At 39.8% G+C, this 144,179-nt stretch overlaps 2 protein-coding genes across 11 annotated transcripts in view; one reads left to right on the top strand and one right to left on the bottom strand.

Moving 5' to 3' along the window:
* Positions 1-61,241, top strand: part of MAP3K4 (mitogen-activated protein kinase kinase kinase 4) — a 69,765-nt gene extending 8,524 nt beyond the window's left edge. For 2 of the 6 annotated variants that reach the window (XM_058834477.1, XM_058834475.1), the window contains exons 2-27: positions 8,501-8,691; positions 12,655-14,036; positions 17,828-18,070; positions 22,208-22,354; positions 23,522-23,679; positions 23,995-24,111; positions 24,475-24,574; positions 24,661-24,744; positions 26,787-27,053; positions 28,325-28,474; positions 29,475-29,636; positions 32,057-32,190; positions 33,742-33,820; positions 35,844-35,922; positions 38,117-38,213; positions 39,100-39,216; positions 42,939-43,039; positions 44,126-44,206; positions 45,687-45,878; positions 46,520-46,590; positions 48,850-48,966; positions 50,390-50,549; positions 58,615-58,737; positions 59,274-59,380; positions 59,592-59,771; positions 60,695-61,241. In XM_058834477.1, coding sequence (XP_058690460.1) covers positions 8,501-8,691; positions 12,655-14,036; positions 17,828-18,070; positions 22,208-22,354; positions 23,522-23,679; positions 23,995-24,111; positions 24,475-24,574; positions 24,661-24,744; positions 26,787-27,053; positions 28,325-28,474; positions 29,475-29,636; positions 32,057-32,190; positions 33,742-33,820; positions 35,844-35,922; positions 38,117-38,213; positions 39,100-39,216; positions 42,939-43,039; positions 44,126-44,206; positions 45,687-45,878; positions 46,520-46,590; positions 48,850-48,966; positions 50,390-50,549; positions 58,615-58,737; positions 59,274-59,380; positions 59,592-59,771; positions 60,695-60,715 — 4,660 coding nt within the window. In that variant the 3' untranslated portion in view covers positions 60,716-61,241. Of the gene's footprint in view, positions 1-8,500; positions 8,692-12,654; positions 14,037-17,827; positions 18,071-22,207; positions 22,355-23,521; positions 23,680-23,994; positions 24,112-24,474; positions 24,575-24,660; positions 24,745-26,786; positions 27,054-28,324; positions 28,475-29,474; positions 29,637-32,056; positions 32,191-33,741; positions 33,821-35,843; positions 35,923-38,116; positions 38,214-39,099; positions 39,217-42,938; positions 43,040-44,125; positions 44,207-45,686; positions 45,879-46,519; positions 46,591-48,849; positions 48,967-50,389; positions 50,550-51,442; positions 51,555-58,614; positions 58,738-59,273; positions 59,381-59,591; positions 59,772-60,694 lie in introns of those variants that run through there. The other 4 variants (XM_058834476.1, XM_058834478.1, XM_058834479.1 and 1 more) reach the window with 4 other exon arrangements.
* A 1,141-nt stretch (positions 61,242-62,382) lies between these two features.
* On the bottom strand, positions 62,383-135,049 carry AGPAT4 (1-acylglycerol-3-phosphate O-acyltransferase 4). 5 transcript variants are annotated; one of them, XM_058836712.1, is made up of 9 exons: positions 134,949-135,049; positions 120,796-121,024; positions 96,226-96,395; positions 88,070-88,231; positions 85,802-85,955; positions 79,484-79,586; positions 78,079-78,154; positions 72,510-72,708; positions 62,383-65,043 (listed from the first exon to the last, which is right to left on the bottom strand). In XM_058836712.1, exons 2-9 carry the CDS (start codon positions 120,971-120,973, stop codon positions 64,952-64,954), a joined length of 1,134 nt encoding a protein of 377 aa, XP_058692695.1. In that variant the 5' UTR covers positions 120,974-121,024; positions 134,949-135,049; the 3' UTR covers positions 62,383-64,951. The 5 variants fall into 5 exon arrangements, with proteins under 5 accessions (XP_058692695.1, XP_058692694.1, XP_058692698.1 ...); XM_058836711.1 differs by lacking the exon at positions 134,949-135,049 and adding an exon at positions 132,883-132,922; XM_058836715.1 differs by lacking the exon at positions 134,949-135,049 and adding an exon at positions 113,920-113,974 and having other exon boundaries at positions 120,796-120,917.
* Between the last annotated feature and the right edge of the window lie 9,130 nt (positions 135,050-144,179).

Here is a 144,179-nt window from a genome sequence, read left to right as displayed (position 1 = left end):
TTGGGATCATAACCAGTTAGATTTTTCTTGTCTAGGAATGGAACTTTCTTCCAGAAGAATAGAGTGTGTGTGGGAGAGTGGGGAAGAATGATTGTTACGGTTCTTGTCTTTAATCACAGGTTGGTGAATTTCCCAGTTTATCACTTGTATATATTTATAGTTGAACCTAGCAGCCTAACACTCTTTTCCCAGTAGTATGTAACTTTTCTTGGTGTAGCTTAAATTTTCCAGAAAATTCATGCAGATGTGTTAGTACAGATTTTTCATAAATAGTTCTTAATTTACTTTACTATATTGGTGTCTGGCTTGAGACCTTGGGATTAGATCTGTGCAGGTGCCAAGAGCTTAATTGCAGCACTTACCCTTTGGATTGATACTGTAGTACGTAGTGCTTAAACATTAGTGAGGAAAACATATCTCAGAGATTCTTAAAAAAAACCAAAATCAGTTCAAATTCCCAAATATGAGCTAGGATATAGTTAGGGTTGAAAAGGAGAAGCATGGGTCTGGAATCAATGAATGTTTTAACATCAGTTATTAAGTGAAGAGAGCTGGGTACTTACTGGACTGGGTGAAGCTCTCTTAGCTTCTGTTTCTACAGTGCTAACCTTTGATCCATTTGCAGCCTCACTTGGCAGGCTTAAACATGGATTTGGAAACCTAACAAACCCATCAACACTTTCACACTTTGTTGCACATTATAGAACAAGGGTAGAATTAAATAGGCCTTTTTTTTTTCTTTCAAAATAAAATATGGCATAGTTTTAATTAAATAATATATTGGGGGCAAGCTCAGAGATGAATCTACTGTAAATGCTGTTACATCATGGTTCAAGATTGTATTAAAAGTTATAATAATCCAAGATGGAAAAATCAGTTAAACTTTCTCTGTTTTTGGATTTGCTAGTAAAAAAGAACAGAAAGTTCTGAGTATTTTTTTTCTGAGATGAGAACATGAAGAACTGCCAAAACTTTTATAAGAGCTCTATTTTATTTATTTTTTATACTTATTTCTAGTTGGTATAACTTGCAGAAGACAAATTGCTTCCTTAGATAATTTAAATATGTCTCAGTAGTGCTTTTCACTACTTGCTATAAAAAGATATGAATACAACTTTGCATTCTGCTTAATTTATTCTTGAATCAATGTTTGATCAATTTCTTCTTTTTGACGTTTGCCATGTTATTTTAGTCAGCAAAAAGGTGCTTCAGTACCTCACCACTCTTTCAATAGCTTTTGTTAGGTTTTTCTGTAACTTTGTCTTTCTGTTGTAGAGTAAGCACATATGGAAGCTTATGGAACATAAGGAATATAGGAGAATTTTGGGAAAGGTGCCAAAGTAGTTGTAATTTGCAGAACTGACTCTGGTAGCTTCCAGATCTTGAAAAGGAGAAAATTCTGTTAAAATGTTTCTGTTAAACTAAAATTTGCTATTAAGTACATTAACGCTGTAATGACATTTGTAATGCCTAGTCAGATTTGCTTGAGGTCTACTGCAGAAATGAAGTGTGTTCACACTTTGTGTCCTTCTGTTCTAATTAAACTGTTTAATTGAGAGTTACCAAGGAAGAAAAGTTGTCATTTGGAATCAATTGCAGTTCAACTGTTTAGCTCAAAGATGCACGTTAGTCTTTTCCCCAGTAGTGACTTTTATCTTTTCCTTGGCAGTTTCTGGAGAAATGGTGGTAGTTTTGTCAGAGTGCAGTCTTGCTCCAAACCGCTGTTTGTATTGCAGCAGGAATACTTGCTTTATATTGCTCCCAAAGCTGATGTGGAATTTATTGTACTCGGTTCTTAACTTAGCAAGGTTGTAGTTTGCCTTGGGTGGCACGGATTTCATAGCAGCCTTGAGCGTCTGCATTTGTGCAGCCCTGCTACAGGTTAATTTTGAAAGATAAACAAGGTGTAAATAATGAAAAGTGGGGCTTTTCAAGGATTACTGTTACATCCTGACAATTCACTAAAGAAGTCTTAGTGTTTCAGTCATTATTTCTATGTTCCCAATCTCTTTTTCATATATTAATTTATAAAAGAAGCAGTTGGAGTTATGTAATGAATCAGTTCTTGGTGCTAATACCAGTTATTACCTTCAACATTTTCCTGCCCAAATATTTTGCTTTTGTTGTTGCTGCAAGTACAAATCTGCATTAGTTTTGCAGCTGACTCAGCTAAAAATTACTGTTCTCATCTCCTAGCATCCCTCTCTTGCCCTCCCTCAACTAGGAATGTCTGCCACATAAAATTTGCTAGCATGACATTAAGTGCATTTGGCTGCCTAATCAAAATTAAAGTGGCTGAAATTGGAAAAATCCTGCTAACAAAGGCATTCCAGCTAAGCTGGATTGTTTTGGCAGCATCAGTGAAAAACCAGGGTTGGTACTTTAAGTTATACCTGTGCATCTTGGGTGCTGGTGACTTTTGGCAAAGTATTTGGAAAGCAGAAGGGACAGACAGTCATATAAAATTGCTTCATGTGCAGCCAGAGGAGAGTGACTGAGGGCACGATTTTCACGTAATACTCAGCAGGTTGCCTTCTTCACCCTGGTCTCTCTGCAAGAGAGTGCCAGGATCTTCATCTTGATCAAGAGGAGCTTGGGTGTCACATGGCTGTGGGGTTTTTGCTTGTGGATATTGATCTGACAGGTTGCTTCCTGTGCAGAAAGGATGGCAAAAAGGGCAGGGATGTGCAACCTGGGAAGCAAAGGGTGCACTGGAACAGGTTCCCCTTCTTACCATGCCATCTTACTGTGACTGTAGTGTTGGTGATTTCTGAGGGTCTTCACTGTAAAAAGTTGTGTGAATAGCATTACATTTCATACTTGATTAAATTTTTTTTGAATATTGCTTCCTTTTTTGTGCTCTTATGGGTGTCTCTTCTGTAAGCTGTTTTAATACAAACTTAGATTCTGTAAGATTTGCATATGTAGACATACTAGATGAAAGATGCAAATGCTTTTTTGCATGTTGTGTCAGGAGTAAATGGTAAAATTACTAACTGTTGTACATAAATTCTTTGCTCTCCTTTCCTCCTCTCCAGGTATCAGCTTTTTCCACCAGTATACTGATTGTTCATTCCTAGGCTGCAGAGATAAATGATCACATATCCTGCCTTCCCCTGATTCCTTTGGGAGAAAAAAAATGTAGCTATGTACAGCTGAATTTGAATTTAGAATATTTCTTAAAACTGAAATTATTATGCTGGTACTATATCTTCTTTAAAACCTAATTTGAAATTTCCTACCTGTAAATGCTGTGCCAGATTTAAACAGGGTGCATATAGCAAAAAAATACACCTTTATTTGTATATACTGTGTGCAAATTCCTACTGTGCTGTAATAAAAAAATGTAATTAAAAAACCCTGACAAGATCTTTTCATTGCCTTCTACTGAAGGCTTCCTTTTGCTGCACTTAGGGCAGTTTATTAATGCAGTAGCATCAAACACTTCATTTTTGTATTCACACGTGTAGCAGATCTTTGAAAATACCTTATCTAAAGCTGGATGTTTAGTTGCTTCTGCTTTTGTTTCAGCAACCTTTCAGAACCATGCCCATCTTTTTAAGTTTACAGCTTCCCTCAGAATATAATTTTTAAAAAGTGGTTAAAATATAGGAGTGCATGATGCTCTCCTAACACTGGAACATAACATTATGTGTTTATACCAGGTAGCTCTCCTGTACTGCAGCAGAACTTGAAGTTTTTCCATCTTATTTTGCTGATTAGGTTGTCTAATCCTCAGTCTTTGTTACCAAGGTGCTACTGATTGTTTAGTGAAGTCCTTCCTTGTGCTATTGGTCCAGGATTACCATTACATTCTCTCCTGCAACAAAAATGAAACCTAGTAGTGCCCCAAAGAAACTGGAGCTTCTGGTTCCAGAGTTTTGTTGAGTGTGGTGTTTAGCAGTACCAACTGAATACTTTATTGCTTTTCTGTTTTAACAGGTGCAAATGTGGGTACCTAAAAATTCTGTTTGCTTTTTGCATTACTAGCAGCTGATGGGTGATGACAGTTCTTGTCAGAATATTGTTTGAAATAGACTGATTGTGACTACCTTTAAGGAGAACTGCCTTAACTTTAACAGGATATGTTTGGCAGTGCACAGTGCTTGTATTTTCTGCTGCTTTTGCTGGCTGGGAATGTGCATTACTAAGAACACACTAATGTAGCTTTGTCTTCCTACATTAATTATTGAGCTGAATCTGAGTTAAGGAGTATCTATTTGAAAAACAGACACTTTACTTTCAAAACAAAGCCACTGTATGTCAAGAGTTGGTACTTGGTAATTTGTTGCTGGACCCTGTACAGATATTGCAGTTCTTTGTATGAAAATGGCAGGGTGCCGTAAGAAGTGTTGAGAAAGAGCCTTGCTGATTCCTGCATGGTGTGATGTCTTTGAAACTGCAGGAAGCTGTTGACAGCAGCGGTGTCCAGCTTCCAGACTATTGTGGTGGGTGATGATCCTGGCTCCTGTATGGTAGCTGCCTAACCCAAATTTATTGTTGTGTGCTTGTAGTCCAGTCCATTGACCTCTACTACTCTGATTCCCAAAAAGCTTTTAAGCTGCATGTGGGATGATGAGCAATGGCTGAACCTGAGTTAATTATGCAAGTGCCTAATGTATTTCAACTCCTGCTTAAGAGGAGGGTAGCTGATAGAAAGGGAAAAGAGTAAAAAGATGTTTCCCCTGTATAGCTGTCACAGGTTTTAGGATGATCTCCCATTAATGGCTGTTACAAACTTTGTAAATTTGCATATTGCTTGAGGAAAGTGCAAAAGTTTGTGCTGGTTAAAAATCTTATTCCTTAGTGTGACTTTAGCCTAGTTAATTGTAATGTTCCCATGTGAGCCTCAGTGGTCTTTTAATTTGTTAATTTATTTTTTAGTGATAAATGAATGTGTTTTTTCAAAGGTTGTGGCCTTTATCAATAGTGGTGGTTATCAGACTTGTTGCTCTCTGTCCTGCTGCTTCAAATTTCCTACCTTGATTTCTGTACCCCCCTTCCTATTTTTGTTTGCAGGCCTCTGAAAATCTAGAATTATCTTGATTTTCATGACTGAGCTGAAGTTCTAGATACATTGCCATGACTTTTACTTAGTTAAAAAAAAACCAAAAACCAAACAAAAATCCCATTGTCATCTAGAAGTGCACATTAAAGAAATTGTGTTTTGTCTGTTCAGACTGGTGGAAATGCACCCTGGTGTAACATACAGTAGTTACTTTTTGGAAACATTCTTGGTTTCTGTTTTTTTTTGGTGCATTTCAGAGCTGTCATGGTGTTTTGGTGCTTTGGTGTTGTTTTAACCATACTGCTCTTAAAACTTTCCCAGTATTTGTGATTTATGCATCCTGGCTACAGTCATTCTTATATTCCAAGGGTAAATTTCTAAGAAGCATTTTTCTCTTTAAAATTAAGGCTGGGAGCCTGTGAATAGAATATGAGAATTAAGCACTTCTAGTTGTCCTTTGATTTAGTTTAGGCTGCTATTGGCAAATAGTAACTGCATTTGTCACATTTCTAGCTTTCACTTTTTGTGTGTAGGCCTAATTAAGATTTGGATGGTTCTCACTGGCTGTGGGGGAGAAAACCTGCATAGCTTGGTAGCTAAGAAGAAATTAGCGTTGGTTAATGTTTCTCAACCCAGGTTGCAACAGTATTTAGGAACCAACAATTCTGTCTAATAACCAACACTATAATCTGATTCAGGCTTGTCAGCACTGCGTTTTATAGATTGGCAGATTTAATTAGTCTATGGTTAGTTCATGACAGTAAATAACACACAAACATTGCAAATGCTGTGTCAGTAATCTGTAGAAATTGTAACTGATTTTAATACTAGAGTGTTGCTGCTGAAGATCATGTCTGGTGTTGTCTGGATTAGAAAAATTGATCCTATCACGTCAAAGCTGATGTAGCTGCTTTAGTTCAGACCCTGTATATTTAGTGCATTGTTGTACCATAAGGCGTGCACTGGTGAAACTGAATAATTGTGTTAATTGGCACTGGTTTGAGCTCTGAATTGAGGTATAGTCTTTGCACACAAGCCCTAAACTGAGTATGCTGGATTTTTAGATTTTAGGTTGCTTTGCAACCTGTGCCTTTGTCTCTCTAAGCAGACCAGGCAACTTTGGTTAGGTCATCTCACCAGTTGCTAACAGGGCTGGTTCTGTTGTTACGAATGAGGGCATGACTGTTTGTTTTGTGTTATGATTTAGACTGCTGCATGTTTTGTGTCTGCTGTGCGTCTTATCAAAGAACATATTACTAAATTATCCAGCAAAAATGGTTGAATGTTAAATAAGTCATATGGGATTCCACTGTATAGGTATGTATATAATTCAGGTATGAGGTTGGAGAGTAATTTGGATCCTTCTGGCACTCATGCCTTCTCATCAGACATAGCAAGAAACAAACAAGATGGAATTATAGAATCATTTAGGTTGAAAAAGACCTCTAAGATTGACTGTAAAGTAACACGTTCAAGTCCACCAATAAACCATGTCCTGTAAGGGCCACATCTACAGATCTTCTAAATGCCTCCAGCAATCGTGGCCAAATTAACTTGAAGTTCCTTAAAGATCACGTTATTTGGCTTGGTGGAGAGGTTTGATTGTTAAGTTCTTCAGAGAGGTTGCTTACTTATAAACAGAAGGAAAATGGTGTTTTCACTGGTCTTTCCTAATGAGGTAACTTGTCCTAGTTTAAAACTGCCTTGGAGACTTAACGTGAGTGCTTGCAGGATCTGTTCTGCCAGCCTCTGCAAGAGCATCGGCACCCCGCCCTGTGCCTTGCCTGGCCAGTGAGATCACTATAAAAATAAATGGCTCCATAAGCACTGGAACTAATGACTTCTGTTTTATGTGGTTTAGTCTCTTGTGGTTGATTTGTCTTTGGCAAGATCAGAGGGGTGTTCTCTGCCTGAAAGTGTTTTTTGCAGCAGGGCTGTTTGCAAGTGTTCTCAGAAATAGAGCTCTTTGTTTTTTGCAGTAGGGCTGTTCACAAGTGTTCTCAGAAATAGAGCTCTTCTGGTGTCCAAAAAGATGTAAACTTGAGTTCCACTTTCCAAGCTCGGTGCTTACAAGATGCATTTCTCTTACTCATCCACCTATTTTCACAAGATCTATAGGAGCAGTTGTAAGACTTTTTTTTATATTTGGATAGTGAGGGTTGACTAAATCACATTGCTAAGACACAGTAACAACATTATGTCCCAAGGCAAGGAAACCAGGCTAAAAGTATTGGTGGTTTTGTGTTGTCACTATGACCAGATTGTAGGGTGCTCCTAAGACTCCAGGTGGTGCTGCGGTACCACCTGGGTCATTTTTGTTGGGTAACCGATAAAGTTTAGCTGCAGAAGTTGGTGAACTTGCCTGCTGCCTTCTCAAAGCTGAAAGAGTAGAGTGAGAAGAGTAAAGTGCAAAGAACATTTCATGCACTAAATGTTTCTGTGGCTTTTTAGAAGACATAACTGTTCTGCATGCTAAGGTATTTATTTCTGTTTATAGCTAAAGGCCAAGAAAAAGTTTAGGATCTGTGTTTTGTTTTTTTTTTTGCTTTGTTAGCCTTACTGCTGTTCTACTAGCTGGCAATATTCTGACATATTTCTTGCTGCAGTAATCAGACTCATTTCACTAGAGTATGAGTTACATTCCTTGTCTGCCCCTAAAATAGTAGCAAGTAAAATAAAATTTGTGATTCGAGTGAAGTTGCAGTTACTGGATACTGATGCTCTCGTGCACTGATTTAGATTGACTGTTTCTTTGCCTTAGTGTCTTTTACTAGAGTGAAGAGTTACTGAGAGTTCTGCAGAGTAGTTTTTTGCATGCCTGTTTCAGAAATAGGTAAAGAAATAATAAGCAAACCATTTCTTTCTTTGAGAATGGTGTGTGTTCTTCTCTCAGATATGTGTTAAAGTAAAAGAATTCCATGTATGGCAGCACTGGGGAGTGATAGTATTCATTTATTTTAATGGTATTAATAATCTCAATGTTAAAATGTGTGAAAAATACTTTCAGTTCTTCTATGCTAGATAAAAGTCTTGTGAAGGGTGGGAGAGTGATTTTAGAAGTTGTCTTTGTGGTATGAGGGGTTTAGGGGGTGGAGTGTTGAAGGGAAGAGTTCTGCTCTTGTCCCTGCTACTGATTAGATTGAATGTCTTGCATTATGTTTGTGCATTTGAACCTTTATTTCATGCACCTCTTAGTTTAGGCTTGCCACAAGTTTTTTCAGAAAGAGATACATATATGTGTATGTTTAGATCATGTTCTTCTAGTGACACTGCCTATACCATCCTCTTTCTATGTCGGCTATTATTTATTTGGTTGGAAACACATCCTTAGGGTTATGAAAAAACTGGGGTAAATGTACGTAGATGTGACAGTAAAATATAGAAGGTTGATTTGGTTGTGGTTAGGATTTATGGATGAATTAGCTTTCTAAACAGATATTGCACGTAAAATTTCTTCATCTTGAATGTAATGGTTTATCTTATTCTCTGCAGGAGAGAATGCAAATCAGGAGATGCTACTTGCAAGATCTCTGAATCTGACCCTGAGGAATTATCAGATGAAGCAAGTGCTGACACTTTCTATGGTGCTTCTCCCCCTAGTACACCCCGCCAGATGAAGCGTATGTCAACAAAGCATCAGAAAAATAATGTCAGCAGACCTGCTGGCCGCTCCACTTTGAAAGGTAGGTGTGGTGTGTTGGCTTTTTTCCTAAAGTGATCAGTAATAGCAGTAGCCTTTTGTTACCTGGTGGAGGGGTTGTACAGAAGGTGGGGCTGGATACTGAGGTACAGTGAAAGAACAGGAGACAGCTGTCATGAATTGCAACAAGGGAAGACTCTTGGGTATTAGAAAAAAAAATTGCGATGAGAGTGCTTAAACAGTGAACAGTTTACCAAATGGGTTGTTGGATTGTGGAATCTCTATCTTTGAAGATTTCTAAAACAGAACTGGTTAAAATAATGAGCAGACTAAACTAAATAAACCCATTTTTGAGCAGAAAGTTGCAAAAATTACTCTCAGAAGTACTTTTTAATCCCTTTTTTCTGCAATTCTGTGATTTGTGGTAATGGTGTAGTTGCTTTTCTGCTCAGTTTTCATGTTCTGAAGCACTTCACAGGCTGTTTATTGCAAAATACAGTTTTCAGTGATTATTCTTTAATGTTAGTGAAGCACTTTAAAGTGTAGTTACTCCTGCTTGCTTCTGATGCTTCAGCGTAGAGATAACGGGGGGAAAACCCATTCTTGATACATGTTTTTTTCCTAATGTTGCTAAGTAATCATACCAAATAATAAAACTTTTTAGCTTAAAGTGATTGTTTTGTTGTTGTTGAAATTGCACGGGTGCAAAAAAGCCGTTTAAGATTGTATGTTCAGTATGTTCATACAGACTACGACTAGGTTTTTGTGGGATTTTTTTTGTTGTTTGTTTTATATATTTTTAAACAAAAAACAAACTATGTCAGGCAATTATTTGACAGAGTTATGGCAGCTTGACTACTGCCAATTACTGTTTTGGAAGCAATTTTTCAAATTGCTGTGCATGAAACAAGGAAAAATTAGTGTGCATAACAGGGATAACATTTTTGAGGTAAAATGTAGAGAAGAAAAGGGTAAATTGTTTGAGGTAAATGAGGGAATATAGTCAACTCTTTGGTTGTGTAGAACTGTCGAATGCAAGTTCATAATAAATGAAGGGCCAATACAAACATTTTCCAAAACTTCTGTTTCCCTTTCACTTCATGCAACCTCCAAATAATGTCACTGAAGAGAACATTCACCAAAATACCTCTTTCTCATATGAAATTACAGAGAAATCTTGTTACTCTTGCCAGTTAACTGTAGGCATTGGAATTATTAAGCCTCTTTAACTTTGCTAAAAGGCACATTTAAAAGCCAGTAAAATTCTTCTGTTGCAACATTAACTCTATTTTAACCCTGTATATAGTGATTATGTAAACTTTTCTTGCTTTTAGTGATTTTTTTTTTTTTTGTTGTTATTGTTTCATTATGGGCTTTATGGAAGTGTTAGTTTCTAAACAGACATTGTGATACTAAAGAAATATAATGTATTATATTTCATTGTTAGCCTTTGCTTCTAAACACATGTGGAAGATTGATACCTTTATAAGAAACAAGGAGCTGTTGTTTATCCCTGCATATAGATTTTGAGTTTTGAATTTTTTATTGTGAGGAGAATGGTTCTTACTCCTGGCATGATAATATCCTGTTTGTTGTTTTCATGAGTATCTTAAAATATCTTTGCAATTTTTTATGATTAATTGGATATTGTTGTGTAAAGTATTTTTTTCTGGAAAGTTCATAATTTTTTTTTAAACTTTGCCTATGTGTACCATCTCAGAACAGATATTTTGTATTATGAAGAGGAAAAAAACTCCACCCCAAAATCTTGTGGGGTAGTTTGTTGACCTTGAATGCGTATGCATATACTCTTACTGAGCTTGGATGGTTATACTTCAGTAAGAGAGTTCATTTAGGGGTTGGTTGGATATAATTAATCACTTAAAACAGTAAATTTTAAATAACTTCAGATGTTTACAAATAAGATTTAAGTTATCTTTTTTAGACAACTGAAAGAATTTTGGGAATTAGGGGCTTGGTTTACTTGAGCTTCTGATACTTGGTTGTTTAATTTCTGTCACACCAAGTTCCTTACAACTTGTATTTAGTATCCAAAAATAAATCGATGCAATAATGTTTGGTTTCTGAATTGTTTCTCCTGAAGCCCAAAACCTACGTGGCTCACATTTTTCTAAGCTAAATGCACTTCAGACGTGCTTGTAAGATCTGTGTAAGATCTGTGTCTCCCGAACTCCATGAATGCTTGCTTACTTACTGAAGTGTTAGCTTGTCCATGTGCTATGTAAAAGCAGTGCCTCTGTCTGCTCTTTAGTATAAAATTTTTGCAGCTTCATACTGGAAAGGGAGCCACTGTTCACCCTGCTTTCCACCCCCATCATGTTCTTCACATGCACTTTGTCATATTTTCTTTTAATGACCTGTTTAACATCTCAGACTCCACCACATGCTCCCTCTCACTAACTGATAGTAGCTTAGTTGTGAAACCCCTTGCCCTTTGTAGCATTAAAAGTAATCATAACTCAAAATTTGTCAGTACAGCTGAACTTTTTTTACAGATTAATTGAATTCTACATTACAATTGTGCAATACAGTTATAGCATTGATATTAATTTATTGCAGGACTGTCAGGTGTATTTGAATCATTGGTGTCTATTTGATGAGAGGATTTTGAAACAATTTTTAGATTGTTGTGCCTGGGAATGATGAACATTCAAGTATTATGGCTTTTTGGATGTCTAATAATGAATAATTTTTAACTTACCTTTCCTTCAATGTGTTTTGGTGGTGTGGGAAATCTGAAGATTGATGATAAGGGAGAATAGCATGCCAAAAATACAAACTGAAGGGATCTAGAAGTTCTTCTATCTAGAATGTAAGTTAAGAAAGTGATCTTTACATGTAATAGGATTTTAATTTATTTTGCAGGGCCACCAAAACCTTCAACATCAAAGGGCTGTTAGAAGTTGATTAATTTCTAATCTGCTTAAAATCTGTGTGGAGGGGGTGTATGTTTCATCTCTGTCAAGCTCCATTTTCAGTCTGCTTGCCTGCCAATGCAAAATGCCCCTTCCTGCATTTTGCCTGGTCTAGCTCTCTGGCCAGGGAAAGTAGACAAAGTATTCAGTCATCATTCTGAAGTCCTTTCTGCTCTTGAGTGAGCAGAGGCCCTGTGACCATGGAGCATGTTGTGTTTCAGCTGTGGATAAGTTGGAACTACTGGACTTCAGTAGTCTACGTACAGGTGATTCCCGTCTGCCTACCACCACTTCTGAGAGAGAGAACTGCTCTTTTCATGCCAAGTAGTTCCTCCTGTTCTGGTCCTCAAAGCCTAGACTGAACTGCTTTTCATAGTTTTGAGGAAAAGTGTCAAGGTTTGCTGCTCCTGAGGAAAGAATGGGAAGCAAGGAGGAGGAGATGAACCTTTAGGTGGGGAAGGGCTGTTGTCCGTAGTAAGGAAGAAAACAAGTGTTTGTGTGTTGCAGCAGTGGGAAAAGTAGGCTCAAGGTGCTAAGGCAGTGTATTCAGATTACAGAAAGGTTCACAGAAGCAAGATCAGCCTTCCCAAGAGGCAGGATTGGTGCATTCAAACTAAATTTCAAAATCTATATATGCTCCAGCTTTTATGAAATTGCATGTACAATGGAGTCTCTTTAACTGTTTGACTTGGATGCTGTAATAATGCTTTGTTGCATTTTGAGTTTTTGCTTAGGAAGTTGTGTGACAAACGTGTGTAAAATGAGCTTGGAAACCATTCTTTTACTTTTGGTCACACTCAGTTCTCAGTAGGTGTGGCATACTCAAGATGAGAATTCTGTGAGGTCCTTTCTACAAAAGAGGTAAAGCAAGAGAAAAAGAAAAAAATCCTTCAGTTTTGGGTATAGTAGTGGTCACCTCTAATAATAAGACTAAATTTTATTTCTATCCATGCCTATTTGGTTTATTGATATTTAACATTTTTATGCTCAACCTAACAAAGGTGATTTGTAACTGAATTAAAAAATGCTTTTCCTTGTTGCTGCAGTCACATTCTTTTCTTTGCTTACAGAAAAGATGAGTGTGCCATCTCAGTCTTTGCATAAAGACAATGGGAAAACCATTGAGAATGTGGAGGAACACAGCTACAAGCAAGGGAAAAAGATCAGGGATGCCCTAAGGACAACAGAGCGAGATCACAAAAAAAATGTGCAGTGCTCATTTATGTTAGACTCAGTTGGTGGATCTCTGCCAAAAAAAACAATTCCAGATGTTGATCTCAATAAGCCTTACCTCAGCCTTGGCTGTAGCCACGCTAAGCTTCCAGTCTCTGTGCCCATGCCAATACCCAGAACCACACGCCAGACTTCTAGGACTGATTGCCCGGCAGACCGGTTAAAATTCTTTGAAACCCTGCGGCTTTTGTTAAAACTTACCTCAGTCTCGAAGAAAAAGGACAGGGAACAAAGGGGACAGGAAAACACTTCCTCTGTCTGGTTGAACCGATCCAATGAACTGATCTGGCTGGAGCTGCAAGCTTGGCATGCTGGCCGGAGCATTAATGACCAAGACCTTTATCTCTATGCAGCCCGTCAAGCTATCCCCGATATCATCAATGAAATCCTCACCTTCAAAGTGGACTATGGAAACTTCTCCTCTGGAAAAAATGGAGCCAGTCTCAATGGTACTTCAGGAGAAGGAGTTTGCAAATCAACACATGGAACTAGTGCTTTGGGTTACTCGAGTTACCATGAGCACCTCCATCGTCAGCGGGTCTCATTTGAGCAGGTAAAGCGAATAATGGAGCTGCTGGAGTACATAGAAGCACTTTATCCATCTCTGCAGGCTCTTCAAAAGGACTATGAAAAGTATGCTGCAAAGGACTTCCAAGACAGGGTGCAGGCACTCTGTCTATGGTTAAATATTACAAAAGACTTAAACCAGAAACTAAGGATTATGGGAACTGTATTGGGCATCAAAAATCTTTCTGACATTGGCTGGCCAGTGTTTGAAATTCCTTCTCCTCGACTGTCCAAGGACAGTGATCCAGATGATGAAGACATTGATAGGGAAACAGAAGTAAAGGAGTCCTCAGGAACATGCACAGAGGAGAGTGATGGCGAAGAACAAATCTCTGAGGAGAATGTTGAGGAACTTAGACAAGCCATCAAGAACAATTTTAGTAATAAGCCAAATTTTGACTTTCAGGACCATTTTTCAAGGAGGCTTGATAGGCTTGAATCTGGGGATGACTCTGCTTCCTGGGTTATTCCAGAATGCAGTGCTGAGGGAAGCTGCAACCAACACTGTTTGACCTCTATTTACAGGCCGTTTGTTGATAAAGCACTGAAGCAAATGGGGTTGAGGAAACTAATTTTAAGACTGCACAAGCTAATGCATGGTTCATTGCAAAGGGCCCGTATGGCGTTGGTAAGGAGTGATCACCAGCTGGAGGTAGGTTACAAGTGTAAATGGATAACAGCAGTACCTCCTTGCTGTATTGTTCCTAACTGAAAATGTAGGAATTGGGATCTTATGAACATTTTGGTTGCTTAGTTGGTTTTTGAAAAACAGTGTATATTATGATTAGGAGCCCAGTTCTCCTTCCACAGAAATGAATCTGTTATTTGACTGAATTTGTGTGAAGCCCAAGATAGTTCTCTGTTCTTGTTTGTAATTGAAATGATATTTTTGTGATAACATCTTTGTTCATTATATTTTCTAATGTCTAAATCAACAAGTCAGAAAAAATACTGTGGAAAGTCAGGCCCAACAGTTGAATTGTGAGAAAAATCTACTGTGGATATGGTAATTTTTCTTGTCTTCAAGACTGGATGTTTTTCTGCAAGACATTATTTATAAAAATGTCACTATAGTTTTTTTGGTGGTTTAGCTCATCTACATAAATGAAGTACTGTGGTGGTACATTATGCTTGAGGAGAGTTGGGATAAAGGAATGGACTCAACCTTGAAATATATGAAAACAAGTCACATTAGTGTGCTGCATTCTTTAGCTGGCTTTTAGCTTAATTATTGGTTTTCTTTGGGTCATTTTATATTCTTAATTAAGAATGACTGTGCATTAATGAAACCAATGTAGGAATTAAGCAGTAAGTGAAAGATGGTAGTTTCATATTGTACAATGCGGTCACTAATTCTTTCAAGGCAGAGTATTGTTTCTTAATATAAACTGTTATCTGACTTGTAGGCATTTTTATGCTAGGTAAAATTGGTGGTAAGGATTACTTGGTCTCCTTAGTAAAGCGGCACTGTGAATTCTGGCCAAAGGCATCTCTTAGCCAACATGCCCATTCTGAGACAGATACCATATGTGGTCTTTAAAACATTGCAGGTCTCTTAATGCTGATTGTCACATTTGCAAAAAGAATAAGAATTGTTGATCTCACTTAGATGTTATCCTTTTAGGATGAGTAAATTTATAAAGCTATTTGATTTGAAAGTTTTTATTTGTTGCTGCAAAAAAACAGTAAAAACAGTATTTGTACTGTTACTAGTGTAGATATTACTGTAAAAATGAGACTATTAGTTGAATTTTTATTTATTCTCTAATTGGTTTCAGCTTATATTTTAGAAAATTTGCATTAAAAATGTGTGAACATTTCCTTAAGAGTCAAGTGCTTAAGCAAAACTTCCAGGTATCTTGTTAGAGTAACTAAAAGCACTCCCAAACCACCCGCACTTAGAAAGTTCAGCTTAATATATAGGTTGAAATAAATTTAAAAAAAATAAAATCAAAATAAACAGGACATAATATGAGGATATTGGAAATGGACTTTGAATGTATTTTTGAAACTGCTGAATACCTCAAAAGTTTTGACTGCATAAGGGTTTTTAAAGGAAGTTAATGGAGCCTTAAATAACTAGAGTTGTTTTTGCAGCCTCACAGAATTAAACTTTTTGGTAATGTAGTTTTGGATGCTTTGTCTAAGATATAAGGTTCATATTTTCTAACTTTTCTAGCCTTGTGACTACTTTAAATGTTCATTTTTGGTAATTATTACCTTTTATTTGACTATTATTGTCTTTTAAGAGATGGTCTTTAGTAAAGGTGAATGTTATAAACTATAAACTTCTTTCCTGCACCAAAATTTAAAGGATGTTATCAGAAAAAAACCACAACTCTGTCAGAATTGTGGTACTTATTGCAGCAAAAGATCACTTTATACTGAAATGGAAGAGATGGGTTTCAGTTGTTTGGTCTTTGCAGCTGACAATACATTGAATGTAGTGTCTTTTTTTTTTTTTTTTTTAGTGCAGTTCAGTTTGATATTTGTATGCAGACAGAATTGTTAGTATTCTGTTAGTCTTTATTGTTTCTGTTACTTTTGTAACTTGACTGTGTTTATGTGTATACTTACACTTCTAAGTCTCTGGACATACTTTTGTTTCTGTTGTTGCTTCAATGGCGTCTAAAACACATCTAAAATGTGCTTTCTGAATTCTTCCACTGTATGCATTTTAATGCTCATTTCATCCTAAATATGTGTAAATCTTTATACATATTCCTGGTCTTAGTGTTTTCTAAAACATGTTTGATTCCTCTATAGGCTCTAATATTTTAACAGGGCTCTATGCATTATAGAGTTGATTGTGTGTAGAAGTTGTACAATTTCATTCTTGGTTAAGATGGATAATATTTCTAACTTTAGTGTATGAAATCAGATGTTATTTTAATAGAGCGTATTTAAGTTTGTGTACCCTGTTTGTTGTTTATTCAAGTGGCTGCACTTTTGAGTATGGTTTTTTGTATGATCTCAATAAATGGCTTAGAGTTTTTCTTGAGGTTTTTGTAAGAAGTATTTGAAACATTTCAGATTGAGCCCGCAGAAGATTAAGATTAGTCAGACTGGACAATTAAAGTTTAGGTGTCTAGTACTAAGCCCTAAGTACTAAGCCACTTTCTGTTATCCTTGATGCTAGAAGAGGATATTACAGATTTATTCAATTTGGCTGTGTTATTTTTGCTCATAGACTAGTTCTTTAATATTTTTATAAGAACTGTATTTCCCCAAACTGTCTTTGCATCACCGTGGGGATTGTATTTCTTACTTATTATTTTTTTGTTGTACTGTGGAAGTGTAGTATTTTCATGATCTGTTTGTTAATGAAAACTTACTGTATAAAAATCTTTAGCCCTGATGCTATTCTGGTGCTATATCTTCCTTTTAAAGAGAGTAAAAAGAAGACATTATTTCATCTAAGAAGATACGTTTTTAAATATGCGTTTTAATTTTCTGATAGATTATGAATTTAAAAGGTGTTTTAAACTTTCTAGGCAGTAGTTTTATAATTTATCATTATCATACTCTAATTACTGGTAATATTTTTTTCCCTTTTGTTGTGATGTTACTTAAATTGAGCTGAAAAAACCCTAAAAAATGATAGTTATGTCTACTATATGACTGAAGGATATTCAGAGCCATGGTTAGCAGCTGAGAAATGAAAATAAGAATGAAACAAACTTGATCCGAAACAAATCATCCTTAAATGATGAACAGTGTATTGCTATCTTTAGGAGCTACCCATGTTCTGAGGTCCAACTTTTCTGTCTAAATTAAACCCGAGTATCTCCATGTACAGCCTTGCTTAGAATGTTATCACAAGGTATATAGTTTTAGATTTCTAGGGTGTTTATTTCATAGCATCTCAATTATTTTCTCTAATTAGAAAAGTAATTTTGTTTAAATGGAATTTTAATTTGAATGAAAAGTTTATTATTAAAAAAACCCCAAAACAACAAACCAGCTTGATGTTTATATTTCATCTTTCTTTTTAAACAGTTTAAATTTAAAATCTACCAAAATTCAGAAGTTAATTTTACAGTACTTAGGCTGTGTTTAGCTAGTGACATTTTTTTGAATATTTCATTCATTTACAGTATGGAGTTTTATGTTAATATATGTATTATGTATTCCAAAAGGAATGAGGTTATGTACCTGATGTAACTCACTTAGTGTACACTTGTTTCTCTAGATAATGTCAGAAGCATAATGCAAGTGGTTTTGTTTATTCCCAGTGGTCCATAGTTGTTTTTCCTGAGACTGATGATCCTTTAAAAAAAAGTTAGCTTTAAAAATCTGCCAATGATATAAACTTGTGTGGTTGACTTGCCAGCTAATAGACTATTACCTTTTAAAAACATACTTCTGTGCATGCTACTTTAAACAAATCCAAAATCCTAAAGACTTTTAAGGATCCTTTTCATGATACCTATTTTTTGTTAGTTTTCAGAATTTCCAGATCCCATGTTGTGTTCAGATTATGTGCAGTTACTAAATTTCCCACCTTGTTGCGAGCAAAAATGCAGTGCTGTATCATGGGAGGAGTTGAAATCCATGGATTTGCCATCTTTTGAACCTGCATTCTTGGTTCTCTGCCGAGTCCTGCTCAATGTTATCCATGAATGTCTCAAGCTGAGGTTGGAACAAAGACCTGCTGGGGAACCATCTCTTTTGAGTATTAAACAGGTTTGCTTCAATTGCTTTTTAAATACATATTTCCTGTTTGAAATATTTTGTCATTTCATTATGATACCATGTCACATTAAAGAGGATTAGTGTAAGAAATTACAATGTATAATTGTGTAACAATTTTTGTAAATAGTCTAGTATTTCATATGGAGATCTGCTTTTTGCATAATAAATAAATGATTGTGTATAGCTCTCTGATTTAGGTTTCCATATCAAAACTGGTGATTAAAAATATTATTAGGCAACAAAATTCAACAGTATTAGTTCCATTTGCATTATAAGCTATATAATCTTCTCTAGCAAATCTTCCTCTTTTTGGGTTTCTTGGGTAATACAAGTTGTTTTAAGGGTCTGTATTTCGCTCTTTGATTTGATTTTTCTCTCAAGTGAGTGTAGGACATCTGATTACATGCAATATCACATAGTAAAAGTAAATTAAGAAGAAAAATGAAATAATAAAAAAAAAATCTTCTCCAGCCTATTGTATTACTTTCTGTGGGCAGTGACCAAAAATTGTCAGTCCTGTCACTGGTTGAGAATATTGTATAAAGACTATTTTTCTGGAGGCTATCAGGTACAATGAAGGCTGTTTAGATCAATGCCAGTATTCACGGTATAGTCCAAAATTCATCCCATCTCCCTGCATCCTGGCAAGTATAACCAAATCAGAGTTTTATCAGAAGATCTCCAAGAGTAAACATCTAAATAAGCTCTTGGACCGATTATGATCTCACATTCCAGTTATTTGCTGATCCAAAATCCTATGTTTTATTTATGATGCTATAAATCTGTGTTACTTTGTGGTCCCAAATAAATTTGTACTCTCTTCCTTCCCCCACTACGCTCTCCCCATTGATTGAAACCTACAATTTCAGCCTTAACAGTCATAGAGTAATACATTGCATAGCATATTCTCTTGTTAAGCACATTATGTCCTTCAGAGATGGGGGTGATCTTGTTTTTTTTTCCCCCCCCTTAACATTTTGTGTGCTCCTTGTGGACTCCCAAGTTAAGTAAAAATTACACTTTCTTCCTGGAAAACAATGTGTTTGTACCAGACTGTTTTGGTGGTGGATACTGTCTTACTAATGACATTGAAAAAATGAATTCAGTTCAGCAAATGCTTCTTGTCCCATACAATATTTTTAAACAGGCAAAGGAGCTGTGGAGGATGTTTCACAAATACATCTATTTGTTTCCTGAAAAATTATAATTCCTAAAATCTTGAGCAAGCACAAAAGAAGAGTCCAGGAGTCTGTGTTATTCTGCAAGTTCACAGAGTATTACAGAATTACGGAGAAGACTGGATTAGAGATACTCTAGTCCAACCTTCAGGAAGCTGGGTTCTACAATTAGATTGATTCCCAAATTAGGTTGTTTTATTATCATATCAGAGCATTGTCAGCAAGTTGAGGGAGGTGATCCTGTCCCTGGGACTGCTGTTTCCAGTTCTGAGCTCCTCAGTACAAGAGAGACATGGAGCTCCTGGACTGGGTCCAGTGGAGGACAAAGATGATTTGGGGCTTGGAACATCTCTCCTGTGAGGAAAGGCTGAGGGAACAGGGCCTGTTAAGCCTTGGGAAGTGACAGCTGAGAGGGGACCTCATCAATGTCCTGCATCACACACTCTAACCCTCAGAAGGTGACCATCTGAAATATGATCAACCCAGTTATCCTCAGTCATGATGCTCTCCTGGCTGCTGGACAGGGATGCAGAACTTGTACACAACTAAGGACAGCTGCGCCATCTTAACTGCAGACATAAGATTTTTCAGTTCTTTCAAGGTATTATTCAGGAAGCAGAGCTGGTGCTGCAGCACAGTGTTCTGGAAGTGGCACTGCTCCATTTCCTTCTGTAAGATGGTCTTTTGGGTAGGCTGTTATGCTTTGGCTTTCTCTGCATTGAGGGCCAGAGCCAGTGCTTTACTCCTATGCTTTTCTCTGCAACTGCCCTCTAGGCATTGCAAATCTGTGATTAAATTCACTGTGAATATTCTCTTTTCAAGGCTGAACAAACCCAATCCCTGATTTGTTCTTTGTATGCAAGTAACACAGTGCAGTCTGTTTTTTGTAGTGATTGACTTTAGTAAATCTTATTTGAGGTACTGAGACCTTTTAAGTATCTCTTGCTTTTTGGTACCATTTGAAATATGTAGTACTGTGTGAATGGATCAGGTATGCTAGTCTTGTTACTCAACTTTTTCAAGGTGATTCTTGTAAATTCTAAATTTGCAAGGTGATTCTTAAATTCTTGTATTACTAGTAAGTCAATTGTATTAAAAAAATTAATCTGATTTTCAATAAAAACTATATGCACAAGAAGAAAACTAACACTGATTATATGCCTCTTAAAATGTGCCTTTTTTCCTATCCTTTCTTGCTGCCTTCCTCCTTTCTGTCCATGTTTCAGTTTCAGTGCTAGCTTTTGTAATCCTGATAATCCTACGTTATTGGAGAGAGCTGTTCTCTTTTGAGGGCATTTTAGTACCTGAACAGTTCAAGGTCGTTCTAAAATTAAGCATTCATGTTCAGAGGTGGATGTTTGTATGTGCATGTGGCTGTTTGGTTGTTAAATTTGGTATTGTTTGTCTTGCCCCACCTGCTTTGAGGAAACAATTTATTGTATAAACTACCTAAATAAAAGCAATCCATCAAACCAATAATAGTGATAATATTTTCAGTTTAGGCTGTATTTTCTTTCATGTGCTCATTATAAACCAAAATTTTGTTTGGCTACTGCCTTGTGAATTTCAGGTTCAAAAGCTGACACTAGGATTCGCTCCACTGGCTTTTGTAAATCCTGTATTCTGTTACTCAGTAGCATACCCATATGAAAGAGTATTATTTAAATACTTAAAATTACCCAATTTTAATAAAGTTTTTCAAGTTTATTATGAATGGACAGGTGTTGAAGGGGAAAAAGCTGCACAGGTTAACACCAAGTACACTGGATGTGATTGAGTGGAGTGAAGAAAGACATTAATTTTAAGGTGTATGACATGTTAGGGGTATAAAAGTGTCCTTTTGGATTTTCACCTTATAAAAAATTACTTTTTTTTACCCTTTTTCACCTAACTTGGTAAATTTTAAACTGTAGAGTTCAGAGTATTATCCTTGTTTCCTCTGCATGTCGAGGAACACCACATGATGTTTTCTGTCCTGTAAAGGATTCCAGAGACTCTTGTCATACTAATATCATTCTTGTATGTTTTCTGCTTTTGTGCCATTATAATTTCTTATGTATTGAGTCTACTATATTGATATATTACTTTGCAAGGAGAGCCATTATAGAGGATTCTAAAAAGCATATTAATCAGCCAGCAATTCCATTCCCTCTGACCCTCAGAAAAGATCAAGGATTGTCAAACCTGAAGACTGATGATGATTTCAGAATACAGCCTTAGCACTTGAAGGGCTTCTGAAAGAAAGGCATTTGTTAGTGTAGGTTTGAAATGATGCTTGCTTGTTGTGTGCTCCTGTACCTGTGGTTGAGCGTGTCTCTTGAAATAGATAAAGGCTAATATTTCAGGGAAAGGTGACAGCTCTTCCAAAGGCAACCCCTTCTGCAGTGAAGAGACCTTTCCTCATGTTAGCTTTGCCCAGGGAAGCAACAAAAAAACACTAATTGCTTTCAGGTCTGGTATGGATTTTGGAATTTAGGGCATGTAGTGGTTTACCACCACCAGCGAAACCAGCACAGGGCACCCGCCCTGGAGATTGGCAGTGAATTCACTGTAGCAAAACATTTCTCTAAGCATATGTTAAACACACTGCATATTTTTCCTGACTTGCTTCCATTGAAAATGGTGATTTCATGACTGTGAGCCCTTTTGCCCCTTTCTAAACTAATTATCTAGTAAGCTGCTTGCTGTGGCATTGTGCAGGGAGTAGGTATGAAACATCTGCCTCCATCTCTATTTATATTGATGTGGCAAATAATGGCATTGCCATTAAATAATCCTGGAAAACTAGTGGCGTTTTTCCTGCAGATGTGTAGAGCAGCTGTATTTGTTTCAAGAAGCTGTATAAATTATTTAGTGCCAAACTAGCATATTTGGACAAACTGGGCTGACAAGGGGTGAATTTCAGAGTAATGTATTGACTGATAGCAGTTTTGGGGTTTGTCTCTTGCAGCTAGTGAGAGAATGTAAAGAAGTTCTGAAGGGTGGACTCTTAATGAAGCAATATTACCAGTTCATGTTACGGGAAGTGTTAGATGACTTGCAAAAGATTGATTACAACATTGATTCTTTTGAAGAGGATCTGCATAAAATGTTAATGGTAAGCTTCAGAAAGGAGAGTTAAAGTAAGTGCATTAATCTGAATACTGCTAATAAAAATCTGTTGTCCCTTTTAGGGATGGTTGCCTTTTTTTTTTTTTCTTTCTCTACTTTGATACAATTTTATTGTTTTAAGGGACTTGTAAAGGTCCCTTAAAAACACAGAGGCCAGTGCTGTTTTGGCAGTACTGGCTTTTTTCCTGTGAGACAGTATACTTGTAAATTGGCTGTATTGACCAAAAATGGTTCCTATATAGAACTGTAAATTTTGTAAGTTTGAACTAAACTTTTAATAACCTTTTAATATTGAATAAATTATGATTTTTTTTGATTAACGTTATATCTTACTGTATTGGCATTGCATTAATGCATAATTGATACCTTATTTTTAATGTATATTCATTGTTGCAATTAGTTAAACAAGTCTTTTTAAGAAAAACGCTTGGCCTCTGGGAAGGTTGGGGGTTGGAAATGGATGACCCCTAAGGTCCCTTTCAACCCAAAGTGTTCTATGATTTTGGCAATTTTACAGTGTAGTTTGAAAATACCTGAAACCTATAGAAATTATTTTAACCATTTTTGAGGAGGGATGTTATGGATTATTGGACTGAAATAAATTGCAGGTGATTTTTTGTATGCAATATAGTCCTGAAGGGCAGATAGATGGTTGAAGAAAAATTGCATTTACCTGGATTTTTTATATTGGTTTAAAACAGTAGTAATTAAATAAAGGTGAGCGATAAGACTTGATATAAAGGATCACAAAGCGAATCTCAGAAAGCTTTTCACAGCACTTACCCATATCCAGGAGGATATGTTCAGATGAAACCTTTTGTCATAATCCAGTTAATAAAAGGTTTAGAGACTGTATTTCAGCAGTTCAGCTTTAAAAACTATGGCTACTCTGGGTATTCACTAATACAATGGTAAATAGCAGCACAGCAAGTAAGGTGGACAATGTTTTCAGGAAAGTATTGTGGAGACATAGAATTTAATACTTGCTGAGCCATTAATAGCACCTTTTTAGTGAAAACATGGAGCTCATTTTCAGTTGGAGCAAATGAAAGTTATTGTAGAAATACCTTCTAAAAATTGTATAATACTGAGTTTGTCTGTTGATTTAAGAGGTTCTAGTCCTTAACACCTTTTGTAACAATTTCTGTTTAAGGTTTACTTTGATTATATGCGAAGCTGGATCCAAATGCTGCAGCAGTTACCTCAAGCATCTCATAGTTTAAAAAATCTGTTAGAGGAGGAATGGAATTTCACCAAAGAAATAACTCCTTATATAAGAGGAGGCGAAGCTCAAGCTGGAAAACTATTTTGGTAGGTTTTATTTAATTCCTCTGCTTATGGTGTTGTTTTATACCAGAGAGGTATTCAAGTCAGCACTTGTTTGGGATTCCCAGATGGGACTTCCTGGGATGTCATTAAGCAGCTGGTAGTCATTGCGAATGGATGGATTATTGCAGTGGCTGTAGGTGTAGGATGCAGTAGGTGCAGGTGGCTTCTGTGGGCCCCAAGATGCTGCTTGTTTCTGTACTTGGACTTGGCAACAGCTCTCTTGCATTAAGAAGGAAGACATTTAAGATGCCATGCTACCTCAATAAGACTGAAGTTCCACCATTTCTGTTGCTACAGTGATATTGCAGGAATGCTGTTGAAATCTACAGGAATATTTTTAGATTCTGGACTACAAGACAGTTGTGATGAATTTTGGGCCAGTGCCGATGACAGCACTGCATCAGATGAAATCAGGTATTAAAACTTTTGTCTTAATAATAACAAAATGCTTACATATGTTTCTCTACCTCTGACAGATGCACAATGTATTTTATTCCTTAGAATGCAAACTTGGTAAATGCAAGGCTCCATAGGCTGTATCACTGTATTTCTGTGTGCAGTAGTAATGAAGCATCATTTTGTTTTTTTGAAGCCTAGTAGCCATCTCTTTAGTTTAGGCTATGAGAGGTTTTTTGTCAGTTCAATTTATTTGTCAGCTGCATGCAAATATTTGTGTTCTTTTTACTAACATGTATGTAAATAATTATTTTCTAATGGCTGTGTAAGTGTAATATGATTTATTGAAATGTTGTCATTTCATTTCTGCCAATGTTTCAGGAGGTCTGTTATAGAGACCAGTCGAGCACTGAAAGAACTGTTCCATGAAGCTAGAGAAAGGGCCTCCAAAGCTCTTGGTTTTGCTAAAATGCTGAGGAAGGTAAGTTAACAGAGTCTTCTCTTATTTATATACTTTAAAGAAATTTGGTCTGAAAGCATATTCTTTTGTTTTATCATTATTTGTAGGACCTTGAAATAGCAGCAGAATTTGCATTGTCAGCCCCAGTGCGAGATCTTCTGAATGCTCTGAAAACAAAAGATTATGTGAAGGTAAATTCACATAGGTGATAAGCTTTAGAGGCATGAAAGTGAACTGAGTATACTAAGCAAAATGTCAAATATTGTCATGCTTTAGTTTTTTTTTTTTAATGGGACATCTGTATTTCAACATGTAAAGTGCTCTGTACTTAATACTGAGTTGTGGTAGTCAAATTCTGTACTTGGCGTTTGTATGAGTGAGAATGCTACTCTACATTTTGGGAACTCAGTGACTTATTTCCTTATTTTTCCTAAGATTCTCTTTGTGACCGAGAAAGAACTTTTCTGTTTAATAACACTTAGTAGTGAGTGCTATGAAACAAATGCTTTCAAATCTATAAGGAAAATAGATACATGTTTGAGTAGATAACCTCAGACTGTAGACCTGTGTTTTGCTTATATAAAGGGGCAGTATTATAGTGGAGGTCTGTTTTAGCAAGATTCCTGGAGAGTACTAAGGACATGAGAAATTCAAGGCCTCTGTTCTGTTCCAGAGTAACTGTAGCTAGGAAACGGTTATACAGCAAAACTAAGTTAAGTTCTTGGTGTTCCATATTTACTGCAATGTAAAGTCCCACATTTGTGGTTTTGCAAAATTCCTTAAAAAATTCCTATGTCAACAAGTCTTTTTTGTAGTTTAAGCAAGTTGTTTGCTTCAACAGATCAAATGTATTTGGATCTGCTGTTCTTTTTTGTCCTTCCATACTTTTCATATATATATGTATAATTTACAGTTGGGAAATAATGCACTAACTTTTTCATTGCATAATTCTTGTTAGATTTATGTAAATGTTTGATAAATACTGAAATTCATTTAGGGGGGCACAAACAAGTTCGTCGGAGAGAAGTTCATAAAGTGTTGTAAATACATGGATAAAACAACTGGCTCAGCAGGGCCCTGATCTGTGGAGTGTTTGAGTTGGAAAACACCCAGGGAAATAAGTATATGTTTACTTAAAAAAAATATTGTCCCCCAAGTATGTAGTCTTAGATGCTTCAAGACACCGTATTAGTTTTAGTACACCTTTTAAAGATTGTATCTTTGGTACATTTTTTGTAGAAAAAATTGTATCTTGAGTTTCACACATCTGTTATACATGGGTTAAATGACACACATTTTGATAATGAACACTTTATATACTGGCCCTCTAATATCATGTAGGGAGCTTAAATGTTTAACAGCCTTTCAGGCAGATGCTCATTGGGGAATCTAATTTAGCTTTTAGTAACAGCCATCTAGTATTTTGCATTGACCTACAGATTATAATAGCTTTAGTTATAAAATGTGTCTGCCTAATGGTAGAAGCGCTGAGTGCAGTATTTTGTCTTAGCTCGATGACATCACACTCTGAAAAGAGAATTTGACTCCACCATGAGTCAATTACCTCATGTCAAGTCAAGATACTGGCTATTTTACTGTTTTCACAGTCTGCTGTTGATGCTGCTGATGGTTGAAGTACTGCTACCAATGTGACAGATATAATTGGAAGTAGTTTTTAAGTAGTAGCAGTAATATTTTATTAAAAGAGAATGCTCTAACTGGACTTAATCTAGCTTTTATGAAAGTAGAAGAATAACTGATACTTTTTTAGACAGACTTTTGTTTACTCTTTGTCTTTTGTAGTCATTTAGAAATGTATAAATTCTGAAGGAATTTTACTTTTGATACTCCACTCTTTGTTGACTAATTGACTTTTTAAAATACGTGTATATGTATTTTATTCTCATGTATGCATACATATATAGTATATATGTGAAACTGGTCTTCATTTGTAACAAGATTCCTTTAGAAGAATATAAAGAAGGGTTAACTTGAAATACACAGAAAGAAAATGGTGATCCAGTGGATTTCAAAAGAAATAATTTATAATGCATTTTGACTTTCAGTGCAAAAATAGATGAAGGTACTGTTTTAGTATGTATATTGTACAACTTTTTAGGATGGGGATTCTTCCTGTTGCTTAAATGATACTGCGTATTTTATTTGCCACCTACTATTTATTTATCATAAAAGACAGTGGGATTCACTCATTCAGTGTGTTTCTTCTCTGCAGGTACAAGTTCCTGGACTCGAGAGTTTACAAGTATTTGTACCAGGTAGTATTGCAGGGGAAAAGTCTGTGATTTTGCAACTCCTCAATGCAGCTGCGGGGAAGGATTGCTCCAAGGATTCAGATGAGCTTACATATGAGGCCTACTTGCTAATGACCAAACACAGCGACAAAGACCATGAATTAGATGACAGCTGGAGTGCATGGGAGGGTCAGCCGGTCAAAGTAGTGCCACAAGTAGAAACTGCTGATACGCTGCGCACCATGCAGGTGGGTTTGGTCTTTCTTATTCCCCCACTGTTTGTCATCTCCACACTTCTGTGAATGCTTATTCTATCAGATTAACTGGAGTCATTCAAGTGAAGCATGTGTCTTTTTATCGGTAATAAAAAGTTAAATTCCGGAATAAGTTTGATTCTTAGTTGTGCTAAATGCTAATATTAAATGGACTGTAGCATTTCCTGACAGGATCAGTCTCTACAAATGTGCCTTTTTCAGAGTTGTATAATAGAGATACCTTTAATATCTAGTTGAGTGTTCAGAAGTGCAGGTAAGACTTGAAAATTGAACATTTTATTAAGAAGTCATCAGTCTCCGAGAACATATAATGGTTGTGTGCTTTCCACACACTGAAGCATGAAGCCAGTTACTCTTGATCTTGGATGAATTGTGACATTTTGTGTTAAATTTCTCAGGAAGTTACTGGATGTTAACAGTTCTGCAAGAAAAAACGTTTCCAGTCATACTTTCCTTCTTCCCAAGCCAATAGAGTTTCCCTGCCAGCAGTTCTGCTGCACTCTGACAGCTGAGCCAGCTCCCTGCCCCTCATGTTTTCATGTCTTTAGTGTTAAGCTATATGAATTTTCCTTTTGGTATGTCATGCAGTTCCTTGGATCCCTACCATAAATGGGCTGTACTGTCCGCAAAGAGAGTGACTTTCCGCATCACTGTGCCTGACCTTTGGCATTCAGAGGGTTCTAGCAGTTACATTGAGTTGAAAAAGTCACTCCTCTACATACTGCTGTTTTTAATGTGTAAACATATTGTTTCTTGTTTGCCTGTTGTTCCAACTGAACAGTAAAAAAACAACCTTTGATTAAGTGCTTTGAACTTCTTCAGACGTCTATCAAAGTTAGTATTTCATTCAGAAAATGAAAATAGCAATAGATGAGAATCAGTTTGCAAATGGTTGCAAATTTCTGTCTGCTTTGAGATAATGTAATTATTTTTGCTTAGCTGTTGCTTTTTTTGTGTGTAGCTAATCTGAATTTAATACAGTGTTTCCAATATTTTCCAGAAGTAAACAGAACCATATTCCTCATGAAAACTTTCTTCATGGAACTCTGCTCACTAGATGAGAGTTTGAGTTTAGTTGCCAGGATCAAGTTTTTTTTTGTGTGAATGTAGATTTTCATGAATAGTGACAAGAGGTCTTTCATGTATTAGAATTTAAAAAATAACTGATTGGAATCTGGTGATATTTGATGTATTTTTACAGAGAGGATTTTCTTTACAAGAAGTAGTGGTGTCTTGTATTCTAGGTTGATAACCTCCTCCTTGTAGTCATTCAGTCTGCCCACCTTGTGAGTCAGAGAAAGGCTTTCCAACAGTCTATTGAAGGGCTCATATCTCTGCACCAGGAGCAGACATCCAGCCAACCAATCATTGCCAAAGCTCTACAGCAGCTGAAGGTAAGCAGGTTTGGAGATTATTTATCAAAACTGATGATGCTTTGCTCACTGATAAGTAAAAAAGTGGAAGAAAGCTTGATTGCAAAGCTAATGGCATATTCTGCAATTGTAAGTTATGTGGTAGTCCTCTGTGGACTTTACTTTCAGTACAATTTCCACTCTGTTTTCTCAAATGAGTTGTGAGCGCATTTTTGAGCTGTATTGGTGTAATCATTTCTGCATTGGGTAATTGGAAAACAAGTCCATAATGCAGTTGAAATACCATAGCAACAGAGTGAATACCTCTTTGGTGGCAGCAATATTGTATTGTATGATTTTCTAAAACCAAGTTCTGTCAAAATCAGTGATCTGCAACAAACAACTTTTATTCCTATATTTGAAAATGCAAAAATGGGTAGTCTCTCTTTTTTCTCTTGGATTTGGTGTGGGTTTTTAAACCTTTTTTTGTTTGTTTTATGTGTGTGGTGTGGTTGTTTTGTTTTTGTTTTGCTTTTGTTTTATGAGCGTTTTCTTTGATGGGTTTGGTTTGTTTGTTTGTTTATTGGGCTTTAAGTGGCAGTATCAAGTCCCTGCATTCAGTAGAGACTGTGTCCATATACCAAGATGAAAATAGAACCAAAGGCTTGGTCACTCTATGGATAGTAGAGTTAATTTTCTCCTTTCTTGTCTGTCTGGTTTTGGTTGGATGTTTTTGTTTGTGTTGTGTTGTTTTGGTTTTTTTGTTGTTGTTGTTGTTGGTTCTCTACTCACCCTTTTGCTGTCTTTGTTTTTAAAGTTAATCACATGCAAGAAAACTTCATTATAATACTTGAGTTAATTACTAGACTTCATGCAACTGCTGGAAAATGTTTGTTTTTCCAAGACTGAATGAATTTTTGTGGCATTATAGTGCCTTTTCATTTAAAATAACGTAATTGCTAGATTCATGTTTGCCTAATATTCTACAGTTGACAAGATGAAGTAATCTGATGTCCCCCTATCTCTTTTTGTTGTTACTCAGAACGATGCATTACAGCTATGCAATAAGATAAGCAGTGCCATTGATAGAGTTGATCACATGTTCACAGCTGAGTTTGATGCTGAAGTTGATGAATCTGAATCTGCCACTTTGCAGCAATACTACCGGGAAGCCATGATTCAGGGTTATAATTTTGGGTTTGAGGTAAGGAAACAAAAAACAATTGAAATTTCTGGTTTTACTTAGGTCCAAATAAGGTAACTAATGATTGTGGAAATACAAAGAATTTATGAAACTTTTGAGGTATTTAGGTTGGAAAATACCTTTAGGATAATCAATTCCAACTCTTAACTTGCTGCTACCAGTTCCAACACTGAACCATGTCTACGTCTACACATCTTTTAAATAACCTCCTCCAGGGATGGGGACTCTGCCAGCCACTTCCTGTGGCCTGGACCACTCTTCCAATGAAGAAATTGTTCCTAATATCCAATTTACACCTCCCCTGGTTCAATTTAAGGCTGTTTTCTCTTGTCCTAACACTTTTTACTTGGGAGAAAAGGCTGGCGCCCACCTCTCTAAAACCTTTCAGATAGTTTTGTAGAAAACAATAAGGTTGCACCTGAGCCTCCTTTCCTTTAGGCTAAACAACCCCAGCTCCCTAAACTGCTCTCACAAGGCTTGTGCTCATTTGTTGCCCTTCCCTGGACTGGCTGGAACACCTCGAAGTCTTTTTTGTAGTGAGGGGCCCAACACAGTATTTGAGGTGCAACCTCAGCAGTGCCCATTACCATTGCTGCCCCAGTCCTGCTGGTCACACCATTGCTGATAGAAGCCAGGATGCCATGGCCTTCTTGGCCCCCTGGGCACACACTGGATCATATCCAGCCACTTGTCAGCCAGCACCCTCAAATCTTTTTACCCTAGGCAACTTTCCAGCCACTCCTCCCCCAGCTTGTAGTGCTACATGGGGTTGTTGTGATCCAAGTGTAGGACCTGGACTTCGACCATGTTGAACCTCACACCATTGGTCTTTGTCCAACAATCCAGCCTGTCCAGATCCTTTCCTGACCTCCAGCAGATCAACACTCCCACTCAACTTGATGTCATTTATGAACTTACTGAGTATGCCCTTGATCCCCTGGTCCAGATCATTGATAAAGGCATAAAACAGGACTGGCCCCAGAACTGGGGAACCCAAATAGTGACTGGTTGCTAACAGGGTGTAGCACTGCTGACCACCACTCCCTAAGCCTGGCCATCCTACCACTGTTTTACACAGCAAACAGTGAACCTCTGTCCCAGACCATGAGCAGCCAACTTCTGCAAAAGAATGCTATGGAAAGCAATGTCAAAAGCTTTACTAAAATATAGGTAGATGACATCCACAGCCTTTCCCTGATCTGCTAAGTGGATCACCTTCACACAGAAAGAGATCAGGTCAGTCAAGTAGGATCTGCTTTTCACAAACCCATGCTGGCTGGGCCTAGTCTCCTGGTTGTCCTGTACTAGATGATCCATAACCTTCAGACTGACTGGTCTGTTGTTTTCTGGATCCTCTTTGCAGTCCTTCATGTAGACAGGCCTCACATTTGGTAATTTCTGCTAAACTGTGGCTTCCCAGTTTTAGCAGGACATCATGAAAAATGTGTTGCCTCAGAAATTTTACTTGAGAATAAGTGAAGAGTAACAGATGAATCTGATAAATCTGTTAAATTAGAAATGTCTGTAAGTCTAAAAAGCTTTTAAGAACTTGATGATTTCAGGTATAGTCTTGTAAGCTCTACTGCCTGGCAGCATTTTAGATGATATCAGAATCGTTAAGGTTGGAAAGGACCTCCAAGACAAATCCAACCTTCAGCTGAGTGCCACCATGCTCACCAAACCATATCACGAAGGGCCATATTTACTCATTTTTTAATACTTCCCAGGATGGTGAGTCCACCAGCCTGTGGTTTAACTTACCTTCTCACAGTTTTTCAGCCTAGAATAGCATAATACTGTATGTAATATGAGACATTCCTTCAGGGTTTATGGTGGTTCTTTGATGCAGTGCAAGCTTTTGAGTGCTTGCCTGAGAGTGTGGGCATTCAAAACGTTATGTTCAGGTCCTTTAATTGTTTTGCTATTTGATTCCTCTGGGCTTTGTAAAAATCTTTTAAGGATTATGTCATACACTAATGTACTTCTAGGATAGTCTTATAAGAAATAGCTGGTATTTGTTTGATTTTTAAATGCACATAGATAACTTTTTTTATCGCATAATGTTACTGCAATATAGCTAAAAATAAACACTACTTTGCAGTTCAGTCTCTGGCTACAGAACCAAGTGTTTATGTGGGATGTTTCTTCAATGATGTGCACATTGTTAAACACCAGCACGTGCCTGATACACACAGAAAAATGCAGTGTGGCTCAGTACTGCCTCTCACTGTAGCATATTTTGTATTTATATATTTGATTAATTTTTTGTCTATAAATAGGTAACTGCTTGCATAAAATAATTTTGTCCAAGAATAGGATGTGACTGTTACCATACTTTTGAGTTTTGTTAGCTTGCAAATACTCTAGGGGATGTTGTTCTTCTTATTAATATGTGGAAAGTAATCTTAAGTTTCTTACAGTACCATAAAGAAGTTGTTCGTCTGATGTCTGGAGAATTCAGGCAGAAAATTGGAGACAAATATATCAACTTTGCCAGAAAATGGATGAATTATGTGTTAACAAAATGCGAGAGTGGCCGAGGCACTCGACCCAGGTAACAGCCAACTTGTTATTGCCATGGTAGATTTTGGTAGAGCTGTGAAGGGTTGGGCTCAAAAAATTGGAGTAAATGAAGTGAAATCTGGCTGGTGGCCAGTCATTAGGGTGTTCCTCGGGGCTTAATTTTGAGGCCAGTTTTTTTCAATGTTTTTATGCGTGAAAATACTCCTGAATACAGGAGTTCTGTACATACTAAGTTTGCCATACTAAATTAGAAGACATTGATTCCCTGAAGGGCACAGAGACTGTACAGAGAAAACTTGATAGATTATGAGGGCTGGATGGTAACCAACCTTAGGAAATTTAACAAAGGCAAGCACCAGATTTTGCATCTGGAGTGCTGTAACTCTGGGTATCCATATAATCAGAGGCCAAGAGATAGGAGCGCAGCCCTTCAGAAAGGGACCTTGAGGTTCTTGCTAATTGTAAGCTTTGAGTCAGTGATGTGCCCAGGTGGTGAAAAGGGCCAACTATATCCTGGGGTGCCTTAGGCACAATAGATCTGCCCAGCTGGAGGGAGTGATTGTACCACCATGTTTAACATTGGTGCAGCCTCACCTCAAGTACTCTGTGTACTTTTGGGCTCCGCAATCTAAGAAGAACATAAAAATACTGCAGTAAGTCTAAAGAAGGGCGGTGAAGATGGTGATAGGACTAAAGGACAAGACATAATGAGTAATTAAGGATACTAGGTTTGCTGGGCTTAGGGAAGCAGAAAATGAATTGCTATCTGCAACTTCTTCATGTCTTCTCTTTTGCGACTGGACAAGAGGAAATGGCATAAAGCTGCTGATTGGGTATTAGGAAAAAGTTCCTCACTTAGAGGTGGTCAAGCACTGGAAAAAACTCCCCAGGAAAATGGTCATGGCCCCAGGCCTACTAGTGTTCAAGGACTGTTTGAACTGTGCTCTTAACTTCTGTGCTGTCCTTTGTGGAGTCAGAATTTCAATGGTGATGATCTGTCTGTGCCTCTTCCAACTCAGGATATCCTGTTATTCTATTTATATTTTGTAGGTTGCAGCTGCTAGTTCAAGTAGGTCAAAGAGGAGGCAGTGGGGGACAGCAGGTGGCTGAAGACAGCTCACACCAGCCAAGTTACTTACTTGACCAGTCTAGGCCATGAAACCACTGATGCCCAGTCATTACTAATCAGATAGTCATGAAATCTTTAGTATCCTCTCAGTCTTGTTTCAGAAAGGAGACTTCAGGCAAGAATTTCAGTGGTTTGGCTTGTTGTTCTGAAACAAATTGTGGTTGAGTTGATAATACTGTGTGGAAGATAGCATGTGTATGGGTGTAGATACATAGCATGGCCTGCTCATCTTACTTAGTGGGCAGTGTCCTTGCTAAAATCAGTCTTTGTCCATATATAATTGGGTAAAAGGTAAAATTTTTATGTTTTATATATTAGTCTGTTTTTTTAATGAGGATTTTATCATATTTTACAAAGGAAAAAAAGGTTAACTATTATTTACTGTTCTTGGATATGGTGAAGACTTCAGCCAAAGACTGTTTCATATTTGTCTTTTCTTTTTGTTTTACATAGATGGGCAACTCAAGGTTTTGATTTTCTTCAAGCCATTGAGCCAGCATTTATTTCAGCTCTCCCAGAAGATGACTTCTTGGTATGGATAAATTTTTCTGCTGGTACTTATTTGTAAATGCTTGTGAAGCTATCAGTATATGTTTTGCAGGGATACTTTTTATAAAACGACATCTGAACACAGATGCAGTTCTGAAACAATTGCTGTTGTATATCACTGTTGATGCTGCTATCTCTTCTGCTTATTAGATTCAGAAGAGAGTAGATTTGTGACCATTGTCAGTAGTGGTTTCAGTTTGCTGACAAATTGCTGGTGCTGTCCTGGGAGGCCACCTCCCTTTGTGTCACAGAAGGTTGACAGCAGCTTTCTACAAATATTTATAGTTGATATAATGAATTTCTAAACGTAAGCTTCTGAAGCTTAACCAACACCCATATCTGTGGATATGAATACAAAATCATTTAAAGATTTTTATTTTCAGATTGTTCCAGCATGAAACATACTTTAAGGCATCTTTCTTTTGCTTTTATTACCAAAAAACAACGAGACTAAAGCTGGCTTTTTTTGTCTGCTCTGCTTTCCTCCTTTTCCTGTTCTGAGAATTTTTTTTCCTGTGATCTTGGTACAACATTACAGAGAAGTGAAAGCACAGTTGTCACAAAATAGCAGAATATGAGTGTCAGCACCTCTTGATTTTTGCTAATTTCAAGATGTGTTATGAAATGCCAACCACATTAATCTTGCATAATACAGAAAATACATGGTTTAGTCTTTTTTTCGCATGTATTTTTATCAGGAGCTCTCTAGTAAATTATGTGTTAGTCCTGCATTTGTGCTGCTGGGAAAGGGTTGTCTGCCTTTATGACAGAGTTAAGCTGGTATTTGGAATACACACTGATGCTTTAGCTTTAGGAAGTAGCCCCTAAAATTCTTCTGCTTTGACAGTTTCTGAAACAGGCTTTGAAGAAATAAGGGGGAAAGAAAGGGGGGACTCCAAAACCTTAACTGCATTTTTGACCTTTTTTCTTTCTTAAACTGGATTTCAGTTTTGGAGATCATCACTTGAAGCCTTTTTGATTAATCTGTATAGGACAGGTCACAGTATTTTATCTAGAAATGGCAATGCCAATCATGATCTCTTAGATACTGCATCATGTCATGGAAGAATGATGGTTTAGATTTAGAGCTCTACATTCCAAGATAAAATTCTAGCTCAGTCTGCATTGGTAAAATGTGCCGGTCTCAAGCTCAACTCTTCTTTTGTTTGATAATTCAGTTTTTTCTTAGTCCTTTTAGTTCCTGGTCTTCACTAAGTTTTTGAATTTCTGGAAGAACTTTTGGCTACACTGAGTGACTGGCATATAGAAGTCACCTTCATAGCATCTCTACCAAAGAGCATAATTGTACTACTTTGTGAAGATACATTATATCCCTGGCTTTATGACATGTAAATTGAACCAGAGGAAGATTTAATAACTTGTCCAGGATTACATACCTGTTGAATAGTACACCTAATAATTTGGCTCAGATTGCCTGGGGCCCAGTTCAGTGATTTTAACTTTCAAAATCCCTTGAAAAATGAAAGTTTTGATAGCTTCATGGGTAGATAAGGAAAGCGTATTTCTTTTAACATGCGGGGCTTCATGTTTTTTGTTTTGCGGATTTTCATCTTGAGATTCAGGCCATCATATTCTCACTCAATTTTTTTTGGTTTCTTCTTGGGAAGTGGAGGGGGAGAGCAGAGAAGGTTTAACAGCTTTTTCCAGGAAATGTGATTTTAATTATATTAACAATGAACATTAAGTTCCAATACTTTTATATTTTGGAATGTCCTTTATGATATGTCACTATTCAATTCTTACAGTTATGTAATTTTGACAAGGACAAAAGGCACGACAAAACTAAGACTTCCTAGCTTTAAAAAAAAATCAAATCAAAATGCTAATGTGGATCCAGAAGTTTAATATAATAGGTAGAACATAGGGGTGCTTATCTGATAGATTATGTACTTTAACAATATAATTTTGTTACTGTGAGCTTTGTCATGTGACCATCAACCTTCCTGTAACAAAACACCACAACTTTTTATGTTTGTCTTTCCTAGAGTTTACAAGCTCTGATGAATGAGTGCATTGGCCATGTTATTGGAAAACCTCACAGTCCTGTTACAGGTTTGTACCTTGGTAAGGCAGTGGTTACTGGCGTTTTTCTGGAGCTTTCCTGCTGCTGTTACAGAATTCTGATTGTAAAGTGCTTTTAAAATGCGAGAAATACCAATAAAAGTATTTTCAATGTACTTTGTTTGTATTGTTGATGTGGAACCATTATTGCCTGATAAAGTATAAATATGTGGTAGTTTTACCCAAGAAATTTCAAAGCTTTACAGATTTTTTCCTCTGATTTTGTCCTTCCTGTGAAGGCCTGCAAATCTTATAGGAAAGGGTTGTGTTATTTAAAGGTTGGGTAAAGAAGTGATTCCAACTTTAAGAAAGCAGTTACAGCTCCCTCTCACAAACTTTTATTGTGGCACTGCAATTATTGACACTTTGGCATCGCAGATGTTTTTGCTTCTAATGGTCTTTATATTATCAAGTACATATGAGTTATACATGAGGGCTGTGGAAAACAGTTCTCTATGTAAAATACGGCATAATGTAAAATACATCTTTTTAGATATAGATGTTGATAACATTAGAGTGAAATGAACATATTTGATGATTCATCTTGAGAAAACAATGTTTTGTCTGCTGTGTATGCCTTTTACTGATTTCTTTCTTAGCACTGTTTCTGTCTTCCTCCTCTCAACTCCATTGACTTGTTTACTTGTCAAAATACTTTGTCATCTTTTTTATCTTTCTCCTGGTGCTTGCGCCCTGGGCAGGCTTGATGATAGAAGACATGAAAGGAGGGTAATCTGCTTCCAGCAGAGGAGGTTTTCTGGAGTTTTTCAGGAAATCTTGTTTTGGTATTATTTTGATAAGAAAGTCTTCAGCTGACAAACGTTTTGCAATGAAAATCAGTCAAAGAAGCATAGTCTAAAATCAAATTTAGCCACATTCTGTACAGTGGTGTAAAACCTGTAAATTCACTTTAAGTACTGTTGTTGAGAGGGAGGCCTGTTTTAGGTGAATCACCAGCATGATGATGCCAAATTACTGAAACTCTTATAAATGTTATAGCAGACACTACAGATCACACAAACTAAATTGCTCAACATCTTTTGTCTCAGAGGCATGGGGAGGGGGTGACACAGATGAATGGTGCAGACTTGAACAGCAGTCTGAAACTTTAATGCATATGAAATTTAACATAAACTGTATCCTGGCTGCAGATATTGCAGATACCCATTCCTATCTCCTGAGCAGAAGAAAAATAAGACTTCCTCGTTACATTTGCATACCACTTTGAAGGACATAAACCCTCTGCGGTCTTTACCCCTTTTGCCAGAGCTGAGGATCCAGTTGCATTCGCACTGCTGCCTCTAGACACATAGCTGTGTCTCTTGGTGTTTTATCCTGTACCTTGTGAAGCAGCTGGTGTCTGCCAGGGAGGGTTAGAATCTGCCTTCTGGATCTCCCACTAGCATATTTGCTAATTACAGCAGGACAACCAGCACCTGGCCCTGCCATCTTTTGCTTGCCCTGGTAGTGCAAACAAGGCAGAAATGAAGCTACCTGAGAGGAGCCTAGCCTGGCAGAAAGTACTGTCTGATGGTTTGGTGAGCAACCAGCTGTCTTGAGATGTGACTGCCACAGTATTTTTCTTACTATTTAACAAGGAGTTCAGGGCAGATGGTGCAGACTGCTCTTGGAGGCACTGAATTAGGCATAAAGACAGTGACTACTCATTTAGGTTTTGTCCTGTCCATTTGTACCACTTTTTTGGGGCAGACTGTCATGGGGAGTGTTAGTTTGGGTAAAACAGTCATATGTGGTTTTTTTTCACAGCTTAATTTGCTTTCCATTATTCTCTGAGAAAACTTAGTTCTTATGGAAAGGAACATAATATTACTCCTTTGTTTGCTAATTATTAGTTAGTTAATCTTTATTTTGCAATAAGATTAATTTGTGAAGTAGAAATAATGAAGTTTTTATGAAGTATGTACGTATTTTCTAATTGCTAGTTTTTAAATATCTGGAGAATTTTCATTATTTTATGGATGACTTAAGTAATACAAAAATATGAAAAGTATTAATGCATACAATTGTTTTATTTAAAGTTGGAATAATACATATTTTTCTTAAAGGATAAGAAAATATGTGCCAGTTCACACATAACTCTGTAAATAGGAATTTGGTTTAATTTTATGTCTTGAAATGGCCCTTAAGAGAGTTTTTCTGACATCTCAGTAAATATGATCTGTTTTTTTGTTTGCAGCTGTTCATCGAAACAGTCCCCGTCCTGTAAAAGTGCCTCGGTGCCATAGTGATCCACCAAATCCTCATCTCATCATCCCCACGCCTGAAGGCTTCAGGTATTGAGCATTACTACAGCATTTTAAACTGTTTTTTCCTCTCTTGGCTATGCTGAATGTCAGTAAGTGGAACACCTTTTCTTTCCCTTTGAGGGCAAAGCAGATAGAAAAAATTAGCATGTAAGTGCTCCAGATTTTATTGATGTGCTTTTAAGGACAATACAAATTTCCTTTCCTTGCTGCTTGCCCACCCCCTTTCTCTTCGTGCATGCGTTCTCACTTTGAAGTTATTCTTTTCCCCTTTATCTTTCCTGAAACCAGTGTTTCAATGTAAAAAGCTTTAATTCAGTGAAAACTGCTCCATTAACAAGACTTTTATTTCCTTCCACACTTTGAATACGTGCTTAAGTTCCTGTGGCAGTGCTTTCTGAAATTTACATACATAGAACTTAAAAATGTAGCATTCTGAAATATGGTGGCATTTCTGCGTCATTACCAACCTGCTGTGAATAAGCTTTAAACAGTGGATCTTTTTTCCCGCCTTTAAAAGAGTTGACATGAGAATTATAGCAAAAGTAGTTCAAAAAAATTTCAAAATAAACCTCACCATACATAATTTTACACAGGGGGCCCTATTTTTCAATAATATGACAACAATGAGAAACTCTACAGTTGACATTTTTTTCAGAAGTCACTTGGCTTTGTCAGAAACTAGTAGTATTCTAAAGATGTGAAGATTTTTATTTTGAGGATTATTATTATAATATACATTGGCAGCCACAAAGCTTCTGAGACTCAGTTATTCCACATAAAAATCTTTCTGTAATTGAAAAACTTCTGAAATCAGGCATCATTATACACACTTCAATATTTCATTTCTAAAACAAGCTTTCAACTCCATACTTTTTTTTTTAACTGTTTCCTGAAGTTTTTCTTCTTGCCACAGCACGCGGAGTGTCCCTTGCGATGCGCGGAGCCATGGCAGTGTTGCTGGGAGTCGCCCCGCTCCCGTCGGGAGCGACTCAGCCCAGCCCAAATCTCTCAGCAGTGCAAATGAGACCAGGTAGCTGCGCTCCGTGATGTAGCAGACTCATCCTCCCTACATCACCCACATAACTGTTCCCACGTACATCCTAATAGATGCTCGCACCGCGCTCTTCCCTCCCATCGTGTCCTCCACTGGCTCCTTCATTCATGTTCGACTTGAGCAAAATCGCATGTCTTAGAAACTGATGATGAGATCACTTTCAGATTCAAAATGCCTGAACACTGTGGTAGTTAAATCTTGCGCTTCTGGCATAGATTACAGATTTGCTCAGTAGAATGTCCATGCAATGAACATACGCCAGTCAGGTCACTTGTATAACTTTAGTAAATAATTAGTACTGATAACTAACACTTAGAATCATAGAATCACTTCCACTAAGATAACTGCACGATACAACTAAGCTCAAGGATTTTCGTATTTTTTTCATGTTAGCTAACAGGTTTGGTATTGTTGTCATCTGTCATAAATATTTTGAAATACTATATAGTGGCAAAGGCAAAATTAAACATGTGAGGATTTTTTAAAATAATTTCTTGCTACACCTTTGGCTTCTTAGGGTGGTGAAGAATAATTTTAATATGAAAGACACAATTCTTGTATCAGGATATGTAACAGAAACTTCTTCTGTATCAGCACAAGTGACTATTTTTTTAACAGACTTGTTAGTATCTTTCCTGTTTTTTGACCTTTGATTTGGCTGTTGTAATTTCAGACTGTTGGTATTTCTTCTCCCCATATTATAGTCAGACCACTGACATGTCTCCCAACTTTATTTTACCTTTTTTTTTTGCCCTGCACCCCTGACTGCGAAAAGTCTGTTCGTAACACAGTGGTGTTGCCTTAGGGTTTAAAAATAGCTTTTTGGATTCTTATTTCTATTGCAGAGTACTGAAAGTTCTTGGGGATAGAAATTCACATGAATGGCTACACGTATCTGACTACATCACACAGCTGGTAGAGAAAAAAAGAGGTGGTGAAGGAACAATAGATTGATGGTGACCAAAGTAAACTTGGATATAACTTGTTTATGAATTGTTTTTGTAATAAATAATTTTTGGTTGTTAGCCAGCACACCATCATTGTTGGATTTGTTATCAGATGCATGGCACAAGCATGCATGAAGCTGTTAAGAGGGAAGTAAATTGCCACTTTTTATATGCAACCCTTTCTGCAAGTCTTTTCAGTTTATTTTTACTGCAGGGTGTGACTTGCATCTTTTACAGTAGCCTCCAGATGTATAGCTTATGAATCTAGGCCTTTTTTTTGGTTGAAAATACATCTTGAAATTTTTGTCATTCAGACAGAGACGTTAGTTATCCTTTGTGCCTGTTTTAAGCCTCCTCATGAAAAAGACACTAGGCAGTAGTCTGCACCATTTGAATAGCCCTTTGAAGTAAGGAACATTCTAGAGAATTTTCACTGAGAGGTTCTGGCAGCTTTATAAGCTGACAGGGGGATGGATAATTAGTGTTTTTCAAAGACTTGTATTTTTCGTAGAGTTCTCAGCTTTTTTTTTTTAAACCATTTTTCTGATGGTTGTTCATAAAATATCCCATGATCTTGCTTATTTTAATGCACTTTCTGGATTTTTAAGTAGCATTTAATACCCTGTATGAGGTAGGAATAATTTGAAGAAAAAATTATGAAAGCAGAGACAGAGCTCTGAAGGCTGCTGGGGTTTTTTTAGGGGTTTTGTTTATTGAGGAAGGCAAAATACTACAATGTAATATATTTCTACAATTTTTTTGGTTTAGTATAATTGAAAGAAAGTTGCAAACTTTGTTGCATTGTCTTAATTATGAATTTTGTTTATTTGTGTTCCAAAAGAGAAATGGAATCTTTTGGATCAATGTTTTGTGGTTTGGCAAAGTGTGGAGTCCAGCGCCAGAGTAGCACAAAGACAAAAACTTTATATGCATTCCAGAAACTCTTTAGACATTTAAGACATGATTATAAGCATTAAATATGTATGAAAAGTTGAATGTAGGAACTTGGTGAATCAGCTGTACTAGGCAGTGCATAGTGCACAAATGCCACCATAGTTCTAGTCAAATTTTTCTTGACAACAACAATCAAAAGAAAAAAAGAACCCAGTATAGTATGACTAGAAACTAAAATCCAAAGCACAAATACCTGGTTGTTTACATTGAGCTTTCTGAAATTGATACATTTATGCTAGGTTTATGTTTATAACCTTTATAGATGGCCAGTTTTTGAGCTATCTGTGGTTATTATTCATCATTTTGGTATTTTATCTAGGGCTGAATTATCAAGCACTCTTCTCCTTCACTATAATTTTTTGCCTAATAATATACATACAGACTTTCTGGATCAATAAAAGGTGTGGGTGCCTAAGATGGGCCTGAAATGGGGTTTAGGCACCTGCATTCAGAGCTATGGTGTTTAGGCCTGTTCAGCTGCTGCCTCCTTTTAGAGGTGGTGTAGTTTTGCTTGTTTTTAAGCATTTCATGCATCAGGAATTGTTGCTCTGTATATGCTGAGAACCACCTTAGCCTTCTTGCTTGTTAAAACCTCAACTTCCCAAAGAATGAGGATTGTCACTAGTTTCAGTTCCTGCTCAAACTTGAAAAATCTGGTTGGGCAGTAGTAGGCAATGCAAAGCAAACGTTGTATGGAGAACATCAGCATGGGAATAGGTTGTTTTGGCTTCTGTTCTCAAGGTTGTTGTGGTGTCTTTTTTTTTTTTTTTTTCCTATTTTTAAGTAATATTCAGGTACAGTTTGGAAACAACCATAGCACTGGTAGTCCTCTTATAGGTGTGTGTACACATTGTGATGCAAGATGTCTTTCATCTTTTTGTAGTTGTTAGCTTTCAGTGAAGGGTTTAACAATGCTGCCCACTTTTCAGTAACATTTAACTCATACTCCTAAAGCATTATGTTTAAGGAGACATCAGTCACAATTCTTCCCCGTCAAACTTTAAAAATTGAAGGGGAACCTATTTCAAAGAGGTAGAAGGACTTCTGCAAGGAATTTACGGCTCTAAAACGAGTGGACTAATTGTTGTCTGGGGCTGGAGGAAGGTGCCTGAAGACCTAAGAATTTAAGTCTTGTTTCTCTTAATACTGTTTTCCTTTCTGTTCAGCATTCTTGTTCATCTGGCTCTTACTCTGAGGCATCTGGTTCCACTCTGTGCTGTCCAGAAGAACTGGGGCCTCTAAGCAGTCAGGCTGCTATCATTTAACAGCGTCCTTCCTGTCAACCAGCTTATGTTTCTTTCCACTAATTCTGACTAAATGACTATGGACTATGACTGTATTTGCAGTGCACTAGGCACACATGAATTCAGTTACTACCTTTCATCTGATGATGTGGCTCACATTATCACCCAGCTGAATCACTTCTGATTGTATTTTCAGCCCTGGCACAAGCTGCATCCTGCAGCAGCTGTTTAAGTAGTAGGTTACAAGTCATGCAGTAGTAGGTACAAGTCGGTACGGGCAAGAAACAGTTTGAAGTAGTTTATGCTTTGGAAGCTTAGGGCTTTTTCATAGAGCAGCATAACTAAAATCATCTAAAAAGTCTTCATTTGAGGGAAAAAGAGCATAGAGAGAGTTTTCTGTTTACCTTTTGGCATCAGTTTTTCTTTCATGTTGCTTTCATGGTTCATATCCTGGGCTTCAGAGGTTCTGTCTCTTAAAAACTGCAGTTAAATTAGCATTGCACTAAATAAATACTAATGGAAAGTTTATTAGTATGGTGGCTCTTTTTAACAGGGGTTCCAGTGTCCCTGAAAATGATCGACTTGCTTCAATAGCAGCTGAGTTGCAGTTCAGATCCCTTAGTCGTCACTCCAGTCCCACTGAAGAGCGAGAAGGTGATTGTCACAGTAACAAATTGTGACCTGGATTTGCAGATGCTTTATGTCATTAACATATGTCTTTCTGTTCCCAGTTCTTACCCTTTCCAAAAATTTTTTCCACCTCATCGCATTCAAAAATTAGATTTTTAACTTGTGGGCTTATATGGTCAGAGGAAGTCCTTTTGTTCTCAGATATATCCACTATTCTCTTGCCTTTCATATTGTTTCTCAATTGTATCTGAAGCGATTTCCTGGTGCTTTACTAAGTTCCAGTGTTCAAAATGAAATTAGTAATGTGATTTCTGAATTATATACCCCATTTGATAGTAAATTTTGAAACACCATTAATGAGGTATGAACTGGATCCATCAGGACAGTGAAGTGTTTTCTGTCCAGTTCTTTATCCCTGCAGTATTCCTGTTGCAGATACTTGCTGTTGTTTGAATCCTGGAAGAAGGGACAGGATGTGTGACTTGATGTCCTGATCAGGGCTTCTTCTTCAGGTTTCCCCAGCCCCTCTATATGTGGTATTTATTGCAACAAATACCTTGAAAGATTGATTGTACCAATTAAAAGGAAGTGCAAAATCCGAAGCAAAATAGAGTTGATATTGTGGCCATCCACACTGGATTTCTTAGAGAGAAATGCCTTAAAAATTTATATTAAAAGGTGTGAGAGATGTTTCTAATTGTTGTTGGTTTGTAAGCAAATGTTGAAAATATCATATGCCTTATGCTTATTCAATTTTTTTTGTATCTATATGAGAAGGAAGCTGGCTTAGGTTGGAATGAGTACAGGTCTTATTCTAAGGAACCTTAGAAAATTGTTTTCCTACAGATATCTTGCATATTTGACTCTGAGTGTCCTGGCTCGATGTGCTTCCTGAAGTTGTGGAAGAAGATCTCTCTTTCTGTAAAAATGAAATTCTATTTTATAATTTGTTTTCTGAAGAGAAGTCAATTTTGATTTCAAGAGCATATGTTGCTATAGATGTGGAGTGTATTAACCCTATATGTAAGATCTCAGCTTCTGCTGAAAATAGTGGCATAATGCTTAATACGAGATAAACCTACTTTTGTGCTCACACTGTTATTTCTCTAGAGCCGTTGTATCCAAAAGGAGATTCCATTGGTTCATCGCGACGGAGTTGGGAGCTCAGAACGTTAATCAACCAGACCAAAGGTAGGTGTTTAGGAGTCACTGTGGTGTAATGTCTGTTGTACCAGTGCTGTACTGGATTTTACTGTGGGCTGTGAAGAGATTTTCACAGCTTTATACATAGGAAGGAGAAAACAATAAAACCCTGTCTGCAGGTATGGGATACTGCTAACAGAATCACAAGGTGTACTTTTTGAAGTGGGAGTAATTAAACTTTATAAGAGTTAATTCTTTTCAGTTTCTGAAAGGTACTACCAGTATTCTACACAAATTAGTTCATTTGTTACTATATAGAAATTGCAGAAGTTAGCTGTTAAGGACAGCCAACAGTGCTCAATTATGGCAGTAGGAAGCACTTGCTCACTTCCCAAGATCTCGCTTTGGGTGCCCAATAGTCTGTGATCCCACACTGTTTCCTAAATTTAAGGCTATTGTGGGGCCCCTTCCTCTGAGTCTTACTACTGATCTACTGATTTTCACGCAACTGAAAGTAAGTTGATTACTTCAGACACTCCGTACTATATGGGTTGTTACATGAAGCTTGTTTGCATGTATTGTGGCAAACACGACTCTGAGGGTAGAACCTCATGAAACATGAGGAAAACATTTCTGTTAGATTGGAAACTTGTCTCCTTATGTGTCTTAGACAGAACACAGGAAGAATTGCAAATTCTTGTTTTGAAATCTAGAAGTCAGAACATAAATACTGAAGGAATTGCAGTTTGTTTAAACTAAAAAAAAAAAAGATGAGGGAAAACTTGAAAATTTCTAGAAGATTGTTGTAATGGGAACTGGTTTTACTGTCCATACTGTGAATAAGACAAAGATTTTGGTTTAAAACTACAGCAAGGCATATTTAGTATAGAGGAAGTAGTATTAATTATGGGTAGGGGAGTAGAGTATATGGTTTGGGAGTATCATCTCCATGCTTTGGAGTCTGCCAGGAACAGGTTAGGCAACTGGTGTCAACAGTGACGTGCATAATTTTTTGTGCTTTATTATGACGGGATGAGCTAAGACTGCCCTGAGGATCTCTTTGGTCTCACTCACTAGGATGCTGTTTCATGATAAGACTTGAGAGCTGGAGTTTCTAATATGTCTGAATCTTTGAAATATCAGATGCCAAAAGATTTCAGGAAACCTGACATATTTCTGAAGAACCAAAACTTACCTGTCCTTCTTTCCTTTAGTGCTTTTATGACCCTAACATATTTCTGCTATCAGAGGTTAGTTACAGGTCAAATGCAAACAAGCGTCTTGTGTTTCATAAATGTGATTTCCTTGAATCAAGTAAGAGATGATTAGGGAAGTACCACTGTTCTCATTTTACCTCAGTTTTGTATGTATTTGTATTCATAAGTGATTGTTAAAATGTCTTATTCTTTTCCTGCATCTTAATTAGACTCACAAAATTGTTTTCTTTTAACTCTGGTTACTTCATGTGATGATAAAATACAATGGTGAATATTTCTCAGTCAAGGAAATTGTTCATCACTCTTTTTAGACACTGCTTCCAAGCAAGCCCCGATGGAAGCTGTTCAAAAGTCTGTTCAGTTGTTTGAAGAAAGGAGATACAGAGAGATGAGAAGGAAGAACATAATTGGCCAAGTTTGTGACACACCGAAATCTTACGATAATGTCATGCATGTAGGTTTGAGAAAAGTGACTTTCAAGTGGCAGAGAGGAAACAAAATTGGTATGTTCTTTATACTTTCATTTATCTAGCTAAACTACCAAACAGTATTTGTGAAGGAAATAGAAAACTGTCTTTAAAAATCTTCAGTCTCTGCATAGGTATTATCAGCTCTACTGAAATCAAAATGATAGAATAGAAAATAGTGTTGTGGCTAGGATTTGCTTAATGTAGAGGGTCACTAAAGTTTTCACTGGTCAAATAACAGGAAACAAGGAGAAGGATTTTGTTAGTATGATTACTTAGGTATGATCTTGTGTTACCTGCATGTGTTTAACCCTATAAAATGTTCAAGTTCTGAATTTGGAAGAACCAGAAATATGAATGGAAATTAGTTGGAACTCTGGGATTTAATTCACCAATCTTATTGTTTTCCCCATATGATCATATTTTACCCTCTGGTTTCGGATTTTGGGGGAAAATCTTTGTTCTTGAGAAGTTTTCTTTCAGGTCAGACGATTAATGTTTTTACTTCTACTCAGCTTGAATTTAGGGCTATGAATGTGGTATTGGTACAGTTAAAAGCTACTTGGAGTTTTAAATTAAAGGAAGGGTTGAAAGCAGTGACGTTTCCTCATTGCAGTTGATGTACCTGTTGCTTTTTGAAGGTAGTGTACTGAATTTTCCTTACTCTAACTTTGCAGGTGAAGGCCAGTATGGGAAGGTCTATACCTGTATCAGTGTTGACACTGGAGAGCTGATGGCTATGAAGGAAGTGAGTACTGTGAATGCAAGAATCACTGCTGTCCTTGTTTTTTCCCTAAACCAAATGCGGGTGATGTAGGAGGCATTGAGGGTTTCTGCACACTGCTGTTAGCTAACGCAGAAGACAAGTTATTTCTTCATGTAGCCACAGCTGCTGTTAGCACTTTCTCCTCAAGTTGCTTTTTGGTTTATAACTTTCAATTTAAATGTATGTAAAATGGATAATGTGTTTTTTACTGATCTCATAGGATGGTTGTGAATTTAAATTAATGCTTAATATATGTGAACTTCCATTAGGAGATTTTAAATAATTTTGAAGGATTAGTGAAGACTGTACACAAATTTGTATTTTACTTTGCACTGTTTCCTCTCACATTTTATTACTTTTTTCTTCATTCCTTAGAGCAAAAGATAGGAAGTGTGACAGCAGATGTTTTTCAGCTTCTCCTGTAGTGTGAGCTAGGTTGAGTCACAAAACTGCTGACTAACTTGGTGGGTACAAAAGATCTAGTTTTCAGGATAGAAGTAAGTAAAGCTGTGTTGACGTAGAGATCTGTTTCCCCTACAACACCTTGTGGTTGCTTTTATTTTCAATTATTTAGTTGTTTTTCAATTTTTCGTTGTATTTTAGTTGTTTAGTTTTAATGCATTTCTTCTTCTTCTTTAGACAACTGCAAGCATTAACTATTCACAGCAGTTACTCTGACAGCCATTGGATGCTGCAGTGGTTACATTTTATGACCCAGTTCTTACACACACACACACACACACACACACACACACACAATATGTATGTGATCTCCAAGGTGTAAAAAAGCAAGATTGGGCTTGTGCTTAACTTCTTGTACCATACTCAGTTACTGACTAATACCAACACTTGAGATTTTGTTGCCTTTATGTTTTTTCCTCAATATTTCCTCTTCCCATCAGTTGCACTCTGTTTCTGTAATTCACAGTTGCTTTCTAGATGCAGGTGCTGTTTGCAGGTTAGCATGTGTGTGCTCTTTAGCAGAAGCTGAAGTAATCTCATAAATAGATCTTGTTTGACAGATGTTTGTTTCACTAGGCTTGAATGAAAACTGCTTGCAACTTCCAAATAAAAGGCTTTTCTGGATTTCTTTAAGAATAACTTGGGAGAAGATAGATTTATTGATTTTTTTTTTTTTTTGAACCGGTTAAGAACACTGCATTCCCTTGCCCTTGCACCAAGATTTCTTCACAATGTATTACCTCAACCACACTGTCATTAAACTTTAAATTACAGTGGACAAGCTTTCTTACAAATACATAGTATTGCAACTATGCATTAGGGAATATGTAAAATAATTGAATATAATTTTTCACCTTTTTGTAATCTTCATATATTTAATTTTACCACTGCTTGAGTACAAACTGTATCCTGGAATTGTTACACAGAATGTAACAATCATAACATCCTAGCAACTGAAGGCAATATGTGTGCATTTATTTCTTTAGCAGTTGTCCTGCACTCATTTAATGAAGCTTCTGTTTTTTAACAGAATTTTTTATATATATATATATATATATATATATATATATATATTTACCATATTATAATATGATAAAAGTAGCATCTTCCATAACTTGCTGTTCATCTTGCTTATCTTTGCATGGTTAGAAGTTTTAAATCAGTTTTTCAGAACACCTGATAATGTTTTTCCTCATTGAATAGTCCATCACAGCATGTGGACTATGAGAAGTAATGAAAATCTGTTTCTTTCATCAAAACCTTTGATTGTATTTGTTCCATGCCACACCTTTTCCTTGCAGCTGCCTCATTCTCAGTGAATAAACCCCCCAAAGAGATCCCTTAGACTCTCTGGTGATGAAGTACCTGGCAAAAGTCTTGGTTGAATGATGGCTCTCTCTGGCATTGCTTTCAGATTCTCTTGTATTGTGTCTGTCTACTGCACTTAAACTAGAAAGGAAGCACAGAAGAGATATATATATATATATCTATATATATATATCTGCACATGAGTGTATTGACACATTTAAATAACATAATTTTGCTCTAATAAAGTTTATAAATCATCGTAGTTGTAGGTTATTTTCCAGAAATAGCTTAGGGTGCTTTATTTGTTTCAGTTTGGGAATGGAGAGAGGTATTTCGGATCTTTTTGGGTGATGGTGCTATTTAACAACAACAACAAAGCTTTTTGTTATGCTGGAGTTTAGGATAGGTTGTTTGCTCTTTTTGTTCCTTATTTTGAGATAGCAGCAAAATAATGACAAATTTATCTTGCAGATAAGATTTCAACCTAATGATCACAAAACCATCAAAGAAACAGCTGATGAACTGAAGATCTTTGAAGGCATCAAACACCCTAATCTGGTTCGTTATTTTGGTGTGGAGCTCCACAGGGTAAGAAAACATAAATTATTGGGGCTTTTTTATAAGGCAAAGAGAAAATTTTAAGAAGCTTTGCATTATTGGAGGTTTTTACATGAGAACATTCTAGTTAATCTTATCTGGTTATCTCTGTGAATAGCAGTGTGTCTTTTTTCCTCTGCATATCAAGATCTCTGTAACATAGTTTGGTGGGACGTTTTGGAGCTGGCACATAAACAGAGAAGGCTTAAAATAAGTGAATAGAGTGAGTAATGCTGGAGCTATTTTATGCTGCTACTCTGTGGAACTGGTCTAAAGGCAAGTTATGTCATATATGGTATGGTAACTTCTGTATGTAGATAAAGACAAGACAGGCTAAAACCTGTCCCTGTTGTACTTGTATCATGTTGATTCCTGGAAAAATCTTGTGCTGGCATTCAAATATTGATGCCAGACAAGTATTGGAATTTGGCTAGCATCTCTGCAGAGAGAAAAAGCAAATTTTCTTGCTTGAGCAGCAGAACTAATGCAATGTATTTTTCTATGGAGTTGGATTCCAGAGTTGTGTGCTAAGATACCAAATTTTTTATTACTCTCTGCTTTCCACATGCTCTTCCCACTTGTGAGTCTCAAGTCCTGATGTCTTGCTGGAAAGTTCTGCTTGGATTTGACTGATTTGCTCAATATGCAATAAGTTGTTTTGGTAACTTAATGCTGATTTAGAAGGGAACATAGTTTCTGCAGTTCTTTGTTTGGAGACAGAAATTTGGGTGTCTGTGCCACTGTGTCGTTGATTTCTCAGACTAGTTTCTAAGAGCTTGGTGTCTTTGCCATCTTTTTATATTAATTCAGCCTGTCTGAAATCAGCTGGGCTTGGAGACAGAGTGGGAGCAGAAACCTAATTTTTCCTTGAAGATAATAGTTGGCATGCTTGTTCAAGCCACAGCAAAGAACAAAAAACTTGCCCATTCCAAGCAATCAAAACAGGATTACAGCAGGAACTGAGACAGAGAGAAGGGATAAAAAACAAGCCCAAAACATTTTTTTTACCTTTTTTTCCCCCTTCTCTAAATAAGAAAAGAATCTCTATAAATATCTGTGTAATACACCTCCAAGGTTTCCAAAGTGTCTTTTGGTTGATACCAAAGCACACTGTATTTTCATACCACCAAATAGTATCAGTTATGTACAAATGATGGAGATAGGCATGTAGCAGAGAGTTTCCATAGCTGTGCAATAGAACATGTTAGGTTGCAGCATGCTAGAGAGAATCGAGTTCTGAAGAGATGATTTATTAGATATTTCATGGTAAGTCATACTTTCGTTAAGACATTACATGATACTTTCATTATTTAGTTCATGAATAATGAAGGAGGTAAAGGCAACTTTATCTTAATTCAGTGTTTAAAATATAAAAAATTATACCAAATAAAATCTGGTTTGGTTTCCAAAACAGGAAGAAATGTACATCTTCATGGAGTACTGTGATGAGGGCACTCTGGAGGAGGTATCAAAACTGGGCCTTCAGGAGCATGTCATTAGACTGTACTCAAAGCAGATCACGATTGCTATCAATGTACTACATGAACATGGTATTGTTCATCGAGACATTAAAGGTAATGTTAACCAAAAGGTAATGTTGTTGTTTCAGTGTGATAAATGAGATCAGGGGGAAGGATGGGTGGGATGTATTTGCATATTTAGTGTGCATTATCCATGCAGCCATTATTTGTATAAAACCTTCCACTAACTTTTCAGTTTACAAGTTACTGGCTAGTTTCATGCTTTTTCTTTTAAGTGTAGATTGTAAAAAAGAAAACTTCACAATTGTCATTTCAAACTCATAAATTTTGCCCATGCTTTATATAGATTTTTTAGAGGTTGTTAACATTATTGGGGATTTATCTAAACTCAGTTATTAGTCCTTGCATTTTTAGTACTAATGCACTGAGTTATGTAATGCCGTTTTCCTTCTTGTCTGTGCTTGTAAGTGATGTTTTCTGGAGCTGACAGGCAGTGTACTGTGCTAGAGTTGTGCATCAGAACTTTTCCTTGTGACTCCATTTTCCCAAAGAGTTTTGGAATTTCAGATGAATGGCTGATTAAACTTAGTAACAAAACTGTTGTTAAAATAACTTAAGTGATTTTAGGATATCCCTTTATCTAGTGTTTTTTTTCCCTACATTTATCTTCTCGTGCCTGGCTGTCAGCATTTGCGTACGTAATTAGCAGACTGAAACTACAGTAACCAAGGTGGGGGGTTGGCATTTAAGATACCCAGTGTCAGTCCTCATTTCAGGTTCATTTTTCTTTTTCTGCGCCTTCCAACAACATCCTCCATGTCTGGTTATCTTGATTTTGTTAGTCTGGCATATTTGACTCACCAATGGCAGGAGACTTAGACGAAGGTAGGGGAAGCAATGCACACAATATGCCCTGTGAATGCTCATTTTGTGACAAGGCAGTGCAACCCAACGATGCTGGGTTTCTATGTCCCTCTTGCTCACAGGGTTTTGAATCACCGCAGCAGTGTAGGAGGTTCCCAGTTGCTCTTGGTCCTTTGGCCTCGTGCTTCTCATTTGGGAAAAGAACTATCTACGATCCAGAGGCCTTCCACCCAGGTAGGCCACTCTTGAGTCAGTTTTGGCTTTTTTTTTCTAGAAAACACTTTCCCTCACTCCCATTCCCCAGCAGTCTTACCTTTTCTGGTTCTCCTTCCTCACCAAAGGTTTCTCTCCAGTTGTGGATTTCCCTTTGTGCTTTTCACAGTTTCCTCCTTGCCCTTTTCTTGATCATTCCTTGTCCAGGTTCTGCTTAGCTGGATTATGCTCTCCTGGAAGCTCGTTGTGATCAAAATCCAAGGCTGGCTGACAGGGATTTCTTTTGTGCTGCTCTGTGTCATTGCTGATATCTGGATATGTTTCCAAATAGGTCTTCTGCTCTTCAGGGAAGCACATGGAGTGAGAAAAGCTGTTTAACAGAACTGTACTGTTGTGTTACCTGAGAGCATTTCTGTCACAACAGGTTCCTTACGTCAAATGTTGTGAATGTTTCTTGAGAGTAACAGAGGGTCACTGCAGGCACATCTGTGTATAGACCTTCCTGAAATTCCATGGCAGAATATAAAGACAGACCACCGAGGGTATTTTTATAAAAGTTACGTGATGCATTGGAAGTCTTTTGCTCATTGACTTTCTTTTATGGTAACATTGCATACCCAAGTTTTCAGGCTAACAGCAGTAAAGAACACTCTAATTTTAGTTTTCTCTTGTGTGGACTGGTACTCTTATTTTTCTGATAAGAATGACATTCTGACTGTTAAAACTGCTTTCCTATGAAAATCTCACTGTTAGATCATACTAGATCTCTTATGGCCAGTTTGCTAAATATCACTGTGGATCTATTTCTTTAAGCAGCAGATAAGCAATTCTTAAAATGATTGTTTATCTGTATCCTGTGAGATACCTGTACTTGTGTCTGCAAGTACCTTGTGCTCAAAAATAGACTTTTGGTTAGTAGTGTCCCCTTGTGCCACTGTTGTCTTTCAGGTGCTTTTATGGCACCCAGCTCTATGTGAGTAAAAGACAAAGCAAGATGCAGTTGCCAAAATGTTTTTCAACCTGTGGTGGTGAGGGCAGATGGAGGGTTGTGTTGTCTGGTTGTTACATTTGACTACACTGCTTTTGCTTAATCTGCATCATTGTGAAAAGCAGGAGCTGCTGGTCTGTAGCAGGAGGTAGTCTGTTGTGATACTCTTTTAAGCTCTGTTCTGGGTATTGAATTTTAATTCCTGTGGCTGAGCCCAGTTTCCTTGGTTAGAATTATTTCACTTTGTGTAAGGAAGCTCTTCTGGTCAGTTATGCAGAATGATGGAATGTTTAATGCTGGAGGGAACCTATGGACACCTCTCAGCCCTCTGTCCTAAACAGGGCCAGTCTTAGTATCAGATCCAATGTCAGATCAGATTGCTCAGGACATTGTTGAGGTGAGATATATGTGTATCTCCAGGGATGGAGAGCCCCTGTTCCAATGACTGACCTATCCCCACTGTGAAAAGCTTTGTTACTGATAGCTCCCTGGAATGTGCAAAGGTTGCTGTGGTGTCCATTGCTGCGTGACCATTTCACAGTGTGCCTCTGAAGGAAAAGCCTGTTTCCGCAGTCTTGCTATCCTCCCATTACACAGCTGAAATCAGCAGTAAATCCCCTGCACGCACATCCCCCGAGCATCCCTTCTTCAAGCTGAGCAAACCCATCTTGCAGCCTTTCCTTGTATGTCAGGTGCACCAGCCCTCTGAACATCCTTGGTGCCACTGTCCTGGGTTTGTTCCAGTGTGTCGTTGTCTCTCTTGTGCTGGAGAGCCTAAAAACAAGACACAGCACTCATGGTGTGATCTCAAAAGTGCTGAATTGAGGTGAATTAATGAGGCCATGCCTGGTAGATTCTCTTCAGGAGAGAAGGGCATGTTCCTGAAGAGTGCCTGGATGAACACAGAAAATGAAAGGATTGTATCTGCAGCTTTAGTAAATCAGAAACCTGTGAATGAGATGCTCTATACCAAAAAGTTTGTCAAACAGCAGTATAATTTTCTTCTTGTAACCTTGTTGTTAGCTCAGAGTTTCTGCTATCCTGTCTTCCTGATAAGCACAAAGGAAGGAATGTCATTCAGCAAGAGCTGGAAAACAGCAACAGGAGACTATGGGCATGTGTCATGCTCTCCAAGAGACTGAGAAAAAGGGTATGCGAAAGCTGATTTTCTCATCCAAGGGGTAGCATTTTTCCTGCTTTTTCTTGAATGAATTTGGCTCTGCACTGCTTAAGCACTGGCTGTGGAATGTCTGAGCTGCCTCTTTTTCTGAAAGTACAGCACAGCCTTTAGTGAGGCTTTTTGTACTGCTCCATGGACTCACAGGATTTCCACCTAAACCTTTGGACTATCACGCTAGTGCAGTTTCCACTGTTCTTACTATGGGGCTGATTGGGCAGAGGTACAGGGCATGAAAATTGAGTATAAATGCTTTAGCTCTTGGCTGCTCTGGCAGGAGTGTGGCGTCTGACACTGGCTCTTCACAGTGTGCCCAGGAGGACCTGTGGTGTAGCAGCAGGAGGGCTGTGCACAACTGGGGAACCTCCTGCCTCTGCCAAGTGCATCCAGGGATGGTGCTTCAGACAGTGCTGGTGTAGAGGGAGAGAAGGAACAGATGGGGGTGGTCCCTTTCTGCCGTTCTACTCATGGTCTTTGGTTTATTTTGCCTATTAACCATGACATGTAGGATATGTACGAATTTTGTTACATTCCCAGTACTGTTAACTGTCAAACGTAAAAAAAGCATCAGGCATCTTCAGAGTACTCACCTCTTGTCTGCTCTTCTTACACGGGTCCTGCTGGATTCTGTGCAGGTTTCATTTGCCCTTTTTAAAGACTCCTCTTACAGTCTGGTCTTTGTTTCTGAGCAAGCGGTTTACAAAACAGGCTCCAGTTATATCACATCAGTGGAAGCTGACAGAAAGTGTCTGCAACATGAGTCTTTAAGTGCTGTCTCTGTCTTGCCGAAATTTTGGTTCAGTGCTTTATTCCATTTGACAGTTCCAAGTGCTTTCAGGAAAAGGGCTCACAGGAGCTTTCATGTTAATACTTAGGCTAAATTGTCATTACTTTTTATTAAAAGGGACAAAGTTTAGTTTGAAAGGCCTTGGAAGAAGAATACTTAAGCTGTATTAAACTAGATTTTTCCAGTAACCTAAATTCTGTCAAAGAGATTGTTGCACTTCACCACTGCTAGGCTCCTTCCCCTGTAGTAGTTGGAAACACTTTGTAGCCTTCGATGAAATTTTCATGTTGCTTTCTTGAGGAATGGAAACACAGGTTTCCAGAAGGTCCTTGAAAAAGTGTTTGCTAGTGATGACTGTTTTTCCTAAGCTCCTTGTTTACACCTACTTTGTATCTGATAAACAACTGCTTGAAAACATTGGAAAAGCAGACAGTTCAAAGGAAGAAGAAGCTGTCACTCTCCTAATGCATTGCCTATACTTAGTGTCCCAGCAAGCAGCCTTCTTGTACTGCTTTGTGTCTTTCCGGATCCTTCATTCAAAAAGCTGAGGGATGGTCTACCCAACTCCATTACACACACATCTGTGATTGCAGGATGACTGAATATAGGTCCCACTGATGGCAAACTGCAGAATCCACTGAAAGAATTTCAGAGGATGTGCAAGCATCTGAATGACAGCAGTGGGAAGCCATTGTACACAATGTGGAGATGAGTTGTATTCCCTGGATGTTAATTCTTTCAGGACTTGTAAAAGTCTACAGCAGCTGAAAGTTGGAATTTGATTCTGTGTCGTGGTTTTAAAGCAGTAACTAAAAAATTGCTAGAAAACTTACTCATTTCTTGCTGTGAGATGTGGATTAGAACAAGAGCAAAATGGGCTTAAAACTTAAAAGGAATAAAGAAAGTTTATTAACAAAACTAGAAGAATAAGAAAACTAAAATAAAACTTCCAGAAAACCCTTTTTTCTCCCACTACCCAACCATTCTTTTGTTTACATGACAACATAGAGACAAAAAAACTTTGGAACTTTGGTGTTTAAACAGTCCCCAATTCCTGCTAGAATATTTTCATCAGTCTCTGTAGAGAAACAGAAGTCTTCTTCTGCTAATCTATGGAGTTTCTCACAAGAAAACTATTTCTGTTATAGCTTTCTATTTTTCTGATGCCAGCTGCCTGGAAATCTGTCATCAGTTCACTCCTCCCATTTCACATCACTCTGAGGTGTGTATGGGTCAATGAGTCTAGGGATGGCATTTTTAAGGATGTTATTCAAAGGCAAAAGTTCTCTTCATCTGTCTCTGTCAGCTTCCCTGGAAACAGAAGTTTTCTCTTTGCCTCTACAAGACTACAAATCTTCAACTATTACTTCTCCTCACTCTGTTCCAGCACCTCACTGTATCACAATTACTCCACCTCTTGCTCAAAATCTAAACTTTGAACACTCCATTCCTCCCAATATACTCTGTCATGAATTAAAGGAGTTTTTCAGAACATTCTTGTCCATCTCCATAGCTTTAACAGAAAAATATTTCAGCTTATAAAGCATCTCCTTATTCTCTACCTCTTCTGAAGTTTAATTCTTTTCTTTATTGTCTCTGTTAGTTTATAAAGTCTCTTTACATGTTGATCACTCTCTTTTTCTCTCTCTGGATAAAAGGATTAATCTGCAAGTCTCATCTGTGTAATGAAAAGGTTAAAATCTTGCCCAGGCTTTGTAGATGGTTCTGTGATCTCTGCCGGAGCAGCAGGTGGAGTTGTCTGCGATGGAAGATTCTTCATGGCTGCTCTGGAGAGTGTGGTCACTGTCTCAGCACGCCGCAGGTCAAGAGCTTTTTCTTTCTTTACTCGGCAGTCTCTGGTGAATTCAGTCACAGCAAAAACAAAACTGCAGCCGAGCCAGGGACTGGCCTGGCCCGACCAGAGCCCAGGACAAGCCCCGCAGGCCCCATCTCCCGGCCGGGAGCCGCTGGGCCCAGCCCAGCCCCCGCCCGAGCCACATGGGCTGGGCAGGGAACGGGAGGCCAGCTAGAGCTCTGTTACCTTTCACAGCCAGGAAACAAAGAGAGACAAAGAAATTCCCAGGCTTAGGTCTTAAGGTGGTGTTCACAGGTTGATCTCACTTTTCAATGGTTAAAACTGCTGTCAATTCTTAGAAATGGCCAGCTGTTGGCTAGGAGACAAACTTCCATCAGCTGCCATCAGTTTTAACTTCCTTAGGCGTTTCTCTTTGTTTTCCTAAATGCCAATCTATCACCTTCTGTCAGTGATTTTGCTCACCCATTAATTGCAGTTCTATGTAACACCTCTTGGACTAAATAGTTACCAGCTATTGTCAGAGTAGTCAGAGAGTCCTTTGAGAAACAGGCAGGGTTTTGGCACCATTGATCTGCACTGCCTTTTTTTGACTTGAACTTCTTTGTATTCTTTCTGAATATCTTGGGATGCCCAACCAAGTAAATGGGAAAAAGCTATTAACTAAGACTAATGCAAAGGAGGAGCAGCCAAGAATTTCTGCACTGCTCAAGGTGGAACAAAAGTGAGAAACTCTGGAAAGTTTTATTGAGATGAGCCATTTTGAGTGAATCTTCTGTGTGACATGGGAAGAGGCTATGTGTAGTGAAATCCCCAACTTCTGCCTATTCCTAGAGTAGGTGAGCAGTTTGTTTTGTGCAGTACTGTCCATCTTTCCTCAAGAAAAATCACAGATGAAGCTCTATTTCTGCCAAGTTATACTTGCAACCTACTTGTGCTTTCATTGTGATACTTGCAGAGTCCAGAATGTGGCCTGACATAAGGAGCTCCTTATGCTCTACCTGCTTTCTGTTGCTGTCAAAATGAATTACTTTGGCAGGATGCTGAGTGAAAGAAAACCACAGGTTGTCAAAACCACTTGTTTTATTTTATTTTACTTTATTTTGTTCTCTTGTGTTGAGCAACTGACTTGAAGCCACTTACAGATTTCCTTTGGAGATTTTTAACTATGCTAGGGAAGTTTTTTCTAGTGTAAACTGCCAATATAGCAAGTTATTTTAATGGTAGTCCTCCTCCAAAAATTACTCTGGAAGTGCAATAGGAGTAGGCACTTGGTAGTATATGTAATAAAATGCTGTAAACTCTGTTTTTTAAGTCAGCTGTGACCATAGGGTCAATTAAGGTTGGAACAGACCTCAAGACTGAGTCCAACCTTGGACAAACCACCATGTCAGACAGCTAAACTGTGGCACTGAGTGCCATGCCTGTTTGTATCTTGAACACTTCCAGGGACGGTGACCACCAACACCTGGGCAGCCTGTTTCCATGCCTGAGCACTCTTTCAGTGAGGAAATTCCTCCTGATGTCCAACCTGAACCTCCTCTAGTGCTGCTTGAGGCCATTTGCTCTTGTTCTGTCCCTGGTTGCCTGGTAGAAGATGCAGATCCCCACCTGGCTACACCCTCCTTTCAGGCAGTTGTAGAGAGCAATGAGGTCACCCCTGAGTCTCCTCTTATCCAGGCTAAACATCCCCAGCTCCCTCAGCCACTCCTCACAGGACTTGTGCTCCAGACCCTTCATCAACTCCTTTGCCCTTCTCTGGACTTGCTCCAGCACCTCAATGTCCTTGTAATGAGGGGCTCAGAGCTGGACACAGCACTTGAGGTGCAGCCTCAGCAGCGCTAAGTACGGGGGACAGTCCCTTCCCTCGTCCTGCTGGCCACACTATTTTTATTGACAAACGTGGTATCATCTGTCTTGACTCAGAAGAACTATAGATACTAGAGCTAGGGACTCAGCAATGGCCTCTGCCAGGAAGCAGTTTCTTCTGAGTTTAATGCTCACAAGGAGAAGCACTGGAATTCCTGAAGGATTCATTTCTTGTAACGAGCTTGTATGGAAAGCTGTTTAATTTGCCTGCCGTACTGGTTTTTGTTTTATTTGAACACTTGTCAACTTCCCGTACATTTCATGTTAGCACAAACTCACCAGAACATCTTTAATGCTGTCATATTCCACATGTAATTCACAGGTGAAGATCTAAGTGTGAATTCAGCTATTATCCACTGCAGCTTCCAAGGCTATATTGAGAAGCCCTCATTCCTCAATTCAGCTCTGGTTTAAACAAGCGTGTCTGTGTTTCCTTGTATTTCCTAGGAGCCAACATCTTTCTTACCTCATCTGGACTGATTAAACTAGGAGACTTTGGCTGCTCAGTGAAGTTGAAGAACAATACCCAGACAATGCCTGGAGAAGTGAACAGTACCTTGGGGACTGCAGGTAAGGAAGCTTGTGCTAGGCAGGTACTTGTCTAGTTACCATAAAAGAAGATACCTGCCAGAAGTCTGAAGTAAACCCATGTATTTCAGGGAAACTTGATTTTACCTCATCTGCTTTTGTGCTTTACATCCAGAAGCCAAAACAATCAGTGAATGATATAATGTGAGAGTTGAAACTGTGTTTGTCTGTAACTATAGAGATGCTGGAGCATGTGTTTCCTGGGGTTGTATTTTCCTCTGCAGCCTTAGTGAAACTACTCTTCATTAAACACCTGCTTAATCCATTTTCAGAAAATGGCAGTAGCTGAAAGCATGTACTCTAACAGCATTTTCAATATCCCTTTTCAAACTGAAAGACAGTTGTGCTGAAAACATGTCAAAGAACAAGAAACCACCAAATGGCAAAACTTAGCAGTAAAACCTGAGTAGTAATTCATTGTGTATTTTAAAAAGCATTTGATTTACCCAGTCAGTCACTTGATGTATAGTGTTCTTTCTGCTGTATGAACTGATGGCATCATATATGTTGTTTCAAAGCATACATGGCTCCAGAAGTAATCACTAGAGCTAAAGGAGAAGGGCACGGACGTGCAGCAGACATCTGGAGCCTGGGCTGTGTTGTCATAGAGATGGTCACGGGCAAGGTAGGGATGTTTCCTGTACTGATGAAATGCAAACTATTCTCAGCAGTTCTTCTGCATGTTCTGGTCCAAATCTCAGCAGTTTGTCACAGTTAAGTCTGCAAAGACTGGGATGGTTTTTCATTTCCTGGAGCACAGAAATACCTGCTCTAGTGGGTAGCAAGTTACTCACTAAAGCTTGCACTTAGCTTAGCAATGCTGTTACCTGTTGCAGAGGCCTTGGCATGAATATGAGCACAACTTCCAGATCATGTATAAAGTGGGGATGGGTCATAAACCTCCTATTCCTGACAAAGTGAGCCCAGAAGGGAAAGACTTCCTTTGCCACTGCCTGGAAAGTGACCCAAAGATGAGGTGGACGGCCAGCCAGCTTCTCGATCATCCTTTTGTTAAGGTTTGTCTGATGACTTTGGCTACAAAAGCTGCAGACTGGGAATGGGGAACAGCTTTTAGTTGGCTTTTTGTTCTCAGTGATGCCACAGGGGTTGGTACCATGGTAAGGGGCTGGTAGCAAGTTGATGCTGTTCAGGTAACATGGATTGGCATCTTTCCAGAAGCACGTTTTCAGCAGGCATGTGATACAGGATGTGGTGTGCACCATGCAATAAACTTCCACTGCTGTTTTGAAATGTGTTATGTTAAAAAGACAAGTCAGGCTTCAACTCATTAGTAGTGAATCGGCTCTGAAGGGCTTTGCAGCAAAAACTTCAGCGAATGCACAGGTTTTTGAAGATAAGGGCCCCCTCCATAAAAAGTAAAACAGCACAAGCTTGAGAGCTCTCCCATTCTTCCGTGCAAAGGACTGCTTTTCTTTTAAGTTCATACTTAACCTTAAGGTCACACTGAATGTTTTATCTGGCAGCTGCTATAAAAGTCTGCAGTTCTTGCGTGAACTATGGGGTGATGCTTCCTTAAGAACAGGCAAATATTCACAGCTACCAACTGAGATGTATTAGTAACTTCTTTTTTGAAAAGTAGGAGCGCAGTAGGTTATCAAATTCTGTCTCATTTTCCAGCATGAAGTTGATCACTTTGGTGTTCTGGTTCAGCATGAATGTGTCTGGGATCATCACCCACCCCTCACCAGTGCAGCTGTAGCAGATCCCACCCATCAGAGGTGTGGACACTGCTTTAGGCACCTAAAGGATGCACACTGGCAGTGGGAATATCGGTACTGCCATACAAACACTTGTAATGCATTCCTGTGGAACAAGGGAGGGAAGAAAACTTCAAAGATGTGAAGGAAATTGATCTGTTATCGTCATCTTGCTGCAGGAGGGAGATGGCTGAAGTAATTGCCTTTTACTTCCTTCACAGGTTTGCACAGATGAAGAATGAAGTTACTCAATCTCTGGCCTTTTCCAGTCTGACAAGATTTGAATCACTGCTGTATGTAATATTTACATAAAGACTGTGCTGAGAAACAGTATAAAAGTTGACCTTAACGAAGACTGCACAAGTGACGGTGTCACTTCCTCTGCTGCTCCTGTACATTTTACTCGGCACGTGTTGCTCACGTGACGTGTCCGCAAGTTGAAAGAAGCTGCATGTTTCAGTGAAAGTGCCATTACTACTGTATATGGACCATACCCTTTTTGTTCCTTCTCCTGTTTCTCATTTGACTGAGAACTTGTATTGTTAATATGTAGTATTTTTGAACTCTCTAGGTTCAGAAAAATGCTGTAGTGTTATCAGGCGTTTATGGACCTTGTTTTTTAATCTGTTTGAGTGCACTGACTGTGAACTTTTACTGGGGTTTTTGTTTATTTGTTTTTGGCAAGCTTTGGATTTGTTATGCACAAGGCTGATTAATGAAATCTAAAAAACAAAAAAGGTTTTTCTCAATAAATGGTTTATTTTAGGAGACGTTGGTGAAGAGTTTTTCTTCCAAAAATAAATGTGGGACTGTGTAGCATTTTTAACTTTCTTGCAACCTTGGGATAAGACTGCTAAGCTGACCTAACTTGAATAAGCTGCTCTTATATTGCAATAGTCAGTGTTTTGTAAGGTTTTAAGATGAGTAATATGAGATGCTTCTTACACAAGAGACAGGAGAAGTAAGGTTCCCCCTTTCATTGCCTTCTGAGAAAAGAGGGTGATGGGCAATTCCTGACCTTGTCCTTTATCTAAGGGATAACTTCCTTCTTGAATGTATGCACTGTGAACAGGGAGTGCTCTGCATGGCGTTTTTGTCTTCTAGAAGAGAACTGTCCAAGCTGATTGTTGTGTTCTGCTTGGCAAAACCAAGAACCTACTGTTACCTTTTGAAAACTGACTTCTGATCCTGGGCTTTCATTTCCCCACCACACCCCAGTTGTCATCAGCCTCAGAAAAGGAAGAGAGAGTAGAAGTGGTTAGCAATTGGAAGAAACAGCTTGCAGTGCATGATCTAGTTGATTTTTTTACTTGCTATTACAAATGGGTGACTTAAAACTGTTGTAAACATTAGTGCAAGTTTACACATTCCTGTTGTAGGAATAGACTTAAAATAGGTAACTTAAAATTTGCTTTTAATATTTGGTTTTATATTCTAGTGTCTTGTCTCTCATCTTAATCCACAAATCCTTGATTAGTCACAGGTGTGGGGTGAGCTGTCAAGGAGGTACCACAAAATCTGACATTTTTATCTAGAAAAGTATGAGCCTTGCTGTGCATGTCACCTGTGCATGTATTTAGGCTCTCAAAAAATATAATGCTGAATTTAAACAAAGACTCTCCCTTCTTTCCAGTTCTCTATTTTCAAGCTGTGTGATAGGAGGGGAAGTATGCTGTCATCCTCAGGAAAGGACGATGAACCCCAGCTTGCTGTTTGCTTCACTTTGCAGTACAGCAGAAGTATCTGAGTGAGTTATGCCCTTGCTTGCCTTGTTTCAGGTGCCCTTGAACACAAACGGGAACTGTAGACAGCTTTTAGGAGTCAGGATAGAGGTGACAAACTGCTACCAGTTTGTTCTTGCCAGCCAAAAGGAAACTCATTCACTGCATATTAGCTTTTTATACTTTTATTTTTGTATAAACAAACATTAAGACTAATTTTGTTAAGGCAGTTGTAGAACATACAGTTGCTTGTGGGGATGAGAGGCAAACACTGCTTCCTAATAACCTATGTCATTCCTTTAATACAATGAACTGGACAAGTTTAACTTTGGCAAGGACCATAAGCTTTCTCCATTTATCAGTGAGTGCTGGAAGGGCCTCAGTGGTGTGCCAGAACTTGCACAAATGCTTAGGAGGATGGATCCAGGAGTGGCATCTTTGGCCCTCAGCCCGTTGTAAGGGTTGGTATCAGGGAAATGGGTATGAAATTATCTCTGCACTCTTTCAGAAGTATTTAGTCGTTTGGTGCTTTCCTCTGGGAGAAGGGCACTGCAGGCAGTTGGAGGGGAAAGGACTGAGATTCAAAAGGAATGCCAAATGTCTTCCTTACTGCACATTAAAGCTGTGGTTTTTAGGAAGGCAGAACAGCCTCTGTCACTCCAGGAGTATGTATTTGCTGTTCAGAACTACTCACCCACCACCCTGAGAAAAGGCCACTGGGCCTGCCAGGAAATGTTTGCAGTAAACTGTCACCCTGGAGAGGCCCTTCCTTTCTCCCACCCATTTTCCAACTCCTGTGTACAGTGTCTTCAGGTCTGGCCTGTTAATGTGCCTGATCCTTACTAGAGGATGCAATACTCAGGTTTTTACTGTTAAGAATGTTATAGCAAATTGAGTGCAGGGCACAATGCTTTATTAGATAGCATTTTAAATATTACAGTATTTTCTACTCTTGGGCTCCAAAAACTGCATCTGAGCCTGTATTTCTGTTCATGACATTGAATGACTTATTCCTGAAAGCTTCAGAACATAGGGAATGGATGTGTACACGAGATGTGTGAGGCAAAAAGCCCCCAAAGCAGTCTCTCACACTTCACATGGCCTATTCCTTCCTTCATGTTTTAAATTTTACTGCCTCCACTACCCCTAAACTTCACTTAGTGCTCCATGATAAAAGCACTACTTCACCTGCTTTTTAGGTCCTGCATATTAGAAAGGTGAGTTTCTAGATGATCTGATGTACTGAACAGCAAATACGTATTTCATGGAATGATTCATATTGTTGTATTAGCCTGTTTCTTCTGGCCTCAATTTTATGATAAGAAAAAAGCAATGTTTTTATACCAGCTGCTAGAATAAGACTCTCACTTTTTTCACTGGGGACTGGCATGGTTTAATCCTGTGTCCAATGAAAATGGACTATCTTTTTGAGAGTGTCAATCACAACCTCAACTGCTCACTGTCAGGATCTGTAGACTTTAAAAAATTGGGATTTCTTTTCCAATCATATTTGCTGTTAGTTAATGGCCCCTCTTATACTTTTTGCCCCTTCTGGTTTAAAGAACTTATTTCTACTAACTTGCAGACCCTTAACTCTGGAAGTTTAAAAACAGGAGGTGGCTGCCTTGAAATCAGTACCGGGAATGTCAGAGCAACCCCACTTTCCTCAGAGCTTGATTCTAGTTTTATTTAAATCGGAAGGGTGTCAAATCAAGACATATATTAAAAAAATCAGCCATACCCACTGAGTCCTAGGTCTCTCTCCCAGTTCCCCCTCCTCCCCAGAAGAAAATAATTTACTATTACTTCAGGCTGACTGTTATGAGGCACCAAGTAAACTAATTTATCAGAAAAGACAGGCAAGCAGATTAATTAGGATCACAACAGTACAGGTGTGGGGCATACATTTTAATGCAGACTCTGCATTATTTCACTACACCATGCCCCATTGTTTTCTTTCCACAATTGTTAGGCTGGCCTGGAATTTTAAGTAGCATTTAAAGCCAAAAGGAATTTTACTACCTCAGTTTTTCCAAACTAAAAATGACATTTACTCTGAAGAATTACAGGTTTCAGCTATCCCTCAGATGTATGGCCTGGGGAAAGAGAGGGCAGTGGGTAACTTAGCTCTGCTCAGGCCACAAGGCCAAATTCTGATCCAGGTTATGCTACTGCCAGACTGATGTCTGGATGTCCAGGGTCTGGCTGAAGTTTTGAAGGGCCCATGTAGTGCACACTGTGGGAATAAGTTCTAGATGTACAAAAACTCTACTGTAGTTCTGCCACTTCAGCAGAGCTGCTTCAGTCCAATACTGCTATAACCAAGCACAGCATCCCGCTGTGCTGTATTTAAACACTGACAGATTATGGTTGTTAAACTGTGTGATCTACACAACTATCAAGTTTAATCATCTTGTAACAATCTTCTGACATTAAAGCCTGTACCTCTGGTTAGTTCCAGGTAGTCTCTTCATATAAGCACGCTGGAATATTTTTTTTTTCTTCAAAGCTTAAGACACTTCATAGGAAAACAAACCAACCACACATGTGCGAACCTGTTGTTGAGTGTATACGAAGGAGTGCATTTTTCCAGCATATCATCCAGCCCAAACCCCAGAGAAAAACAACAGGAGCACAAATTCAGATTTGCACGGCAATTACTCATCCTCTGATCTCTCTTGAAGGACCGTGATACGAACTTAAGAGTTTTCAGCGGTTGCATTTGTTCCCTTTGGATTGAAGCAGTCTCTGAAGGTGCTACTTTTGTTTCTGTTTGTTGTCATTGTTGCCATAGGTGGAGCCCTTGTTAATTTCTGTAACCCCGATCATCCATCTGACACCAACAGAAGCTGCAAAACAAACAAACAGCGTTAAAGCTGCTTGAGGCAAGGTGTGAAGATCTGCACTGGTGTAGCATCATGAAAGAGCCCTTGGATGAAAGGTGCATTTGATGCTCCCACACCTCCACACCGACTTATTTGCCTGTGGCATCTCATGAAGGAAGAGCCCGTGGCTGGACCCGTCCCCTCCCATCAGCAGGGACAAGGCTACAAGGAACCAGGATGGGTGTGAGAGGCACAGGCGTGCACAGCCTGTGGAATTCTGCTGGCTTTCAACAGCTCCGTGTCTGGAAGAGCACAAGCAAGAGAACTTCAGATCTTGTTAAACAAAAACCACGTAAGTTGTGGCATTTGTTAATGCTTGCTCATGAAAAAGTCAATTACAAGAAACCAGAATAATTTAAAAGACTTTTACAGACGATTGAGTGGTAATAATTCACCATGTGCAAGGATTATTTTATTTATTTATCTGTAGCACTTAAAGTGACTAAGTTGAATGCAACTTAGTTGAATAAACTCCTCCTCTTACATTTTTGCTTTCTTTGTAAAGAGGCTCAGCTGCCCAAAATCTATTATTCCTCAAGCTTCTGCTCAGCTAATGTACAGATTCAGAACTGCCATGCTTCTTTCAGCCTAAACCTATTAGGAAGTCACATCTTCCCTCCGGTCAGAATGCTTTCCAAAACAAAAGGAACCCAAACCAAACAAAAAAACCCAAGAAAGCCATAAACCTCCCCTAAGCCTCCAAATCCCACTGTTCTGACTGATGGTGAAAAGGCCCAGTAAGGTGAGGTGCTCTGAATGTCTCATTCCCATCAGTCTTCTCTAAAATGACTCTGGACAAATTCTCACCAGCCAAAGGACTCTCTGTGGTTAAGTCAGTGCCTGAGATCCCCAAGAGAATCCAGAAGTTTCATCCCACTGCCAGGGGAGGGTCTGTCAGCTGGCACACAGCGCTGCCCTGTGCTTCACCAGCTGCTGCTTGGCACAGCACCACTGGCCACAAAGAGCCACCACCACACACTCGTGCTGTGTGGTGTGACAGTAAACTGACTGCTCTTAGAGTGCAAGTGGCAACTGGATACCAGGGATGAGTCACACGTGATGTGACAGCATGGCTGGACACTGGGAAGCTGGTCTGCCCATGGGGCTGCCCTCGGGTCTTGTGGATGGGATGCCAGGAAAGCAGGGCCCTCTCACAGGCAGAGCTGTGCAGTCAACAGTCCAGAAAGGGAGCTGGCTCTGAGGGCACTCACTGTCACTTACACCCCACTGTCAGTCCCTGAATAGAAACACACACCACAGAGACAAGCAAAGGGCTTCACTCTCACACAGACAAGAAAGAAAGAAAACCATCTCTGACATTTAACTGGCCATGAGGTGGGGAACACAAGAGAAAGATCCAACATGTAGCCTGCAGTCTGGGATCATAACATAATGGTAAGCATGAAATCATTAAGATTTTAACCACAAGGCATAGAAACAGCATCTGGAGATGGACACAGAGCATAAACAAGAGCAACTGTTACAGCAGCCACATATCATACTGGGGATTTCATCAAGTTCCAAGAATGCTTGGACACAAAAAACAACTAGTTCAGATGTCTTTTCTCCTTTGCTCCCTGGCAGAAGCTGCCACTGCCTTCTGTCCCCACTTCACTCTGTAGCCCTCAGCACCCTGGGGAAGGTGAGGTGCAAGGAGAAGAGGACTACTCGTGTTTGCCAAGTGTGTGGAAGCACAGTGGGGTAAGGCTGGGCTGCCTCACTGGTCTGTCCCTGCACTGCCTCCTCACCACAGCTCTCCTGGAGCCCCAGTGCAGACCTGAGCGGTACCATCACATTTAAGGATTTATTCACTTTTGGTGTTACATACAACTGTAGTAAGGGGAACTTTAGGGTTTTTACTTCAAGAAATGGGGAGAAAGGGAGATCAAGCAGTAACTCATCAGCAGTGCCTAACTTTACAGCTGTGAGGGTTTAAGACCACCCTGAGAAATCCATGACAGAAAGTACTGGCTGAAGCACCCCTGCACTACTCCACAGCAAACTGAGATAACTGAGCTCCTGCATCTTTTTGCCCACCATTTCTCAGCATCCAAAAGATGCAGGAGGTTGCTGAGGACCCGCTCTGCCTGCTGGAGTGCTGGGGGTTCAAGGAGGGCTGAGCTTACACAATCAAGAGAGCCATAATCTCTTTCCTGGGACACGTTTTAGCTGCAAGGAAACCACCACCTCCACATGTAGTATCTCATACCTCAGCAAAACCTCAGCTCAAAGCATTTCCACCTTTTCTCTTACACCTCAGGACGTTTTCTCATCTGTTACCCAGCCTTTAGACCATACAGCAAGTGCTATAAGCAGCACAGCAGGTAGGGGCATAAAAATTTCCCATATGTAGTTTGCACTTGAGTTATACAGGTTATGCATTAAGATTTGTACAACTAAAGACTGTATGAATGGTAGACATTTCCATTGAGGGCCCATCCTATATACTATGAAAAAAAGGGAACAAGCAACACACACAAAAAAAAGGCAAACAACCCACCCCAAACCCCCAGTTTCTAGGCACCAGGCTGAAAGGCCAGACTATCTGGCAGCTCCACCAAAAGGCAGAGTAACGTAGGCACGACCCTGCATGTGGCTTGTATCCTGTTGTAAAACTTACTACAACCCTGCTGGCTTGTCCCCTCCTCACCTTCCATTCATCTCAGCCTGGAGGCATTGCCAGCCTTGCTGCCCAGGTCACATGGTGCTCCAGCCCTGTGGTCCACACTCTGCTCCTGGGCACTGTGAAGTCCCCAGGTCTGTGGTGTGATCCCCCACGCCCAGTGCACAGCACACACACTGCAGCTCCCACGGGATCCCATCTGGCTCATCACTACTTGCACATGGTTCAGATGGAACACTTCTCTCGCCTACAACTGATACGTAGCTGCTGGCCCTGTGCCACCAGCCCAGGTGCCACCGTGCTTTTAGCATTCAACTTGGAATAGCTGCTGCTCCCTTTGAAAACCCTCTCATCTTTTGCATACATTCCTCTTTTAACTGCTGTTGACAGCTTTACAATAAATTACTTCTAGAGCATGAAGGGTGGGTGTCTTCCTCAACACAAGTTATCAAAACATGAAAGGCAACCCAACATTTGTTCTTTGAAGCCAAATGAGACTGGGGAAGCAGGAGGAGAAAGAAAAGAAGCTACTGTCAAATAAGAGATACTGACATTCCACAGATGAGCTCATTGCTTCAGCACCAAACTATCAGCACCAAGTTTTAAATAATTGTTGTGAGCTAAGCACTAAATCTCTTGCCATGTGTCCTGTGAAACTAAAGCTGGTTTCCAAAACACTTCTGTCCCTGAAACTACTTGAGCATTTATCCTCTGGAGCAGTGACTGCCTTGTATTGATTCAAGTAGTATCACAAAGGGCTCCAGGCCCAGGCCAGCAGTAAGGTACGGCAGCAAGGCCAGCAGTGTGGTGACTCTTGGGGGTACAAACAGCCAAACTGCTGCACAGCGAGGCATGAGGGGACAGCATTCACAGTATAAAGAAATATCATTGATTTAGGGCTGAAAGAATTTGAGCTGAATCAAGCAGAACTGTACATACATTGGTTATTCACTCTTAGATCTCAGAGTTAGGGTCTGAGGGATTACCATCCTTCCACTCCAGCTCCACAGAGTACAACTCCAGAGTATAACATTCTTCTTACAGCTCTTTCCACCTAAACAGCCAGTTACTTACAAGCCAGTCGGTGTTTTACTGGAGAATTATAGTAGAATTTAGATACTAGAATATAGAATAGTAGAATTTAGAATAAATTCTGCTACAATAAGCAGAAACTATCCAAATGACAAACAACAAGCTATAAACAATACAGAGGGTACCAGGTAAAAGGACCTCCTAGTTACTCTGCTCTATCAGAAAAGGTTTATTTTGTGCTTATCTGCACCTGTATCAGGTACTGAAACCCACCCTTAAAACCAGCAAACTACTACAATGGGCTATTAGGGACTGCAGTAAAGTTCCTGAATTCTGGAGTATCAGTGCCATAGAAAAAAACCAAACCACTACCCGTGTGCTTCAGTTAGAGTGAGAAAAGGTTTGCTAGGAGCAAGGGGAGAGCAGATTTTGCCATCTGATAAATCCCTCCGGTTTACAAAAAACTTCCCTTTTACATTGTTAAGCCACCAGGTGCCAATTACCTCTCACTGTAAAGAGAGCAAACACAATCCTCCCAGCTTTCCTATGGCCTGGCTGTGCTGGGCAGGCAGCTCCAGCTGCCACAACCTCCAAGCTGCGTTTGTGCCCATGCTCTGCTGTCTCCCAGACACTGCAGGAGTCACTTTGGAGCCCTTGCCTAAAGCTGGAGACAAACTGCAGAATAAAATGCTGGTTGCTCCTCTGTAGATGGCTGCACCACATCCAGAACATTCATGACAGAGATCCCCCTTAGGATACAGGACACAGTTAGGGGAGAATGACCTTGCAACAGAAACTCAGCTGTTGGTTACGAAAGTCAGTGTGACAGCTCGGGCTGAGGTTTTTTCCTGCTTCCACAGAAACAGACCAATTATTCCCAACTAGCAATAACATTGGTTTTAATGGAGTATGGCAAAACAGAAACAGCCTATAACATACTAAGGTCACTGTTGCTCTTTTGGCACATAATGACATATCCAGTTTTAAGTGACCAGGATAAACCAGCTCTGTGTTTTGTTTGGTTTGAATAATGGCTGAGCTTTCTTCCACTCCTGTGCATTTTCTTCCCTCCACAGTTTCACAGAGGCTGCTGTCTGCTTGTAAGTGACATCATCTTTCCCATTCCCTGCTTATCAGCAAAAGGTGGCTGAGTCTGATCAGGCAGCAGCCTCTGCCACGGTCCTCCACTGCAGGGCAAATCCCAGGCCCCTGCAGGCACTTTGGGATTGGTTCCACCACGAGTGGAATGAGAACTGAGCTGCTGCTGAGCACAGAGGTGCTGCAGAGGCAGCAGAGGGCTGCAAGCTGCACCAGCCCATGGGCGGAGCAGGTGTGTATGGGGCAGCAATGCACATCCCACACCCTTCAAGGGGCTCTCTGCTGGGCTTTGGCAGTCTGGGAACTCACCCAATGCTGCTGTTCATTCTGGCAGCAGGCTACTCCTGTAGTCTTCTGGTAGCTCTAGTGTTACAGATAACCTGAGAATAAATCCTTTGGATTATCACTGCATTGAAGAGATGACTCAAAGCAGCCTGCTTATTAACCTTTCCTTGTGGCTAGAAGCAGAAGAAAGTTAAGTGGGAAGTAAGACAGCAAGAAAAGGGGAAAAAAACAAAAAGAAGGTTGTTCTTGTTGTCTATTCTTGGTAGCATCATGGCTTTTTCCCTTTACAGGTTCTTTCTTTCACTTCCTGATAGAGAAAAGACATGACCTAGGTCACTAATGTCAAGATTGTATTAGGCTTTGGGTGGAGGATGTGTGGTGTCACTCAGCTCAATTATAAAGGGCTAAGTCCAAAACCATCACAAATGCTACAATACTAAGTAAAGCAGTCAGCCCCGAGGTTAAACTCCAGAAACCCTGAATAATGGTGTGAGACTCCCTGTGGAGGCTACACAAGGCATGAAGCAGTTTGAAATAGCACCCAAACAACCAGTCTGCTGAGTGGAGAAACTGAATTAAGAGAAAAATGCTAAAGGAAAGATGAGAAATTTAAACCATTTTGCAACAGCTACGCTTTAGCGCACCATTAGGCCGACGTTCCACAATCCAGCACCAAACAGACTATGACAGCATTTCTTCCAATGGCAGCACAAATATCCTGTTGAGCAAATTGCCAGGCAGTAGCATTTGCAATGGTGTCACACCTCATCCCACCCACTGCCGTTTACCCACTTTGCACAGGAGCATGGGGGAGGCTGATCCACCCTTCTCTGCAAGTGACAGGGATTTGAACCCATCGCCTCCCATTCCCAAAACATACCAACCACAGTGCTCACTCTACACTCCCATCCTCTTCACCAGTCAGAGAAGGGGAAGGGGACACTGCTTGTGATTTCCAACAAGTAAGGTGGGTGGAAAAAGGCTTTTAAGTTGTAGTTGCTACTCTGATGAATTCTTGTGCATTTTACACAAAGCATTTTGAGGGTAACAAACAGCAACAGTTTCTCCAGATGAAGACAAGAGCTCAGGATTCCCTTCTCTTTTTCTCTACCCTGCCCACCTAATATACCAACTATTATGCTGGACCTTATCCTTGCTCGTTTTCCTTCCTCTGGCTCAAAGCATCATGAAGGAAATTTCCTGCCTCCATGCACACACAAGTTGTTCCTTCTCCAATTAACTCTGTAAGAAGCATCAGCAGGAGCTTAATGCAGCATTTGTTTTGGTGGGCAGTTTCTGAAAAAGAATCCTTTGTGCCTACCACATAAAACTCTTCACAGATGGCTAAAAGGTTGGTAGTTAGTTTTATCTTGATCAATCTAGCTCAAGATTCAGACTTCTGAGAATGCAAAAAAATGTTATGTGCTAGGAACAATTTCCTGGGTAGAGAACAAAGATCAAATTCCTAGACAAGAAAATGCCCCACATTTTCCTGTCTCCTCTGTGCTGCCATTCTGGACATGGCTTTTTAAGTCAGCTCTATATCCAAGTTCTCTGAGAGTCAGGATGATTGTGAAGTTCTATTTCTTTTTCCAGGGTTGTTTGTAATACACACAGATGTGAAGGTGATGAAGTCATAAATACCTGTGATGGTCAATGCAGTCACAGAAAGTATTTACTTAAAAAATGTATGGCTTATTCTGGAATGGAACTTATTCTTCAAACCAGCACTCAATCACAGACACCCAGATATGATGCAATTTGCTAAACTGACCTGGTTCCTGCTGCCATGAAGAACACCAAATAAGATCTCCCACCCTTTCCTTAAGCCAGCTCCTTGTTTTGTTTTTCTTCTAGCTCTTAAAATACCAAACTAGTTGAAATATGAACCAAGACAGTTCAGAACTGCCACAGGAACTGTAGGAATCACCTGCAACAGTCCATGCCCTGTGCTACATAAATCAGAGTAGATGGCCACAACAGGCTGTGCTTAAATCATGAATTCATGGATTACCAGTGCTTGACATATCAGACTATAATTAGCCAAAAGCATTCTCAAAGGAATAAATTATTCTTGTGCCTCTCTTCTAAGCATTTAAAGTAGAACACAGCAACACACAAGAAAAGAAAGCCTTTTGTAGGCAACCCACTGACAAGTCACTGTTTGAATTCTACAGAAACAGAACATTTTTGTACACAGCTTTTACAAATAATAGTACAACTATAAAAAAAAAAATTAACAAAAAAAGGAATAATTTTATCCTAGTCCAGGCTAGAGTGGACATATTAGATGGATTGCTGAATTCACAAGTCATCTTCATATTTAGCAGATCTCAGTAAATCCTATTGGACAGTTACCCTGTAAGTAATCCTTTGGAATCAGAAAACTTACCTATTATAATGACAAATGCAAAACTAGCCAGTGTCAGTGATGACCCACTGTTGATCATGTTGATGAGCAGCTTGAACAAAGGATATAGCAGCAATAAGGCCCAGAAAAGCCAGTTCAAAAGTGTCCATGGTCGGCGAGGTGGTATTGTAGGGACTGCTGGGTAGGTTCCTGTGCGGTAATACTGTTCCTGGAATGCATCCTAGGAGAACAAAGGAGGGCAACAATTAAATCCCCATCTGCTAACAAAACTAGCCATTCCTGGCTTTGATGTTTCTCCTTCTGGAGGCTTGTAACCACAAGGGAAGATCAAAGACCAGCTGATGGCTGGAAAGCTTGTACTTTGAAGTCAATGAACACAGTCAAAAAAAAAAAAAAAAAAAAGAAGAAAAACGAAAGAAAAGAATGGGTGAGCATACACTGATGTGTGAATACTTTCTTTCTCCTACACACAGCAGCTTGAAAAATGCCATACCTGGAGAGTATAGCAGCCTAGGAAAACAGGAGGGATGATAGGCTGTACACTCCTGCAGCAATGCAGACATCACTGCTGAACCTCCTGCAGGAGCCACAGCCACTGTACAAGCACTGCAGGTAAGCCAGGGAAGTGTCTGGGCTCCATACTCAGCAGCAATCTCTGTTCCCTCTTGTTTTCTCCAGCTGCTGCTCTCAAACATCCCCCACAAACCTGTCAGAAAAGGCGACCAGGCACCACTTTGTCCCACACCCTGAAGAACACCACCCCATCCTGTCCTTGTCCCACAGATGTAGTCTTGTTCCACCCTGTTCCCATGACACTTGTGGTAGGAAGTTTGGGTGCTGAGCCTCCCTACAGGCAGTTCAGTGAGTAAACAGTACAAAATCTCTCCCCGGCTTTGAGTAAATGACTCAACCTTTAAGTATAATACAAGGAGGAAAATGGGGTGGGGGTTGTTTTTTTCTATTTTGTAGCATCTGTTTCTCAAAGGACAGGCAATTTTGAAATCTGTACCTTCCTCCATATCCCCCATGGGTGAATAGCATTGCCTTTACTGATCTCATCAACCCAAGACATCAAAAGTGGATGGGGGGAAAAACCCCTTCCCTCCTTGTTCAAAAGCAAAGATTATTAATCTATTAATCTGTGTTACCACAAAAAACTGGCTAATTAATGAAGTCAGTATTAGACTGACACAAAAAACCCACCTTAAATTAATCAGAATGAAGTATGATTTTTCTTTAAAGAAACGATTTTTGTTTTCTAAAAATTCTAGGAAAGCCAAGACTAATCAAACAAAATACTATTTTATCTACTATGCTATGAATTTACGTTTACTTATACCCTGGCTGACACAAACAATTCTTTACTTACTTAATAGCACCTTGAGCAATTAAAAGCTGTTACCACTTTATCTATTTCAAAGTGAACATCCAGGCTTTAAGGGATTATGCAGTAACTAAAGCATAACTAAAGCACTGTCTTTATTGAGACTACAAAAATTGTGTTTTACTCATGTGAGCTGGATTGTAGTGGGATCACTGTGTCCAATTACTGAGCCACCTTCAACAGGGTTCAGAGCATATGAAGTTTTCTTCATAGCGCAGTGAAGACTGCTCTATAACACATCATCAGTAAACTGAATTTACTACATCCAGTTAGGTTTCCAAATACTGGTATTACCCAGGAGAAGTGAAGAATTCCCGACTGTTGCTGGCATTGCCATTAGAGGGCCTGCTACTACAGAGAGCAGGACAGGCTAGCTTGAAACAAGCACAGCAGGGTTTTCTTTGTTGGCTCTGCATGGCATGAGGGGCAGCAAAACCACTGAGCACACTTCACTGACAGGCTTGAGGCAGATGGAAAACAAATACAAAAGGCAAAACAATGTCAAGGCCAACAGCTCTGCTGCATTTCCCAGTGTTGTGGGGAACAGCTCTTCAGTTACGGTTCCTTACCCTTAAATACGTTCATTCACCTGCAAAAGGCAGCTACAGGTTCATCTGTCTAGAAAGCTTTCGCAAGGGTGCCTATGATACCCAGCAACAAGTCAGGCTTTAAACAGGTAATACACCTCACCATTTCCCAAAATCACCTCACTCACATTAGGTTCCTTTCATTCCTCTGCCTACAGAGCTTCTTTTCAGTTTGTAATAAATTCCATCCACGCAGGTATCACATTCCAATGTGGAAACATGCTCCCTCTATTGCCCCCACCAAATTTAAGTTACTTCAGACAGTGAAGGGGAGGGGTAATGCAGTTAGGGGAAATCAGGGAACTCCCAACTCCTTGTGAAAGACTAACTGGATTTCTCCTTCCTGTTCCCACCAGGAGATCTGATGGCAGAGGTATGCCACTGCCCCTCCGTGAGGAAGCATACAAAGAATGAGTATCCAAAACTATATTCTTTGTTCCCAAACACTGGAGTTCTGCACACTTCAAATACAACTAACTCTTCAGTTAGGTATTGCTGATTTCCTAGGACTTTTCTGTATATATATTTTCAGGCTTTATTTTCCAAGCTTCTCTTACAAGCAAGAAGAATTAGAAGCTTGCCCTCTTTTTAATGGAAATTAAAATTCCCGAGCAGAACTTCTACTTCAGGCACTGAGCCTATAAGGAGGTAAAAAAAGAAAACAAACATGCAAGGACTAGCAGAATTGTGACTACTACATATTACCTCTTCAGACCTGGCAAAAAGATCCTCAACCTAGTCCTTGTTAAAGTCAAAGGGAGCCTTTCTAGGTAGTTAAAAAAAATTAAAATAAATAAAAAGAAAAGGCAATGTGCAGCCCAAATTGAACTTCTGTCATAATTTGGAACTAACTGATACAGTGCTGGCCATATGTGGAGGGACAAAAATCTACCCCTGGTGAAGAAGAAGCATGTGGACGTGGTACTTACTGTTAAGCCTGGAAAAGGAAGGAGAACAGTGTTTGTTTTAGAGCAGCAGCACAATACTGCTGTTTATCTGGCAGGACTCTCTGCAACTGCGTTTGTAGCAGTGACCAAGCCAAAAAATGAAGTGATAAGTAGCAAGAACATAAACATGACAGGCTCCCAGGGAGAAGTATCTCAGACTGAGGCACACGTAGGTGAGATCAGAAAAGGAGGCAAAAAGCAATGGAATAAACTTCTTTCAAAGACCCTCACCCCTTTACTAATGTCAATATATGGAAATAAATAAATAATAATAATAATAAAACAAATCATGTCCCTCTAAACCCAGTAACAACTGATTTCATTACTCATTCCAACAGCTCTGCAATCCTGATCATCTTGTGTGCACAGGCCTTGACCTCAGCACCTGTGGCACTCTCCAGCCACTAAATCATGCTACTACAGCATAATTCAGCACACTCTAAGTCTTGAGAAACTACTGAAAAATTATTAAACTTATTGAGAATAAGCAAGAGCACAGGGAACCATAATATGTGTTAAAAAAGGGTCTCTAATTTCCAGCAGTGTGCACATTTTGTCTTTGAAACAGCAAGTGAAGTGCTGCAACCAAAACGGAGAAAGCAGGGATGAGTGTGTATCTTGCAATGAATTACTGCCCTTTGAATGACAATTTTTTACACTGTATCATAAATATTTTCTGACTCTGAAGATGATCTGAAACAGAATGAATTTTTGGAAACAGCATCTGGGCAGCACTGCTGTTTGTAATCTGACCTAAGAGCCTATTATCTTTTTAAGATGCAGGGCAGAAAGTTGAAATAAAATTCTATTTTTACCCTGCAGGTGGGCTTTCATCATCTCAGAACTCTGGAAGCTGTCCCTGCTCTATATTCTGCCAGGCTGATTTTACAAAGACATGGGCTTCACTAAACCAGGAGTGACTGCAATGAAGTAAGTTTCACTAAAGTAAAACAGATGGAGAACGAGAAACATGCTGCCTTCAGAGAAAAACTAAAATCATCACCAAAAATCCCAAACCAAAACACAAACAAACAACTCTCCCCAGCCTTAATCAATCAAAACCATTCACATAACCAAAAAAGGTTTTAGTGGAACGGAAAACTGAACACACCATACTTCACTCCCAGATGCAAAACTTCACTCCTATTCTTAAACAGGAGACTAGAGACTTAACCAATCAGCAAATGAAGTTTGCTGTTTGTCACGAAGAGTCTGTCATGAGGAACAGATATGAAGAATACTATGATATATTGTACAATATAATATTATGGAGGATAGATGTACGCTGTTTGCACTAGAAGCAACTGAGCGTTTGCCAAAGAGGGAATAGCAGAAAAATCTTGGAGTGAATTACTGTAACTATGTAATAACGGATTCAGTAAAACAATCACCACATTCACACTGACTTCCTGTCTTGCAAACATCTGAATAGTTCTCAGGGACATGAAGCAGGGCTACAAAGACATAGCAGCAGAAGGTGGACTTCTGCAACATTGAACAAAAGGACCATTTGCATGTACATGGGCCCGTGGTAACATCCTGAAGTTCTGCAAAGGTGCTGGGGAGTGTTAGGGGCACAAACTATCAGAAGGGGGATCAGAGGCAAAGGCAGTAGACTTACAAGTGAGGTCTCATGACACATTTACTTTCCACATTCCTGTAAGCAAGCTGCTTAGAGGAGCTATGAATTACACCAGAAACAGTCATGGTTTGAAACTGAGAACAGCCAGGGCACTATTGATACAGAAATGCTAACGTGGTATCCTGAGAAGAGCATGACAAATGGCACAGCAGAATTTTGCTGTCCCAGTGAGAGGAAATCAAGAACATAGCTATATTCTATAATTTCTAAATCCAAAGCACTGTTGCATTCCAGTGTGAATACATAATTGATCAAGGTATTGAAGCAAAGTGAGCTGCCAGGCCCTCATGCCGTGCATACCTGTGACTCCCACTAACTGAACTGGGAGTGCTGTGTTCATTCAAAAAGCACATCCCCCAACAACTATCTCCAATATTCATAAAAACAGCCCAGGAGAAACAGACTCTGTAAGACTTGAAGGATTCATATGAAAGCATTTGCGAAGAAAAAACTGGGCATCTACAAACACAATCACTATTATTCTCTCCCCATCCTATGAAATTAGGAATCTTAAATGCATGCCATCTATACCCACAGTGTGAAAACAATTTATCAACCAGTCCTTCTAATGCTGGATGTCTGCCTTGGCAAAAAAAGGCAGGGTAAAACAAGGGACAAAAATTCTAATACACTAAAGAAAGTATCTTATTTAGGCCACAAATTTACTCCTTTATTTAGAAGGTGTCTTCCAGGGGAAGGGGGTCTTTCTACCAATCATAAGGCAGTAAGGCAATTTTGATTTTTGTATCTTTATGCAGCTTTCTAAAGAAGAGGCTTAAAACTGCTCTAGAAAGGCTTGTTTAAGCTTTCTTCATGTTGCTCTATGTAGAAAATGAAAGCAATCATGACTGGCAGCACAAGATCAGTTTGTATGTAGAGAAACACAGCACTTAACCTGAAAACCAGACAAACCAACTCACCCCAAGCCTCCAAACTAGGACACTACACATGCACACTGTAAAGGTCTACTAGCACTATAAATGATTGAGCACTAGTGGCTCACAAGCGCTGTCTTGACAAAAAAACCAACCTTTTCTTGATATAGTTTGTGGAGCCAGGTAGAACATTCCTGCTCATCTTCTGGGACATCCTCTAGTGGAATCCGCCTGCCAATGGTAAAAAAGAGAAATTGAAGAATATTGAATACTTTGACTTTCATGAACAGCACTTACATTATACAGACAGATTATCTGACAGGAGACTCACTACATTTTTCATCTTTTTTTTAAATCATGCAACACCTACAGCACTTCAGCAAGCAAATATAGAGGAGATTTTTAAGAAATCTGTGATAGTCCCCAACTAATCGCAAAAACAAATTTAGTCATGAGGTTTACCCTGCCTGTAACAGCGTTTTAGTATGGGCAAGCAGCTACCCTGAGCTGTGAAAAGCAATTCCCATGCTATGCCAGACTGACTTGCAGGAGGCTGGAATGGTGCAAAAGGAGACCCAGCAAGAGGAACCCCTCTGCTCTGCTGCCTGAGCTGACATCCACAGGCAGGGCTCTGTGAATGCCATCCAGCCAGGCCATGTACACCAAACACAGGACACCAGGCTGAGCTACCACCTGGGAAGAGGAATCAAGAGAAACTTTCTTTTTAACCCTGGATAAAAACAGTTCTGAAAAAAAAACCTTTTTCAAACAGGCAGAAAAGGAGAAATAGAAAGAAAAGGTCACCCTATTTGACTTCATGTTGCTATCTACGATAAAGCAATTGGACCAGCTCACTGGTCCACAACAGCTCTTAAGGGGTTATGATGAACTCCTGCTCACAGCATCAATTCTAGACTCCTATGCTTCAGCTCTAAATCATCACATGCCCTGAGTGCCTATAGCACAGCAGCTGCTGGTAGAGCCTCACCTGGGAATTGGCTCTTTCCCATTAAGATCATGGGAAGCCATCAGGGTGTTCGCAGTTCATAGAGACCTTAATGGAAAGGAATCCAGGTAGTATTTTTTTCATTAAACAACCCTTTCTTGGTAGGGAGGGTGTCAAATACATCAACAATGACACCACCAGGTGGGGAAGTCCTGAGTCTGACCTCCAACAGAGGAACTGGAACTATCTCTGGAACTCCTCTGTCAGAGACAGGTTTAAAGCAACTCTACCTGAACACTTAGATTTTTGTTTGGTACTCTGGCTGAATGAATGAAAAGAGGACCCAGTGCTGCTGAGCTGACAGACACACAAATAAAAAAAATAACAAACAAAAAGTTCTGTAGACATTTATGGGCTTCTCACATATTTATAATCACAGAGCTTTACCAGAAACACTTCCCAAGTCATACAAATTTTTATCTGAAGTTCTGTGAAGCAAGATCGGTAGAGATCCGCCTTCCATTACCCCCCTGAAAACATTCCCTTACTTGACCAGGTGTGATTTCAAGTACATGCTCTTGCTAAAAAGGAAAATGAAAATATGGATTACTTGCCTTACGTATAAATCTGCGTGATATTTCTTTCCATTTAGAACTCCCAGCAACGTTGGATTTTCATTATTTCTAAAATTAAGGGTAGAATCATAGACTGCAGAAACTACAAGAAGAAAAACAGGTTATATGTTTACTGTAGTAAAACAGTGGAAATAAGACAAGGAGAATATTTAAGTAAATCACCAGCAACTGCACCACAATTCGAGCTGTCACCAAGGTAAAAATGACAATGGAATATTCAATATGCAGGTTTTCAGAAGCCAAATACCCAGGGACTCTTTCAGGAACTGCACCAGAAGAATGGAAAGATTTGCTCTCCATCCACCCTTGCCTCCTTCCTCATCAGGTGCATGAATGAGGGAACAGAGTTACAGCTTCTGACAGAATTCACCTAGGACTTCCTAGGAGTCAAATGGTTGCAGAACTGTCACCTTTGTCAGTTCACTGTGAATCAACAATTACCTCCCTAAATCTAAGGAAACAACCAGGTTGATACACATTTTATAAACAATGAACAACATACACCCTTTGACTAAGAATAGGTGAAGTGTGTGTGTGAGAGAGACCTCCTGCAGCAAGAGGGCTTTATGCAGCCATAAATGGCTGGGGTGCAAAGCAGCCCTTGGTTCATGTCCATTGTTTGGTAACTCAGGCACGTCCTCTAGGGCAAAGGCAGAGAAAGAATGACACACCACATCTTGTGTGAGCTGGCTGCTGCTATGAAGACATGCAGATGTGAGGAACAGAACACAAAAGTTCTGCTGAACAAAACTGCAGCCAAACTTCCAGCGCTCAGAAAACTGTGCAGCTCAGGACTGAGCTGGAACAGAAAAAACATTTGCAAAGGCTGATGGCAGATAAACTGAAACAGCAGTAACAAGCAGTTGCTACAGAAAAAGCATTCACTGTTTAGAACCACATTAAGTGTTGCAAAAAGGTTTATTTGAACACATCCTTAGATACACTATTTTCCTGATGTCACAAAATTACCAGAGAACGATTAATTTTCCTGACACTGAAATCAGTTGTGCATCATGGTATGAACCCTTCAGGGGAACGACAGCCCTTAAGGCTTTGCAGCCAAAAAACTTTCCTATTTTTGTCACAAAAGTGACTAAGAAGCATTTTCATGTGTAGCCTGTTTCATTTTAGGCTTTCTGCTCTAGAGTTTTGCAATAATTAATAAAAATACATGTGGTGAACCTTCATTGTGAGGCCTCTCGACCCACCTAAAACTTTCATTACACAGGAGAGATTTGCTCTTGGTTTTGAAACCTCTCTAGCTATGAGAGATAAATATGGTTTGGTCTCAGCATTCAGCTCCCAGAAACTCACCACATCATTTGTTACTGCAAAACTGAATTCATAGTGGAGAATAGAACAGCCTGGCTTCAGTGCTGAAAGGAAATCCTGAAAACAAAGGCCAAACCTCTGTCAGTGCAAAAGGACTCTGTCCCTCACTAACAACTCCATTCTTCTCCTATTACAGTAGGGTTCTTTGCCCAAACTCAAAACTAAAAACAAGCCAAAATCTACTTCATGCACACTACGCTGCCTGTACAAGTATGAAATTACTTTTTTTAAAAATAAATTATCTGCCTCCATTTTTAAGCTTCTTAGTGTAGAAGGATTTTACTAATCTACTCTAATTTAGTAATCCAATGTAATTGAAGGAAAACAAGAGCTCAGTTTGGTTTACACAGTGTAAGCTTCTTAGTTTATTCTTTAATAGCATGAGATTATTCTAACAACAATAGGGATGCAATAAAACAAAGTATGATACACACAACACTTATTCTTCCATCTCTTACAAGGCATCTACATTTGAGTTTTTCTATGAATTGGGTTTTCATCGAGACATATTGGAAGATAGTTCTGCTCTAAATAAAATTTCTGTGGAGATGGACAAGAATATCTTTAGGTGCTGACAGTCTTACACAGTTTTCCTTTTCTCCAAGGGGGGGAAAAAAAGTGCTGCTCCAGTTTCCAACTGCTCTGTAGTTTAATCTTCAGTCTAGTAACTCTTAACAACACACTGAAATCTTTTGGTGCAAAGCAGTGCCAAACTCAAGACAATGATAGCAATGTGCAGAAGTAAACAGACCTCTGTTATCTAGATATAACTGAAGATAACTAAAGATTTCAGCTTTCTCATTCTGAGAGTGCAGGAAAAGAATAACAATGGAAGTGTCCAAGAAAATGGCTTCATGAAATTAAAATTTGCTAGAAAGCACCCACAGTCAAAGCAGCACCAGCATGCTGTGTGACACACTGGAACTGGTCATCAATAAACATGGATTTTGTAATTGCAAAATTAGAATTGGACATCTCATGACTTTCTCATCCAAAAGCTGAGGAGACCAGAAAATTCACATTCTAAAGCAAGTGAAAAAACGCCTCCATAGTATCTTTAAAATATTTCAACTGTCTCACTCTCAAACTAATATAAGCAGCATTTAAGAAGTTTTGCTTCAATTGTGAAATATTTTTTCAAAGGAGTAATATCTCTTTTTCATTAAAATCCAAACACAAATATTTGAAAGCCTTTTCTTTCTGTCAAAAACTGATTAGGGTTTTTTTGTTTGTTTTCTAATCTCTGCCCAGCTTTTTTTCATATCATTAACTTTTGGTTCCCTCTACAGCTTTCTGACAGAGAGCTAAGAACTTAAGAATTTAAGATTTAATTTCTTAACTTCAACCTAAAAAAAATCTTTGGATTACATATCTAGAGAGGATTTTTCTTGCTTTGACTGTCCTCTTGAATTTCACGCATTATTTTGTGGCCATGGTGGATTATGCCAGGATGATTCACTGACAAATCAAACTACAGGCATGGCTACATGCATCTTAATACTAGCAGAAAACAATCTGAAGACTGGAAAAGGAAAGGTACAGTGACATTCTCTGTACTGCTGATGTGACACTCTCTTGACACAATCCTTTGATTTAACATTTCATTAATGGGGCCAGCTTGAACAAAAACCACTCATCCTCTCAAACTTGGTTACTTGCTCTGAATGATGAATAGAAATCCACTTGAAAAAAAAAATGTCCAGGACTAAAATACAACTCAAGGAAAAAAAAAAGGCACTGCAACACCCCCAAACACTGTCATACTGAACTTCATGAGAATATCACCCTGGAATTTATTCTCATGCATTCCCTCTAGGACAGCAGTTCCCAGCATGCACAACTGGAGGAAAAGGTACACAACAAGACCTGGGCTTATCTGCAATCCATCGTGAAGTACATTTTTAAGTACAAGTCTTAACTAAACAAAAGCAGCTGAAAGGAACTGCCTTATATACAGCCAGACAGTAACAGTTAAATATATATTTTGAAATATTAGAGACATCTAGTTTTACTGTAAGTAATGGATGAATGTTTTAGAAACAGATTTGTATATTCATTTGCTTCCATGAACAGTACAGGTAGCAAACAGCAACTTATTTAGAAAGTGAACAGCTTCTAGAAATTAAGTTCCTGGGGACTGCATCTGTAAAACCATGCTGGGAGGAATGGTCACCAATGAAAATATCAGAAGAAGTTCAGAAAATATTAAAAGCTTTCTTTCCTTAAGAATCAAATTATGTATGGAGATCTGAGCTTCTGAAAGCAAATTTTGGAGGAAAAAACAATTCCATTATCACTTACGAAAGAAATTAGTCAAGAGGGAAGGTTCTTCACCTCTTCTTTTGTGTGAGAGATATTTTTATCGAAATACATCTGCTTATGCTGACAGATATGGCACCACTGGTATGGAAGCAAATGAAAATACAAATCTGTTTGTACAGATTTATTCAGAACTACTTCAGAACTCCTTCCAGAGTGACTACAGCAGGTAGCATTAAGACTTGATACAAAGTTTTGAAGAGGACCAACCTGTGATCTCTGCTGCCATGGGTGAATTACATCTACAGCCAGAGAAAACAGCATCTACTCATCCTATAGTACTACAGCCTCTGACAAGCTCAATCGCACCCTTGTCAGAAAGGAGGAAAAAAAATGGGACAGGAGCTCTCTCACACCCAGCTGGTCCCAAACCTGTGACTTGGCTCCACTGCTCTGTCATGCTGCAGCTACATCCCTTAGCAAGGTACTCCAGCCAAGCCCATCACCCTTGTGGGAGAACAGAAGGTGCATTAGCCTAAATGGCAGAGCCCAAAATGGGCTCAGGCAGCTCAGCACCACTCTCTCACTTTTAGAGATGCACAGGGATATGACCTAATTTCTAGACCTCTAGAACTTACAATTCCAGATCATGGACTGTCCAAAGAGACTGCTGTCACATTCTCTAGTCAAAAAGCATGCATGGACTTATTATCTGCACATAATAATGTTACAAGGAGTTCTAAAAAATAAGACATTGTTCTCAGATGCTCTTCACATGAACCCCTTGTCTCTATAGGAGAGAAACATACAGGAACCCAGGCAGTAACTCTTGTCTCTCCCTCTCATTGCAAGAAGTAACAAGACAAATAAAGCAACAAACCTAGAAGAACATGCAACACCAGTCTGAGGTCATCAAACTTTCAGAGGTTTGTTGGTTGAATTTTTAAGCTCAACAGTTTTTTGCTCAAACTGTATATGAGAAGTTATGACTCTGCTTCTCCTTGAACCCTCACAGGGAAATGCTGCCTTCTTACTGGCCTTACACTGCTCGATCTAGAGAGGTTACAATGTCTGGACTGAGCCAGTGACATTTGCTCCCCTACATAAATAATAATCTATCAACCTCAGTCTTCTTTTTCTGAAGGTGTTTCAAATATTTAGGGTACTAGTGTTACGGTAGTGTGTTGCATGAACGTCCAAAACTTTATAAAGGTCACTTGTGTTTCCTAAAATTGTTTCCTTTTGGAATGTTTTCCCACGAATCAGCTACTTGTCCACAAGCACACTGTACTTTGCCTGCATTACACAGACCAGTGAAAAGAACAAAATCACCACCAAAATAACCTGTTCCTGATTCCCAGCTCAGGGCATTAGAGACCACAGAGTTTTGACTTATCTGTGCTACTTGACTGTGTTACTACCCCCTGCCCTCAGCAGAACAGTCACCCTTATTCAAAAGGCAAGGCTAAACTGTGCTCTTAAGGGGGTTGCTGGATGCTTCACACTTACCTCTTCTTCATGGATCAGAAAAGATCCAAGCTATGCTATCCATCTTGGGGGTGGAAAATTGTGGGTGCCTGGGAAGCTACAACAGTGGTATGATCTACTTGGCTTGCCAGAGGATATTTAACAGAAATACAAGAGATAGCAAGCCAGCTATCTCTTGGGAGATGGGATGCTTTTCTTACAGTGGCTATGCCAGATCTGCCACATGAAAACATGTCTTCAAAGACAAGAGAAGTTTTGACATAGACTTCAGCCAAGCTGGGAACATTTTCTTCTAAATCAGAAACCACTTTTTTCTTTCTTACACATCAGCCATCTAACACACAAACCCCAAAGACCCTGTAACACTACAGCAACACTGTCTTTCCTTTGCCCATGAAGTACACAGCAGAAGACTCAGATAGTATTAGTCAAAGAGTTTGATAGATAGTATTAGTCAAAGACTATCACCTCAAAGGCAACATGTGCAATATTCTTACTGATGTCACTTCAAAGTTGGCAAGTGCAAGTAAACAGAAATAAATGGGGAGGTCAAAACAATATTAACAAAGAAAAACTTACTCATGTTCTGTAATGTAGAAACTGTTTATAATTTCACCTACATGTATCATCAGTCAAGGTCTACTCCCCCTCCTCAGCTCCATTAAGAAACTCTAAAGAGCAAATCTATACAGAAATTTAAAATAGAATGTTTTTTTATTTAAAAATTGCATTATTTTTAATTTTGCATTATTTTTAAATTGCCATTTACCACAAGAAATTATTTTAAGACACACTGCCTCAGACTCTCTAAGGATGCATTTACTTCATTTAGAATAGAATTGCTTAGCAAATAACTAAGAAATACTACCCTTTGGTAATAGGTACAAAATATGCAACAAAATGTGTACCAATTGGTATGAAATATGCAATTGAGATTCCCCAACACAGAGTTACAGTTAACAAAACATAGCAATAATAAATTAAACCCCAAAAAACCAAAACAACACCCCCCCCCAAAAAAAAAACCCCAACCAAAACTGACCCCACCAACTGATTCAAGACTTCGTTAATAAAACCAGAGGCTAGTGAAAAGACGGTCTGAAAGCATCCCAGGATTTTTCTGCTAGGACACACGCTACAGGGAAAAGAAAAGCATGGCAAACTGTCAGCAGTTAGAGGAAATAACCACTTAGCATTGTCCCCTGTGACTTTCCTTACCTACATTTCTCAAACACTGCACGGTGACAGCAAATCCTTTTGTTCGTGGCAGAAGGTGGTACTTGAGCTTTGGCAGACCCTTGGCTTCAGCGACCTGCATGCTGATCTGGTGCTTCTGTTCTGTGAACCTTGTGCCCTCACAATGAATCAGGAACTGAAATCAAGACGGAACTACAGTTAGACAGAAGCTCAGGTCTTCTGCTGACAGAGCAGAGGTCTCTCTAATTCCCACCAGCACAACCCAAATTAACACTGCTAGCAGGGCCAGGTGTAGCCAGAGATACATTTAGGTAATTTATCTGGCTGAGGTAGAAAGTCCCAATCAGCCAGAAAAAAAAAGACCTCAAAACCCCAAATCCAAACACTCATCCAACTTTCCACACAGTTTAAACTTCAGCCTTTAGGCTTTAACATCTGCTCTGCTATCAAGCCATCAGAATGACTTGGTTTCTCTGAGTCACTCCATCTCTAATGAGCTGTTAGAAAACACTCAAAACATACTCCTGTTGCAAATTTCTCTCCGATGGTGAAGTGTTCAAATATCATGGCATCTAAAACTTGCAAAGAGTCTAAACCAAACACATTTCTAGGAAATGCTTCAGTGCTCAGCTTGTTTGCCCTCACTCTACCTGCTTGTTTTCCCTACGGCACTCGAAGTCCATGGACAACTTCAGACAGTAACTTTGATGCCAATGAGACAGCTGATAACAGACGTAAGGCAGCACACACAGGACAACTGAAAAGCTCTTATGAACTATACAGTGGAAGTGCTCAGACATGAATAATTACAATCTTGCCACTGGCAGGCAGGTGAGAGCACAGATCTTAGGAGATTTACCACTTGCTCATCTGCTTTCTGCCAAGCATGAACGTGAACTAACACATCAGAGAGCAGCGCCAAATCACACAAATTAAGTCCTCATAACCCACAGCAAAAATGTAGCCAAAAGAGATACAGATATTGAAGAAACCAGCCAAACAGCCAGCTTAGTTCTATCTCATCCAAGTGTGCTCTACTCATGTATTGCAAGCATAATATTATTCAGATTGATGAGACATAGAGTCACAGATGAGAAAATCTCTCTAGTTTACTTAGCATGCTTTGCCTTGTCTACCTTCCAAGGTGCTACTGTTGTGCCTTTTGACATTATGTCATCATACAAAAGCAAATTGAAACTCCACACTGCAATAATCTCAGGTGTACATCAACAATTATCTCCCTTACATAGGTGTAGCTCCTTTTAAGCAATCCCTCTACAGGAGTGTCTACAGGATGGTGGTGGCCTGTGCTCATTGATTAGAGTCGAGCTGTCGATGTGTATAGAAGTCACAGAGCAAATCTCTGGAGAGAAACTTAAACTAAAATCCCATAATCACCACTTTGCTAGACTTCCTGTCTGGAAGTCATCTAAACATCCAAGCCCAGAGATTAGTTTTGATTGCTTAGAACTGATTTAAATCAATGACAATTAAAAAAATAAATTTGTTTCAGAGCATGAGAAATACAGCATATACATCTTCACAAGGAAACAGCAATAGCTTCTGGAGGCCCTGGGGATGCTGCTTAAGATTCCATTTCTTTAACTGAATTGCACTCTTGTCATCCCTAGCTCAGAAGAACTGCAATTTTTATGATTTCTGAGAAGAGAAAAAATTCAAAGGCTTCTCATTCTCAGATAAGGAAATGCCAGGCATGGTGAATACTAAAACCTTATGGTGACGCAAAAAGTAAGACCTTCTTGTTAATGAATATGGCTCCATCAGGCCACTTCTCTGATCAAGTGGTTTCCACTTCTACTGGGCCATGTCTGGCCAAACACCTACACAAGAATGGCAAAATCACAGGGAAGAAGAAAACACTAGTATGAACTCTGCAATCTAAGGTGAGAGGGGAGCTTAGGTGACATATATAGCTGATGTGTCTCAATACAACATTGTCCCATGCATCTATTACACAGCCATTAACCCCTGCATCAACCCTATCCAGCGACTGTCATTACAGAACCACAGAATTTACTGAGTGGGTCACAGTGCAGGTAATTTTGCAGTAGTATCTGCAGGGCCCCATACTACAGAAAGGAAACAGATAACACAGTACATGGGAAACTCCAGAGAGAATTCAGTTGAGAGTATTCTCCTGATACTCCCAAGGAAGCTACTGAATCAAAAGTCTCACTAACAACTTGGTTAGCATCACATATTACCTGTGCCTCTCATTCCTGCTGAGTACTGTGGCACCTCACACTCCATTTGTTAGTCATCACTCACCCAAAAGTTTTCAGGGTAGTCCCGGAGATTGAGCAACTTCTGTACGACTGTTTTCCGATCTTCCTCCCACTTGCGCTTGCAGAAGACTATCTCTAGGAAATACCACATCCAGCCAATGATAGGCATGTAGGACAGCTCCTTCTTTGCAAGCACTTTGGAACTCTGCAAGACAGAATCAAAGCAAATTAAACACAGTTACACCACTTAAGGGTGCACTGTGGGTGCATAGCTAGACACAAATTTCTATTGATTTACATTGACCAGACAGTGTTTTAACACCAGTGTAAAAGCAAAACAAAGAAAAATAAGTTTCTCTCATATGACAGAACAGTCAAATCTAATCTCAAGTATCTCCATGGAAGACTTCTAGAATTAAATATATGTGAGTAGTGTGTTACTCTATCCTACCCAAACACTGAAACCCAAAATTCTTTCAAACATGGAGGAATCCATGCAAATGACCTGAGCCGTAACAATCAAAATTCTTAATTCAATCAGATCCTGGCAGCGGCAGCTCAAGCTCCTTTAAGATACCTTGAAACTATACTTCTCCCCAAAGCTGGGGCATCTAAACATGGAAAAAAAAACTCCAAAAAAACCAGAGAGACATAAAAAACCCCCCCCAGAGTTACAGAGCCATTGCAGCACAACACACTGATGCTACACACATATGGCTTACCAACAGAAGAAACGTTAAAAACTAGAAACAACAGCAGCAATAAGAATACTTAATTTGGGCTCAGTTTTGTTTATGAAGGGCAGCAGTATTTAGAATAGCGGATTTCTCTTCAAAGCATGCTTCTGGAGTAGGAAAAAACAAAAAAGCACTCTTCCTGTCTCACAGGTGTGACAGACACTGAAGTGACTGGTCCAGACACTCCACAGGACGTCTGTGACTTATCAAGCATTCAACATGTTCTGTAAATTAATCCTACTCCAGAATTTAAATCTGTGATCATCTCAGACTAACATCCCCTAGGGCAGGAGAACTGATTCCATGTGCTCTTTTCCTGTCTTCCAAGCCAGCCTACCCTGGTGACCTGTCTTACATTTCACTGGGTTAATTAATCAATAAAATGGCACATCTGTGTTGTGTTCATATAGAAATTGTTGTTTCACCATTTCCTAAAAAACAGTGACATTTTCTTAGAAGATGGGAGTAATTACAGTCCAGTTTCTGACTATGATATTATAAGCTAGCCCATCAAAAAGCTCTGCAGATGGATTACAGGACATGTCATTTAACTAGAAATTACTTACTGGGAGAAGCTACCATCAACAGAAGATATTTACTATTATTTTTTTAGTCACTCTTGTTCATTTGGCTGCTACAGGAAGAGACTTGACCCAATTCTTTATCTCAGCTCATTTTTTCATCTGCTCTCCTTCTCTGAGAAGGAGAATACCTTAAATAATTAAGCTATCTAAAAGCTCGTAAGACTGGAAGGCAGGTGCACATCACACAGCTTCACCAGCAACTGTTACACAGAAGCAGAACAGAGGATGACAGAGACTTCCATGTCTAAGAACACAGGAACCATCTCTATCAGATGATTTACTGCTTTGTAATAATCGTACTCCCTCTGGAGCATTTGAGAATTTCATAATTTCAATGAAGGGCTCAGATCAGGCCTCCAAACCCCCTGTTCCCCTGAGAAGCAGCTGCAGTAATTTCAGTTTCAAGCCATGTTGTGCATTAGTCCCCATTACATGACAGCAGCAACACTGAACCCAGCCTCTTTCAGCTCCCCAAACTGGGCACAGAGAAACAAGCTCTCCTTTTACACCACTTTCCTGCACAATGAGGCCAACAGCAGCCCTATCACCACCATCCCCCCTCCTTCCCCTGCAAAAGAGAAGAAACCTCAACATGTTCTTAAAATTCATTTACACTAAGTGTTCAGTGTCGTAAGAGCTACCATAAACTAATTTAAGTGTACTTGGCATAGAGTGCACAAGGCCTTCAGAACAGTGTCAGAACAAACAATATAATAGTCCTCCTGCAGTCTTTAAAGTGCAGAAATTATAGTCCAAAAAGCTCGCTAAAATGACTGTTTCACCATACCTATTTTCTAATATTTTACATATTTTAAGAAGAGCGTGAGTTGCACAAGAAGCAGGAGAGAAGTTGCACTTGGCTCAGTGAAACCAAGAAATGATACTGTGAGATGAGGTGTTCTGTAGCACAGGTATAACCACGAAAGCACAACAGATGTCTGAGCTCTTCCCTGGGACACGTTCTTATTCTTTCACTGTGCCAATGCATTTTTGAAATTTAAAAGCGCTCTTTTTGACACGCATGAGTATGACCCCTGAGATGCACATAAAAGTAAACAAAATCACCTCACACTATTTTATGCACCCATCTGTTCTAGGAGTAGAAGGAAGGCTAACGACAGAACTAATTAGAGAAAGGAAACTCCTCGGTGCATTACACTGGCAAGGTTGTTCTTGTGAGGGAGGAATACATTAGGCCTCGCCTCAGAAGCTGTCATACAGACTGGGGAATGGAATGGGAGGCTGGAGAGCAGAGCTGCAGGAAGGAACCTGGTCACTGGCAAGCTGAACATGAGCCAGCAGTGCCCTGGCAGCCAGGAGGGCTAACCCTGTCCTGGGGGGCATCAGGCACAGCATGGCCAGCTGAGCAAGGGAGGGGATTGTCCTGCTCTGCTCTGAGCTGGGGCAGCCTCACCTCCAGTGCTGGGGACAGTTTTGGGTGACACAATATAAGGCATGAAACTATTAGAGAGTATCAAAAGGAGGGCCACGAGGATGGTGAAGGGACTTGAGGGGAAGCTGTATGAGGAGGAATGGCTGAGGTCACTTGGTCAGTTCAGCCTGGAGGAGACTGAGGACAGACCTCACTGCAGTTACAGATTCCTTGTGAGGGGAAGAGGAGGGGCAGGCACTGATCTCTTCTCTCTGGTGCCCAGTGACAGGACCTGAGGGAATGGCCAGAGGTTGTGTCGAGGAGGTTTAGGTTGGATATTAGGAAAAGGTTCTTCACCCCAAAGGGTGGTTGGGCACCGGAACAGGCTCCCCAAGGCAGTGGTCACAGCACCAGCCTGACAGAGTTCAAGAAGTATTTGGACAACGCTCTCGGGCACCTGGGTGATTTCTGGGGATGGTGCTCTCCAGGGCCAGGAGCTGGACTTGATGATCCTTGTGGGTTCCTTCCAAGTCTGCCTGTTCTGTGATCCCTCTTACAATAGCTAGAGCTATAATTAGAGCTGTTGTGTTTCAGTGATCTACCCATGCACAACTCCTGTGAAAATACCTTGCAGGGAAAATCGCAACTCTAGTTAACTTCAGTCACTAATGATTCCTTTAGTAAAGTACTTTGGTAAACATGTGACAGTTACTTCTAACCTTCACAACATTCAGCTTGTTCAATAGAAAAATAATCACTAAAAAGTGCTGATTTATTCCAAGTAAGCTGCCTTTTTGAAGGAAGTCAAACATTTTCAGTGCTCAGAACTGTGTAATTTCAAGAGATGTTTAATTCAATTACCACTGGACAGGGACAACTTATCTACAATACTAACATTTTAATTCAGGTTAATTTATTTTGGCCAAGTTTGTTCAAATGACATCATGAAGTTCTCCTTTATGAATGACTGCACCAATATCACCTTAAAGTTGATTTAGTGCATTTGCCCAGCTATGCTGTCAAAGAAAGAAAACCTTGATTCTACATGTTCAGCCTCAGTTAATCAACACCTCTTGTTGAAAGAACACAACAAAAAGCATGAAATCAACGTGCAACTGAAAGTGTCAAACAAAACTTGTTCCCAAGTTTTAAAACAATTTCATTGTAGTGCAAACCATTTGCAACAGCAATCTGCCTCATAAGTTATTTGCTATTTAGGCTGCCTTCAGCACTGACATACCTTCAACGATTCTGACTGCTCTACTTTTGAAATATATTACTCCTTCAAATTATACTCTCTGGGACATCATGATGGCAAGGCATGTTTCTTTAGTCCCTCAAAGTCATCATTCCAGAAATTTAGTTATTCTCCTAATTCCTCATGCTTCATTTTGAATAAAACACCTCCATGTTGGAATGGTAACAGACTTATCTTTAGCCTGAGTTTGGCTCTTTACCACTTCAAACTTAGTTTTAAAATCAGTTAACATATTAAAATGCACAAACAACCTATTGTGCCCACACATCTATTAGTCTCGTACAGTAATATAAAAAAGTAACTCTCACATCTACATTTAATGCCACACTCAGCTTTTCAAACAGCAAGTTTCAACATCAACAAGTCTCAAATAAAATTAAGTTTCCTGACATATAGAACAGGTAGTTAAGGTTAAAACCAGCAGCTACAGCTTTAAAGCACAGGCAATTTTTGCCAATCTCAATGTCCTCATCTCAGACAAATGGTTGTTAAAATTAATAAAAAAGCTCTTTTATTGCTGCTTTGTCAAACCAAAAAACAAAGCAGTGAATGAATGCAGGCAGGGAGTATAATAAAGTGCTTTTGGTAAGAATCCTGAGTAACAGCTCCTCCTCAGAACTTGTCCATGTCCTGATTTTGAGTTCTGGTGTCCAGTGGGCCTTTTTCCAAGAGGATGGTTAGAAACCTTGAGGAAACTAAGGGCTACTAATGCATTTGAATGGGGACACAGTGGCTAGGCTGTCTCATCTAATAAGGTAAATCCTAGGACTGGAATGTCACAGACAGGAAAAGGGAAGGACACAGCAGAGAGCAGCAAACCTCATGCCATACACATGAGAGATCTGAGTCCTTAGAAGAACATTCAGGTTCATAAACCTAAAAACAGGCAAGAGACTATGCCACTCCTACTCCATCTCCCAAAAAAAGCAAAAAACCCCAAACCCTAAACCACACTGATAAATCAAAGCCATGCTGACAGAGCTTTATAAACCTGTAGGGATTATGGCAATTTGTCTATAAGGAGAAAGCCAGTCCAAGAGAAGAGAGACGAGAGGAGCAGACAATGCACAGACTGAATGTCTCAAATAAGACCAGGAAAGGCAGTTTTCAAAAGGGAAAGACTTTTTTTTTTTTTTGGAACCAAAGGAGCAAGACAGGTTTACAGATGTTTAACATTGTTTTCAAATAAACAAACACAATGTCTGGATTTCAGCTGGAATAGAGCTAATCTTGTTCCCAGTAGCTGTGTTCTGGGTTTACAATGAGAATAATGTTGATAGCACATGGATGTTTTAGTTGTTGCTAAGCAGTGTTTACACTACATCAAGGACTCTGGCTTGTCACCACCCTGCCAGCAAGTACACTGGTGGACACAAAGAGCTGGGAAGAGACACAGCAGGACAGCTGACTCAAACTAGCCAAAGGGATATTCCATACCATTTGATGTTATGCTCAGTATATAAACTAGGGGGAAAGATGGCTGGGGACTGCTGCTAAGGAACTGGACTGTGGTGAACCACTCCATTGCGAATTATTTGTTTTGTATGCTCTGATTCTTTTATCACCATCATCATTACCATCATTACCCCTTCCTTTTCTGTCCTATTCAACTCTACCTCAACCCCAAATTTTCCCCCCTCCCCCATCCCACAGGGAGTAAGCAAGTGGCTGTGTAGTGTTTAGCTGCCTGGATGATTAAATCATGACAACCAAGCAAAAAAATTACAACATTTAAGTGCTTCATTAAAGAAATGTTCAAAATATGGAGAGTTTGAACACATGCTTGTGACACTCTTAAGAGTGTTACTGTTGTCTATCAGAGCTGCAGGGCACAGCTGGATGTCACAACAAAGCCATTCTGCCTGCTGCAGCCAAGCACAGTGAGCTCCAACTCCTTTGGCTCTAAGCTGTCTTCACCTTCTCCCTCTTCCCCCACCCCAGTCATCTCTCCTTTCTTCACTGGATTAGCTAAGACAGAAAAGAGACAGAAAGAGTATCTAAAACATCACCAAACAGGGCAGACAAGCATCATAACAAACGCAGGAGACTGCATGTGCAAGATTTCCTTTTCAGCAGCAGACATGAGATAGCTGAGTGAGGTATTGGCTGATACCCAAGGTTTGCACAGAAACTTCACGGAGTAAACAATTAAACATCACTAAATATAAACACCCATTGGCTCACAAAGTCCCTGAGCTACAAAACACTGGAGGCTGTGACACCTTAGAATGCCCGCTGTATACTTGCCTTTTTCCTATAACTCTTTTCCTAAACATCAGCCCTAATGGTTCTTACATTCTTAACTGTGCTACCACACCATTCCCTGAAACTTTGCACAGTGGAAGCTCAGGTAAGGCAGCACAAGTCAAACCAACCTACAATCCCCATCACTGCACAATCATCTACCCTTGCACTGGGCCAAGACAAGTACCAGTATACCAATACAGACAATTTAATCAGGAAAATCACAAATGTTTGGCATTTTCCATTCTTTATGGTTTTTTTTAACATGGCCTACGAAGAACTCGGGCAATTCCCAAGAGGGAAATGCACTGCTTTGTTAAGTAAAGACATCTATGCAAATGAGAGCACGTGGAAACTATTTCTTCTGGGAACAGTTTCTGGGAAGTAAAACCACAGTACAATACTCAGGACTGAAATAGTTTTGTGTTGGTTTTTTGCTAATTTGTTTTTGTTTTGTTGTTAAAAAAAAAAAAAGCAAAACCACAACCAGCATAGATCAGTTCCTAAAATAATCTTAGGATTATTTGCATAAATGCAAACTGAGTAATAAATGCAAGCAGCCAAAAAAAGGAAAAAATATTTTCAGTTAGTGCAGCACAGTAATTTCAATAGTTGTTTCTCTGTTGTGGTTTCCTTATGTGTAGGTAACAACATAAAAAACTAAAACAAAGTCCTTATTAGCGTGGAAAACTGTTAAAAAAAAAAATTGCAGCTAGTGAGATTCCATCCAATCACACCACATCAATGTAAAATAAGGCATTTTCAGCCTTGTATGCCCCTATTACTTGGTACAGAAACAATCCTTCCATTTTCTACATTGGTGTTTTCTGAAGAAGCACCCAACCCTCGAAAACACAGCTCTATTTAGAGAACTGAGGCAATTTGGCTTACAAAATTAGACTGCACTACAGCACCACTGTTTTTTGCACTTACATTCACCTGCTAGGAACATTTCCCTACATCTCTACTGCTCCATGCCATCCTCCAGCTCTGTGCTAAAGTCCCAGACAATATGGCAGAACAGTTATTCAGAAGCCAACAGACATTTTGGCTACACAAAGAGCTTGTAATGCTCAGGTTCACTTTCCTCCACTTTTAAGGCCCCTTTTTATGTCTTTGTTAAACAGACTGCCATTACTGTAATTTGAAAGTGACAGGACTGGTGCTTAAATGTCCAGAAAATGCACAAGTTGTCCAAACAGAAGGCCACAAAAATCAGAGGTTTACACAATCCAAGGTCAGGACTTTTGACAGTGGCCAGTATCAAAGCTAGAAGGATGCTGCAGAACACTACCAAAACGAGTCATTGGTCTTCTTTCTTATGAGGGAGAAACCCTTATCTAAATCCTTTGTAAACAGAGAACATCTTCACCACCACAGAATGAAGTCAGGTTGATTTAGGAGGTGGCTTGTATTATCCCCAAGATCTGACAGGGGAAACAAAAAAGCAACCCTGAAAACAAACGCACATGAACTCCTAGCTTAATGTAGCAGTGTATCCAACCATGAATAACTTGTTCCTCCCCATCTCTTACTGCTTTTATATAATCACTGCTTTCACTTAAGATGGCTGCTCTTTCATTCTGAGAGAGGCAGGCTACATCATTCAAACTCTAGCTGTGGATTTGTAAGACTACACTGTAAAAAGCAAACAAATTCTGTAATTTAACTGTGAAAGAATCACAGGATAGCTCATATTTATGCAGCACAAACTGCAAGAGTTACTTAGTAAACACCCAGAGAGAAATAACTGTAATGATCTCCACAGGTTAAGAAAATATCTGCTTCATCAGCTTTAACTGCAATGCTTTTAAAATTTCTGTGGTTTCCTGAGCCATCCTGTCTCCACATACTTGCACTGCACTGTTTTAGGTTCACCTCTAATTCTGGACAGCAGCCGAGTGAAACTTGAGCAAGGATCTGTTAATTCAGAAACACAACTAACTTATTTTGGTTTTTTTTTTCACATCCAAGGAGATTTATCTTAAATACTAAGTAACTCACCCCCAGGACCCCAAATCTCTCACAAAAGTTCCAACCACAGAGAAAGTCAATTTCAAAGTTGTGATTAAGGATTACGATGGCATTCTCCTTCCCGTACTTGTGGTAACTCTCTGGATCAGTGTAAAGGGTGCAATCGGTGCCTGACCACCACTCCAGCAACATCACCATCTCTGAAACAAAGAACAAGAAATAATGTGAATGTACACAGTATACACAAAACCACAAATTAGTAACGTTGCAAACATCAGTCACCTCAATGGCATGTGGCAAAGAAAGTGCTGTAATGAAGAACATATGAGAGCGCTGTTTAAAGCACAGCTACCTTTACAAGCTGGAAAGTGGTTTCTCAGCAGTATCCTAGTGACTATCAATTCCTTTCAATTTCCTATTTGCTTTTATCAAGCCCAGGCTAGTACTGTATGCTTTGTATTTGCTTTGCTTGGAACTTTTAAGTCTGACCACAAGACCTGTGAATCAAACCTTTATTTAGTGAAATTGCTCTGGTCTGGGGCACAGGAAGTTGAGGTGAGTCAGTAAAGCCAAGAAGCTTGGAGAGGTCTATCTCCATGGAGATGGAAAAAGAAAATCTGAAAGCAATGGCTCTCCTAAAGCAACCCATGTCTTGATCCGGGGGTACTGTGGGACTAAATGAAAGCTGTCTGTCTGACACTGAAAAGGAATTAAGGGACACATTTGCTTCCTTTCAAAACTGTCAGTGAAGTTGTGAATCAAAGCAAAGGTCTAATGCAAGGGGTTATTCTTTGTTATGTGAAACATATCTCCCTGGTGATGAGTGCCTTTGCTGGAAGGATGAGACATCCAAGATGCTCTTCTGGCTTAAGACAAGCCTGAAGGCACCAAAAATGCTCATTCACCTCAGGAAAGATCAAAACCAGGCCACTCTTCGAAACACATTTGAATTCCTTTCCCTTTTGGCCCCCTACAACTAGTGACAGGAAACAGAAACCAGCCAGGAACAGGTCTACATTCCCAGTCATCACAAGTAAAATTAACTGCCTGAAGCTCTTGGATGACAGTGTGCTGTACGCTGGAGAACAGCATTAATGATATGAATGAATTCTATCTTACAGCACTACAGGCAGGCTAATAGACAATCTCTATTCAGGTAACATTACCTTAATATGATAAAAGCATGTTTATGATACAGATAAATGACTGACTTGTCAGTCCACCTGCTTACTTCTAATCAGGGAATGACTACTGCAGCAGGAGTACATGATTACTCAATGCGTGCTATTATGCATCAAAACAATAGCCTGAGACGTGGAGGGAGACCTTAATTATGCTAACCAGGGAATGGCAGTTTTCACTGACTGCAAACTAATTTTTCAGTGAAAACCAAAAATGCTCACAACTCAGCAAGGTAGCTGTAAAGATATAGAACTAATATCTTGAAGACTTCCCCTGCCTTGTGAAACATATTTAATGTTATATCTTTCTAAGGTCATAGCTTTCAATTAAATTTATACTTGAAATAAAAGCCCTCCACTCCCCAAAACACAGCAAAATTGAATAATAGCTGGGGGAAAAAAATCCATCCCACACTTTGCAAACTTTTGTGGAATCTACAGTCATATTCTAGGGCAGAACATAAAAAGGAAAGGAAAGGAAATTAGTGACAGGATTAGATCTTTTGCTTAACTAGAAATCCAACCCAGAGAAAAAATGACTGCCACATGACTTTTCCTCCTTTTAACACCTGCTGCCATTAATCTGTTCCCTGGGGAAAAAACCCCAAAAAGGCAAAGATAATGATGATAAGGCTCTCTTGACAAAAAGATCCAGCTTTACCTGAGAAAAAGTCATCCCACTTCAAGTGCAGATTTTTTATTTATTTTGTCTTTTACTAACGAATTTGAACAAAACATACCACGAATCTCACTATACAAGTGTGCCACATGCATAGAGCTCTTCAGTTTTATATATTCCGTTTCAAAGACATTTCAAAAAAAGCACAGGCAGATATATTTCTTTATGTGCTTTGATTTTTCAGGCTTCACATAAGCAGGATTTTTGTTTGAATAAATACTGCAGAAATAGGTCCCTGTCCCTCACCTCACATGCCATTTGTCACTGACGTGCTCGAACAGCTGCTGCAGAAACAGAAAGCAGGCACTGAACACCACTGTATTTAAATACAGTAAATACCATCTGCCAGCCTCTAATTTCTTAACGTGTTTCTTTCACTCATCTTCCCTACTCTTCCTTTCCCCATCTTCCTAGCCTCCTTTTTCCTTGTGGATCTCTACAAGCAACAATAACTAGTGTCAGTTTGTGCTACTCTTGCATTGTGTCACCAGCTTACTTCCACAACCTTCCACAGAAATTTATTACCCAGCAACCTGCTGTGGTGGCTCAGCCACACAAGGTCACCCGTTCACACTCTCCTCCCTCCTTCACAGTACAGAGATGATCAGAGGAGGCTTCTTCCTTTGTACACTGTCATACTGTATAAGCAGAAATCAACTTCATAGTGGGAAGAAGAAAAGATTCTTTTGCCCCTTTAATGAGGTTTTGGAGTTTCAACACCACAACTGAGCTGATGAATACATATTCAACCACATTGTGAGGGCTCCTACCTCTCAAAGCAATTCCTCCAGTGACACCGTCAAACAATTAAGGCAAAGGAAGGAGAAAAATCATAGGAACTTGAAATTTCCACTCCCTGCTTTGAAGACTGAGTCCTTGTAGTGCATTACAACTAGCTTCAGAAGAAGCTGATGGCAGAGAGAAATCATGACTTCAAATACTTAATATGGATACCCTGTGTGCTTAGGAATTTTGAGCTCTTTTATCTTTCTGAAATAAAAAAACCACACTCATCCTACTTCAAAGAATACCCCTACCTCCTGCAAGAGTGTATAGTTTCCTTGCCCTTCACTGCACAAATCTGAGCTGCTTCAATGCCAGCACTTCCAGAACAAGTAACAAGGAAAAAAATCTCCAAGGCAGAGCTGAACTGTAAGTCATTATATGAAAAATAACATTTAAGGGAAGAAGGGAAACACACAGAGTTTATTGAGACTTCCACATCAAAGTTTTGCAAGAATGAATCATTAAAACAGTTAACACTGTTCTGCTGTAGAAGGTGTTAGCAATTCCTTGAGCTAACTATTCTTGATAAGGACCAGATGACCTGCTGTCACCTGAATGTGCTATCCATTCTGTGATTATGTGATAAACCATGGAAACATTCGCTTACAGGATTAACTATAAACTACCTATTTTAAAATTCCATTAAAAACATAATTCTGTATTGACTCAGTAGGTACAATAATTTGACAATCTCAAATAAGTGCATAACCTTATTTAAAGAGCTACAGAACTGTTTCCCTCCATGACATTCTTAATTTCCTTTAATCTCTTAATTTTCTTTAATCTCTGTATCAAGGCAACACCAAGAAAAAGAACTCAGAAAATTCTTATGGGAATATATGGTAAAAGCACAGCAAACTCTCGAATACAAATAAAAGCAAGACAAGCGGGCAAGCTGTGACCATCATTCCAAAGAGCAGACAGGGTGAATGGCTGCATGATGAATGACTGCACTGCATAAAACACTGGGGAAAGCATTTTAAAAAATGCAAATATAAGGCTAAAGACAGGTAGCACAGTCTAGAGTCTGTGCCTGTCTGTGGAAGAATGACTTGCAATAACTTACTACCTTTCCAGATTTTCAGACTACACCTATTAGGGGCACTTCCTAAGCATTTTTCATAGAATGAAGTCTACAGGTAACTAAGGAAAGCAAGTCTGTATCCTCTCTAGGCTACTTAAAAGCCCTCTGTGCATCACAGACAGGGTTAAACCTCTGAATTAACTGCAAAGCTGCCTAAGAGTTTTTCAAAATACTTCCAACTATTTGTTACGCAGGCTATTCTGGTGTTTCATTCTGCCGTCTAACTTGACCGGGCATTTATTTCTGGTCTCTACTTCTGTCTTCTCTGCAGGAGCTGTAAGTAACTCTGATGAAAACTTGAAGGCAGGAATTCTGCCTGCATTGATTAGGTACATGAAACTAGAGCTCAGAGCTGAATATTGCTACAATAAAATAACTTACTATTATAAAAAAACCTTATGCATCTTTCCTGTGAGGGGCAAAAAAAACTAGTTCTTGGGGTAGAAAACCCTGCAGCTGGGAAGTTAAGCAATGCCTCTCCCCCTTCCCTAAGGTAAGTGGGAGGTCAGGAGGTCATTCAGGGAGCCCAGCCAAAGCATCAGCTTTCCACCTTCAGATTCTCTTCCACGGATGTGCTGCACCAATGAGGTATAAAATGGAATTATCTGGTTCACTCCCACACAGAAGTCCTGGTCTTCCACCTGTAGGAAAATGCTTAGGATGCCTGGTTTTCTGTGATTTTGTGGGTTTAAATAGATGTCCAAAATCCAGCCCCCTCCTTCCTTAGCCGCACCACCATGCCCCATTCCCCTCCCCCACTATCTACTGCAGCTGGTGGTTAAATCACTGGTGTCTTTGGACTTGTTTTCCCCTCCCTTGAAGCTGTCCTGCAGCAAAAGTACTGGCTGATGGCAGGGAGGGGTTATGGGGAATCATGCACACAAAAAGGAAAACAAGCAAAACCCTTCTCTCTTGCCTTCAGGTCTGGTTTTGCAGATTTTTTGCCCCAGTCTCCTTGAAAGACCTTATAGCAACTCCCTTGAACAACACTTCAACTAATTCCATGTCTATGCTTTTAAGAACAGAAATCACCAACAGAAAGGAATAAAGAAATGGTGAGTTTTAATTCCCCACTCATCAAAATGAGTTACCGGATGTGCTTGCAAGGAGAAAGATAAGCACAGCACAGCCCTTTCATACATTCAGGTTCCAAGACACATTCATTTCAGCATTTGCTTGCAGGGAATTATTTTAATGTACTTCAACAATCATATATTCCAACAGAGATAATGTGCTGTATTTGCCACAAATGACTGAGGACAGCATAGCACGTGCTGATCAAAGGAGTTAGTGCAACAAACAGTGAAAGAAAACATGCTGCTTGGCAAGTTCCTATGACACCACATTTGCTCTGTAGGAGCATGAAATCAGGCAGTTGCATCTCTTCCGGATGTGGTTTCTTGTTGTCCGAAACACCGCTGGCTTTTTCTACTGCTTGCAGAAGCAGCACCACAGAGGAACTGCCTAGCAAAGAACAAATGGTTACAGCTCATTCACTGCAAGTCACTATGCAAAAGTCTCATTCCAATGCTTTCTTTTAAGCAGTTTCCTATACACATGCACGTACACACCCAAAAAATATCACTTGATTTAGGCATCCTTGGCCTACTTGTAGGTTGTATTATTTTAAGCCTGCATATCTTTAAGAAATACTGTCCCCTCCAAGCTATTTGAATAAACCACTCACTGTTATGAATGGTACATCATGACCAGTAGGTTTACTACGGAGACCTCAATATTCACTTCTTCATGGGAATTAGTTATCAGCAGAAGGGAAATGACAGCCCAACTCCAGCTAGCAGGTGATCCCAAGAAGCTTGTGGGAAGAAGTCACTGACCCTCTTATAGTGGCAAGTTAATTGAGAAGAAGAAACAACATATATCTGTCCTGAGAACACATGCATGTTTTCTATGTTGGTGGATTCATATGAGTAACTTCTGCTTCCTCTTAAAGAAACCCTAATCTGTAATACTCTAAAACTAGTCAAAAGATAGCTGGAAGGGATGAGTATGAAGCTATTGCTTATATCACCTCCATGATGCCTGTGTACCTCCAACACTGTATTCCAAAGACAATTCTGTCACTGTCTGCTCTGTATTCCTACTCTCCGAAAATACCTACATACCAACTCTCCCTCCTCTGACAGGCTAAATGAGTAAATAGGTAAATTAACCTTCAATCATCTGTTTTCAACCTGAATTTCATCTGAATATTGCAATTTCTCTTTTAAACATGAAAAGGCTTTCTGCATGCAAATCCTTTGCAGTTTTCAGGTATGTCAACTGGTCTAATAAAAACAATACTTTTGATGACATATCATTTATTTACATAATCCATTTTCCTTAACCCTCTCCCAACTGTGCTCAACCAGACAACATCATCCCAAACAGTAAAGACCAAATATGCTAGAGCATCCCGTTAACCATGAGGACAGGCAGTGCCTGTCACAGTACTTCATGACATCTGTCGAACAGCACTGCTCACAAGTAATTCCCACCAAACCCACAGCCTGTGAAGGACCCCCACACCAGAGCAGGGGGATGCCTGAGAGAAGGCTCTGACTCCATGTGAGACCCATGGAGAGAAGGGCCCTGCTCTCACGCTGGAGCAGCCTGCTCTTGAAGGACTGTACCCTATGGAAGAGTGACCCATGCTGCAGCAGTTTTGGGAGGACTGTCAGTAGGGATCTGCTACTCCTGAGATGGCCACATGATGGAGAAGCACACAGAACTTCTCCTGTGGGAGGGACCCCACATTGCAGCAGGGGAACAACTCCTCTCCCTGATCAGCTGGAGAAACCACAGGTGAGAAACCATAACCCACATCCCCTGTCTCCTTGTGCCACTGGGGTAGGAGGCAGATCTAGGAAGGAGGGAGCGGCTGGGGAAAGTGTTTTTAAGGGCTTATTTTACTTGTCATTATCCTGCTCTGATTTTGTTAGTAATAAATTCATTTCATTTCATATCTCAAAGTTGAGTCTGTTTTGCCTGTGATGGTATTTAATCAGTGATATCTCTCTCTCTTGATTCTTACTTCAACTCACAACCATTTTGTTAAATTTTTTCTCCTCTGTCCAGCTCCAGAGAGGAATGAGTGAGAGACTTTTGCCTGACACCTGGACAGAGTCAACTCATGACACAAGCACAACAATGTGTTCTGCTGAGGTGGCTTGCTAGGATGCAGAAGGAACTCTGGAGAGTTATACTCCCAGTGGTTATGTCACAACTGCTATGTGAGGTCTGCACTATAAAGCAGATTTTCTGGATAAGAAGTATAATGAAAATTTCTGCTCTGTCATTAGTAGAAGGAAGCATCTCAGTGAGCAGTAGCTGGTGTCAGGTTCCATGAATATTAGATTATGTTTTTTAATAAATTATTCAGTATTTGATGTACACAAACCAGGAAGCCTGGGACATTCACCTGTACAAGCACAGACAGGCAGATGGGATAAGTGCTGAGAGAAGAAACTCGAAAGAAGTAGGTGAGAAAACTTAAAATAAGGCGCTAAGTGTTCTGCAGTGATCAGTAATGCAGCATTTGATGGTCTTCATCTGATTAGTTTGGGCTTGCACAGCAACCACTTTCTAAAGAAATAATCAACTTTCTCATTCTGGCACACAGACTCACCTGGGACAAAGCAAAACATCACCTGATCCATCACACATCCCTCTCCTGTCATGCCTTCATCAAGTATGACCCTACATCATGCCTTACCCCTGGGGTAACTTCTGTGTCCCACTGATGAAGCTGTTGAAGCAACAAAGCTTAAATGAACAGCACATATGATGCTACTCCAGTTCTCATTTGTACGGTTAGGGTAGCATATTGCTGTCTAAATCCCAAAACAGAAGCTTAAATGAAAGCAGGGTGACCTACATTAAGTAAGTGCCATCTTAAAATTATAGAATCAAAAAATCAAATCTAGTAGTTACAAATCTGGTCTCATAAAACAACAAATAAAAAAGTACTTGCCATCAGGTATTCAAGTTTCTACAGTTTCATTCCAAGTATTTTGCTGATACCAGAAAGGCCAGGGAAAAAAAGGGACTTCAAATCTACCACTTCCAGGCAATGTTAAGCCATTCATGCAGTACAATAAAAGAAATTCCTATTACTGAATTTTGTGGATGATACAAAGTCAGAACAGAGTTTAAGAATCAGATGACCTTGAGAGGTAAGGTAACATAAATAGAATTTTGAGGGAACACATCATCATATCATATCTTGAGGAACTAATAAAAATAGAGCCTCATAATTTGGAAATGACAGAAGAGAATTATCAGAGAAAATTATTTTGCCACTAAACATTTCTGTTCCATTCATTATTATGTAGTCCTAAGAAAGAAAATGATGGCATTAGGATGTTTGTTCCTGGAGAGAAAGGAATCTTGCATTGCACCACTGAGAGCATCTCTGTGCCAGCACACCAGTATCAGACATCCATGCTCAGGAAGGAACACTGAAACAAAGTAGATGCAGGCCAGGGCTATCAGGATGACCTGAAAGTAGAAAAGTTCGGCTCACTGGACCTTTAAAACAAATGCTAAAAGAGTAGTGGGTGGGCTCCCCACAAATATGGCTTATGGATGAGGAAAGTTAACAGTACAGAAAAAGAACAATTTAAGCTAAATACCACTAGCACAAAGAACATCCATGTCTAAAGTGACTGAAAACACAGGCATCCAATATTCTGAAGATTCTTCTGATTACGTTGTCAGATAGCAGCTTTGTAAATTGACTAAGAATCATCTTAATTACATTAATCTTCATTACATCACTGCTAGAAATTCAATGATTCAGGAACTCCTTTCTAGTCCTGTTCTCTGTAATTAGGAAAAAAAAGTGAGATTTTCCAAACAGACTGCCTTACAGACCTCTTTCCTCTCTTCCATCACTGCTTGAGAGACACACTGCAGACTGAGAAACACTTTGCAATCCCAGGCTTCAATGAGCATTCACTGGAACAGGGGGAAGACAGTATCTTGCAGCAATGAACAAAGGCTTCTGTTTAAGCAGGGTAGCACTAGACAGAAACCTTTCCCAAGGGAGTTCTGTTGAAAATTGCCTTCCAGGAGGCCAGGACCTCAAAATTCGATTATCCAAATAAGCAAACATGAACCAAGTTAATAGATGTCAGTCTTAACTTGTATTTATTCAACCACAATTGACTTCTTTGACATGAGTCATTAGCATGTCCTTAATTATAGGGTGATCAGCATTGTCCACACTCAGGTCTCATGCTTTCATTCAGAACAAAAATAAACACACTCATGTGACTAGGTTTATTTTGCCACACACATTAGGGAAGTTACTTGACTCAAGTGAATCATGTTTAACTGACATATTCAGTAAGGAGACTTGCTCTCACACCATTTTTCTCCTTGCATGTGTTCTTGCAATAGCCTTAATTTCTATATATAAAAATGTATCCTCCTTAATTTCAAATGAAAAATCAAAAATTTGGGCTTTAGAAGGAAAGCATTTCAGAACAAGAGAGAAAAATCCCATTACTTTTGATGCTCTAAATCTCTGCCATCAACACATTTAACCTGCATTTTCAGCTACTGACAAGAACTGACATGAATTTATCTCTGAGAAAAATGACTGATGACACAAGAAAAGCTATGAGTTGCCAAAGCAAGCAATCTCCAGCACAACTTGGAAGAAAAGTGAATTAGGAAACTGAACAAAAGGTAAATTAAATCCTAAGGAAATATACAGTTTTTTTTTTAAATATAGCCTCTAGTTATCAAGAATTACATTTCATAAAGGTGTAAACACATAAAAAGAAGGAACTATTGTGTCTGCAGAACAGTAGAACAAGAAAACCAGGGATAATGGCTTCTACAGTTTCTATACTTTTCCAGTAACATTTAAATTTGGATTTTGATTTCAGATAACTGGTGCACTCAGGAGAAATATCTACATATTTCCATATATAATATGCTACCAACTATTAATTTTTAGACTCAAGTCAAGGCATATAACTTCTACTTAGCCTTCTTAAGCACAAGGTATTCTATCTGAATTTCAATAATGGAAGAAAAAACTGGCCAAGTACCTGTATAATATCATCAGAGTTTATGGTGAATAACCATGGCACCTCTATCACTGAGAACACTGTTCAGAACAAAACCATTACTCATTTTTCACTTGCATTCTATGAATTCCCTCTCTCTGCCTGTAATCTTACAGCATCTCATCACGTGAGGTCTTGAGAGACAAGAACTATGTCCCAGTGCTTATTTTAGCTTCTTAATCCCTATCAGTGACTTTCACAAAATGTTCTTTAGAGGGACAATAAGGTCAGAAACTACAAATCAAACAAATGGCTTTCATGAATTAAAAATAAAGTACTACAGATCAAATATACCTATCAAGTATCAAGCTGTGATTTTTGTACTGGGTGCAGCCTGTAACCCTTCAAGATGATGTTACCCAAATATATAAATATACAAAAATCCCCATTTCTTCTCACTGAAGAATGCAATACACATGAGAACTGCACATTCTGTTAAGACAGATATATACCCAAAGTAAACAACATTACACCACACTTAAGGACACTAGTGCCTTTTAATTCACATTTAGCTTGATTGTGCTTACACTTCTCTTTCCTCAAAGCTTTTAGAAAACTAATCCACTGCTGGAACATCACAACCTGCTCAGACAGCCTGCAGATCATGTGCTCCAGCAGATGAGGATGCAAATGTGCCATTTGCTCGTCTAACCTCTCACTGCTCAAACTGAAACAGTAGCCACAAAAAAACCCATTACTGTCTTCCTGCTATGCAGTCCCAGTGGCTCAGTATAGTGAAATCAGAAAGTATAGCTCAGTATAACTGCAAAAATTCTGCACAAAGAGGCAATAAGTTTTCTGTTTTTTCATATCTGTTGCAAGCAACAGTGCTGTCTGTACTCTTAGAACTATTTGTGTTGACTGATCTTCCTAGAAAACAGAGGTTTAGCTTACATGGTCCATGGAAATCCTGCAGCATCAACAGGCTCCTAGTTTACCCTTGTCTATTCATTTTCCAGAAAGAGAACCTCTGGAAGTTACAAAAGGCAGGCTGTGCTTCTCTGGTAACCCAAGCCATTTTTCAATTCAGTGCTTTGCAAATTACGAAGAGTAGCAGCCAGACACACCATTTCAGGCTGGTACAGGAGAAACATCTTAAAAGACAAAATCTGACTTGTCATAGCAGTAGTAAAATAAAGACCTATCATACATACAAGTCATGCACATGTCAGAAGTAGAGACTATGCACTACTGATACTTCTGTCAACTTTATCAAAAATATTTCTGGCACCACAGGGGAAAAAAAAAGGAAACTTTTCTAGATTTAACAAAGGGATACAACATTACATACGGTATACCAGGTACCAAAATGTTATCCCTGATCAAAACTGCAGAGGAACCCCAGAAAAAAAAAAAAAAAAAAAAAAAAAAGGCAGCCTATTGCAAGTGAGTTTTTCCTTGAATTTAGCTTTATTACTTTCTGAATTACCTTTACCACTGTAGTTGCCTCAACTGTCTCAAAATGAAAGACATGCAGAATCCATGTGACTCAGACACTTGGATGCAGCATTTATCTGCTTGCAAAACAATAGGGGCTTCCCAACTTTCAGACCATACACACTATTGATTTACCATGGATCAGAATACTCTGCTTTAACTCATGCAGGCTGACACCTCCTCTTTACTAAGGAAGAACTACAGCTTTTTACAAACAACTCTTCCTGAAGTCCATCCAGACTTCTCACGGGATTTCTGATGTGCAAAATTAAGAGAAGCACAGTAACAGCATCAGCTCTACCAGACTTATCAAGTGCAGACTACACCTTTTATGCTGCCAGCTGTCACTGTTCCAGATGTCTTTCTGCTTCTGTGCAGGCCATTTGGATCTCCTTTAAAGTCTTGCCTAAAAAGCTGGAAAGCAGAAAGCCAGTGCAAATAAACATTATTTAGCATTTGAGTTGACTGAGCTGTAGTTGAAGGCTTAGACAAGAACCTCCTCTGGTATTAATACTGCTGATTCAATGTCTTTGCAACATCTTGCATCACAGTAGAACTAAGAAAAAGGAACAGGAAGAGCCTTGAGGTCCTGTCTAATTAGGGGTCTGTTATTTGAAAATGGTGTAATTTCTATCAGTTCAAATCTTTCTCCAAGTGGAATTGCCATGTAATCCAATTGCAGTGGAAGAAACATCAGCTTGTCCAACTGAAAGACAGAAACCACTCATGCCCTGAGTTGCTGTGAGCATCATTCCTTTCAGCTTTTTTCTGACTGCCAAGGGTGTGACTGAGAAGACTGCGAGTCAAGCTTCTAGCTCCAGCTAGATATCATGCAAAGGTTTTTCCAACAGCCTGCCTCTGTGGGACAAAGCTTGCTTCCGCAAGGAAAAACTCAACCCACTTCCAAATCTAGATGCTGCGGCATATCAGATCTCTCCTCGACACAGTAAAGCAGTGGGCAAGCCAGCAGATCTCAAGGTACAACATGGAAGACCTTGATTTATGAACTTCATGCAAGAGGAACATACTCTTGAAAAGACGGAGTTTCTTCTACTGAGGGTCCAGCATCAAATCTGAAGTGCAAGTGTCTCTCTGCTCTTAGTGAAGAAAAAGATAGCTGAACAGCAAAGAAAAAATAAATCTAAAAGAAGATGCAAAATGCTGTTTAAAAGTACACTTCAAACTTTGCAAATCAAAGTTGGCCATTTATCAAAAAGCTGACGCAACAAGGAATGTGGACAGGAAGGAGGGTTTCACCTGCCATCTACCATTCCTGCAAGGAGGGACAGAGGGAGCCCTAGGCTGGCCAGAGCCCACTGCTCACCCCTTAGATGTTTAGAGTTAAGGCAGGGTATGCAGAGTACAGAACTAGTCTTCAGGCAAGCATGCAAGGCAGTGAATTTTACAGAGCACACTGCACACACAGGCTGCTGAAAGAGGAGCTCACTGGTAATTGCTCAAAGGCATGCACTACACAGAGGCAGCCTGTGACTAGAATGATAGGCTAAAAGGAACACTTCATAAAAAATGTGTCATTTTGAATATTAAAGTACAAACAAAGCTTTCACTTTAAAGTGGTAACAAATCACCTACGCCCAACACTTACTAATTTGTCAACATAGCTTCAAGATAAAAATCACAGATTAGGAGAGAGACCAAGTATATGGTGCTGTTAAAAATCAAACCAAACCAAACCAAAGATTGATGGTGCACAGATTTTTTTCCCTCCACTTTTCTTTATTTCCCTCAAGCACACACTGACATTTACTTAAGTTGGCCAGATTCTCAACTGGAATAAAAATAATCTCCAAAAAAAATAATGTCGCCAGTCTAGTTACTGTTAACACCATGCTGAGTTACACAAAATAGGGATTAGTTTCATCACACCTACTACAAAGCTAAAGCTTTATCTGTGCTTTGATCTTCTTAGCAATTTCACTTCAGTGCTTGCTTAGTCACAGAACTAAAACCTGCATATACATGTGCATAAAGTGGCTAATACACTAAGTGAAAAATACCTTCCTTTATTAAAACATTATGGCTGTAATTTTGAAGGCTGACATCACACAGTGATAGTTCTGGTGCTTTCTGTGTCTCAGCTCCATGACCAAGATCCGTTTGATTTTCTTATAAAACTAAGACAACAAAACACTATTGATAAAAAGGGGATTCACCCTTTTTGATGGGTTGTCATCAGTGGTTTCTCAGATGAAATATACAAAATAAAATAAACTACAGTTTAATATGGCCAACCCAGCATTCCTGTAATGCAACCAAGCTGAAATTGCTTTGGGAATCAAGATCAGAATAAGATTTATTGCAAGGTCTTAAATGCACAAGCCTTCATGTTATACAGAAGGCCAGATTTCCTCACATGGGCTATGACAGGAACCAAAAACTTGCGGTTAAGATCTGTAAATTAAAGGATGTCTCTAGTATTTGAATCAGCACTGGATCTGGGCACAAGCCTTGCTGCATATGTTCTGGCACACCACCTCAATTTTTAGCTTCACTCCAGTTCCCATCCCCATACTGCCTTCTCTCTCAAAACACATACACATCATTCAAGTTCAATCAAATAGGTTCTCTCCTTCTAACGTAACATCCACAAAATGAAAAATCCAGTATTTCTTCAGGTGAGGAAGATACTTTAAGTCATATGTATTCTTGAAAAAGCTTTTCAAGTAATCCTTCCTTCTCTAGTGCAGTTCTGAGCTGGAGGAGTGAAGAAATATGGAAACAAGTTTTGTTCATTTCTTTAGCCATGATTCCTTTTAAACTATCTCCATGCTGCAAGTTATAAACCAGCCATCCTTTCAGAAAAAAAACAAAAATTAGCTGCACACTTCAAACATTTAATTTCACAGCTTTTTTCTGTCTTTTATCCTGATACAATCTGATACAAAACAGCTTCTTCTCTCCAAGTTGCACAGCCTATGGAACAAAGCCAGCCTCACAAGTACAATGGGTTTAACACGCGTACAGATCCGCAGTAGTCAGTGTTTTGAAATGCTCTTTTCAAACCCTTTGGGAAAATTAATTATTTAACAGCCACGTGTCAGAGGTATTTGTCTCACATCTGAAGACTCCTCTTACCCTTCTTCCCCAAGGAATTCAGGAGTACTCCCATGTTTTAACCAACCAGCAGTTCCTGGTTTGGTAACAGGACCAGTCAGTGCAGATAACCATCAACCAGGCATTTCCTCCTGCTGCTCTGTCCACCTGGACAGCCCCCAAAGGTCAACACAAAGCTCCTTGTAGAATGCCTAATGAAGTAGTGAAGGGAGCAGCAGGAATGACCTTCCAAACATAATACCAGTAATAAGTAATGGTGCCCTTCCAGACAGACAAGTTGGTCGCAGGGGTTTCTTCTACTAGCATTTATTTTTCATATCTCAAGGAAAGATGTCCCACGGAAGTACCCACCTGCAATAGGCACTGCTCATCTATGAAAGCAGACAACCTTCCTCTTCCTTTTTCTAGTCTTCCTTGCTTAAAAATGCAGTCATGATTACAGGACTTTTTTACAGCAAGAAATCAATGACACAAGTTGGAAATAAAGGAGAGATTCCAGCATCCTGACTACATGAAGGTCAAAGACAGCATTATCATTCCCACACTATTTACAGTGAAGTAGTCAACTTTTATTTTCCACTTTCTAATACTGTTCACAGGAACCACCTTTGAAAAACAGCCCTGAAGATTCCTATGGCACTCCAATATCCTATGCAACACAGGAGGAACCTAGCATACACCACCGCTCTTAAAAGCGGTCCAATTTCCATACCAACATTTTCAAGATAGAAAAAGAACTTCTCAAGGACTTATTTACATGGCACATACACTGAGCAACAGCATAGGACAGCTCTTTCCAAAAAAATTTCAAGTTAATTTTAAGATTAAACTAAATCCAACAGTGCAACTCACACAGCTTGGGCTGCTTCTGGGACAGTCTGCCATTCTGCTCACCTGCACTTGCCTAACTATATATCAACCATCATTTGATTTCCACATGAAGAAATCTATTACATCTCAAAGATTCATGCATATGCCATTCGAGCTTTTCTAATTCTCACCTGACAACTACATGCACCAAAAAGGAGCTACAAGTTACCACTGTACAACCAGAGAAATTTAAATCACCTTTCAAGCAACCCTGAATTTTAGCCATGAATTAATGAAGAGCCTGTGAAGATATAAGAGAGACAAGCTTCATGGTAAGTTTTAATCTAAGCAGAAATCTTCCGAACTCTTTGTATTTAAAAACAATATTGAAAATATACTGTACTACACTGAAATGAAAATGCACTATGGTCTCAATTTTAAACTAGATGAATTAAGTACATAAACATAAAGAGGTATGTCAACTGTTTTGCCTGCATCTCCCTCCTCTATGAGCACAAAAGGCAATACATGCTCAAATAATGAAATTTTAATTGATATATTTTGGTGGGTAAAAATACAATCCAATCCATACAATGCATGCATTTTTCTGAATACTGTAAGGTTAACATCTCCCTATCTTTTGTCTTTGTACAAAGAATAGCAAAAGTCTGTCATATAGGCCCTAGAGATAAATGATATGAGTTTGAAGGAAGTAAGAGATTCTTTAGTTCTCTATAGTTAGATTTCCAGTATAGAGTCCTCAGCAAACTGCAGAGGACATTGCACATCCTTAGAAGAGATACGCTATGAGCCAAGGGAAATACCTGGAAAATGTCAGAGAATGGTATGAGATTCTTAGGGGAAAAAAAAAATCCAGTAGGACTGGGGAGTAGCTCCTTCACAGCAGCAAAGCTGTATTAATGAGAGCCCCTGACAAAAGCCTCCCAGCTGCAGGTTTGTTTTTTTTTTTTAAAAAAAGGTAAGCTTCTTTAGAAGTTCCATCAAGAAACAAGAAATTGAGTTGGCACAATCACTATTTATATTTCCTTACCTAACACAGGCAGATACATTCATTCATCAAAATCTTTCATTAGCAGTACATATTGATCTGGAGATCATTTAAACAGGGTCATGAAAGTACAGCATAAGAGCAGTACAAAATTTATGTACGATGAAAAATCTCTCATGTATTAGGAAACCCACTTGTTTATAACTCTCAAAGAAAACCCACGCTTGAAGACGCAATATACAGGAGATTCAATTTGAAAACACAGCTAAGTGAACTTAGAATCCTGAGAGAAAAGAAATTGTAGTTATTGACACTCCAGTGCAATTTGCTTGAGTACAGAAAAGCATACAGAAGTAACATACTAATAAAAGTGTGCTAACTGAAGAGCAAAACAATCTGTACACAAAAAATTGCATTGTAATCTCTTTATGGTTCCTTATTTTGTTTCAAATGTTATTTTGATAAGGAACAAAGTGGGTCTGGAAAACAGGTGACTGCCTTTCTGAAAACAAGCAGATCAAAAAAATTGTTTTGCACACATTTTTATTTGGTTTCTTATTTACAGTTGAAGGATTCCTCCTTCTGAATATGGTGTTGAAAGAAACATGTTTAAGCATATACTACTCCAAGATAGATGTAAAGGAAATTCAGCAACAGTCTCAGAAGTGAGAAAACAATACAATTCTTAAATAAGAAGCCTTAATCTGAAGGTTTCAAGCAAGTCACAGGAAACAAACACCTAGCCACAGAAGAGTGCCAAGCATGTGCACTTAGAAGGTCTTTCATCTCAAGTGTCACACTGAAAAACCTCAAGTATCTGCTGAAAGGACATACTGGTTCCTACTGGCTTGGAAATCCTCCTGCAAAAAATGAGTCAAATACCAGACACTTTCACTGGGCCAGTTGCTGAAATTCTTGTTGCAGGATGAGCCTGAAAACCTAATCCATGAAAACTTGCTGCTATGTGACTATGATTGTGGATGAGGAAGAATCACTGAGACGTACACTTTCAGGGGTGCACACTGCCCAAGAGGGAGCAGGAGGGGGTAGAAGATGTAGCAAATCAACAGCAAATGAGACAAGAGTTCCCACAGTGGTCCATCCTGTCCCGTGAAGGTACTGTGCTTCCCTGGAGAGGGTTGGACTACTGCTAGTATTTGCTTGTAACCGGTGATGACTGAGCTATTCTCCGCATCTCTGCATGAAGTTTACACATCATCAAGGGACCATCCTTCAGTTTCAGTACCATTTCAGCAATGAAATCAGGCCTATAGCTAAAATGGGGTTTCTACAACTATGAAATGATCTTCTGATTGTGATAGTCACCCTTAATGAATAAACAAGTGTAGCACTAGAAAGTCTTCAGATTCTGTGCTATGTGTCATGAATCATTAGATACCATGTTCCTGAGTTATGCTGCGTCAGATAGAAATGCTTTTGTATAAACACTCCAAAATCTACCCCAGTTCAGGAACCTAGGAAGCCTGCTGGCCAGATCTGATGTTTAACAAAAAGTGAAAGAATCTTTGTGATGTGTGATGGTAGACACCAAACAGAACACAGTTCACCTATTGCTTCCCTACCATCTCTCTTTCCAGTCTGCAGGCTATCAGCATCACACTTCTTCAGATCAGGAATCTGACAGAAAAAAAATAAAAAAGGAAAATGAAGACAAGTGACCTCTACAAAAGCTCCAGCAATAAAAGTATAGTATCAGTGACAGTGAAGATGCCCTTTTCATTAAAGATCAAACTAAGTGCCTCTCTAGATCTTCACTAGTCTCGTATAGAAAGCATCAGTATCAAAAATTTTTTTCACATTCATTTTCACAGAAAGCAGTCCAGTCCTCCTGCACTGAGAGCTGAGCCTAACAGATCATAACCCTTGTAGGCTGAACAAGGAACTCTGACAAAGATCACGCACAGATGTGATTCAAGCACACCTTCAGCATGCTCACACAGCATGCCTGCAATCAGCATACAGCCTTGTGTGATCCATTCAAGCTCACTGTCAATACTTGAGCACCTACGAAAACTCAGTAACACCACCTAAAAGTGGCACAAAATGAGAAGGACTGAAATTTTATTAGTTGATACAGCAAGTTAATGATAGTAGGGAAAATCTGGAGGCATATGCTAGGCACTGCAGAGGACTTATTCACAGCAATTAATGCAATTCCACAAACACAATCTGGAAAAAAGTTCAAGCTGTGATGGAAGCAAACATACACACATACACACACATGGCATTTTATCTTACTCTCTAGTAAAATAATGGAGAATCTGGTGCAGTAATTGTTCCTTCTGTCTTTCCAAATTAAAGTAGAGAAAGTCAACGTTTGGTCTCAGTGGAGTACTGTCCAGATTACCAGAAGCACTGTCATAAGTATGCAACAGGTATAAAAGGGTATTAGAAAACAGGCTGAAGGAAGACACTAATGAATTAGAGTAGATGACACTTTAGGGTAGATGATTTCTGCTGAAGTTTATTTTTTCTAGAGTTTATCTACCTTAAAACTAAAATGGGCGTTTTCTTAGTACACTTTATTTCCATGGTTATTACCATAGCTTGGCTTGAGAGAAAAAGAGAAGGCTAAGGTAATGATCTAGTTTCCTAAAGGTTCAAATCAACATCTTCCCTTTGCAGGACTATCAAATTTGGCCTCAAATTTTCCCCCAGTAGTTGTTGTAAACTTTCCATGATCTTCACCAGTGGCTTTCTATGACATGGTGTGTGGAACTAAGGTAACAAAGGCTTATGTAGACAAGTTGCTCTTGAGAAAAATACATTTTGCACAGATTATTCAAAACAACATTTCAGAGAGGCTAAGACAGCAGTCCTAAGTGTCCTATGAAAAGTTTTCGCTACATCAACATTGACAAGCATAAGTCAGGTTGCTTTATAAATAAAATACTAGAGAACTGTGTTAAGGATATACTTTGTATGTGCCATACTTTGACAACAGCAGACTGCTTCCCCTGAAGCATACGATGGTGGTAAAGAGAAGTGGAGGAAGAAGAAAGTCCTACCTCTCTGGGTACCTCTCGCTTCCCAGCCCGTCCCAACTACGTAACTGCAGCAGAGGCAAGAATTCTCCTCCCTGCCTCAGCACCACCTTCATATAAACAAGTAAAATGGCTGAGGGCTCCTCTAAAGTCCAAGAAACAAAGGACTGAGGATTAGCATGGCCCAGATACTATCACAAAGTCCTCGCGTTGCAAAACCTATAGTTGTACATGGAAGGAATTAGCTTTACTGTGTTATAACAGTCAGACAAGATGACGGAACTTGAAGTAGTTCTCAATTTCCTCTGCTTTTGTTTCTAGGAAGCTCAGGCATAAGAAGAATCAGTTTCCATCTTGGTTTTGCTGCAGTCAATGAACAGGCATCAGGGTGCCTCTTTCTATGCAAACAAGGGCCTTCCCCTCAGCAGGATCTACAAACTGCAGCCTACATAGTGTAACTTTACCCAAAGGTGTAACAACGCCCCTTTCATGGCACGACAATAGGTATTAGTACTACTATAATTTATTTATGAAGGCAGATTAGAAGCCAAGTTGATTGCTTTTAAGGCCCTTGTGCACCTGTCCACACAATCATATTGCTACTGCCAGGTCTTTTGTTTATGCAACATTCACCTGGTGCAGAGTCAGCAGGAGGCCAGTTTGCCACTCACCCTGGGAGCAGCAGAAACTCATTTCCCCCCAGTACAGTGACAGCAAGAGGACAAGATAACCTGGAACAACTGTTCTGCTCACAGGCACCTCACCTCCCACTCAGCACCTCTAAAGAAGCCATGTATCCTGTATGTGTATGTCCCATTGTCATAGTCTAAACACATGTCCTGAACAGTCCACAGGAGCCCAGCACACTCTGCTTGACCTGGGGTTGCACTTCAACAGCCAAGCAAGCACTGATCTGGGAAGTACAAACCACTTTCCCACTGACCAGCAAGCTGTGCAGCCATGAGCACATATGGCATGAATCCCAAGATAACCTGTTCCCTCCATGAGTCTGGCCAACTTTAGAAGCTACTGCAGAAAAGCTGTGTGCACCCCTTGTGGTGGTTTGCTACCACTTAAGAGGGTGGAAGGAGTAAGGTGTATTCCCATCTCTTCCGATTCAGGCACAAACAGCATCTATGAGAACTGAGATGTATTATTCCACACTAAGTGCTTCCTACCTTGGTTCTCCATCTTTTAGAAAAAGAAACTGAGGACAAAATGTTCCTAAATTAAAATGTTCCTAAAAATAAAACCTGACATTGATTGCTTTCCTAGCTTTTGCTCTTGTGCCAACTTCCAAGCACACTTACATTTGAAATTTTTATTGTTATCCCCCTACTGAGGTTTGCAGTATTCAATTTCCTTATTAGGGTGCACCCTGTTCATTTCAGAATGAGGGCGTTTACTCAGGTTGCCATTTTACAAAAGGGGGAGCAGATTAACAGGCAGTTGAACCAATCCATGAATATATATTTGAAGCCAGAAAATATTTTCTGCAAGTTAGAAGCCCAAAGATTTTGGTGTCTTGTTTTTATTTTGGGAGGCTTGTTAGGCTCTTGTGTGTGTGGTTTCTTTTGCGGTGTTTGTTTTGGGGGTTTTTTGGTTTGTTTGTTTAAACATGAAATAGGGTGCACAATCCTTACCAATCTTTTGGTTCATTTTAAGACCAACACAGACAAAAGTTTGTTCTTTTGACGCTGGATGTCCACTCTTTGCAACAACACTCTTCAGTAAGGGTCTAGACAGACAGAGGACACAGGACTAGAATTTACCATTACTCTCTACATATTTGTCAAATGGGATAAGAGGATCAAACAGAAAGAGTTTATTTATAGTAAAGTATGAAAAGTACCTTGGAGATATAAAAGCAAGCCAAACCGCAACATGGGGAATAGATAACACCCTTTGGAGAGCATCCCCAATGCTATTACATATTGCAGCAGGTCAACAGAGAAGCTAAGCTCACCATGTTGACTCACGATTGGTTTCAAGAATGGCAATAACTTATCATCATCAATTACTGAAGGCAACTTGGTATGTGACATTACACCTGCTCTGTTTCGTTAAAAGCAAGTTGTTGCTCTAGTTAATCCTTCTGACTGTCAATTCAAACTGGAAACCAAGTTTTTAGCCCTCCTCTAACTTGCGTTGATGAAAAGTTTGAATGTCTGCAGCTTTGGCCTTCTGGGCTGTCAGTAGTCATGGTGAGAAGCTGTAGTGCAGGTCCCAAACTCACAGCAGAGAAGCAGCAGCTCGCACAGCTACCCATGCTCAGCTACCCCACCACAGTTACTCTATGCAGCCAGCTCATGGCATGAAGCTGCTGAAGGGTCTGAGGCACAAGTCTGAAGAGGAGCAACTGAGGGAGAAAAGGAGGATTATTTATCATTCTCTACAGTGACCTGAAAGGAGGCTGTAGTGAAGTGGGGCTCTTTTCCCAACTAAAAAGTGACAGGACAAGAAGAAATGGATTCAAATTGTCCCCAGTAAGGTTTAGATTGGATATTTGGGAAACTTTCTTCATGGAAAGGGTTGTCAAGCATTGGAACAGACTGCCCAGAATTTGAGTCATCATCCTTGGAGATATTTAAGAAATGTGTAGACGTGGCTCTCAGGGACATGGCTTAGTGGTGGATTTGGCAATGCTGAGCTGACAGTTGGACTCAATCATAAGGTCTTTTTCAACTTTAATGATTTCATGATTCTGTGAATACTTTAACTTGAGCTAGTCTGGTTTGATCCATGTGAATAGAGAAACACCCCAACTCAAGCTGTACTACTCAAGTGAGGACAAGTCATTAATCACAATAGCACTTTAGCTTCCCAGATGCGTTATGACAGCAGACAGTGCACGAGGAGAAGTGAGAACATTACATTCTTATATTAGGAAGGAGATAGGAAGAAAAAGGGTATAAGAAAATACCTCTACTTGAAATACAAAAAACCCCAACTTGCCCGAAGAGCACATCATCAAAGACAAAATAACTCTCCAATTTCATAGAGCCATTTATCTCTACCTTTGATATCAAACAGAAAACAACTGAACTTGCAGGATCTAAGGATAACTGCTGCTTTCATTTCATTTTATAATTAAAACATGCCTGCTGTTTCACTTTTTGGTTGACTTGGTGACTCAGGCTGTATCAGGCTCTCAAAGCAACATGATGCTTGTCACCACTGTAGAAGTATATGCCTCCTTATATTCTCCAACCTCATTGTCTCCAACTGTAGGCTGTTTCCATGACTTTCATCTGACCCATACAGACCTGACTTATTAGTCACCACACCAGTGGCCCCCAAAAACACATCCATTCTGATTAACTGGTCTTTAGTTCTTTGAAATACTTTTTCAAATTAGCAATCATTTTCCCCTTTCTAAATATCAATCAGATAAGGGTGACTCATCAAATGCTATCTTGCTCTGTTGTAAAGCTAAAATAACTGGCTTTAACCTAGACATACTTTGTTCTGAGCATGACTGGGCAAAAACCTCACAACACCATCTATTCCAGTGGCATCAACACTGCAGACTAGATCAGCAGCCCTGAGTACAAAGCCATCTGCCCCACCAAGGACAAGCATGCAGGATTACTCCCTCTTCCATACTGTCCGTCCCCTAGATCAGACTAGATTGAGCTAAACTGAAAGATTCAGCATGAAGACTGTAGAGTCTGTGCTGATATCTCTGCGATAAGTAGCCAAAATCAAGAATGGGCCAGATGGCATTGAATGAAAAATAATAATATATACCTATATGCAGCTGTGCAGTATCTTCTAGATACCATGGCTTCAAACACACTATGCTGCCAGGCAAAAGGTAAAAACCTGGCCCTATTCAATGCCACTGTTTGTACATGCAAATGAATAGTACTTACAAACTCACTACTTCAGGGACATACACTGAGACAGCAAAAATTACATTTTTCAAAAGGAACATCCTCTCTCCATTACAGAAATAATAAAACAGCATCCCAAATTTATTTGGGCCTATACACTCTGATGCACTTGAAATTTAAGTCAAAAGTATGTTTTTTAAAAAAATGCTTTGAATAGCTGCTTATCAGTGACTGATGGAAGATAAATAATCCCTAGTAGCCCCCAAGTTGAGGCATGTGACGGGTTTCTACCTCATACAGTTTATTATGAATACTAACAATAGTTTCCTGTTTCAGGTTCCTAGTAAAAGAAAAGATTACCTGAACAAGACCATTTTGCTGCATTTCTACAGCTCAATGGTTAAAGGCTGTAATGGAGGGTTGTTTTCCCCAGTATGAAACATCCCCAAGTCACTTAGCACTGACAGTGACATCACACTTGAATAATCTTTTAGGGAGCAACAAAACGCATGCACTGTTCAACAGTTTCCTTCTAAGAAACCACTTCTGAGTTCAGAAAGGCCCAGGGAAATCTCTCTGGAAGGGGGACACATCTAACAGCACACTCCTAAATAATGAATGTGGGCACGTTAGCATTTCTATGACAGTTTCTGTGAAGAATTCTCTCTGCTGTAAGTTAATGCAGTTATGTGGAAGTCAGAAGCAGCAGTACAATAAAACTGCTGAAGCTGCAGCTGTAGCTTTTTAAAAGCAAATATATAAGCAAACTGATTGTAACAGAAAACTGCACATGCTCTGATAATTCACTGTTGTCAGGTGACGATTCCACTAAACTCCTACTAATAAAGAAGAAACTAATGCCCTCCTTCATTTCACTGAAATTATCTGTTTCGTCAAGTGCCAGTCAACTGTCACATCTCACAGCAGTTTCAAAGGTCTGGTCTATCTACAACATCCTGAGCTCATGCTCTCATCTCCCCCCAAAAAATCAGTGTCACTGCAATCCCTGCTTCTTTCAACTGGTTATGGGCTACCTGCTGTATTCTGAATTATAACTACATGCATATACTAAATACATACAGATGTAGCTTAACATCTGAAATCCTATTCAAAGAAAAAACAGTTTATAACTGGCTTAAGAAAGAAGCACAGGAAATTGAAGATGTTTTCCTTTTTTTCCTGATATTTCCCAGTCCTGAACAGGATTTGCACATGAAACATTTAAACCAAGATCATAAACAAAATCATGGATGATTAAAAGATCGAAAGCATTACTGGAAGCAACTTGTTAACACTGTAAGCCTTACAGATAATAGCTGAACTTGCTGAGATGCATTATTTGGTCAGCATTTCTCATTTGGGTTAATGAAACATGATGGATAGCCAAATGATAGGCAATCTTTCTTCAATATACTAAGTCAAACAAGTATCCCACTATTAAAGTGCAAAACACTTCAGCACAAGACATTTCAACAAGGCATACATCTCTTCACACAAGTGCAGGTGCTATAGGAAGCAGACATGACCTTTATACAGGCTTTGAAATCCATTACTTATCTTACCAATTCCCTCAAGACAAAATATGAAAATACTTAAAAAAAAAAAAAAGAAATCTTACGGCTTGAAATGCAGTAAGCCAGCCTGCAGTTGATCCTCCTGAACAGTTGCTTGTTGATTGGCCAAAGTATAAGTGTAAAGAGTTGAATGAAGTTAATGATCAGTCCTGACACTATAAATATGTAGCAGATCAGAAGGTGGCAAATGAATTGCGACTTCAGAAAGCCAACGATGTCCATGATTTGCTGAGAAAGCAAGAGGGTACCTTCAGACAAAATTCAGAAGACAACCTGCAAAACCAAATAGTATCAGCAGTTATGGAGTGCATTCATTTCTACAGACAGACTTAAAACAGACTTCATGCTTACACTTAAAATTAAATCTATGGCAGGAAAAGGCCTGATGTCAGTATTTGCAAAAGTAACAATGGAAAGAGAATACTGTATTTGTGAATCAATTTACATTTGTCTTTGGAAACAAGTTTTTAAATTTCCATCTTAACTTGGAAAAGCCCATGAGTGTATGACTCCATTCAATGGACTACTATACTCTTCTATATATGGTCTTCATTGATAAAATATTTTGGTTTGAACTATATGATAGCTTTGATATGAACTTATATTTTTATTTGAATTGTCTGCTTCAAACTAAATGCAAGCTTTAGAGCTTGCTTAGGAGATGTGCTTTTCTCTACAAGCTATGCCAGACATGGTCCCCAAACAAGACGTAGCAGCAGCCCCTTATTTCTAGCTTTATTGTCTTCCTCCCCTCTCATACTGAAATAACCATTGATTTTGGCAAGAGAAGAAAAGCTTGGCTATGCACAATACACAAAATTTGTTCAATTATTCCTTGACACTGATTCTGTCAGTTATAATCCATAAAGCCAGAAATGAAACATCAACAACAGTAGTAACCCGTGATCCAGCAGTGTTTCCATTAGAGAATCAACTCTAAGGTTACTTATGAAATGTTTGTATAATTTTGGAAAGGTCCAGTCCAACATTAGCAATTGAGCATTCAGAGGAAATGTCCTCTGCAGAGTATTCTGACCTATCAAATATTGTACTGACCTCCCCCTACCATCACTACCACCACTGCTAGAATGAAGACACATCTCGTAGTAAACACAACCCCCAGCATTCTGAATGCAGTTAGTCAGGAGATGCTCTGCCATGCTGTTCCATTCCTCCACTGTTTCTCCCTCTGAGGCATGGAAGAGTTTTCTCAGGGAGGAAGCCCTGAGACAGTACTTCTGAATGTGCCAGTCACATGCAGTAGCAAAACAGCAGCTGTCAGCAGCCTAGGGAATTAACTGATGAAAAAAATCTTTATGCCTATCCTTTTAGTTTATATGAGATCCCATTATGTGAGGCACTGAGTCTTAGATCAGTGTCCTGAAACATTTATTTTACCACCCTTTGCTGACTCTGCTCGCCACAGCAAAGAGCAGACATAAGAACTGCTCAGAATCTTCGGAAGTTATTTAGCCAGTTTTTCAACCACAAGGAAGATGAGGAAAATTTTAAGAAAGAGAATCAGTATTGTTGCATAATCTATATAAAGAGTTTATGGCAGTCCCAAGCCTATTATTAGCAGACAAAATATGCCCTTTTGTTCCCTTTATCTTGCTGTACTATTCAGTACCACAGCTGACACCAGCTGTAGCTCAGGACGGCAGAACAGGCCTCTATTCATTGTAGTAACCACTGCCATGATACTCAGAAAAAGCTTTTCCAGCTTTAACAAGCCTTCCTGTTAAAGGTACAATTCTTAGGGTGGCACAAAATTTACTAGCTTGGGCTTTGACCAAAGGCTTTGTTTTTGAAGGCTAAGCAGAATGAGAAATGTTGTCTAGTAGGAAACATTGCTGTGTTTCTTCTCCAGCCCTTCCACTGAACACTCAGAAGAAAAAGCCAACCAATTAAAAAGGCAGCAACCTTCTTTAAAACAGAACAGAAGCAACCAGCTACCTGCAAGTGGATGGTTTCAAAGACTCTACAGTGTCCAAAACCCTGATGACTGGGTTCATTCTATGGTCCTCGACTAAAACTGATCAAAAGGGCTTTTTTGTGATAGTCTGCCTGTTTAATTCTATCCCACAGAATCACAGTAACCTAATTCCCAGAGATCAGTAAGACATGGGATAAAACATAAAAACAGCAGCCACAAATAACGACTGTAGCACTGCTTACTTGGTGAAGACCTGAAAACTCACTATTTGATATAAACAACATAAACCTACTGTAGTAAGAAGCTGACAGACAGGCTTTGTAACAAAAATAATTAGGTCTTTTGTCCACTAATTAATCCAGCAACTCTTTTTTTTTTCTGTTACCTTTTCATTATAACAGATGTCAAACTTTATTAAAATGCTATGTTCATGTGTATCATTTACTTCCTGCTGGGTCTTTAAAACAGAACTTCGCAGAAATAAAATAAACACACATGCAATAACACTGATAAAACATAATTATTGCATTACAATTTTATTAAGCCACAATGGAATGTCTGAAAGTAATTAATTCCTCACTTTCCTACTTCAGCCATCAAACTTCATTTTGGTAAAGCTTCAGAGAGCTGTTTTAAGGCAAACTAAATCTACTTAAGCAATATCATTCAAAGGCATCTAACCTAACTGGCTCGCAAAAGGAACAACAAATGAGAGACACTGCATTAATTCTTCTTTTCCGAAAAGTAGGGACCACACAAAGAAATTTTCTCTTTTGACTAAATGCAATCTGTTTTCCCTATAAAATGTGCAAACTAAACATTGTATATGGAATGGTTGCTAAGTTTTTGTTTCTCAGACATAAGCTCATTCTTATAAGATTTTTTTTGGACTGTTTTTATTACCCAAACTCCAGGAATGCAATGTATTCTTGGTACAAGTAACAAAATGAATCAGTTCTGATCTTATGAATGAGGTCTAGAAACATGGGTTTAATAGTCCACAGGAACACCTTACATTTACTCTTTCTCTTCCTAAAAGTCCTCATGGGTGACATCAACATAACACCAGTTTAAGTGATAAAAGAGTCGGGTCTTTAATTCTTAATCCATTATGCTGGTTTATTAAATTAGTGATTTCTTTATACATAATGACTGAAAAATACAGCAATCTTTTAAAAACAAAACGGCAAATCAATGCATTTTCTCAGAAGCTATTAAGATCAGAATGCTGCCAAGAAGCTATCTTCTACCAAACACCCTTTAAAATTAATTAGGAGAAAATGGCTAGCTAAAGCATCTAAACCATATAGGGACATTCTTTAATAACCGTTTTCCTTTGGATACAGAACAAAAGACTCAAACCTCAAATGTCTGTTTAGGGACTAAGTCAACAAGCATCTATTCATGTGATTAAGAGGTCACACGTTCAGGTTTACAAGCAAATTACATGACTATTCATTCTAACTCTTTCCCCTCCAACTTCCAGTCCTCAGCAAGATTTACTGTGTTTCCCACTTCAACTACGCTCAGCATTTCCTTCTGCTTAGACTAACTGATCAGGAGGACATAGAAGCGATATGCCAGGTGAAGAACTCTATGCCAGCAGATGCTGCTGCCAGTGAACAGTTCTATTTCGTACTTCCAAGCCAGTAAGTGTTTTGATACTACAACTAGAGATTTCATAAAGAACACAACTGTTGGCACTTTTAGAGGAAGCACACAAATGAAGCAAGGAACTGTCACCATTTCAAAAGTTCACATAGTATATAGAGTTCTCAGAGTGTGGAAAGCAACATGATACGTATCTGACAGCATCTAGATTGAGCTGATATCACCCACTTAGAAAGAGAGGCAAGTCATCAGTATACCTCTTTTTTTTTTTCAGTACATATTTCAAGTATACATGAAAGTTTTCACTTACATCTAGTCTTTGATTCAGTCCTCAAATGCTTTGCTGCAAGATAAGAACAGCCAACCAGATGATGATACTGCCTATTCTTGCATTTTCTCATCTAAACCAGATTCTTGGATGGATGAGTTACAAACACTGTTATGAAAATATGCTCAGGTCAGATTGAGCAGTTTCAGTAGCACCTTTTAAGTCAGTATCAGCTGCCACCAAAAGCCCTGTATTTGGCACTGGTGAGGCCACAATTGAGTACTGCATCCAGTTCTGGGCTCCTCACTACAAGAAGGACATCGAGGTGCTGGAGCAAGTCCAGAGCAGGGCAAAGGAGCTGGTGAAGGGTCTGGGGCACAAGTCCTGTGAAGAGTGGCTGAGGGAGCTGGGGATGTTTAGCCTGGATAAGAGGAGGCTCAGGGGTGACCTCATTGCTCTCTACAACTGCCTGAAAGGAGGGTGTAGCCAGGTGGGGGTTTGCCTCTTCTACCAGGAAACCAGGGACAGGACAGGACAGGAGGACACAGTCTTAAGCTGTGCAAGGGGAGGTTCAGGTTGGACATCAAGAGGAATTTCTTCACAGAAGGGGTGATTAGACACTAGAATGGGCTGCCTAGAGAGGTGGTGGAGTCACTGACACTGGAGGTATTTAACTGGACCTGGCACTCAGTGCCACGGTCTGGTTGACATGGTGGTGTGTTCAGTCACAGGATGGACTCGATCTCTAAGGTCTTTTCCAACCTAAATGATTCTGTGAAAAGATCACAGACATATATATGCAGCACTGCATATACATCAGTCTATTTTAACAGTAATGCTGTACATGAAATACATATGCAAAGCAAGTCACAGGAAGCCCCTGAGCTCTGCTCTTTCTGTCAGTGAGCATCAAGCTAACAAAAGTGAGCTTGCATCTGTGTGTGTATTCATCTGCAAGGAGACTGTATCTGTACACACCTCACCAAAAAAAAAAAACAAAACCCAAATCTGGAGGAAGAATTATCTATTTGCCTCATGCTTTATTAGGGTTTGAATCACTTTCCATCTCCCCCAAAGGCAATTACTAGAGCATTTTTTCACAGCCACAGCTGATGGTAAGTTTTATTAAACTTCTCTAAGTAGAGTCTATTTTGACCATGATAGTAACTGGTGAATGAACCCCTCTGTCCTTACCTCAACCCACTAACTTTTTTGTCCTATTTTCTTCCCTTGTCCTGCTGAGGAAGGGGAGTGAGGAAACAGTTCAGTGTAAACCTGGAAGCCAGACAAGATCAACCCATCACAATTTCTCCAAAACCTCCCAAACTGGGGAATAACTTGAGCATATCTTAAGACCTTCCCCAAAGTTAAGGAATCCTTTTAGATTTTCATGAGGAGTCCTGCATTCCTGAGCTGCACATTGTTACAATGGATATATCAGTCAGTCTGGCTGTTTCAAAAGCTGAAGAAGGAATACCACCTACCAGCAAGATTCAGAATTTCAAATCTATATACTTGCTATAAAACTGGCTTACTGTTCATCTTCTAGTGAGCATAGAGATAATTTGTGTAACAGAGTGTAAACTGAAGAAATAAATATAATCTGGGAGTTTTCAAATAAGTATCGCAGCATAATGCTTTCTTCTTCTCCCTTTTAAATTTTCTTCCTGCTGTGATCTAATGTAGGGAAAACAGCTACACAAACTCTGCATGCCTGCCAGGACACAAGTCCTCCGTGTACACATACCTTACCAGCAAAATGCACAGCACAGCTCCCGTTAGACTCAATGCTTGTCCCAACACAGCAAAGTGTTTATACAGCAAGGTGAGGAGGATGACAGCAGTTTGAGAGAGGCATGCATAGTCTGGGAAGGAGTGGGAAATATGGGGAGCAACTGCTCAAGTTCTGGTGAGAAGCAGTTCAGGCTTGCTCCTTTTTCCAGAAGCATGAAATACTCAGGGAGGAGGGAGATGAACTTAAACAAATATCAATAAAAAACTCCTTGGAGGTGCAACATTTAGGAACTGCAGGGCTTGTTGCAGAGAGGAGGTATTTATTTGTAAAGAATAAACCCCTTGAAGTTAAGAACTTCTGTTCCAAGCTTCTAAAGAGATCCTCAAAAAATACATCAGGGTGAAGTACATCAGTTATCTCGGGCGCAGAACATGAAGTTCACAAAAATAGCACTGGAAGGCAAGTTGCTTCTTTCCAAAATGCCAAGTGCTTCTGTTCAACTGTTTCCCACACAGATTTCTGTACTTTAATAAATTCATATATATGCATATAAATATATATATAAGTGCAATTATCTGCAATTAGCTTGGGAAAAAATAAAGTGCTGCATTAAGATACTCAAGACGTAGATGAATTTATCAGAGTGCAGTCCTGGGAACCACTGAGTCCCTCTGTTTCCTTTTTTATTACTTTAACTGGGTCCATTAACCTAAAAAGCCACTTGCACTGACAACAAGGGCAGCAAGCATCACACACAAGTAAAGTTTAGGGACTAAGCAAGACAGCAGGACTAAACAGTAAAAAATTACAAGAAAGCATACTGAGAATCTAAGCAGGATGTGGGCTATGCTATCACACTAACAAAAGCAACCTGGATAGCTCCTCAAAAATAACTGAGGTGAATAACCACAAAGGGTGTAGGACACGCAACTATATCACATTCTCACAGACAATTTAATACTTGTCTTCATGGACAACATTTAGTGCTTAATCAAAGGTAACGAGACTCACACGTTACTGTCATCCCCCCCACAAACACGCACAAAATCACTTCAGTGACTTACGACATTCTGCAAAAGTACAGGTGGTTTGTTAAATTACCAATTCTGAATGTTTGCAACAAACAAAGCCTTGGCAAATATAAATACACCTACGTATGTCCGTAAGTAGAGATGCTTTTGCATTTATGATACGTGAAATTTTGTAATTTTGTACAGAACAGTCATGGCCCTATTGGGGTAACTGTTCATTTGAAGTAATGAGATCAGAGTCAGCCTAATTAGGGCATTGATCCTCAATGCACAGCATAAGAAAAATGTCTCAAGGGTGAGATCCACACCACCGCTCCTTACACAGGAATTTAACACGTTAACAACTACAGAGTCAGCAGGGGCAGTACAGCAGGATGTTGCCACCTGCATCTTAATACTTGCCCAACATCAAAGGCACACTGATTACCTCTACACTGGGAATTTCAGGAACGGATCCAACACAAGAGTAGCTACTGACTTCTTCAGTGGTTATTATAAAAACATTTCTTTTAAAAGAGCCCAGATAAATGGGGGTACAGAAGACGGCTGACAAAGGATTATTCAGGAGCTTGTACAAAAACAGGGTTGCTTTTGAAGATTGTGCTGGGAGTCCAAACATTCTCTTGGTAAGAGATAAACTTTGGAAAGGCCTCTCCTATGAAGACTCATAGCTTATGCCTACTGATTGCACTCACCTTGTTTTAAGAACTATAGATTACATTCACAGCAACACAAAGGGTCAGCACAAGGTACAGGAACTGCTTATACAGTCTCAACAGAAAAAATACTTCCCCCACATCCAAACCACATTTACGTGTGAGTCAACACAGAAACATGGATCGCATTTACTTCAAAGTGTCTTACTCCTCCTATTCTTACCCACAATGAGTTGCAAAGGTAGACTATGAAAGAAAGCATCACCTCCTAACTACAGTTCCTCAACAGACAAACTCACCTCAAACACGTAAGCAGTTGTATCCAGGCAGAAGAGTTTCATATCCCCTCAGCAGACTTAGTAACATGAGCAAGTCCATTTCTCTATGCAAGATGAAATCCTTCATTTATATAGGAAAGTAGTGTGGATTTTATCAGTTTTTTTCCCTGTATTTATCCATCCCCTCTGATAGGAAAAGCTACAGCTATTCAGAAGACACTAGTGAAATACTGCTGCTGGTCACCTTTTACCTCCCCTGGTAGAGAGCTTGTGAAAGTTACACAGTGAATCCACCAAACAGCCAACACCAGAACCACAACCTGTCACTTCCCCAGGCTCCAACTTTCAGCACAAAATAGTACTTTTCATACTCCTTTATTTGCCTTCTTGCCCATGCTCACATTTTCCTCACAACACCTTTTAAAAGGCCACACATAGAGGGCAGAGAGGGAATGGGCACATGCCACAAGGACCTTCAGCAGAAGCAGATGATGCAATAGGTATAAATGCTCCTGTACAACCCAGGATGTATGTGCTGATCTAATGCACTCTGCTTTCCCTTCCTCTCTCCATTCCTCAGGAAATGTAAGTCCAGTATTCAGCAACTTGGATGGGTCTGTACCATAAACTACAAGTTACAGCTTCAGCACTGAGTGGGCAGTATTACGTGCATTTGTGCGCACACAAACGTCTTTCCTATTATTCTTATCCAAGAGGGAATTAAAAGGCATTGATATATGCTGCAAAGACATCAATCAGAAGATAAAAATTATCAGCACTGAGAAAAGGGTAACTTTCTTTCCTTGCTCCCATATAAAGACCTCTTTATAGTTTCTGGAATTGTGATTTACATTTTAGTAATTTTGGGCAGTCTCTTTAAGCCTTTTCCTAGGAGTCTAATTCCTGACTTGTGTGGCTTTGTTGTTTTGTTTATTTAAATAAAACCAGAAAGCGCAACTACAGAATAACATAGAATTTGTGGCAGCAAGAATCTTAAGAAAAAAAATTGTGTAAAGTAGCAGAGATAGGGCACAAGTCACTGAGTTGAGAAATACTCCACGGTTACAGCACCACTAACCAGCAACCTCAAGTGCAACTTCCGCCACTGAGCTGTGGGCTCAATGAATTTTCTACTGTCCCCAAAACCCCAGTATGATTACTTCTAACATGGTGCCTCTCTCTGAGCAGAGCTGCAGGGACCCTACTGGAGACAACCATGTTCTGCTTGGAGGGTCTGAGCCCTGCTGCCCACGCTGCCACTGACACAACAGGGACATGGCACAGACCGCATCCTTTGTGCTTCCAAGTCACACGGTATGAGCCAACAGCACCGACCTTCTCCATAAGGGAATCCAAAAACTTCCACTACAAATCACAAGATATTGTCAAGCATGCTGGAAACAAAAAGTGCCATTCACCTGATTACAGCTCCAAGTGAGCTGTTAGGTTTTTGTATCTTCTGTGACATAAGACAGTCTCCTTCAGCTAAGCCATCTGCATATTTTTAATTAATATGAAGCAACATTAGTATGCTCTTTGAATACTAAGGAAGCATTAAACACAAAAAGACTCACAAGGCCTTTTTTAATGTCTAAGTATTGATTTAGTTTGTCTGTATGCTATCATATGATGCTGAAGAGTATGAAGTAGCTGAATTTCTCCTTTATGAAAATCGCATCCCAAAACTGGAATTGACAATGCATACAAAAGATGCAGCCACACCAAGACAGAGATACACAGGATATTAATATTTATTCCTTAAATGTTGTTTAATGGTTCTTTCTGTAGAAAATAGTTTAACTGAAGAATGAAGCTTCCAGATTTATTACTTAAAGAAAACCGACTCCTGCCCTAACAATCTAACACCCAATACTTAAAAAATAAAAATCTTATAGCTGAGATGTGGATGGCATGGTTCCAAAAAATACGATGCCAGCTGCAGTGAAAGGCTCAGATGCACCTACACAGGAAACAATCAAATGCCAGGTAAAAATCTAAATAAACATGATGATTGCTTTACCCACATATCAGCAGTTCTATTCTACATCAATTTTCACTAACCTCTGCCTCACGATCTTAGTGTGCAGAACTATTTTGTCACAACATGAACTAGGAATACTTCCAGCCTCCTCATTCTTCCTGACCATCAGTCCCCTAATAGCCTGATTTAATTTGAGAACTTCAGAGAATGAAAGCCTTTATCACAGGCACCAGTAATAAAGAGAGGTTTCATTCTGGACCCGATTCAAACTGTTGAAGCCAGAAGAAATCTCTCAACAAGTTTCAATTGTCTTTGTTGTTTAGCAAAGATTATGACTCCAAAACAGCCAAGTGTGATGTAACTGATCAATGATCTTGTATTCTCATCACTGAAAGCCAGGGCTAGTCAAAACCACCTTAAACATCCAGCAAGATCATTTAGAGACAGTGTTTGAACTGACTGCATTTACTTTACTGGATGGCAAGTGTGCAGATGTTAACAGTTCCTAAACATGCTGCTAAGAATCCAGGAACATTTTTATAAATTTTGCACTCAACTAAGCATTTGATACATTAACACCCACCTGGATTTTCTACAACATCACTGAACAACTGCACATGCCCAGGTCCTTTTAAAAGCCTGGCCTTGAGCATTTCTCCTACTTACTTTAAATATTTTTGAGATACTTTTACAAGCCTTAAATTCAGAATGAAACTTTTCTCTGTCTCCTTCTTGGGTGAAAGGCAGTATTTATGCACACACTCAGAGGCACAGGCATGTAAAAAACATACAGTGAGACAGAATCACAGAATTAACCCCTGACCAACCACCTGGGACTTGAAGGGGGGAACCTCATAAATGATTCATGTGCAGCTGCAGTCTGCTTGCAGTCTGCTGCAGAATGCTTCTAGACCTTCCAGAAGTGCAAAGCAGTATCTGCAGTAATAGTATTTCCCAAAATGCTCAAAAACACGGTAAGAAGAGGCGACTTACAATGTGCGGAGACACGGATAACTTGGAGACAGGGAGAGAAGCAGTACACAATTTAACTTTCACAAAGTAGATGCCACTTGAAATCATGCGCCAATTCCCCCCAAATACGTTTCTTTCCCTGTCTTTAACAGCAGCTGTTGAGTCATCCTTTCTCCACTAGATGAAAAAATCTCCATTATCTGCAAACTGAACCAGCATGGACAAAACATTACATCCACCTGGATTCTACTGGGAAAATGTGACTGAAATTTAATTTTGCTGGTCCAATTAAAAGGAAATCTAATGAACATCAGAGGTTTTTCAGATGTTAATAAACAGTCCCATATGCAACTGAAATCAGTGTGCTTGTCTGCCTGTCTTTAGTCTTTTGGCAAGTAAACCCTCTCTCAGTGACCTTTTTCTCTGACTCCTTTCCAGCCTAGAACTGGTTAACTGCCTTTCCCTGTTATTTACGCTACAGTAGAAACCTCAAGCCAGGTCAGCCCTTTTGCAAGAAGCAGAAAATTATTTCAGTGTAAAGCCCTTTGTGGCAGAATATAACACAACAGACAGAAGAGCAGAAGGTCAAAACAGTGGCATAAGAAGTAAAAAGGCTTTAAGTTGAATTTGAAGGACAGACCACTAGCAGGACCATAACCCAGGATCTCCTGGTGGGCTCACTACAGCTGTTACACTGCTCTGCTCGATTCTTAACACATATCATACGTGCCTTTTCAGCAAATCCATTACAGCTATTCTGTTTTTCCCACATTACCAAAGAGAGTCTTTGCAGCATTTTCATCCTTGCCACAACATGCAGTTACTCTCATTCATTTCCATTTCTCCCTTCTCTGACCTTACCTTGGACCCTACCTCCTCTCTAGTTCGAGGCACTGGAGGAAAACAGGGGAAAAGCGCGAAAACGAAGTGAGTCAGCAGTTTCTGAGCAGCACACAAGCATTAGTCAGAGTTGATCAGGGTACTCACCACAGTCAGATGTGAATGAGCTCAAGACCATCAAACAACAGACTGGTGAGCAAACTTTCCCAAACACCTGCAAATGAATCACTGGGCAAGGCCACCCCAGAGATAAAGCACTTCAGGGAAAAAACACATTCTTAGCTGCCACATACCACATATTTGTTGCTGAAAGGCAACAAATCACACAGGGTACTGTTCTGTCACATTTCTGCTTCCTTTACAAAATGCCCACTGCATTCAGTACAGGTGAATCAAACACACCTGATGTGACAGTTGCCTTGACTAGTATTAGGTTTCCCCTAATAAGCGAAGCCCACAGTTGCAAAAGTTTTCCTGAGTAAAGTACATGCACAGTGCCCTACTACGCACTGTTGCCCTCCTACTCATCTGCTCCCTTATCAGGACACACCGACAGCAGCAGTAGTGATGCCATTACTTAGGAGTTAGGGAAGTGGTGTTCCACATCATGCAATGGAAATGAATTCTTAAAATTAATGACCAAATTACTAATACAAGTTCTAAGGGCCATAAGTGCTCATTTGCAACACAAGTATGGTACCTTGCTCCTCTCAGCACAGCTGTGACAGTGTCTTCCTGCAAAAAGAGATTTGAAGGAGAATTGTTCCTAGTCTTCACCTTCCAGCAGTAAAATCAAGGGTACACAACAGAAAAAACAACCTACCCCTTTCAGCAGGGCAAAGTACAGCTGTAGGATTCTCATCCATCATCTGCAAGAGAGCTCTTCTACAAAACTCCTCTCTGCTATGGTACAGTAAGTCCATTAAACTGTGAGTGATGTACAACCACCACTCCAGGAGAGTACACCTCACTCCAGGGAGATGAACACTGCTTCAGTGCCTCTGCATTCGGGCTGGACAGAACAAGACTTACTGTAAAAAAAACCTCCCCATCAAAATGACACCTACTGAGTTTCAAGAAACACAGTCAATTACTTCTGTTCTGTGACTCTGAGCAAGTGCTAACCTCACTGTTCAATTGCTCCACTTTGAAAATACATTACTTCCACCTTGTTGCGAGGCACTTACTAAAATCTGTTAAAGTGCTTGTCAACAACACAACTTTAATTAAGAGCAACCTTTTTCCATAAGCAGCTTGCAACATGTTTTCTCTTCTCTGCAGACTTCCCAATATACTCTTCCACATGAAACCTGATCCTGTCATCCATAAAACACAGTAAAAGTTTCATTTTTCGAAACAGCTTATTCAGACATTGTTAATGGAAAACATTAATAGGGAAGAGCAAAGATACACATAATATTTACACAAATTTCTGAAGTGAATAAATACGTGTTTTAATCCGTAGTATTTGGAAAACCACAGCATTGTATCAGCTACGAGCAGCTAGAGAAAGAAAATAACAGCAAACATTTAGAGCACATCAACTATTCTACTGACCCATGCAGTCAGTCTTTACACAGAAGTGGTCCTGGCATATATAAACAGACCTTTGTACATCTACAACAATCTTATCCTTCACATGAGAAGTTAGAGGAAAAAAAGGCTGCAAATTTCAGCTAAAGTTGTTTCACAACAGTTTCTCTACTCCAGCAATTTTCAATTCTTTTGCTACTCACTCTAGTGGGAAATCATTATCAGTACAAGTTGAGGCTACAATCGCCTGGGACAACTTCCTGGGCTGGAGGCATCACTGTTTTTAAATAAATGCTTGGGGTTTTTCTGTTTGAGAGTTTCTGGCATCCTTCTACCTTCTTGTAAAGCATTTTCAGTTTTCATGTAGCAGCAAAGTTGCTCTCTCTTGCATAAGGTACATTATTCTTAGATGTTTGCACAGGGACGTAAAACACGGCTTTTAGGAATGTGCAACAAAGGACCAAAAGTCTTGGTGCGTGACATTGTTGAAACAGACTCTTTCGGGGGTTGACTTTTCAGGCACTTGAGTATGTGCTCACTTGTTGAAATAAATGCTAAAACGCATTACTTGTTATTTAAATAACGTTCACCACACGGTATCAGCCGACACACCTAAACTCAGTTCACGGCCATTATTTAATTCTGCTTTAATTTTTTTACGAACAGACGCCGACAGGTGAAAGACAGAGCTCCTACAACCCGTGATCACATCACCAGGGAGACAAGACTGCCCCTCTCCCCGCCTCAGCTCACGGACGCCCGGCTACGACGGACGGAGCAGTCTCCACGACCGACCCGCGCCCGAGCCCGCCCGCTCCGGACCCCGCCGCGCCCGCTCGCTGTGGAGCGGCGCCTTCGGGGAGGGGCAGCGAGCGGGCGATGGCAGAGCCCGTTCCCGGGGCAACCGCTCCGCCCGCCCCATCCCCGGCCACCGCCAGCCGCGCCGAGCGCCCGGCAGCGGAGGGAAAGTGGCAGGGGCGGCACGCCCGCCCGGCGCGGCACAGGGGGCTCGGCAGGGCCGGGCCGCCGAAGCTCCGCCGTCTCCACGGAAACCCCGGCGCGGGCAGCGCTCGCCACACAAAGGGGCCCGCAGGCGGCAGGAAAATTCTCGGCGGCCGCGGAGAAAAGGCGCGGGTCCGGGCGGCGGGGGAGACCCGGCCCGGCGGCGAATAAATCAGGGAACTTGTACTCGCAGCCCACCGCCCGGCTCGCCGCCACAGCGCGCCGGGGGGTGGCAGCGCCGGGCCGAGGCAGGCTCGGAGCTGGTTTTTCCACCCGGGGCAGCACGCCGGGCGGAGGAGGGAGGGCGGCCCCGCACCTGCGGAGCGCGGAGGGCGCCAGGGGGAAAGCACGTACCTGGCGCCGGCGGGCCTGGGCACGCGTGCCGCGCTGGGGCGCCGGGAGCGGGCGGCGGCCGAGCCGCACCGGCTGCCACTACTTTGCACGCGGCGGGAGCGGGCGGGCGGCTCGGGCGGGGCCGCCAGGCTCCACCCGCCAGGCGGCTCCACTCCGGGAACAGGGCCCCCCTCGCCTGCCCTTCCCGCCGTCATCATGTCACTTCCTCCGGGGGCGGTGGGAAGGGGCGACCCCTCCCCGCACCGGCCTCGCCCGCCCTTCGGAGCGGAGCGGAGAAGGAGAGCTGGCGGTGCCTCGGCGCGGCTGAGGAAGAGCGGCGGGCTCCGAGGAGGGAGGGGGAGCCGGGGGAGCGGCGGCCCGAGGGAAGGGGCGCGGTGCAGCGCTCGTCCCCTCGGCGTCGCCGGCGCTGATCGGAGCTGGGCGCTCGCCATCCCCTAGCGGGACAAACGCGGGGTGAAGGGGGAGAGGGGACTGTCGCGGGGTGATGCGCACCTGTGACTATCTGCCCCTTCAAGTAGAAACCGGGCAATAAAAGGGAGCTCCACGGCCTGAGTGCTGTGGAAGAAGATAAATACCGTGGCAGCCATCCAAGCGCCGAGTACCCTGACACACAATATTCACTCTATGTGACAACGCAAACATTTGCTGCCAGGCTCTGATTGTGGGTTGAAAGGCAGCTTTCATGAATAGAGAACAGCAGGAGCCGAGTCTATTATAAACGCCCAAAGCACTGGAAGGTGATGGTGACTGGGATGACACATCACTGGGACAGTACTGTCAGCTGCTGGGTGTCTGGAAATAGGGGGGCTGGAAGCTGGCAGGTTATGAGCTGGATAGAGTAAAGCCTTGTTCCAGTCCCGGTCCATACCAGCCACGTAGAATTCCTGTTTGTCTTCACTGTAAGATGAACGCAAATTAAACACTCTTCATGGCTTAACTTCAGTCGGCAGCTACTGCATCAATCAGTGTCTGCTGAGCACTTGTACCGTGCATCACTTATTTTTCTGGGGTTTTATTCCTCTCTCTCCTTTTCATTACTTTTATCGTTAATGTTGCTGTTACTATTAGGTAACTAATGCTCTTAGGGAGCAGCAATAGCAAGGCTGGAGCTGAGGGTAGCCACACCACAGGCAGTGTGCTCACTGGCCAGAGCACTTTCCCACAGTACCTGAACAGGGCAGTGGCAGCACAGAGCAGCTCCACTGACAGTCCTAGACAAGATGAAGCAATGAAACAGTTCTAAAGATTGTACAAAGAGCAGCAGAAGATACGGCCACAGCTGGAAATGGAGCAACATAGGGTTGGGAAACGGGGCAGGAGACCCAACCAAACATGCATATATCTACTAGAGAGCTCTGACAGGGACCAAAGGCCCAGACCTGGGCTTAAGTGGAGCTCTGGCCCATGGGCCGTGTGTATGGATCCCAAGTGCGGGTGGTCAGGTCTATCAAGATGTAACTGTGCCGTCACCTGCCCTGACAGGTCCCTGCTGGTGGGTGTGTTGAGTGTGTTGTTTGAGAGGCCAAGATTTTCCCACTTGGTCGTGAAGGAGTTGAATCTAGCCTACTGGCTGGTGGGCAGTGGTCTTGCTGCTGAACTGCTGTGTGGCAAGAGATTGATAAAGGGAATTTCTCCAGCCATATTTTAAAAGTCTGACCCTGTGGCTGCATTTTGAAAAAGGGCTAATTCTGGGCAGAGGGAAAAAAAATTTAAAATCTGTGAATGAGGCACTTAATTATGGAGAGTGGCTGGGTTTGTAGCGCAGCCATGTCCAAAGCATCCCCCACCACCTACTTGAAGCAGCTTTGTGTACTACACATTCTTGGGGTATTATTCCAAGTTATCCTACTCAGCATCTAGGTGTTATCCTAAAAGCCAAGGGTCCGAAAGTCAGGCACTCTGATGCTGAGTATGGTAATTTCTCAACATGTTTTACTTAGTTTTCCTTGAAACCAAACTCTCTGCAGCTGGTTATTTGTATGTTCTGATTTTCTGTGAAGCCATAATAAAAATCTGTCTTCTTGCTTTCATTAGTGTTAAGCTGCAGCTGAATGTAATAGGCTTTATGGACGCCTTACACCTGAGAAAACTTTGCACTGGAGAGGCAAATTCTAGTTTTGATAGAGTACATCTATTTCTCAAAAGACTAACCAGGAATATATGAATAATAATCCCCTCTTATTTAAGTTGGGGATTAAAAGTTAAGTCTTATGAAGCTGTTAAGTTCCATGGTAATGACTGAGACTGAAAAGCACAGAGAAAGAAATACTTCTGCGTTAAAAGCAGGTCTTTTGATGTCGTCACTGAGTATTTTCTAGATGGTGGAACAAGGAGTATAAAAAAGAGTCAGATTCTCTTTCTGTAAGCTCTGCCCACCAGAGCACTGAATGGAGTATGTCTCAGTTTTGGCATTCTTTGTACTGAGTGCTTGGATTGCACCCTCAGTGCAGTTCTTTTCCTTGTTGCTGGTGGGTATGCAAATACTTTATTTGCATTGGGCAAGAATCAAGAGTTGAGTCAGGAATTTATACCAGGCAATGGTGCCTCCCAGCTATCCATCACTGTGTGAAATGTGTGATTTTCTGTGAGTTTCCCTGTAAGAAATAAACATTACAAAAACATGATGACAACAACAAAAACCAACCAAAACCACAAAAACAAACCTCAGATCACCCCCTCCAGTCCCACTGGGCAAAGTGTGCACTCCAGTCAGTGAGGAGCCCAGGATCTGTCAGCTGAAGCAAAATGAACTGCTTGCTGGTTCTCACTGCTGGACCCCAACCCAATGCTCACCACATGCACTTTTAAATAACTTGTGAATTTGACTTCAGAAATTTTATTGCAGGTAAAATCTTGTCTGTCCTGGAAAGTACTGTAGTGCTACTTATGCCAGCCTAGAGAAAAGAGGCAGCACCCCTGCCGTTGGTGCTGCCAAACTGATAGGGTGGATACTAACATAGGGATATACTGGGATACACTCATGCCATGAGCAGCTGGACTCAAGAGATCCAGTTTGCTCTTGCTGCATGTCATATGGTTAGAATCTCCAATATCTAATAAGGTGTGGGTTATAAAAAGCTTATTTCCTTCATTTTAAAGCATTCATAATGGTCCTCTTCTGTGTAGAGTGTAATAAAGGCTGAACTGCAGGCTGTCCCTCCATGCCAGCAATAACAGGAAGTCTTTCATGTACTTGGCTTATCTATCTTTATGAAAACTGTGGGAAAGTAATTGTGTCTGAGATCTCTGCTGCTTTTTGGGGATTGATTAAAATCAGCTAACAAGGTCAGGCAGGAATTATAGTAAGGATTGATGTATACAGTATGACTCCACAATCCTTTCCCACTAGGAAACCACATGAAAATATCTATACATAGATTGATATAGGCTGACAGTTTATTTAAGTATAGAAACCAAAAATGAAAGTAGTGATGCAACACATTGTTGTAATGATGGAAGCTGTAATGTGGATGCAGGTGCACTAGATTAAATAGGCCAGTGGGCAAGCGATGTTGAAAATCACACCCATTCCCTGTGTAGCTAATTCTTCTGGGCAAGTTTTTCTGTGTGGACTAACCCCAACTGTGACACTTTCCATCTTCTCTTCTACCTCAGCTGTACAATGGATCCACTGTTTTCAAATAGAAACTCCCACTTTGCTTCAAAGAAGCCACCTGTTACTCACAAATGGAAACATCAAGTTAAAACTAAACTCTGGGGCCACAGTTAATTTTAGAATAGACTCATTCTTTAATTGAATAGGCATTAGCAAAAGAGCTGTTTGAGATTAGTTACAGGAATTTAAGCTCCAGACTGTCCAATTTGACCCTTTACAAAGGGTCACAAAAAGGTACAAAAAGATACAAAAAGGTACAAATCTAATCCATAGGGAAATATTACTGTCTGAGATGCTAAAACCCATTTATTTGAACATTTGTTCTTTCAGCATGCTTTATTTACCACAACATGTCTGTGATTACTAATCAGTTATATAAATTCTTTACAGTTTTGAAAGAATACAATTCCTTTAGTGACTACCAAGGATCCTACCATACAAAATGTTTTCCAAATTACTCTTTTCAAAATTACACAAAATATTTTCACATCTGCTGACATCCACAAAATAAATACTCCTTACATATGTGTAAATATTATTTCTGTAGCTGTTTTAAGGATTCAGCTTAGCCTACCTATGAGGAGGAGAGGATCCTTTGTTTCTCTTTACACATGTATCTACTGCAAATGTCGCAGATTTGTTCATCTTGTTTTCTTAAAGCTTGATTAAAGTGAAGACTTCTGCATGGACCAATCTGGGCTGAAACTTGGTGACTCAGGTGACTGGCTTTAGATATACCTACATGTATAGGTGACAGAGCAGATAGTCTAGACACACACAGACATGCACACCTGCCCCATGACAGGAGGAAATCTTGCAGCTCTGATTAAGCATAGTTCGGAGTGTGACAAAACAGTGAGGGCATCAATGGCACCTTGGAAATGCAGAGATGCAACATCTGTTACTGGCATGATCATGGGTGTACGTGGGTGGAATTCCTCTAAGATCTTAGAGGAAAGATCTCTTCAGAGCTGTAAGGTAAGAGTCGTTTAGAGGGTACTCAGGAAACTGCAGGAAAGATCAGATACGGAACTGCAGAAGAAATATCTTGGTCTGAACACTTGGAAGCTGGAGTAGCACAGACCCTGTAAAATGAAATGCTGTTTTTTATGCATTACTGTTTACATCAAGGAAGCACATTGGCTGCTCTCCAGGTCTTCAAGGGCAATACCTAATTTGCATATGTAGTTACAGAGACATTTACAGTCAGAAACAAATCACACAATTATTCTTTTTGCTTGCATATGTACATTTCCTCACCTAGAAGAGTAAATAACTACTTCAGTATGATAAGAACAAGACTGCTTTATGCCACAGTAGTGTGTAGAGATGAGCTATGTGAGCCTGCCATTTCTAGCTTTGTACAAATTTACATTAAATGGCCATCCCTGCAGTAAGTGGGGTCTTCTGGATCTAGCTTGTAATTAAGCAGTGCCCTCGCTCTGTGAATGGCTGTATCCTCACCCCACCCCTAAAATACAGCAGCTTTAAGCCACACTTAGAGCATTTTGAAGTTAGGGTTTTATTATCTGTTCAATCACACAGAATTGGAAAGGTAATTTTAAAAAAACTTCTAAGAAAAACCTGGAAAAACACTCATCCGTATACATTGTTCACTGAAGAACATATTACCTGCTGCAGGTCCTCTCACCAGCCCCATACCACACTATCCATATTGCAAACACAAGACAGCACTCAACTCTCTTCTTGCTCAGCTGCAGCTGTCTCCATCCCATGCTCTCCTATGTGCTGCTTTTGTAAAGACAGCTTTATCTGATGGGATAAAGGGAGCTATTTCCCAATAAGGGTCTACTTCCCAAGAAAACTATGGGATAAAACATGGTTTGCGTGCAAGGAAATAATCACTAAGCAACACTCTTTATACAGGGTTTTCATATGGATAGTAGATATAATTTTTTTCAATTTCTGTGTAGTCATATGTATTTGAAGATCAGATTTGGGTCAATTTTTAATCTGTATACTTTAGTAAAGTCCACTAATGATTCATAATGGTTCTATACTTTAAAGACATTTTGTGAAGTATGGTTATTGATCACTCAAGGGTTAAATTTAGTAGTACACCTTATAGACTAATCCTCTGTGTCAGCAAATTTGACCCCTCAAAAATTGACCTAACGGACATTCTGTACTGGTGCTTTCTTTCTCATAATGAGCCACTGGTTAATGAAATAGATTTTTAAATAAAAAGGCATTAGCTAAAAGCTAATTGGGAAAAAGCTGGATACTTACAGTTTTTGTAAATGTCTATTGCACACATTAAGGAAAGAAAAATATTTGAAACATAATTTTTGGTACTAAATTGCAGAAAGAGACTGCCTGATACTTGATAACAGGAAATACAAACAGCATTAGCAGCTCAGGACTTAGAGAAAAGGAGTAAAAGAGGTAAGATCTTGTACTGGTTTTACCTTGGGCTGTTTGTGATGTGACTGGAAAAAGTACACTACTGACTGCTTTATCCCACTACATGGAGCAAATCTGTGTTCTGTGAAGAGTACAGGACACTGTATTTCCTCTAATTTCTTCCTGTTGACCTTTCTTCCCCACTGAAGTGAAGGTTTAGGAAACCTACGTATTTCCAGTGTCCCAAGAGGTCTTAGCTCTTCATTTGCTATAATTTGGCCTGATCTTGCTCCCAGTGGCATTTCCTTGATTTCAGTAGATGCAGGCACAGCTTCAGAACTGGCTATTGAATAAGGATACTGCATTAAGAAAATTACTAACTTTCATCAAAAAGGAAAATAGTTCCTGAATCTAAAACTCTTGAGTACAGAAAACTTAGAACAGGAGTGTTTTTACATAAAATAATTGAAAATCTCTGGCTTCTACTAATCATTTACCTTTGAATACTAACCATAGTGTTTTATACATGCTTGGTTCCAGTTCTGCATCATGTCGTGCAGCCTGTTCATGGGCAAAATTTAAAAGGATTTGCCAGGGATCTAAGAAAGGCATGTAATCCAGGGATTTGTTTAGATAGAAGCAAACTAGGTTATAATTCCACATCACTTTGAGGTTCTCTATAACCATTTTAGATACAAAAGATCAGGCCATTTCTGTAAGATCTTATTTTTGCCTCCAGCTGCTCCCATATGATGTCTGTGTTCTTGTCCACCAGTCCTAAGTGTGGCTTCCAGCACAAATCACAGCAGCCCTCAGCAGTATTTCAGTGTAAGGGCCCCAGTTCTCTCCGTACGGGAAACCAGCCCTTCCATCATTTTGGTTTGAGTTGCAAGGGACCGTAAAGATCATTTAGTTCCAACCCCCTGCCATGGGCAGGGACACCTTCCACTAGACAGGGTTGCTCAAAGCCCCATCCAGTCTGGGCTTGAACACCTCCAGGGATGGGGCATCCACACATTCTCTGGACAACCTGTGCCGGTGCTCTGAGTGAAGAACTTCTTCCTGATATCTAATCTAAATCAGTTTAATCTCTTTAAATCAGTCTAACCTCTTTCAGTTCAAGGCCATTCCCTCTTGTCTTATCACTACATGCCTTGTAAAAAGTCCCCCCCCAGTTTTTTTCTTTTGAGCTTTCTCTTTTCCAGGCTGAGCAACTGCGACTTTCTTGGTCTGACTTCACAGGAGAGGTGCTGCAGCCCCCTGATCATTTTTTTGGCCGTCCTCTGGACTGGCTCCAGGAAGTTCACTTCATTCCTATGCTGGGGGCTCCAGAGCTGGATGCCCCCAGCATCCATGTGAGTCTCAAGAGAGTGGAGGAGGAGACTCACCTCCTTTGACCTGATGACCATGCTGCTTTGGATGCAGCCTAGGGTCCATCTTTGCTTCATGGCACAAGATTCCCCATGGTATCTTTTTGTCTTCTGTTCTTTGATTCTGTGAAAAGCAAGATGAGGCTAGGGGATAGCTAGGGGTATGAATGACCAACAGGCCATGGAGGTAGTCAGCAGTCTGAATCCAAAAGGTGGTGGCAAATCAGAGTCTGTTTATTCAGGCAACTCCTTTATAGTCAATGTGATATACTGCATTGTGAATTTAGAATTGCAATCCACTTCCTTTGGAAAAAAATCACTGCAAAAGATAGTAGATAGCAAGGTCTTAGAAACCATTGGCAGGCTGTTTTGAAACCAGTCCTCAGCTTCCTTGAGCATCACACTGCTTGAAACTGCTGGGTCCCTGGTCACCAATTTAATATATTCATCAAACCTGAGGCAAAGGCCTTGCTCCAAATATCTATCCTACAGGCACCTGTGCTGTGACCTTATGGCTAAATGCCCAAATGGCCAGAAATTGGGCAGCACTCCCACTTGGCCCTGGAGGAGTGAACCTCCATGAGAGCACCACTTAAACCTGGTGCTAAGGTACTAAGGTGGTACCTTAGAACAGTCTCTAAGTGTGGCCTTATCAGAGGGCTGCCTGCTTCACAAATCCCTCATGAAAAATTGCTGGATACTGTACAAAAAGTGCTGGAATGGACTGTTTTCTGAGAAAGATTAACTTTGTAGCTCAACATCAGAATTGCTTAACTAGGCATGCTTTTGTATTAGATGGTACAATGAAGTTTTACAGAAAATGCAGTAGGAAATGCAGAAGTACCAGAGCTGGGTGCAGTACATGTCAGATCATTATGTGTGATGTATTAAAAACTGATGGGGACAAAGGAACTGGGTTGCTGTTAGGAGGCACCTCTTGCTCAATGGCGAGTCCTCAGTGTCATCCTCCTGGCATTTGTCACAGGAATTCAGGTGCCCAGACCTCAAGCCATCAGTGTTAACATAAAAAAGGCTTCTGCACACACACACACACACACACACACACACACACACACACACACACACATCCATCCTGGTGAGCTCATGTCCTCACCAACTTCTGAGCTCAGCCCCAGCTGTTTGATGCAGGCTTAGCACAACCATTCTCAGAGTGATTTGACACTATTTAATTTGCACGCTCACTTCCATGCTAGCAGTATGTTATTAATCCTACAAACCATACTGATTTATATTTTTCCCAACATGAATAACATAGCTAATATCATTTCCTACTCATCAATTGCCAGATGACTAAGAATCACTGGTCCAGGAAACCGAGCTCTGGGATCTATCAGTCACCTAGCAATTCAACCATAAAACAATCTATATCTACTACTTCTTACAAATTTTTTGAATCACAAGTGCCTAAAGTGTTAAAAATACAACCAACAAAGCCTGCTGTCTCCTAGGCTTGGTATCCATAATGGTAGCATGAATCAGAATTGGCTACACTAACTGCAGTAAATCGACAGCACTGAGCAATCCTATTTCATTAATAAGAGCATCTTGTTACCAGCTGCTCCTTGGAGACAAATGGCTGCATCTGGCTTCCTAAATATTGCTTTCTCTTGCCACCCCCAGGGACTAGTGGCATTTTGAAACATCAGTGACCTCATAGTCTGAGGGTTTTTTTGTCCTGGAGATGTCTCTTTTGTCCTGATGTCTGATTTTCTTGGCCTTTTTCTTCACAAGGTGAATCACAAACAGTGAAATAGAATAATATATATATATACATTTTAAAAAGTGTTTTTTTCTAACACAGATTGAATGCCAAAACCCATGGCTGAAAAATTTCTACCTCATACTAGCACTTTTCCAAGA

The sequence above is a fragment of the Poecile atricapillus genome, chromosome 3 (assembly GCF_030490865.1).
Source record: "Poecile atricapillus isolate bPoeAtr1 chromosome 3, bPoeAtr1.hap1, whole genome shotgun sequence".
In the NCBI taxonomy this organism is placed as follows: Eukaryota; Metazoa; Chordata; class Aves; order Passeriformes; family Paridae; genus Poecile; species Poecile atricapillus.
The sequence above is the reverse complement of the archived record's forward strand: the minus strand, read 5'-3'. Positions and strand labels throughout refer to the sequence as shown.

What these genes read in the sequence shown, in the direction of transcription:
- AGPAT4 (XM_058836712.1), bottom strand. Translation starts at nt 120,973, where the DNA reads ATGGACATCGTTGGCTTTCTGAAGTCGCAATTCATTTGCCACCTTCTG. An exon ending in GCAGTGTTTGAGAAATGTAG is followed by an intron (nt 79,587 to 85,801) that starts GTAAGGAAAGTC and finishes TTCTTCTTGTAG; the next exon opens with TTTCTGCAGTCTATGATTCT. An exon ending in ACAAACTATATCAAGAAAAG is followed by an intron (nt 72,709 to 78,078) that starts GTTGGTTTTTTT and finishes TTGTTCTCCTAG; the next exon opens with GATGCATTCCAGGAACAGTA.